The following is a 107,240-nucleotide window of genomic DNA, read 5'->3' as shown; positions in this document are numbered from 1 at the left end:
ATCCGACATGGGGCTAGACATATTGTCAATTTCCCAGCTGCCCCAAGTCATGTGACTTGTGCTCTGATAAACTTCAATCACTCTTTACTGCTGTACTGCAAGTTGGAGTGACATCACCCCCTCCCTTCCCTCAACAGCAGCCAAACAAAAGAACAATGGGAAGGTAACCAGATAACAGCTCCCTAACACAAGATATCAGCTGCCTGGTAGATCTAAGAACAACACTCAATAGTAAAAACCCATGTCCCACTGAGACACATTCAGTTACATTGAGAAGGAAAAACAGCAGCCTGCCAGAAAGCATTTCTCTCCTAAAGTGCAGGCACAAGTCATATGACCAGGGGCAGCTGGGAAATTGACAAAATGTCTAGCCCCATGTCAGATTTCAAAATTGAATATAAACAAATCTGTTTGCTCTTTTGAGAAATGTATTTCAGTGCAGAATTCTGCTGGAGTAGCACTATTAACTGATGCGTTTTGAAAAAAACATGTTTTCCGATGACAGGATCCCTTTAAGGACATTTTTAGCTAGTGAGGGAATACAGGGTTATGGAAGATAGCTCGTAGTACAAGTTGATCCAGGGACTAGTCCTATTGCCATTTTGGAGTCAGGAAGGGTTTTTTTTGCCTTCTTCTGGATCAACTGGCAGTTAGGCAGGTTAAAAAAAAGTTAAAAAGTTAACTTGATGGACGTGTGTCTTTTTTTCAACCTAACTATGTTAAGCTAATACAAATGCCCTTTTTAAACAAATGTAGACTCAAACTTTCCAACTTGGTCCACAACCCATAATAAAAGTTTGTATTAGGTTCTTCAACTATTGATGGAGTAGCCACCTCCAAATCTGTAGCATATGCAGCAAAAACAACTGGAGAGCCTTTTCAACGTCTTCAACATGATGAACGTTCTAGACTTTGAAAAGGTTCTCCAGTTGCTTTTTTAAACAAAACAGGGATTGTTTGTTCATATATTGCAATATATTCAAGATGGCCAACCTGGTTCAGCCATGCCTACACGCACTTTCATCTGATTCATTAAGCATTCTATTGCTTCCTTATATATTTTACACAGAGCCTAAGTTTTACCTGCAACGTGCTTGCTTTCAATGTTAAAACTCCCATATGGCTGCCCATTTATTGCCACCTGTCTAGGCTCCAGGGTTCCACAGACAATTGCTGCACTTGTGAGCAATCCACATTGGCGCATGGTGCCAAAACACACAAGTGCAAAAAGCAGCTTTGACACCTTAAGTATCAAATGAATGGCATCAACTTGTGCAACGACTGACGCTATTTGAGTGCAACTGCAGTTGAGGGTTGTAATTGCTACATAGCGTACTGCTCCTACTGCTACACCCAGTGAGTCTTTTTTTTTTTTTTTTTTTAAAGGAGCAGAACCAAATCATCCTTTAACTGAGAATAACTATACTAACTAAAAAAAAGAATGGTTGTGTTGTTGGCATGTATTTAAATATTTTTCAACATTTATTTTAAAAGAGTCAACTGGCACCAATTTCAATGTTTCAAGAAGAAGGGTGGATGAATGGATGAACTAAAATATTTAGATGCTTGCAAAGGTTTTAATTGTTTTATCTAATTTTAAGTTGCAAACTCCTTTATATATTGGATACCTGAAACTTAAATAACCCTGTTTTTTTTTTTGCTATTCTTCTTCCCAACTATCAACATTGGCATCAAGTAGCATTTTACTGACCAGGCAGATAAAATATCAAAGTGGCAGATGCATTCTGCAGCATGGTACAAAACTGAACTTAGACAAAAGCAAGAACAAACTTACCATGTCACTGATCTGCATTCTACAATTTTGTTATTTTTTCTTTAGCATAATGATTTTATGAAATGATTAATAAGACATATTTAAAATGTTGAAATGAGAGATCTTCTGACCTCTTCTGGCCAACTGTGCTAACACTATCCTCCATGTAATTAGCAGTTACTGGCATAATAGAGTTGCAATACAGTTTGAAAAACCAAGGCAAAAAAGATGAAAAATGCAAAACAATATACTGTTTTGTTTAACATTTCCAAAGTTTTAGAAGAGATTGACCGAAAGCTTTATACTGTTCATACTGGTCATAATAAACTGTTTCGTTGTTAGGAAACAACATTACAGTGACAAATATCATGGCAATGAAACCTGCACACATTTCTGTACTTGTAATTAGGTAATTTGATCATGATTATTGTAACAATATCTAGTTTATAGGTTGTCTTTTATTAGTTTTATTAGTGCTCTCAAGGTGCAAACAAACTATGCATTGTGGGAACCCCAGACATGCAACCACTTTGAGAAGCATGTAGAACTGGGGTGTAATGCAATGTCTTCTTACTCTCATCTGCCAGTACAAGGGATGCACTGAATTCACTATTTTGGATTCGGCCGAACCCCCGAATCCTTCGTGAAGGACCGAATCCCGAACCGGTATGCAAATTAGGGGTGGGAAGGGAAAACATTTTTAACTTCCTTGCTTTGTGACAAAGAGTCGCATGATTTCCCTCTCCTAATTTACATATGCAAATTAGGATTCGGATTTGGTTCCGCCTGGAAGAAGGAGTCGGCCGAATCCCGAACCGAATCCTGAATTCGATGCATCCCTAGCCACTACAAAGATCCAAATTACTGAAAAATCCCTTATCCAGAAAACCCCAAGTCACAAGCATTCTGGAGAATAGATTTCATTGAGTGCACACCAGAATTGTTTAGTTCAAGGATAAAAAGTAGCTTTAATTAAATAGATTAAACTGTAGCAAGAGTCAACGTCTCCATCTTGAACCTTAGTCAAGACCTTTACAAAAAGTAAAAGAAACAATATTTAAATAGACTACAGACAGTCGCCCAGCATGAAACCCCCACCAGAATTGAAGATAGTCCCACGTCCACCAAAGAGAAAATTCCACCTCCATAGAAACCAAAGTTTTCATATATCTATAGTAAATATAAAGCATAAAAACAATTTTAAAGAAAAGAAACAGCAACTCCTACAACCGATATCACAATATTGTAAATCAATGATTTAGCATTTAGAACGCACAAAAAGGAACAATGTTTATTTAAACTGAATGTGGACAATGTACTTAATTCTTTAATGCAAAATAACCCTTTTAGGATAAGATTTTAGTCTAGTATCTCCCTATCCTCAGAGAGGACATGGTTTATGGCAACATAACAGAACATAGATAATCTAAGTCCCTTTCAAGGAAGTGATTGGCCACCAGTTTAGATGTCTTACCATCTCATCATACAGTACTGATTGCTGAACTTCTGTATGTCCATCCATCCTTAATCGGTAAAGTCTCATCTGTTTTCAACATGCAACAATCCACATGGGCAAATAGCTCATGTGTGTTCTCAAACAGGTGATCTTATGTCTAATATGATATTTCGACCCTGTATGTGGGTGCAAAATGTTTTTTTGGCTGAAACCATATATCTGCATGAAGCACAGTTGGGGCAACAAAACACCCTAACTTATTGCTGGACAACCAGGACTTTGGCTTTGTACGATAGCACTTACAGGAAAAAAATACAGCTGTCTCACCTCTTTGTTGCAAAAAGTGAAAACTTGAATTTATTAGGTCAAACAACCAGGCAACGTTTTGGGCTTACTCTTGCACTTTCTGAAACCTGTATGATAGCACTTAATGGGATAATTCTGTGCTAAAAGATCTCGTAAATTTGTAGTAGTATCAAAGACTACAGGATATAAATCCTTGTCTGCTTTGATAATATTCCATTGTTCCTTATACACATGGTGGTATACCTGGAGGCCACATTTAGGAGCTTCTTTACCAAAATTCTAATTAATCTCAATTTTTTATGGAAACAAAGTCAACTAAACTCCCTTCCATAAACTGAACTCATCAATCAATAATTTTTTTAGAAAAAGTCAGATCGACAAAATGTCAAAATCAAGCGTCAGTTTGTACCGTTCTATTGACGCTCCGAAATTCTACTTTTCATATTCAACAAAATTTTCACTGTGAAAATTCAATTTTTTCAGATTACCAGATGAAAACCCCGATCTTTTTGGATTATCCTTTGCAGATCACAATGTCAAGAAACAACTTCAGGGATAAATGCCATTGACTTCTACATGACCTCGACATGTTTGAGATGGCGTATTTTCGGATTTTTAGCAACTTTGCTTTCCACAAAAAATTCGAGTTTTAATAAATGGGCCCCTAAATATTGTACAGAACATCAACATATATAGTGAATAAAGTACCCCCTCTTGTAAAATATAAGGATATTATAAATTACCGAGGAGTTTCATGACCATATAAAAACACGAGGCCGAAGGCCGAGTGTTTTTATACAGGTCATGGAACTCCAAGGTAACTTCTAATATCCTCATATTTTGCAACTGGAGGTACTTTATTTATTATAATACACATGTTTCAGTGAGTCATGTGACAGAAATGACATCAGAACTCACTGTTTATAACAGTTTATAACTGATGACATCAGAACTCAACAATTTACAGGTTATTCATGGCTTTTGTATATATATATATATATATATATAGATGTTCTGTATGTGTATATATATATATATATATATATATATATATATATATATATATATATATATATATATGATACAGTATATATATACTTTTTTTGTCTTGAGCAGGTGCACAAGCATATATTTATACATAATAATATTGATTATAAATACAGGTATACGATTCATTATCTAGAAACCCGTTATCCAGAAAACTCCAAAGTATGGGACGTATCCTTGTTTTTCTCAGCAGTCAGCAATAAAAGCCATGCAACATATGAACCCTTTTCTAAAGTCTAAGTCTGGCACAGAAGTTCTCTTATGAATTCTCCAATTCCAAAAAATTGTTTCTCCAAATATTCTTTGATTTTAAAATAAGCAGTTTCTTGAATTATCTATTACACTAAGCTTTTTGCTGTGTCGATTTCCATTGCATCCTGCACAGAATACTGTATGTCACCTTTAAGTATTATTTTAATGGTAAATTTGACATTTGAAGACCACAAGTCAAAGACAAATTGACAAGGTCTAAATTAAGGAGGCAAATACATATATTTCTTTAAATCATAGCCGTTTTCACCATTGATTGTATAGGTGTTAGATAGAAAATAAGCAATATTGTTCATTTTATTGCAAAATAAAATAATCACATTGCAATGTAACAGATAAAACATGGTGTCTTTATGTATCTATGATAAATAATCAATAAAGATAAATAATGAAGCCATCCACAGCTTGTGTTGTCACTATCCAGTGTATTAAGTGTTTCAATTATTTCTCTTTAACTTGATGGATAAATGTGCCCCCTCATTATTTGGCAGCCTAAGGAGGAAGATACAATGGCTGTTAAAAACAATAGCTTCTATAGTGTTTAAATGAAAAGAACAAGTGGAATGGAAATGCATAACTTGTTCTACCTTTCTCCTGTTCATGTTTGATGCAGTTGTAGCATTTATTATGCAGTTTGTTGAGGTCTAACAAAGTAATTGTCTAGGAAAGTATATCTCTAATGACATTTTTCTGCTTCAAACAAAGGAATGTTATTAGTAATGTGTTAAAGCAAATGGTTTAATACATCAGCTGTTGCAAACGTAACTAATACATACGTTAAATACACTTTACAAACCATTCCTTGATATGCTTCTAATATTAATGACATTACATCTTTTGCTTACCATGAAACAAATGTTTGAGCTTTTTCCGTTACCTCCATTGTGCAGTTTTCAATTACAAAGAATGGATGGTCTTGGTGAAAAACACATGATTTTGTAAGGCAAAGGAGCATACATAATTTATTAACTGAAAACATATATTATTTCACAGATGTACAATATATTCTGCCAACATTACTCACTAGCTCGCTCCTTTCATTCCTTCGTTTTCAATTTTTTGGAGTTCTCCCTTGATATTCACCTTAAAAAAAAAGATTTACTACCTGCCCTTCAAAGTGCACCGTTCAGCAAGTATAATCTGGATAAAAAACTTCAGCTGAACAAAACTGCTAAGAAATATGTTGTTAGGGTGTGCATGATATAGTCCAAAACCAGTTGAGTTCTTTTCAGATTGTTCACCATAAACAAAGACTTTTTTCAATTACTTTCTATCTTTTTTTTTACCAGTTTCCCAAAATTGAAGTTTAAAGTTTAATGTTCATGTTTCAGTCTGTTTCTGTTTCAGTTACTGTTTCAGTCTGGCAGCTCAGTGATCCACGAGCATCTGAACTGATACAATTTGCTACATTTAGTTGATTCAATTAATTGATACATTTCTCAGCAGTATCTGTGGAATATTAGCAACTATTGTATCAATTCTAACAGCTGTCTTTAACGAAGATCGGGATTCTGCTCAGCAGGGACAAAGATAACAAATGTATCAATTAAATGTATCAATTTAGAACAGGTAAAGAGTCGACGACCCCTCCCCTCCCAGAGCTGGTTTAGAAGGTGAAAATGAAACTTTACACTTCAATATTAGAAAAATTGTCACAAATAGTATATAGAAAGTAATTGGAAAAAGTCTTTATTTCTGGTGATTTATCTGAAGCCAACTGAACTGAAATAAAGTGTTTTTCACCAGAAATAAAGAAATTAGAAAAACAGTCAATCATAGAAACTAGAAAGTAATTGGAAAAAAAATCTTCATTTCTGGTGAAACCAACTCAACTGAAAAAAAGAGTTGGAAGGTAAACAACCCCTTCAAAGGGGAACTATTGTGAAAATGAAACTTTAATATAAGCTTTCTCATACTGAAGTAAGAAACGTTCTAAATACAATCAATTAAACATTCTGCATTGTTTCTGAAATAATCAAGTTTATATTCACTATTCCTCTCTCTCAGCATCTGTTTCTCTTCATCCTGTCTTCATGCAGCAGTTGGGTATCAGATGAGTGATCCATTATATCTTAACTATAGTGTATCATAAATAGTAAGAAAATACCCTTTTCTGCATCATACTGTTAGAAATAAGTTAGTTTAACACTTCTGCATCGATATATTTAAGGAAAATTATGTCAACATAATCTAATCCCTCCATTGTGTTGATAGTTTATAGCAATATTGTTGGGAGACCCGTGCACTTTAAAGGCTTATAAATGAAAGAAGCACAGGCAAAACAATACTGAAAAAAACATCTTAGCATTGCTAGAAATTATTATTCCCAGAAATTTGCATGTCTTGGGCTTGTGCTAAATCAAATTTTGTGTTTTAAACTTTGTGAAAGGGATTCTGTCACGGGAAAACATCTTCTAAATGCATCCGTTAATGGAGCTGCTTCAGCAGAATTCTGCTTTGAAATCTGTTTTTCAAAAGAACAAACAGATTTTTTTACATTTAATTTTGAAATCTGACATGGGGCTAGAAATGTTGGTTTCCCAGGTGCCCTCAGCCATATGACTTGTGCTCTGATAAACTTCAGACACTCTTTACTGCTGTACTGCAAATTGGAGTGATATCACCCTTTCCCTTTCCCCCAGCAGCCCATCGATAGGACAATGGGAAGGTAACAAGATAGCAGCTTCCTGACACAAGATAACGGCTTCCTGGTAGATACTAGAATAGCACTCAATAGTAAAGATCCCACTGCTATTCCTTTAGTTGGAGAAACAATAGCTTAAAGGGATCCTGTCATCTTAAAACAAGTTTTTTTTCAAAACGCATCAGTTAATAGTGCTACTCCAGCAGAATTCTGCACTGAAATCCATTTCTCAAAAGAGCAAACAGATTTTTTTATATTCAATTTTGAAATCTGACATGGGGCTAGACATTTTGTCAATTTCCCAGCTGCCCCTGGTCATGTGACTTGTGCCTGCACTTTAGGAGAGAAATGCTTTCTGGCAGGCTGCTGTTTTTCCTCAATGTAACTGAATGTGTCTCCGTGAGACATGGATTTTTACTATTGAGTGTTGTTCTTAGATCTACCAGGCAGCTGTTATCTTGTGTTAGGGAGCTGCTGTCTGGTTACCTTCCCATTGTTCTTTTGTTTGGCTGCTGGGGGGGGAAGGGAGGGGGGTGATATCACTCCAACTTGCAGTACCGCAGTAAAGAATGATTGTAGTTTATCAGAACACAAGTCACATGACTTGGGGCAGCTGGGAAATTGACAAAATGTCTAGCCCCATGTCAGATTTCAAAATTGAATATAAAAAAATCTGTTTGCTCTTTTGAGAAATGGATTTCAGTGCAGAATTCTGCTGGAGCAGCACTATTAACTGATTCATTTTGAGAAAAAAATGTTTTCCATGACAGTATCCCTTTAACTGAAAGCATTTCCATCATGAATTGCTGGCTCTTTCTGAAAGCAAATGACCAGGCAAGATGACCTGAGATGGCTGCCTACACACCAACATTACAACTGAAATAAATATACACTTGTTGGTTTAGGAATAACATTTTATATGGTAGAGTGAATTATTTGCAATGTAATTTACAAATAAAAACTACACCATAAAAAATGACAGAATGCCTTTAACTAGGTTAAATACCCCTATATGATTTCTACATGGATGGCTAGGCAGATTAGCACAGGACACAGGATTTAGCCCTACCATCTTAGTGTTTGAACAACATAAAATGTGTTATTATGGTGTATTTTTTTACAAATTGCCAATACACAAGACAAAAGAGGCAGCAAAATAAGGAATTGCTAATACACAAGGCAAAAGAGGCAGCAAAATAGGGTAGCTGTAACGACCACGTTGTCAGGAACCTTGTTCGGTGACTGTACCTTGCGGATGCATAGGTGAACCCTGTAGGTTCCGGTGTTAACCAATGCCCTTTTGGCTTTCTGCTGCGGAAACCAATAAGGAAGTGCGTAGCAAAAACCGTAAGCAAGGTACTGGCTGGGTTGAAGAAAAGACATAGTCAAAATCGTAATCAAGCGTCAGGCAAAAAGTAAAAAACCAGGGATTCAATAACAAACAACGCTTAGGCAGGATCAGTAAAACTGTAACCAGCTTGGGCAACTTCCAAAATGGAGACTGGGCCTTTAAAGAGTAACTTGGCGCCAAAATCCAATCTCCGCACCAGCTGATTACGTCATGACGCTCCATGCCGAACGCCAGCGTCATAGGAACTTAGAAGGCAAAAGTGCATGCCTGCGCACAGAAGTTCTAGGAGAGACGCGCTGGGAGGTAAGGGATTGCTGTAATCTCCCAGCGTGTCTTACAGTCGCATTCTATTGCAGTGGCTCTGATGGAAGGCACCCCAGTGTCTGCATTCTACATCATAATTATGTCCTGTTTCTCCCAAAAAAGCACTTGACCCTGATTTATCTCTGGCTGCATAAATATTTAAAACAGATAATGCTGGGGGATTAGCAACAACATGCCATTTTAGAACTGATATTTTTGATGTTCTTCATGGATTCATCTTTGATTAAGAGGCCTCCTTGAAATTCTGTATATCTGCAAGCATTGGCCCACAGTGAGATATGGATTTGGAGTGATGTATATCTGCAGTAACTCCTGCAAGGTAAGAATGAATAAATGCCATAAACATATAACTGACAGACACCCTTTTCAAACACTTAAGTTTGCCTGTCTCTACATGAAGTTGGATAAACCTCATATAAACCCAAAGGAATGCTCCACTGATGTGAATAATGTTTAATCTCTGTAAAAGGGGGGAATATGTTGTTACTATATAAATAATGGATAATAATAATAGGCAATTCCATCAGAATCCGATTACTGACTTAATAGATTTTGGAATACAGCAGGAAAATCACCCCAACTTGAAAGATATACACAACAAAAAACAGAGCGAAGCAGCCATGATAACCATTATGTCTAACTAGCCTGTATATTTTAAGGGAATATAATCACTATATAGATAAGATGCTTATAAAATAGACTCCCTGCTGCCTTCTTCACCATTAGATTGTTACAAAGGACACAAGGGCATCCCTTGAGATAAGTATAAAGGAGGTTTCATTTTATAGTGTGAAAGAGGTATTTTACAGTGAAGATAATTTGTGTAATTCTCTGCCTGAAGCAAATCTACTGGCCTATACTATATAAGATACTACAAGATACTCATATATTTATTTTTTTACCTTTTGGTAAAGCCGTGAAAGCTTGAGATGGACTTTTTGCCTTCCTCTGGACCTACAAGAAGCTAGGTAAGTTTTACTTGGGAAAAAAGCTTGAATTTGATGGACATGCGTTTTTTAAACCTCAACCATTATGAAATGATGACCTATCTAAAGGTGGCCATACATGGAGAGATCCGCTCGCTTGGCAAAGTCGCCAAACGAGCGGATCTCTCCCCGATATGACCACAATATCGGGCTGATCCGATTGTGGGCCCTAGGGCCCAACAATCGGATCCTGACAGTGGCTTTACGGGCGGTCGGATCACGGGACCGTATCAACGAACAGATGCGGCAGCGATCCGACGGGATTTTTAGTCCCATCCAATCGAGATCTGTCCGACTTTCGGCAAGATCTTGATCGGGGAAGCCCGTCGGGGGGCCCCATACACGGGCCAATAAGCTGCCGACTCGGTCTGTCAGCAGCTATTATCGGCCCGTGTATGGCCACCTTAAGAAGTGGAGAAGCGTTAAACCTGTTTACTGTCTTCCCTATAGATGTGATGTCCTTGACTTCCTTATGTGCCAAACAAGGTACTGGTACTGTATCAGTGCTAGTGCCGTGTATGGCCATTGTATGGCCTGACTGCCACCAGATGCCCAAAATGCAAATGCTGGTTCACCAGCTTCAGTGCATTTGCAGGTGGCTTAGCAGCTTAAAAAGCTCCATCCATGGTATTAATCAACCAGATGAGTACATGGGATCAAAGCTAACATGAAAACATTCCTTTCCCAGTTCCGCTGCTATCATGGTTCCCCCAAATGGACTCCCTATGGTGTTTTTTTTGCAAAAAAAGGTATTCAAATAGGGGTTTAAAACTAGCCTCACATCCCATTTGTCTTAAGAGATAGAGCCATATCAGATTACATTTTTTATGCCAGACTGTTAGCGCACAGACTTTGGCATGGAAATCTTGGCATGAAAATCTTCCTGTCCTAAATTTGTCCTGTATGTGTACTAACAGGCCAATGCTGTGCCTGTCAATGCAGGAATAAAGGAAGGGGATCAGTGTTGCATCTTGGTGGAGATCCGCCCCAAGAGTTTTGAAGGTTTAAATGTTTTATGGTATTAAGGCATTTAATTATGTTGTGGAGCAGTTGTTGCAGTGGAGAAAAGATATGGAGCAGCAAGTAAGCAAGTTTTAGTTGGGACATCAAAAGAATGTGTTCAGAGTGAAACACTAGTGTGAAGAATTAAGGAAATGTCAAGAAGTGTATGTAGATGTGTAAAGGGCTTTGAAAGTCAATAATAGAGGAGCAATTTCTGCTTTAGGCAAGGACCAAAGCCTTCTTGTAGCATGTACAGAGAAGAGGGGAAGCTGGAACAGTCACTAGCAGAAGAAGCTTGCAGTAATGTGGGGTGAACATGATAAATGAAAAATGCAACAACTTTGAGAAGGACAGAGGATAGTTAAAAATTTCTCCAAGGAAATCAGAGCTAATGGGTATTTTGTCAATAGTAAAAGTGAGATGAGGTCTAGGTGGGGAAATGATCATTTGGGGTTTTTCTTAGCTTCAGTTTGAGATTCCATTGTATATATATTGATTCTATTTACATAATATGTAAAGTACACCAGCACTTCAGTTATTTCCATACAATTTATTGTGATTTTTATATATATATATATATATATATATATATATATATATATACAAACAACCCCCTTCAAAAAAGGCACCAAAATGATGTCATAGATAAGGAATCTATTACGTCATTTTGGCACCTTTTTGGAAGGGGGTTGTGTGTATATATATATAATACACAAAAGCCATGAATATCCTGTAAATTATATCCTTATAAACGGTGAGTAGTGATGTCATCAGTTATAAACGGTGAGTAGTGATGTCATTTCTGTCACATGACTTACTAAAATTTGTGTATTATAATAAATAAAGTACCCCCAGTTGTAAAATATGAGGATATTAGAAGTTACCTCGGAGTTCCATGACCTGTATAAAAACACTCGGCCTTCGGCCTCGTGTTTTTATATGGTCATGAAACTCCTCGGTAACTAATAATATCCTTATATTTTACAAGAGGGGGTACTTTATTCACTATATATCACAATTTTGTAACTTGCATCTTATCCTTGATAAAGGCCCCAACAAGGGCCGAAACGTTGGACACACGAGTAATGACTCAATAAAATCGTGGAAATTAACTAAATTATTTATTTAGATAATGCCTGCATACAGGTGAGAGCCAAATCATGGTGTACCAAACACTGTGTGGTTAGGTCAAGAGATACGGAGTACTGTACACCGAATGCTCTGAAGCCCTTAGGCAACATTGGGAGCACAAATCATTGGTTGAATAAAATGTTATTGAAGCAGTGTTGCGCCTATTAATAAGCCCAACTCTTGAGTCTACCATTAGTAAATTAACCCTATAGGCTTTAACTCCTTTCCAATTACAGGTAAGGGATCCCATATAAATAAAAGCATTATCCAGAAAGATCCAAATTATGGGAAGACCATCTCCCATAGAATTAGTTTTAAGTGAATTTCTAATTTTTAAAAATGATTTCCTTTTTCTCTGTAATAATAAAACAGTAACTTCTACTTGATCCTAACTAAGCTGCTGATTTTTAGCAGACATTTCCCACACCTGCGCTCAGGGCCGCATCAGGGGGGGACAGGGGGGACAAGCGTACCGGGCCCGGGCATGAAGGGGGGCCCGGCAGCGCTGCATTTTTTGAAGATCCGGGCCCCCCTTAGGAGCGCCCAAGCCGTACGTCTTGCCTCTTGCGTTGCCGAATGCGGAAGTGCCGAAAAGCCGAAGCCGATGCGCCGAAAAGACCCGAAGTCACGGAAAAAGCCGAAGTCACGAAGCGCCGAAAAGACCCGAAGTCACGAAAACACCCGAAGCCGAAGTCCTGAAGCAGCGCAAAGACCCGAAGTCACGAAAAGAGCCGAAATTGAAGTCCTGAATCGGTGAAAAGACCCGAAGTCACGAAAGGAGGCGAAGTTGAAGTACTGAAGCCATGAGTTCAATCCTACTGAACACCAGTTTGTGTGGTTTTTTTTTTTAATCCCCTGGCCACCAATGTATTATTTTAATATTCTATAGGCCCCTGCCACCAATCTTTTTTTTAAAACATTTTTTTTTGGGGCCCCAATTTTTTTTTTAACTCGTAAGGGGCCCCTTGCCACCATTGTTTTTTTTTTTGTTTGTTTTTCTGGCGCCCCCAATTTTTTATAACTTGTAAGGGGGCCCCTGCCACCAGTTTTTTTTCAAAAAAAATGTTTTTTTACATTTTTTTTTTGGGATCCCAATTTGTTTTTAACTTATAAGGGGGCCCCTGCCGCCAATGTTTTTTTTTTCCAAAAAAAATTATTTTTTTCAAATTTTTTTTTGGGGCCCCAATTTGTTTTTAACTTATAAGGGGGCCCCTGCCACCAATGTTTGTTTGTTTTTTTACATTTTTTTTGTTGGGGCTCCAAGTTTTTTTTAACTTATAAGGGGGCCCCTGCCACCAATGGTTTTAAAAAAAAAAAAAATTAAAATTTTTTTTTTGGGGCCCCAATTTTTTATAAGGGGGCCCTGACCATCAATAGCTTTTTACAACTTGTGTGTGGGGGGTTACTTTTTTAGCGCTAATGTCTGTGTGGTCTTTTAACTGCGATGTGTAGTGGGCGGGATATGGAGTGAAGCTTGGTCGTCAGTGTGGGCGGGGCCCAGGGGACCCCAAAAATTTTGTTGTAAGGGGCCCCGTGATTTCTAATGGCGGCCCTGCCTGCGCTACAATTTCTTTTCAACTTTTTAATTTCTTACTTAAGATAATATGCTGAACTTACTGCAAAAGAATATTTAAAGTAAAAAACAAAGTTCCTGTGTGTAATTCAGATACACTAATCTTCAGCAGAAGACAAAATAAGCAGTTCTTCCATTTTACAATGAGTCTCAACAGTGCAGTGGTTTCCACAGTTCAATAGCTGCAGCTTCAATACAAATGTGAAGTTTCCTATGTATAATAAATACATTGATTTTCCTAAAGCTAATAAATAAAAAGAGATGTGACTACATTTTTTCAGAGAAGAATATCTTCCGATGCCTGTGTAAGAATGATTGGTGTGTTATGCGATCAAAAAGCATCTATCTGGAATTTGACATGGATTTAAACACTAGTGTGAATGTGGATAAAAAGATTGATTCCGTTGCATAAAGTGGTTAAAACAAATTCATTTTTAAAATTGTATAATGTTTGGAAGCCATTAAAATTAAATCATTTATTACTAAATTTTAGGCTTTATTTAGAGATGAGAGATTAGAGATAGAGACTTTTTTAGTCAATCATGTTTTTTCAAAAGACAATCCTGAAAAAAATGAAAGAATAAAAATCTTGCCACTTTAAACCATCTAGGATGCAGGTTTTAGAAATGTAAAAAAAAAATAACATAAAGATCTCAATCTTCGAAGTTAATAAGCCACTAATGGGGGAATGTAATAAAAGTCGCAAAGAGAAAAACAATTTGCACCAATAAGAATAAAAATTCACATCTCGCAATGTAATATTCTTTGTTAAACGAATTGTGTATTTTAATTGCGCCCTTTTAAGAAGTGCTTAAAGGTGCTGTAATCTTTTGGAGCAAATATAGAAACTTTTTCAGTAAGAAGTTATTATTACATTCACTGCGCATTGGTGCAAACTATAAAATTTGCAAACTTTCTTGGAAGTGGTCGCTAAAGAGTTTCCTTGTAAGCAAAAGCTATATTAAATTCCCGCAAAGGAAAATTTGTTTGCACAAAGGCATTGCGAATAGTTTTTCGGTTACTGACTTTTATTACATTCACCCTTTAGGGTCAATATTTCAAGGCAAGCATTTTCTCAATAAAATCATGGGTAAATCCCAGGGCCGGATTTCTTCCCCGCCCGCCCCTAGGGCGGCCACGTGGTCCTAGCGCCCGCCTTCCCAGCGCGCCAGCGAAAAAACGCCGGCGCAGCTGGTGTAGTTGAATGGGGACGTGAACGTCCCCATAATGCGGCTGGGTGGCATGCCGCCCCTATTTTTTGCCGCCCTAGGCCGGGGCCTATGCGGCCTTGCCACAAATCCGGGCCTGGTAAACCCACTACATATTGACACATCTACCTATCTTTAAAGCTTTTTGCATTTCTGTCCTTTGTCAGAGAGGAATACAATACTTCAACACAGGAGTTCAACTTTAGTGTGACAACTGGACACAGACTTAAAAACTGAGTATCTGGTCATATATAAATATAATATAAATTTATAAAGTAGGTAGATTGGCTTATGAATGGGTGATGTTCTCAAGGCCATAATGATTGGCAAAAAGGTCTATGAATATGCTGTTCCACGTCCTTTTGGCTGCAGCCCGATGAGTGTGGCTGAGAATATCCCTTGTGAATTTTGTAGAGAGAGCTTCCCAAGCAACAGTCATTGAGTAATAATAAAATGGCACTCTACATAACTAGCCATAGGTCAGTGATGTTGTTTCTGTAGAATGAATGAGAAAATGTGCTTGAATAGTTCACATTCACTTCACTTTCATGACAACAAGCTCTCTTATTTGACCATAACAACATCCACATTGCCAAAGTGATGGCATCCCATGGAGCTTTGGCCTACAGTTGTTGTGTTGTTACTGTCATTTATTTCAGGGAATGAATTTGAAGGCAAGAGATTCATACAAATAGCATCAAAGTATTAAAGTTTGTTAGCCCTGACATATGTATAGGAAGACATAGGAAGCATAACTAATATTAACTAATATTAACGTAATATTGTCTTCACATAATATTTTTGTTTTGGACTTCATGATGGACATGAAAAAGGGTGCAAAAATTGACAATCATAACTATTTTTAACTTCTTTGTAGTCATTTCTACTTAAAAGAGGCCACATGGGCACTTGATTGCATGTTTGTACAGCAATTTTAAAATCCCTTTATGGTTCGTTGAGCTTTGATGTACACTTATGCCTTTAACAGGCATGCTTTTTAGTGTTTTTGCATTGGAAGACTATATGGATCTCATTATACCATGTTACAAAAGCCACAAGTGAGTATTTCAGTAAGTTTAGTACTTTGCCCCTTAACACCTTCTCCCTGTTTGAATTTAAAATGTCTTATGGAAACCCCATATATTAACATGTATTATACAAATGCTGCAATATTTTAGGGGGGTTTGTGTTATCAACTGGAACAGGCCCTGACTGACAATCTGTGGGTTCTCACAAATGCCAAAGGGGCCGCTGTAAGATGCTATAGAAAGTCCCTATTTAGTGGGATGGTGGGTGCTTTTTTGGGCCTCTGTGTTCTTGGAATGCCAGGGCCTATTTTGACTCCCAGTCCAGACCTGAACTGGAGTATCTGTATTCCTAATGGAAATTTTTTTTTCAAACTCATTACGAACCCTGATCACCATAACAAGTCATATGTATGCCATCCAGTCAGATACAGGAGGAGGGATTACTGTTGTGAGAGATTTATCCTCCTCACCAGCGAAGTCACTCATGCTCTTTACAATGTCAGCTAATAGTTTTACCCTCTATGTTTTTCCATTAAAAAGATACTCAACAGCTGTGCAAGGTCTCTACAGTGTCACATCATGTGGCCACCACACCAGCTGGCCTAATTTCTGAAGGAGAATACAATGCTACACCTGGTCTTGGCAGGCAGTGCATCAGGTGAAGTACTGTATATAAGTTACTGTGCCTGCAAATAGTCACTGTACCATAACTTTTGTCAGGGAGAGCTGAAAAGACAGGGTAGGTTGGTCATTCATGTTGATGAGATGACTTATATCACCACAAAGACATTCTGCTGAATGTCTACAACAACCAATCACTGCCCTTCTGTTGTCTTTCCCTAAATTCCTTATTTTTTTTACAGTTAAGTAGCAGGGGGGGGGGGTCAGAGAGAAGAAAATGAAAGGGGGTGAAACAGGAACAGAGATATGCCTCTTCTGTTGTTATCTGTTCTATATACCACACTTAAACTGCATCAAAGGGTAAAGTAAACCAATTTTATTTTAACCTTAATCTTAAAGGAAAACTATACCCCCAAATAAATAAACAGTTTATATCATATTAAGTGGCATAATAAAGAATCTTACCAAACTGGAATAAAGCCTTGAGCCACCATTTTGTGATGGTCTATGTGCTCCCTCAGAGATCTCCTGACCAGAAATAATGCAGCTCGCACTGTAACAGGAAAAAGTGTGGAAGCCAAAGATATAACTGTCTGTTAATTGGCTCATGTGACTTAACATGCATGGTTTGTTTGGCTTCTTTGTGTGCACCGTGATCCCAGGGGGCGGCTCATAGTTCTTAGAATGTAAATTTTCTATTTAGAATTACCCAATGGCACATACTACTAAAAAGGTATATTATTATGAAAATGGTTTATTTACATGAATATGATTTGTTTTTTGCAATATATTTTTAGAGACCTACATTGTTCATTGGTATAGTTTTCCTTTAATGTTCAATAAAATATAACAGGTTATCCTACACAATGTTATGTATCTGAATATATCTTTTTATAAAAATTAATGGCAAATACTGCTGGGTAGACAGCATATATAATCATTAATACATATAGACAAATACAAGAAGTCCTCTGCACTCAACCCATTATCAATATATTTAATTTTACTTTGAAAGCAGTTGCAGGTAAAACGTAGTCCCTTTGTAAAATATATAATGAAGCAATAGAATTCTTAATGAATCAGATAAAATTGAGCATATGTCTGGCCAGATATGGGATGACTGACGTAGTTGGCCAGCTTAAATATATTGCAATATATGGACAAACAATCCCGGTTTTGTTTAAAGGGTAAGGCATTTTTCAGTAGCAGTATGCACAAAATGTCTCTGTCTTAAATATATTGATAATGGGTTGAGTGCAGAGGACTCTTGTATTTGTCTATATGTATTTTGTGGTCACAGCCTCATTGCACCCCCGCCTAATGGTTTTAAAAATTAGTGGTGAGCACAACTTTTGCTCTAATCATTAATACGTGACACAAGCTTCATATATTTTTTCCTATTTGTATAACCACATCACCCCCAGAAATCCAGTGCTTACCCCTGCAATGGATCCAAACACCAGGAAAGCTTTTCCTGTCCGACTCCATTTATCAAAAAACAAGAGCAAAATAATGTTTTATTTTTCAATAAATCTGTTGAAAGATCTACAAATACAACAAAGATTTCATGCAGTATAATATTCCGAAATGAGCTCTGATACAGTATCTGACAAATAAGAAGCTCGAGTAATGTTGCAAAATAGAAAGCAACTGAAGCTATTAATCATGTGTCAGTTGTCCACAAATGTGTAGTGTAAACGAGGTTTAAATATCAAATGTGATAGAAAGTTTAAAGGTTACACTGACGGAAATGTACAGACGTTTCAAGCAATTAGATTCAAACTTCTATACAAAAGCTGGAAAGTGAAAAGCAAATCTGACAAAATGCTAATCTTTTCCATAAAAAAAGTGTCTTCTTCTAAACCATTCTGGGCTGCAGAAAAGCTGACACTGAAGTTACGAGCCGCCAGACAAAACGATAGGGAAAATCTGCTTTCAAACAAGATCATAAATCGTGTATAGTGCAAGGGAAGGAATACGAGGCACTGTTCAAACCACTTGCTTCTCTTTTTAACTATACAAAAGGATGCTTGCCTTTTTACATTGGATATCATTTTGTGTGATTTATTGCATGTAATGAATATGTTGAAATTAATAAAAAGAGATGAAATTATTGATTTTCAAAACTATCTGTAAAATATTAGCAAGTTGAGATAAATGAATACACTATAGTGCGCTATTTTAGGGAAGAAAATCACTTTTCAAATTCAAATCAGGTTTACAGGGCTTAAAAACAGAAATAATTGGTTGCTTTGAGCAGGTTCTGTGATATTCACACACATTAGCAAAAAAGCAAAGGAGCATAGGGTCATTGGTTTGACATCTCTGAAAAAAAAAAAAACAGGGCAAGAAAATATGTTTGTGGATCATCTAACAAAGCAATGTTGCTGCAGCAATAATCATCATCCTGTTTAGCATTTTAATTGCTAAGAGTATGTATCCATTGCATTTGCCATGTAATCCATTCCATTCCAGTGCATTATGCAGGGCTCAATATCTATGCATCACATTAAATAATCGGTGAAATCCAACTGTGTGGTTCTATATTCTACCATTGGAGAGATATGAACATGCTAAAAGGAATAGATTTTGGCTTGTCCTCATGGGTACTAAGCCATACATACATTAATTTGAAGCCCTTCCTAGGTCCCTTGCCACCCCACCCCCCGTTCTTTGGGCAGCAGCAACTGTTGACCCAAGGGTAACTGCTTACCCTGACCATTAATCAATGGGGGGTTATAAAGTGTCAAGTACAGATGGAAGTGACTGCTTCCTGGGTCACTGACCCTATCTCCATACATCTGTTATGGGTATAGGACCCCGATAAAACCCTGATATTCTAAAGTTCTATTGCAGGCCAGGACTGAAAACCTTTCGCTTCTGGCACATGCCATACAGGCTGCCATTGACAGTCACTATTTATTGGGGGCTGTTTGGGCCTCTGTGTACTTGAAATGCCAGCACAGACCTGTTTTATTGTATACACAGCTACTACGCCAGGTGCAACTTCGCACAGGCAACGCTAATTCACTAAATTGCGAAGTTTCGCTAGCGTCAGATAATTTGCATACGGCGGGAAATTAAATTTCAATGAACGAATATGATGCAGCAAATACATTACACTACACAAGCCCAGGGAACCTTAATAAAAGAAAATAGAGTTGTTATATTGCCCTACACATGAGCCCACATTATAGTTTATGTGCCATATGTAAGGAAATGTAGGGGGGAAGGAGGGTACCCAAAAAAATATATGATCTTTTTCAGCCTGACCCCATAAACAGAAAGTCAAAAAAAGGAGTATTTGATGTTATTTTACACAATATTGTCCTCACTAGTTACTCTCCTGTTGCCCGGCAGGTTTGTCCAGGCCCTACTAGGCCTAGCCCAGATTCTGATTCAAAATTTCTATTCCATATTATAACAGTAGAGAATGGTGTTGCAGTATATGATATACATAAAATGGGAAGTCATGGACTAAGGGAATCGCTGATCATGAATTGACTATAACCAGGAATGTCATAAAAACAGTTAGTGGCATCCACACCTTGGGCTATTGAGGAATTCCAAAAGTTGTAATTAAATATCATCTGGAGGGTTTCCTGTTTGAAATTCACAGACTACAGTACAAATCTGAACAAGTACACACGCTGTACATTTCTTACTCAGTGATACCGGTAATGAAGTTGCTATTCCTATAATCTAATTTGAGTCCCATAGGAACAAATTAAACCTTCCACCAAGCAAGGCAACCCACCCAAAAAGACTGCAGTGTGGAGGGGCCACAGCAGCATCTGACATACAGGGGAGAATGAATGTTGGTGGAGGTAATGGGAATAAGATAGTAGTTACTGAGGATCTATAGGAAGGGGATTGAAGGCCCATGACTAAGTGCCCTAAGTGGGTGTGAAACGCGTAGGGTGGATCGAGATGATACACATTTTTTAACTTTGTATAAATAAACTACTTATCCTTATCTACATGTGTGACCATTTGTGATGGGCAAAAATTTTCACCAGGTTTTGCTGTGAAAAAAATGGCCATAGACGCCAATGTATTGTTAAAAAAAAAAAAAAAAAAAAGCTGTGTGACTTGGAAAAAGTGCCGCAAAAAACACAATTTACAATAATTTTCTGTTTAAGTTGTTTCTGAGATATTGTCACCTTTTTACACTGCTAGGCAGATACTCTGAGGCAGTGATCCCCAACTAGTAGCTTGTAAGCAACATGTTGCTCCCCATCCCCTTGTATGTTGCTCCCAGTGGCCTCAAAGCAGGTTTTTATTTTTGAATTACAGGCTTGGAGGCAAGTTTTGGATATATAAAACCAGGTGCGCTGCCAAACTGAGCCTCAATGTAGGTTAACAGTCCACATAGGGGGCTACTAAATGGCCAATCACAGCCCTTATTTGGCACCCCATGAACATTTTTCATGCTAGTGTTGCTCCCCAACTCAACCCCAAAAGTTGGGGGTGTATATCAATGTTGGAGAAAAACATCTCTGGTGATGTTGTCCATAGCAACCAATCAGATCTTTGCTGTGTAACTTGTAGGTTACTGTTCAAATCTAATTGCTCATTGGCTGCTATGGGGAAAATCACTGGTGATGTAAATAAATATGGCCCCTAAATAGCTATGCACTTCCTGGATTCAGTTGAGCCAAAAGCCTGATACTAGGAGTCTAAAATGGTAATATCTCAGAAACTATTAGAAAAAGAAAATTAATGCAAAATGCAAAAGTGCTCCAAGATGCACACTGATTAAGTTTACATCAGTTCATTCTTTGAATTTAGATTCCCTTGTACAGAAAAGGAAGACATTGTGCATTGGATTTCTAATAGTTGATGGGCAAGCAATGTAACATTTTGCACAGGTTACCATTTAACCTTAGGCTGGCCCTGCATTTGCATATGAGAAGCTATGCTTGATAATCATCTGCCACATTATTCATTTACTGGTGCAGTCATTGAGTCTGATCTAATCACTAGTATTTGAACAATGTTGCTCAAAAAATGATTGAATTATGACAGTGTGACATTAAATTGTGGCATAAACCTGTATGTATATGATCCAATCTGCGCAAGATTAAATAAGTACAGTGCTGTGCACAACACCAAGGATACAGTAAATCTATATAGAGGACCATTCAATGGTTCAAAACACCATAGCAACCAGCAGTGGTTTGAACAAGAGACTGGACTATGAATAGAAAGGTAAGTAATACAAAGTAACTGTAGCCTCACAGAGCTATAGTTTTTTGGCTGCTGAGGTCCACATCCTCCAATAACTTAATAATAACTTAAATGTTATCTACCCCTTTAATGCAGCCTAAATCATTTGGAAGCGAAGAGCTTGAAGCAAATCATAGTGACGTAACTACCGGATTTTACTGCACCCCCTTGGCATGCTATCATGGGCTTGGGTATGATTGCACCCCCACACACACACTGCGGGCAGCAGGCCAGAGGGAATCTTTAATGTGTGCACTAATGCTTGATTCCGTAGGGGGAGGTGCAAATCCTCCTCCTGGGCCCACCTATTGATAACTACTCCACTGGCAAATCGCACAACAGCCGGTTTGAAGAGTCGGTGAGCTGAAGCAGTTAATTGATGAGCATCGTTGAATAGTTCAGCTGTTCTATTTATAAATCTTTCTGTTTGCCCTTTTACATAATGAATACATATTTTTTGATCATACTATGTGCCATTAAATCTGCATGATTCCAATCTGTTGGCCTCCAGATCAATAATCATATGGTCCCTACATGATAACTTGATATAAACTGAGCTGGCAGTTGGGAAGACACATGGGCCAATAAGCTGCTGGCTTAGTCTAGAGCAGTGTCCCCCAATCGAGAGATGTTTGTATAAATAAAGGTTATCCATTGATTTTTGGTCTGATTTATATGTGGTTTACCAGAGTGCCTTGCAGTGATACTTGTTTGCTTGTACACGGATTGTCCGCTCCCTTGAGCTGAGGGCTTGGGGCAGGAGCAGCAGGGCCACTGGTTTACTGTGGTGAGTTATTCTACAATGATTCCCCATGTTTTGTGCTAAAATCTTTTTTGACAGTGGCTTGCGAGCGACATAGATGTTGCTCCTAGTGGCCTCAAAGTAGATGCTTGTTTTTGAATTCCAGGCTTGGAGACATGTTTTGGTTAGTTGTACTGCTGAATAGGTTACCAGTCCACATAGAGAATGCCAAATAGCCAATCATGGCCCTTGTTTGGCATCATGATGAGAATGTAGCTCACGGGTAAAAAAATAGTTTGGGGACCCCTAGTCTAGAGTTTCTGAGCTGACAGTTTTTATTGGCCTATGAAATATGACCAGCTTTCCATGCTTCCGTGTTTTGTTAAGTTACTGGCGTGGCATATTCATTATGTAATAGATTTTAGTTCTCAGCCTGTGTAGCCCATTAAATTTTCTTTGGCATAGTGTCATTCCCAAAGTATAAGCGATGCCAGAAGGGCATACAAATGCAATATGTTCCAAGCATCAAAGTTTCAATAAACTGCGCTTTAGCAGTCAAGGAACATTTTACCCTCACAAGAAAATGTAAAAGTGCATTGGCTGCTGGTTAGTTTTATACAGCTGGGCTGTTTCATGGGGCCAAGGAAACGACACACATATAGGCTTTATAATGCAGAATCCCTAACTTTCTGTCAAACCACAGACAGGAAACAAGTGACAAGAAATCAGTTGCTTCTGACAGGAGCCACTGCACTCACTGGCCCCACACAGAAAGTTTGCACCTTGCGCCGGGGCACCTTCACTTCATAAATCAATACGCGGGGAGGATGCGGTGTGTGGATATATATAAGTGTGTGTATATATAAGTGTGTGTGTTGTAAGGAGGAGTAGGAGGGGAGGCATGGGGATAAGAGTTTATTTTTTGTCATCTTCGCGAGACAGCTACTCATTCATCCAGATCACAGCTAAAAAAAAAAAAAAAAAATGGTCGTAGAAATTAGCAGTTTCGGCTCAGAAGCAAAGTCGCCAGCCTGTGAAGGCAGAGAGAAATTGACTAATTAGCAATGCGCACTAAAACTTGACGGTTCTTTATAGAGAGAGAGAGAGATGAGAGAGGGATGGGGAAAGGGAGGAGGAGGGGAGGGCTCCATTTCCCCCCTTTTTCTTTCTTCCAAAGATGTTTGAAATCGCAGTCATTTACGCTCGACAATTTTTACAATAGCCTTGAGCCATAATTTTTTTTTTTGCGAGGCTCCTCAGCATCCCTCCCCCCTTGCCTTGCCATGGTCTCTCTCCACCGGCCATGCACGACCATTTCTCTCCCCAAGCGTGGATTTCCTATTACTCTCGTTCCGACTGAGTGAGCCGCAGGCCCAAGGATAATGATGTGTTGTTTCTTGCTGGCATAATTTGTCACACGCACAGTTTTCTCTCTCTCTCTCTCTCCTTCTCTTGCACAAAGCTCTGCTCACTCTCTCCCTTCTTTGCTCCCGTCTCGCTCGCACATTATTGCTACTCGCACATTATTGCTACTCGCACATTCCTGCTCTCCCTCGGCGGCTCATTCACTACTAGGAGCACCATGTTGATGATATACGGACAAATACACTGTGAGGAGTGACTTGGGGGGAAACGATAAGGCACAGTATTCGGCCTCTCATTTCGCCTGTGTCGGAGCTTTAGCCGAGGAAGGACTTTGAGGCTCTTTGGGGAAGCTGAGGGCATTTTATCCAGTACTTGGGAGCAGCAGGTAAGTTTCCGGCCGGTACCTTCCGCCGTGGGGCTGTTTGGGCTACTGACTGGAGTGGGAGAGAAGTGACAAGGGAAAGTTCCCAATTGTGGGTAAATAGTGTTGGGAGGGGGGCAGCGGAGTGACCGGGGCTGAAGGGAGACCCCTCACTGGCACATGCTGGAGGAGAGCTTTGGGACAGCACAGCCATTCAGACAACATTCTGCAGCAGGGACCTCGCAACCTATAGGGTACGGTGGGGAAGACGGGTCATTTGCCGATAAGATGCGTTTACTGTATACATTAGGGATGTGCAACCTGCATCCCTTCAGTTATGTTTGCACTGCTACCCTCTGAATCCTGACACAAGCTGAAGGCTGTCAGTGTAGCAGGAGGGTCACAGGTTGGACACCCCTAGGCAACTTTACTTCTTTCTCTCACATCAGGACCCCGGGCAGCCTTTCTTCTACAATTCCTTAGTCCCCTTGTTTCCTAACTTTGGCCCTGGGTTTAGGGGATCCTAACAGGTAGACTTACTTTCATAAAGGAGATTTAGCTGTGGAAAAGATGCTGAGAGCTCCTAGCTGAGGTTGTGAATGGTTACTGCTAGTTGCAGTTCAACACCTGAAGATGGTTTGCAGAAAGGGACAACCTGCGGTCATTGAACTGCAGATCCCAACATCTCATCAGCAGCTCAAGGCTGTCAGAAGGATTCTGGGAAGTGTAGTCCAAGAACAGCTGGAGGGCTGAAGGTTGGGCATCTGTGGTGTATCCGAATAGATTTCAACTCAGCCCCTGCACAGTGAAGTGCTACTTATAAATTCCGAATAAGAGAAGCTGGCTGTCCTTAGTGATGCCACGCTGGTCACCCTGCCCACAGAAGAGCCCTGGACTTTATTTTAGGTGTTACGCATATCACAGCAATGTGGTGCCTAAGCAGTGTGGGTCCCACAGATAGCAGAGGATTGAAGATCATGATGCAGTAAGATGTTGCCTGTGTGTTTAAAGCCTAATAATGTCGCCTTATTTTTTAACTATATTCATATATAAGATTTCCATTTTCTTAGTGTTTTAGTGCAGAGATGCCCAGACTACAGCCTTTTAGCTATTGATGAACTACATCTTGCATTAGAAGGGAATAATAGTTCAGAGCAGCCGGACTGGACATTTGTAGCTTTAGCCCTCTATAGACATCGATTTTATGGTATTTTTAAGAAGAGATGCAGTCAAAGCATAGCCAGAGTAGGCTGATGGTACTGCCCCCATACATTGCATGCTTTGTGGGTAAGAACTGGAATAGGAGCCCTGAATGGGCACGCTATGCAATGTAATCATTTCCTGTGCTGCTGAGATACTGGAAAATGCTGTGTTCCAGGTCCATTAAATCTAGTCAACTATTACATTACAAACTGACGACTCAGCAGGGACCCTTATTGTATTGAGTGATTATTTCTCTATCACAATAATAAAAGTAAAGCTGGCTACAGTCGCTGGCTGAAGGGTCTGCACAGGAGGGGGTCTTTCTATAGTGTTCCTTACTTTGTTGCCTCCAAATGTGTCATTTCACCCCAAAACTTTGATGTTTAATTATTTTGTAACTTAAATACCCAAGTATAATAATGTTGACAAACTATAATTGGGGTTAAAAAGAATTGTGGAAACGGCATTCCATGGTTATTACGTTTACATTTGTTTTTCTTTTGCATCTTTTATGAATACATGTAAAAAAAACAAGTCTAGCAAGTGCAGGAGTTTGTCAGTTTAGATGATAAAAAAAAGTGGACTGGCGCACACATATAATACTCCCTTTGTCAAAGCACATTGTGTTCTTGCTGCTGTGTGGCATTGGAGTAATCCTGATTGAGATAACCTACCTTTCCATGAAGCCTATTCAGTATCAGGATGGTGTTTAGAAAGGAGAGGAGGAACTCTGGCTTATTAACATGGAATGAGACAATACTTGTTTCTTCTTAAGGGCTTTTATTTGTGTGATACTTACAGAGGAAGAATATTACATTTATTGCAGATGCATTATAAAGAAAAAGAAATGCTTCCATGACAATATTAGACATTTAGACATTATTATTACTTGCAGGATTGGTTAGGACCCCTTTAATAAGACACACCCTGCAGGTTTTGTGACTTGCTTCTCTGCTTTCGGTGCTCGGCATGATTTATAGTACTATGAAAAACTTGTAGGAAAAGTTGTTTCTGGGGTGATATGCAGTAAACTGTTGAATATAGGGCGGAGTTCTTCCTGATAGACCTCATGTTTTTGCAATCAGTACCCCCACTATGCACTGGAAAAGTAAGGAACCTCTGGTTTAAGGTACTTATATTAATGCCTTTTTGAAAAGCATTGACATACACCTTCGAAGATAGAGATCATTGAATTTTCAATGTTGGTCTTATACTTGGATCAATCATGAACAGCATTGGCATACACCTTCTAATAAAAAGATCTTTGTATTATCAGTCAGTAAGCACCCCCACATATTCTGTGCCATAAGAAGGTTATATGGAAACAGAAATGTATAATGTGTAGCTTGACCTTTTTATACTCTAGCACAATGATCCCCAACCAGTGGCTCGTGAACAACACGTTGCTCTCCAGCCACTTGGTTGTTTCTCCCAGTGGCCTCAAAGCAGGTGCTTATTTTTGAATTACAGGCTTGGGGGGAAAGTTTTGGTTGTATAAAAACCAGGTGTACTGCCAAACATAACCTCCTGTAGGCTACCAGTCCACGTAGGGGCTACCAAATAGCCAATCACAGCTTATATTTTGCTCTCCAGCTTTTTTTTACAATTTAATGTGGCTCACAGGTAAAAAAGGTTGGGGATCCCTGCTGTAGCATATGCAAAAGATGAGCTTGTGTTTACCAGGTGATACTTTAGTTCACCAACCTGAAAAAAAGTTTATGTGAGACACAAACAGCTTAGACAGCCAACTTAATGTAACTATTTAAGTAATGGACAAACCACAAACCTCTCTCCTAAATTAAGGGCCATGCATTAAGCAACAGACCAGTCACCTTTATTATATATATCATTATTATTATAAAAAAAATGTATAAAGCACCAACTTATTCCACAATCTATACAATAAATGTGTGTATACATGGAACATAAAATACAACTAATAACCAATAAAGAGGGCCCTGCACACAAGAACTTACAATCTAAAAAGAGACAGTGTTCAGACACCAGGTGCGAGAGTCTTTGTCTTGCCGATTAACTGGTAAACAGTATGACTGGATTCGAAGGCAGAAGGGTTCTTACAGCTGGAGGTGAATTGGATTAGTAAGGTCCTCTGTCCAGCATGGTGCAAAAAAGTCTGGACCTGGAATTGACCTGTGTTGCTTTATAGTTCTGTTGTCATGGGTGCAGCACTTAGTCCTTGGCTGCTTAAAATGCCAGCATATTGTACAATGACCCTTTTTCCAGTTGTGACATTTCTGTGAACAACCAGTTTTTGAAAGAAAAAAAAACAATTATTTCTTATTGTATCTACTGCCTGTGGAGCCAGAAAATTGGAGCATTTCTCAAAGTGTTTCTAGATGTCTTCTTAAACACTGCCCTTAGCAGTATAACACAAGGTCAGAACTATCCTCAGTGACTCTAGTGCATTGACACCGAGACCCAGAAGTTTAAAAAAAACATGGAGCCTAAGGGTAGGGCAAGTTATTATGTGTTCTAACTGATGAAGGAGGGTTTGCCAACCATAGACTTGCTCTAGAACTCATAATTTCAATGCTAAGCACACCAATGAAACTGAATAGAGAACAAAATGTCAATGTATCTTCTATGCAAAAAGACAGAACATTTGTTTTGCCTTACTCTCTTTTTAATGGTGTGGCATTCTGGGTAAGCTCAATGTAAAATGTTTTGCAACCCAGACAACAAAAACATTCAGATATTAAGGGCATCAATGAGGTTAATCTTGACTAATATACAGCAGCAGTATTATCTGTTCTCTTTATCCTTTTTCATTATGTAGAACCCTGGTAAAAAAAAAAATAAAAAAAAAAATAAAGGCATGATCCTTCTTATGGCAAGGGAGTTTAAAGATAGTATCACCACTCATACAGAGCATTCTTTTTTACCTTTTTAAAAGAATGTAATTGAAGTTCTGTCCACCTACTATTGAAAAGTCCAGCAGTTTATATGTACATTATTTATTTCTTGAGCAGTCCTCCTGCATATTAGTGTGTATTGCAGTAGGTAAATGTTCTGTCCTACACTCATAGATTTGGGCTTTTTATCCTTTTGGAAGTGTCTGTAATATAAACATAACTATAGATTAATCATTTACAGAGGGTCACAGTATTAATTTTCTCACACATTTACTTTATTAGCCATGTTTTTTTATCTGATGCATTGGGTTGCTCCTGGGCCATGTATTAAGGATTGCTGATATATTTGTTCATAAACACAAGCCCCAGACATGATCCTGCCTGGCGTGCGCAGCAGGCACAAATCTTCAGTATATAAAGCCCTGGTCAATATGCAGATGGGGTTTTACATGTGTCCAACTCCAGTAAATGTCGTTTATTATTGGAAACTAACTTCTTCCCGTAGTTAATATCAAAGTATGAATTTAGAATCTTTCCCAGTTCATATGTTGATATGAAACCAAAACCTCCACAGGATTTGGATGAATACTGAACCAAACTGAACCCTCATTTGCATATTCAGATTTTAGGAGAATAAAAAAAATCCATATGTTTTAAACCAAAAATTATAGCATTCAGTTGTCCATCACTAACATGATCATTCTATGGGTTCAGATAAGGTTTGGCTGTTAAAACTGAATCCTGCAAAAAGTTCCATGACTTGGCCAAATCCCCACTGAATCCTGGATTTGGTGCATCAATAATATCATCATCAGGTATTAATTTTCATCAAATATATCAATACTTTCACTAATTATTCGTGTTTTATTACAATGACTTTGTGTTTGGTAAATTCATTTTAGACTTTCATGATGAAAACAATAAAGTATGTTTAGCTCTAGTCTTCTGCATTAAACTCGTTTTGAACAATTAGGGTATGATGCTCATTTAATAATTAAGGTTAGTGATGGTGATAGTTTGTCAGTTTAGGACAATATACAATATAAGAATATACATTATAGGGGTTATTTATCAAAGGTCAATTTTTAGAGTAATGTGAATTTTTTGAAACTCTAATAAATTAGATCTTATTCACAATTCAAATGATATGTTATTTATGAAAAAATTTGAACTTCTAAAATTTGAAAGAATAGTTCCGACCCGAAAACTAGAATTGAATTCGAATCGAGTTTTCCTCTGAAAAAAAACGTGTGACAATTTTTTGGAGTCTATGGGGCATAATTTTCTAAGCAAAATTTGACAAAAACTCTGCCATTGACTTCTACACAAATTCGGCAGGTTTTAGGTGGGGAATAGTCAAATTAGAACTGTTTCCAGGGTCGAAGTGTGATAAATCTCACATCTGACTTCAAGTTGGTGGTTTTAAATTTTTAATTTGTGAGTTTTGGACAAAATTTTTTTGGAAAATTTGAAATCGAACCTTAATAAATCTGCCCCTTGAATATACCTTTTACTCATCTAAACAAAGTTGCTACCTTTACCTTTCAGCTTGCAAAAATAATGAATGCTCATTCATCTTTGCATAAGGTATAAATTCAAGCCAGGAGGGAACTCAACCCAACCCAACAGTTTTTAAGGAAAAAGATTGCAGCCCAAATTGTACACATACATTTCAAGCCACATAAATATATTAAATACCAAGCCAAATAGGTACAGGGCAGCACAAGCAAATGAAAGATCTCTAAATAATGGCACAATGCCTTTTGATAAATAACTGGTGATAATGCATGCAGTAATTAAAGGGGTTGTTCACTTTCAAATTAACTTTAAGTATGATGTAGAGAGTGATATTCCAAGACAATTTGCAATTAGTTGTCATTTTATATCATTTATGGTATTTAGCTTTTTATTTAGCGGTTTCCGGTTTGCAATTTCAGCAATCTGGTTGCTCCACTTTCCCCTAGCAACCATGCACTGATTTGAATAAGAGACTGGAATATGAATAGGAGATGACCTGAATAGAAAGATAAGTAATAAAAGGTAGCTGTAACAATACATGTGTTGCCTTATAGAGCATTTGTTTTTTAGATAGGGTCAGTGACACCCATTTGAAAGGTTGAAAGACCTGAATAGAAAAATAAGTAATTAAAGGTAGCTGTAAAAATAAATGTATTGCCTTATAGAGCATTTGTTTTTTTAGATAGGGCCAGTGACTCCCATTTGAAAGGTGGAAAGACTTAAAAGAAAAAAACTTTAGAAAAAGTTGTATAGAATTGGCCATTCTATAACATACTAAAAATAACTGAAAGGTGAACCACCCCTTTAAACATTTCCAAGCTTTTTATTACAATTCATAACCTGTTGCCCATCTTCCTTATAGGTCCATAGGCCAGTTGCATTCACGGGGAGCCATGTCCAGATCGGGGGACAGGACTTCAACTTTTGACCCAGGCCATAGTGACAATTTGCTGCATGGTCTAAACCTGCTGTGGAGGAAGCAACTTTTTTGTGACGTAACTCTAACAGCTCAGGGACAGCAATTCCACTGCCACAAGGCTGTGCTGGCTTCTTGCTCTCAGTACTTCCGATCCCTATTTTCCAGCCATCCAGGGCAGGATGCCTTGCCATCTGTGCCCAAGGACCAGCAACAACAGCAGTCAGAAGATCCTGGAACCCCTTCCTCATCTCCAGATGATAAGCTCCTGGTCAGCCCTCGAGCCATTAACAACTTAGTTCTGCAAGGCTGCTCCTCAATAGGTTTGCGTCTGGTCCTGGAGTACCTGTATACAGCAAATGTAACACTGTCCCTAGACACAGTGGAGGAGGTGCTGTCCGTTAGTAAGATCCTGCACATCCCTCAGGTTACCAAGCTCTGTGTACAGTTCTTGAATGACCAGATCTCTGTCCAGAACTACAAGCAGGTGTGCAAGATTGCAGCTCTGCACAGCCTCGAGGACACTAAGAAGCTTGCCAATAAGTACCTGGTGGAAGATGTTCTATTACTCAACTTTGAGGAGATGCGCTCTATGCTGGATTCTATTCCACCCCCTGTTGAATCTGAACTCGCACTCTTTCAGATGACTGTGCTTTGGCTGGAGCATGATCGGGAGACCCGCATGCAGTATGCCCCAGACTTGATGAAAAGACTGCGATTTGCCCTAATCCCTGCACCAGAGTTGGTAGAAAGGGTGCAGTCAGTGGATTTTATGAGGTCCGACCCTGTATGCCAGAAACTACTGCTGGATGCAATGAACTATCACCTGATGCCCTTCAGACAGCACTGCAGGCAAAGTGTAGCAAGCAGGTAAGGGATTAAATATCCTTACTAAGGTATACATATATCCATGAGTAATAAAAAAAAGCTGTTTTTTAAAAAAATTTAATTATTAAAGGAGAACGATCGTGAAAATGAAAATTGAATATACACTTCATCATACTTTAAGAAAGTTTCTAAATATAATCAGTTAAAAATGATGAACTGTTTCTGATCAAGTTTATCTTCACTATCCCTCTCTCAAAATCTGTTTCTCTTCATGCTGGAGTTGGGTGTCAGATAATCATTGACAGTCCCAATATATCTTATAGGGCGGCTCCTTTTGCCTAGAAGATGTATTAGAGCTCACTCTATTAAAATCACCAGACATCATGTCTCTCTACATGCAGGATTTGTGCAAAAGGCAGTTATTTTGTTAGATTTTGTTTGTACTTGAATCAGTTATTTGAATAACTATATTACACTTATATATGTATATAATACACAAAAGCCATGAATATCCTGTAAATTATATCCTTATAAACGGTGAGTAGTGATGTCATCAGTTATAAACGGTGAGTAGTGATGTCATTTCTGTCACATGACTCACTAAAATTTGTGTATTATAATAAATAAAGTACCCCCAGTTGTAAAATATGAGGATATTAGAAGTTACCTCGGAGTTCCATGACCTGTATAAAAACACTCAGCCTTCGGCCTCGTGTTTTTATATGGTCATGAAACTCCTCGGTAACTAATAATATCCTTATATTTTACAAGAGGGGGTACTTTATTCACTATATTATATATAACTGATAAGCATAGTGGGAGCTAGTGATCTAGTGGTCGATTTGCAATAATATTTCGATACTTTTTTGGCAAACTTTAACGTTTCCAGAGGTGTCTTTGTATTTGTTTTATAGTTAATGTCTAAAACACCACACATTATGATTTATTAGTCACTATATTACCATAGCTGTTATCAGTCACATTTCAATTCCTGTAAGATTTTTTAATCACAGAAGTATACTTAAATGTGTAAAATAATGCATGAGGTCAGTATCTGGATTTGAAGATACTACAACTAATTACTTCTGACTTTTTTTGCACACTATTTAGTATATTACTGGTTAAAAGTAATAACTATTTACTTGGATGTGACCCTTTAAGAACAACAAACTGTATCCTTTTCCACTAGATGTTTAGTATGAAAGCCTTGAACAACGAGCAAATGATCCTTCCAAACTACTGTATTTTTTTTTTCTTTCACTTCATGGATTTTTTTTTTTACCTTTGTATACTGCTTAGATTTTCTTTTATTTAATTTTATTGATTTTCATTCATATAATATTCAGGAACTGTGACTGTTTAAAATGTTTATTAAACAAATTTCCCAGTGGCATTGTTCCGGTTCAGTCAGCTCAATCACATTAGTGGGGTCAATATTGTTTACTATAACCATGGTTATGTAAACATCCAACTAAGGCTAATGGTACATGGGAAAATTGTCGTCTGCATTTAAGTTTGAGCTACTATGGGCGACTAATCTCCCCAAAATGCTTTCCCAGCTCAGGCTCCAGCTTGGTCCTCACTAAACCCTGGTGGTCTGTAGCAGATCCTGGCTTCCCGATTGAGTGCTTTTCCCAGATTTTACAACAAAAACTTATACATGTTTTAATTAATAAAGACTGTTCATCCTCTGCGAATGTTATGTAGTGAAATTAAGCCAGTTAAATAATAACCACATGGTAATCTTGGCATGGGTCCTCGTGTAAATAGTGTATATCCTGCACTTTCTATAACCATCCATAAATCACTTTTTGTTTTAGGTTGTGCATCTGTCATTCAGTGATTTTTCTCTCTACCAGTCATAATCCTGTCTCTCATTCTAACCACTTCCTTGATGCTCGGGTAAATTGGACCCTAGCAACCACATAGCTACTGAAATTCCAAACTGGAGAGCTGCTGAATAAAAACCTAAACCATTCATAAAACACAAAAATAACAACCTGTATGCCATCACCATCAAAGATCTGGGGCTGATGTAGCAGAAGTGTGCCAAGAAAAACTGGTAGATTGTCTGCAATAAATGTGGCTACCTGCGAATGTTAGCCTTTAATTATGGCTATAGCCACTGTACAGGAGATGTTTTCCTAATCACTAATATTAAGCATGGTGTAGTATTCTGAGACAATTTGCAATTAGTCTTGTTTTTTTCTCCATGGTTTTTGAAGTAGACTTGGAATTTCAACTAATGCATTTCACATTGATGCATCTGCATGCAAGCATTCTTTTTTCCATTGTGCATTTAGTAATTGGCACCAATGCCAAAAAAAGCCATATGAAAGCAAGGTTTAATAAAGATTAAATTTACAGAACAGGTGCAACAAAAATACAGGCAGTGATGGGGAAAGGAATCGTAGTCTGAAACAGGCCAAGATCAGAACCGGGGTATCCACAGCAGTTGGAAGGAACACGGGTCAGGAGTGACAATAAAGGGCAAGCAGGAATCGTAGTCAGAACAGGCCAAAGTCAATACCTGGAAATCCACGAAGGTAGGGATCTGTCAGGCTCTTTTGGAGATTCAATAGGAAGAGCAGTTAGAACTACTGTTAGTGTACAGCTTGCTGAACTTGACCCGAAGGAATAGATGCCAGTCAAAAGCGTGGTCGGAGAACAGGCAGAGAGTCAGTAGGCGGGCAGAGGTAAACGTAGTCAGGGACAGGCAGAGGTCGGAGGCAGGCAGAAGTACTCGTAGTCTGGAACAGGCCGAGGTCAAAGGCAGGCAGAAGGTAATCGAAGTCCAGGTCAGGCCGAGGTCGGTAACAAGAAAGACAAATCCAAAGTATAATCAGAGAACACAGTAACAAGCACTAGCAAGGAAATCACCAAGCACTGTTTGTTCTTGCTGACGTCTTTTTATAGGGACAAGTTTGGCGCCAAAAACGTAATGACGCAGCGTCAACGCGCCCGTGTCCATCGCGACGCGCGACAGACGCCGGGAATCCTCAGGAACCTAAGCACCCCCGTGTCTGCGCCCCGGCTGCGGTTAAAGGTACCTTACATTGCCCCCCCCGAGGGGCGGCCTCAGGACGTCTTTAGCAGGCTTCTCAGGGTGACTCCTATGGAAAGCTGAAACCAACCTCGGAGCATGAACGTTTTCCACTGGCTCCCAGGAATTATCTTCGTTAGGAAATCCTTTCCACTTGACAAGATACTGTAATCTCCTGCCTCGAAGCCTTGAATCTAGAATCTTCTCCACCTCAAATTCCGCTTCGCCTTGACAAGAAACCACAGGAGGAGGAGGAAGGATACGACCATGAAAAGTATTTGGAACAACCCTCTTGAGCAGAGCAGAGTGGAAAACAGGATAAGCTTTCAAAGACTTTGGTAACTCAAGTTCAAAAGAGACAGGGTTAACAACTCTTTTAACAGAAAAGGGTCCCAGAAACTTCGGAGCCAGCTTCTTGGAGGGGTTAGAAAGGCGTAGATTCAATGTAGAGAGCCAAACTTTATCACCCACCTTGAATTCCGGATCCTCCCCTCGTCTTCGATCTGCAAAGATCTTAAAGTTTTGTTGAGCCTTGCTGATGTGTATCTTCAGAGTCTCAGAGTTTTGCTTCAAAAACTTCAAACGATCCTGGAGCGAAGGAAGGGTTATTTCAGGCAAGATATCTGGAAACATAATAGGATGGAATCCCACATTAGAGAAGAATGGTGTTTGACCTGTGGAAGAATGTATAGAGTTGTTATAACAGAACTCAGCACAGGGAATAAGTAAAAACCAATTGTCCTGGAGATAAGAAGAAAAAGTACGAATATATTGTTCAAGAGTCTGATTGGTTCTCTCGGTTTGGCCATTAGTCTGTGGATGATAGGCAGAAGACCGGGACAATGAAATACCTAAAGCCTTACATAAAGCAGTCCAGAACTTAGAGGTAAATTGTGACCCTCGATCGGAGATAATTTCATTGGGCAAGCCATGTAGTCTCACAATTTCCTTAATAAATACCTCTGCAGTAACTGCCGCAGAAGGTAACCGAAGAAGCGGAATAAAGTGAGCCATTTTTGTAAGACGATCTACTACCACATAGATAGTGTTATATTTGTCAGAAGGGGGAAGTTCCACAATAAAATCCATCGAGATAGAACTCCATGGTCTCTCAGGTAAAGGTAAGGGGCGAAGTAACCCTACCGGTTTGTTACAAGATGGTTTAGACCTTGCACAGGATTCGCATGAACGTACAAAAGAGATACACTCTTTTACTAAAGAAGGCCACCAAAAGAATCTTCTAGCCAAATCCAAAGATCTTCGAATCCCCGAATGTCCAGCTAAAGGATGATCATGAATAAGTTTAAGAGCCTCTAGACGAAGACTGGGAGGAACAACCAACTTGTTGTTTCGAAAAAGAAGATTATCTTGAAGCGACAAGTCATTAACCCCAGGATAATCCGTTAGTGACTGAGGAAAATTTCTTAAATTTTCAAAAAAAGAAGATTGTAGAAGTAAAAAATGTCCAGGCTGAAGAATCGTGTCAGGTGCCAAATCATCTTTTTCTACAGGAAAAATTCTGGAAAGAGCATCCGCCTTCATATTCTTAGAACCAGGCTTGTATGTGATATGGAACTGAAAACGAGAGAAGAAAAGTGCCCATCTTGCTTGTCGAGGATTTAATCTTTTTGCTGTGCGTAAATATTCCAAATTTTTGTGGTCAGTAAAAATGATCATTGGATGCACAGCTCCCTCTAAAAGATGTCGCCATTCTTCTAAGGCTCCCTTAATAGCTAACAGTTCCCGATCTCCCACGTCATAATTTCTTTCAGTAGGGGATAATTTCTTAGAAAAGAAAGCTACTGGATGTAAAATGTCCTTAAGTCCTGTGCGTTGGGAAAGAATTGCTCCAATGGCCACCTCCGAGGCATCAACTTCAAGAATAAAGGGTTTGGATACATCAGCATGTATGAGAATGGGGGCAGAGACAAACAACTTCTTTAGACATTCAAAAGCTTGTTGAGCAGCCGGAGACCAAAAAATTTTAATTTTACTGCTTGTAAGATCAGTGAGAGGTTTGATAATAGTAGAAAAACCTTTGATGAACCTTCTGTAAAAGTTAGCAAACCCTACAAAACGTTGAATACCCTTACGATCCACAGGCGGGGGCCAGTTAACAACTGCCTCTACTTTTTTGGAATCCATCTTGAAACCTTGATCGGAAACTAAAAAACCCAAAAATTCAATGCTGGATCTCTCAAACTCGCATTTGGAGGCCTTGGCATAAAGTTGATGTTGTCTGAGGCGAAGTAACACCTCTCTTACATGAAGACAGTGTTCTTCCAAAGAATTAGAGAAAATTAGAATATCATCAAGATAAACAATGACGAACTGGTCCAACAGATCATGAAAGATGTCGTTGACAAAGTGCTGAAAAGTGGCAGGAGCGTTGCAAAGACCGAAAGGCATAACAGTATATTCGAAATGACCATAACGAGAACGGAAAGCAGTCTTCCACTCATCTCCCTCATGAATACGAACCAAATTATAGGCTCCTCTGAGATCAAACTTAGAAAAGATTTTAGCACGACAAAGTCTTTGAAAAAGATCAGGAATGAGGGGTAACGGATAACGATTCTTGATAGTTATTTTATTGAGTTCTCGGAAGTCGATGCATGGTCTTAAAGAATGGTCTTTCTTTTCGACAAAGAAGATGCCTGCACCAGCGGGGGAAGTAGAATGTTGGATAAAATCCTTAGCAAGGTTTTCATCGATGTAATCCTTTAAAGTAGCCAGTTCAGGTTCGGATAAAGGATAAATTCTTCCGAAAGGGATGGCTGCACCGGGAAGTAAATCGATAGGACAATCATAACTTCTGTGCGGAGGAAGGGAGTCTGCAGCTTTCTTACTGAAGACATCTAAAAAATCGTGATACACATGAGGGACCAACTGAAAAGTCTCATCATCTACAGTGGTGAGGCCTAAAACTTGTGAGGAAGGAAGACAATTTTCACGGCAGTAATTAGAATTAAAAACAAGTGTCCCAGACTGCCAATCAATACAGGGATTGTGACTTCTTAACCAAGGAATTCCAAGAATAACAGGGAAGAGAAGATTCTCCATCACATCAAATTTTAATAACTCAAAATGCCCCTGAACAGAAAAGGTCAAAATATGTGGGGTCTCCAAGGATACTGGTCCCGAAGCAGCAAAATTTCCATCCGCCATCTTGACAGGAATAGGCTGGGTCTTGGGAATGAGCGGAATCAAATGAAGATCTGCAAAAGCCTGATTAATAAAACATCCAAAGGCTCCCGAGTCCACCACGGCATCCACTTCAAACCTTCTTTGGTTCCACTGAAACGAGAGATGAAGTAGAATATAAGATTGCAGCGATGGGATGCAGGGCAACTTGTAAGTTTGAGATGAAGGAATTTTACCATCAGGTCGTGTGGGACAATTCTTAAACAGGTGTCCAGCCAGGCCACAGTACAAGCATAGATTTAGACGTCTACGTCGAAGTCTCTCCTCCACCGAAAGTGCCTTACGGACCACCCCAAGTTGCATGGGTTCTGGGTCAGAGGAAGAAGAAGCTGGGAAAACTGGAGGGGGAGCGGTAGGGAGCACCCAGTCCGGAGTAGATGAGCTGACACCTCTTTCTTGGCGCCTCTCCCTGAGTCTCTGGTCAATTTGAATAGCGAGGGAAATCACTTCCTCCAGGGAAGAAGGTAGACCAACCCTTGCCAATTCATCCCTTAGGGTGTCGGACAGTCCCATACGAAATTGATGTCGAAGGGCTCTGTCATTGCAGAGGGTATCTGGAGCCCAACAACGAAACTCAGCCACATACTCTTCTACTGGACGACGGAGCTGACGAAGGTTTCGTAGAGCTGCCTCAGCTGTATCTACTTGGTGAGGGTCTTCATAGATTTTAGACAGGGCCTGAATGAAGGAATCCATCGTAGCCAAAAGAGGACTATTTTGCTCCAATAAACGATGAGCCCACGCCTGAGGTTGCCCTTGAAGCAAAGAAATCATCACTCCCACCCGGATCTGATCGGTAGCATGAGACTGAGGTTTCAATGTAAACAGAAGACGGCAACTATTAATAAAGGTTCTAAAAGTCCTTCGGTCCCCAGAAAACTTGTCAGGCATAGCTACCTTAGGTTCATGGGAAGAAGAAATTGCTCCTCCGGCGGCAGCACCTGATTGCCCAGATGTGGGAGCGACTGGAGGAATCGCAGAAATCTGTAAATCTTGCAACTGTTCCTGCACATGCAAATAATCTCCCCGAAGTTCTCTCACTACCTGGGTGAGTGAAACGATTTGTTGGGACAAGTCGACCAGGGTAGGCAACTCTTCCGAATGCTCCATCTGGCTTGGTGATTCTGTCAGGCTCTTTTGGAGATTCAATAGGAAGAGCAGTTAGAACTGCTGTTAGTGTACAGCTTGCTGAACTTGACCCGAAGGAATAGATGCCAGTCAAAAGCGTGGTCGGAGAACAGGCAGAGAGTCGGTAGGCGGGCAGAGGTAAACGTAGTCAGGGACAGGCAGAGGTCGGAGGCAGGCAGAAGTACTCGTAGTCTGGAACAGGCCGAGGTCGAAGGCAGGCAGAAGGTAATCGAAGTCCAGGTCAGGCCGAGGTCGGTAACAAGAAAGACAAATCCAAAGTATAATCAGAGAACACAGTAACAAGCACTAGCAAGGAAATCACCAAGCACTGTTTGTTCTTGCTGACGTCTTTTTATAGGGACAAGTTTGGCGCCAAAAACGTAATGACGCAGCGTCAACGTGCCCGCGTCCATCGCGACGCGCGCGCGTCCGAATGAACGGACGGGCGCCCGCGCAAAGACGGGCACGCGCGCGACAGACGCCGGGAATCCTCAGGAACCTAAGCACCCCGGTGTCTGCTCCCCGGGTGCGGTTACAGGTACCTTACAGGATCAGGACACAGGAACACCGGAAACAGGAACTTGGAACACAGGATCTAGGAAGACAGGTGCTTGGAACAAGTCCAGCAACTGCAAACACAAGGTTCGAGTCCCGGCTTTTCCTGATAGCAGTCTTTTCACCAGCTCAGTAAAGCACAGTAGCCTGTAAATCGTTCTCTCTTAGGGGGTTATTTATCAAAGGTCAAATTTTACAGTTATGTGACCTTATTTACACCTCGAATGAACTCACAACACTAATGGTTTCTGATTTAAGAAAAAAACTCAAATGCTAAAAACTCGAATTAGCTAGTTTACAATCCAAAAACTTGAATCAAGCTTTGCGCAGGTAAAACCTCGAATCACTCCAATTGATCGAGTTTTTGAGCTTAACCCACTGAAAAAACTCGAACATCATGAAAGCTATTAACATCTTCAAATGGTTCAAGGGACCTCTGCCATTGACTTCTACATGCCCTCCACAGGTTTTAGATGGCGTATTTTTGGATTCCAGGTATTTCCAAAAACTCGAATCAAGCTTTGCACAGGTAAAACCTCGATTCGCTCCAATTGATCGAGTTTTTGAACTTAACCCACTGAAAAAACTCGAACATCATGAAGGCTATTAACATCTTCAAATGGTTCAAGGGACCTCTGCCATTGACCGCTACATGCCCTCCTCAGGTTTTAGATGGTGTATTTTTGGATTCTAGGTATTTCCAGGGTCAGGGTATAATAAATCTTGAAAAATTCGATTTTTTTTTTTAAAAAAACAAACAAAAAATTGTGTGGAGAACACAACTCGAACCTTAAAGGGGAACTCCACAAAAACACAACTTAAGCTTTTTGAAAAGTAAACATAATTTCAAGCAACTATGCAATTTACATCAATTAAATAATATGCAGAGTTTTCATGATTTTTAATGGTTTCTGACAGTTCTTTAAGCCTAGCCCCCTGCTCTCCTGCTGATCTCTCTGACTTCTTTGCTTAGCTGGCTGACTACTGTTACTTTGTATTAGCAGGCAGCTGTCCTTAGACTGCATCCTCCAAACCCCACAATTCCCTGCACATGTGATTTCAATAATGAACAGAACATCATAGTGCAATGCATTGTGGGTTATGTAGTTCCTACATGCTGTCTGTAAGCTGTGGAGAAGTTGTTACAATTTGTAACATCAGTGTTTTAGTCCCTCCTTCCCTGCCAGGATTTCAAATGATGCAGTAAGCGAAGAACTGTTAAACAGCTGGATTGCAGCATAGAAAATGCTATTTATTCATACTTTTTGAAGAAACAGGTAACCGTGATGGGTATATTAGGCGTTTCTGTGTTATGTGGACATGTTTATCAAATTTTGGTTTGGAAGCTGGATTTCCCCTTTAATAAATAACCCCCTTAATGGTAAATTGCAAATAGAATAATGAAAGTAAGCGGTAAGCTTGCTACATTCTAAGGTTTACTGGAATGGGTGCAAACTTTGACCTCGATAGTAAAGTATTCATAGGTTTCAAATCACAATATATAAGGTAGTAAGTGTAAAGGGGGCCATAGACACACCGATAATATTGTACAAAACGAATTTTCATACAAAATTATGGTGTATGGTGGGAGATGAGCCGACCGATATCAACAGAAGACTTGGATATCAGTCAGCTCGTCGATCGAGCGGGTCGGAAAATTTTGATTGGATGCCTTTGAAGGCACCTGAACATCGGCCATTGTAAGTGCTGAATCGTCAGATACAGGTAAAATTCTATTGTTTCTACCTGTATATCTGATGATTCAGCTCTACAATCTTTCTTGGAAAGATCTTTTCTTGGGAAAGATTGTAATTGTAACATCTATGACCCCCTTAATGTGTGAATCAGATATCCCCTTTTTGCAAATGCTTTGGGACTATAAGGCTATATGTGAAGGGGATCTCCACCAAAACAGTTTTTTGCCTCATGAATGAATAGATATTAAAGTGATATTTATATACACAGGGTAAAATATATACTGTCAGACTTTTAAATTGCACGTGTCTGGTTCCTCAAAGATGCTACCACTATAAACAGCCAAAAAAACTGTAATTTTGCAGTTACCAGGCCTGCTTGGGGAGCATTTATGGTCATCATCTGCTGTTGTATCTTTTACCTTTATTATCTCAGTCAGAGTGATGCTGAAAGTTAGCTAAGACCTTTCCATGGCCTGGTCAGAGATTTCACCATTAGATTATGTGAGGTTTGAAATTTAGTGTATAATAAAATGAAAATTAAAGAGCTAAATTTACTGGCTATGGCTTGTCTCCTGGATGCACACGGGGAATTAATCTAACAATTCTGCCGTCTGACTTCTCAGTGCTCGTTTGTTATCACCACTGGGCACTTAAAAGGTTAGATCAAGTTTTACAATACAGTGTCAAGAACAGGCTGTATGCAAATGATTAAAATGTGCTTCTGTCCTATGGGAACCAGATATCCCTGTTTTAGATTGCCCCAGTCTGGGATATCCAACATTTGTACTCTGCCTATTTTAGTTAAAAGAAATTGAGATAATCTTCCTAGTAAAATGCTTTAAACCAGGTATAGTTTCTCCAAATTTGATTCATTGTTTTAATGCCTGAGCTGCAGTGTCACAGAAAGGCTTCTTTTAATTCTAGGTTTTAGTTAAGTTAATTTCAAACACAACAGCTGATATATGATGGTTCCGGAGCTAACACCCCATAAGACTGCATCATGCTTATGGACTTAAAGGGGCAGTATGCACTTGTGGTCAGCATTAGTCATGTAAATAAAGCTTGTGAGAAAAGCATGTTTTCATATATAAACCATAAAAAAGCCAGAAACTTTTTATGTTTTTAACAATTTTCATTTTACACCTATTCCTACATTTGGTTATTGAGATTAATCCTGGGAAAAATATTTAGTCAGATTTATCCACCATCCTAGTTAAACCTAAAATGAAAGAAGATTAAAGAAGTCCTTAATTTGTGTGTCTGAGACACAGGTAATCTAAGTAGAGACAGAGGAGGTTTTTATAAGCATATTATACAAACCCTTCAGATTCCAGAAGGAAAGAAACCCCCGTCCTATTTTTATAAATAAAAAATGTAAACAGCTATTGTCTTTTCAAATGAAAAAGAATATTGAGTGTTCATTTTAAGTATGTCAATTTAACTTTAATTTAAATAGGTTAATATTGGCCCTTTAAATTCAAGAGTTCCTTTGTTTCTTGGCCCACTGTGATTTAGAGAAAGGAACTGGGAACTGCATTTACTGTTTACAAGTAAAAAGGATGCTTAAAAAAGGGCAGTACAGTATACCTATGTATTTTACATTTAACACTGTAACTGGGATATTTGAGTTAAATGGAAATAACACGCTCTGTATAAACAGACCCCTTCCTTAGCCGCAACACTTGTCATAATTTGAGATGAGAAGTTAACTATACAAAGAAGTAATTTATTTAACCTACCATAGTTGTTCTGAATAACCACATGAAGTTGAAAAATGAAACAAAAGTTTCAATTCCAGCCTGTTTAATACAAAAAATACCATAACATAGATATTTCTTTATTAAAACGGGCAAGACATTTTTCAGCAATAGCCCTATTCAAGGAACTCAAATTGAAAAGAGGGTAGACTACCATTTTAAATAGAAATTACAATTAACATAAACATGTTGTAAGAAAAAGATAGTTATTAATTTCTAATACATTATTGAGCTATGCTCACTTAGCTCTCCTTCAGAAGAAAAAAGACTCCAACACAAAGCCTGCATGTAGAAAGACAAAATGCCAATAATGAGAATTAATTTATTTAAAAAAGTGTACTGTACAAAATCTTTCATCCATTTGTGTTTAGAAAGTTTCTTATTTCCATGAGACAAAGCTCATATTACACTTTTCTTTTCATGATAGTTCCTCTTTTTAATGGTTTCCAGAGAGGATCCAAGAACGGTCTCCATTAGTTGGAATCTTGAATTCAGAAAATTTTGATAAAAGACAAATGATAGTTATTACATTGCTTTATGTTTTAATCCCTGTTTATTAACTAATTTTATTAACTGTAACACTGTATCCTTTGCAGTTTGGTTTTTGTCTTGCAAAGTTCTCAGGTAATCCACTTTTTATATAGATTTTCAACAACGAAAATACAATATAATTTAGAATATGGAAATCTGTTGTTATACTTTAAAAGCTGTAACAATATAACCTTTGAATCCAATGTACCAGTTCACATGTGTGACTTAAAATCAAATACAAATGGAGGTTGAGTTTCTTGATATGCAAAATAAATGTGACAACGTTATACAGACAGTCCACAAAAGATCTTATACGTGTCAAGGTTTCATGTGGCTCAACTTGTTTCACTGGTGCTACTTATAGCAGAATTTATGGATTTTGTCCAATGTAAATTTGTATTATAGTGCAGTGTCTCTTGCCATCATGGTTCAGGTACATGCGATACTCTGTTTAAAAACAGTGTATCCAAATTAGACCAGGAATTATGTGCCGGCTACCTAAACTGGCACATACACACTAATACCAGCCAAGCAAGAGAAAGGGGGTGATGAGATGGTGACTTGAGAGGATGAAGACTAATTGAATGCTTACTTTTAAAAGATCATAAATAGGGCATCTTAAAAAAAAATGGAACTCTTAAAATCCTTAATTGTTATGGAAGTATCCCAGTTATTAGGCATTGGCAAATAAACGAAGGAAGAAAAATGTTAATACACATGGGAGTGTACAGTTTTAAAAGCATGCAATTGTACAGCAAAGCATATATTACTTGTAAAATATAAATCAAAAGACCGTCCAATCAAAACAGACATGCTCACAGGCTGTGATTGTAAAACTTCCAGGTAGGTAATCGCAATAAAAGTTCAAAGCAAGAAACCCCAGCACTCTTTGGGTGGGTAAGTAGCCTTTGTGTTGGATTACTATGACTTTTCCACAGATGAGCAGATATTTGCTGCTGGATTATTGGAAAGGGATACTCTGGATACATCATTGTCCATCAGCACTATAGTCACTGGTGCACATACGAAGAGCAAGTCTGAGGATACAAACTCTACAAAGTATAGAACTGAAACATGAAGCATCTGCAGTGAACATATAACAATTAATTTTTCTCGATATACTGCAATAAAATGTATTTTTCTCCAGTCGCACAGTGTAACCTTTATCATTTTTCCAAGGATTCTTAGGTGTAAAATGACTAGGAATAATGAATGTGACTAATATGATTTTTGATGTGTAACTTTAAAGCCTAAGCTAATCACAACTACAGGGCATTTCATGTGTACTCAGCTGGAAAGTTTGATAATTTATTGTGATAATAGAGAAAAAAAGACAATTCTGCAAGGCACCTGATAGAAGCTTCGTTTTCTGTTCCCTAGTAAGGGCTCCTCTGTTTTTATGTATATTATCTTTTTAACTCATACTTTAAAACCTTTTCTCAGACGGTTAGGGTGAGAATGGAAGAATCCGTATTGATAATCTGGACAAATGGGCTTGTGTTGTTATAATTAAAATCTTTTTTTTTTGTTTTGGGTGAAGAATCCGATCCAGCAAGAAAATGCTGTTGCTAGTGGGAGGATTACCTCCAGGACCAGACCGACTGCCCAGCAATCTTGTGCAGTATTATGATGATGAAAAGAAAACATGGAAAATACTAACAAGTAAGTTCTTATTTTACTGTTTACTGTTATCAGTAGCATTGCTGTTTTAGCAGTATATAAATACTGTACAGGTATGGGATTCTTTATCTGGAAACCGTTATCCAGAAAGCTCTGATTTATGGAAAGGCTATCTCCCATAGATTCCATTTTATCCAATTATTCCAATTTTTTTAATTTCCTTTTCTCTGTAATAATAAAACAGTACCTTGTAATTGATCCAAACTAAGATATAATTAATCCTTATGGGAAGCAAAACCAGCCTGTTTGGTTTATTAAATGTTTACATGATTTTCTAATAGACAATACATGAAGATCCAAATAATAGAAAGATCTGTTATACGGAAAAGCCCAGGACCTGAGCATTCTGGAGAACAGGTCCCATTCCTGTAGTAATTTGTACTAAATTTGTAGTAATGTAGTAATTTACCCCTAATAGAAGATGTATTTGAAATGTTTACAAAATATTTAGATAAAACCTGGCTTGCAATGGGTTCCTGAACCAGAAAAAAAAAATCATAAACCTCTTCCTAAATTAGTGTGGGAAATGAAAACAGCAGCACATTTCATACTATAGAGTAGACTGTTGCTTCATCATAGCCAGGGTGCTAGGAAAGTAGGATAGGTGCCAGCAAAACTTGTCACTGTTCACAATATCAAAAATGCCACCAGTTTGCATTACATGAAGCCATTACATTTTGATACAAATCAGATAATAAAAACAGATCAATTGTTTCTCTTATTAGTTATATATAATCCTGGCACAGATGAACATGGAACATGTCCTGCTTGATGTTTAAATTTTAGTATCAACTCACTTGTGTCCTTCAGTAAGTCACGTTATTTGTCAGTGCCTCGGGCATTAAAAAGAGATTGCAAATGTTGGTACTCAGAAGATTAAAATATTTTTATTATCTTGCATAAATCAACAGCTCATATTGTTGATAATGGATATATCTCAGGAGTGCAGTTTGTACAGGCTTGTACTAATATGTTTTCCAATTCCAGCTTCTAATTCCATATATGCAGTTGTGATATTAAGAAATTCACAAACAATATATTTGTTCCTGAGCATCTAAAGGAAATAAGGAAAAGCAGCTGTTGAAAAACACTGCATAAAATACCTTTGCATTGATAAACCTGTATCGATGATGAATGTATTTTTTTATTGAACAAAGATTGATATTCTCTGTGCTAGACTCTCATCGTGGCATGCTAGCCCACCTTGTGTATTTATACTTTTCTTAAATGCCACTTTAAAGATGGAGAAACCCCTGGTGTGTGATCCGTCATCTCCTTTTTGTTGCAATGTACCATTGTAATAGTAACTAGTATTTTTGCCGTCCCTTGCATTGTTACTGCAAGCCTTCGATAAAAATTGATTTACCCCAGCTGTACACTTTGGTGGGTTTTTACAAAAGCCTATATCCAAGTGCCCAAACTAATTTACTTACAGAAGCAGTTTCACATTGCTAGCTGTCACTGAGGATACTACTTTATGCTCTATACCAGTGGTCCCTAACCAGTAGCTCGTGAGCAACATGTTGCTCTCCAACCCCTTGGATGTTGCTCCCAGTGGCCTTAAAGCAGGTGCTTATTTTCGAAGTTTTGGTTGTATAAATACCAGGTGCACTGCCAAACAGAGCCTCAATGTAGGTTGACAATCCACATAGGGGCTACCAAATGGCCAATCACAGCCCTTATTTGGCACCCCAAGAACATTTTTCATGCTAGTGTTGCTCCCCAACTCCTTTTACTTCTGAATGTTGCTCACGGGTTCAAAAGGTTGGGGATCCCTGCTCTATACATATGTTTCTACTTTAAGTTTATTCATTCAATGGATCTGTTATCCAGAATATTTGGGACAAGCTTTTGCCAGTTAAGGGGCATCTCCATAATGTAAAATAACCATTAAGGCAGGGGTCCCCAATTTTTTTTACCTGTCAGCCATACACAAATGTAAAAACTTTTGGTAAGGAGGAAAATCGTTTGCTACTGTAAAGACCTCTCAGGTAAAACATTAAACATTACATCGGCCTGGGCTATCCTCAACAAATTCTCCTCTAGTATACTCACCACAAAGTCCTGGCTGAATGAATAGCAGGAAAGCTATTTTACACAAATGACTCTCTCTCCAATCCCTCCACCCTCTCCCTATTACTAAAAAAACTCATTTATATCTTCCATCTTGCTTGGATAGAAACCTTGACAAACAAGAAAAAACACAAGAAGATTTTTTGACACCTGTCTCATTCATGTGAAGGCCTTACCACCAAAACCTGACATTACAACAATACAAACTTTCAAACACACCACATGGTACAAATAGGTGGTGGACTTGTTCAATAGGCAGAACAATCACTTACTTATGATGGTATGTCAAGACAATCACTTATAGCCGTCCCCCCAGAAGTCATGTTATAAGATTATTAACAAGCTGTCCAGTGTGACAATAATAATTGAAAAGTTTGTAATAATACAGTGGAACACCACCAACGTCATACAGTGTAAAATGTATGGGTCCTGTTTTCATTAAGAAATGATGGATACATCTCTACCTTTATTGGTCACTAATTTTTGATCTTTCATTTGTTTTATTTATGTTAATACTTTTCTTTGAATTTAAGTTAATTTTATACCTTTTTTTTAATACAATTTTAAGAAAAAAAAACTTTTGGTGTACTCAAATGTACAAACTGTTGGTGAGCCACACAAGTAAGAAAATATTCCTTGGGGATGCCAAATAAGGGCTGTGATAGGCTAAAGCTGGCCATAGACTCAAAGATTGTTAGTGGCATATTGGGGAAAGATCCGCTCGTTTGGCAATGTCGCCAAACGAGCGGATCTTTCCCCAATATGCCACTAACATCGTGGCTATATCGGGGGTAATTCGAACGTTCGGCCGTATGGCTGAAGATCGAATTACAATACGCCAAGGGGCTCCGACGGGTCGGTTAAAAATCAAACCTTCACGATCAATATCGTTGCCAGATATCGATCGGGAAGACCCGTCGGAAGCCCCCATACACGGGCAAATAAACTGTCAAATTGGTCCAAACGACCGATATCGGCAGCTTTATCTGCCCGTGTATGGCCACCATAATTGATAGCCCCATGTTGACTGCTATCCTACTAGAGTCTCTGTTGGAGTAAATGTGTGCAACTACTATAACTGTCCCAGTCAGTTTTATAATAAGCAAGTATGGAGGAAAATAACAGAATACCCAATTAGATACTGTTATAAGGGAAATAACTGTAAGATAAATGCCAGATTATACATTTTACAACCATGATCTTTAGTGAATAAATAAATTTTAATCCAGAGTAAAACAAATAAAAAGCTTAGCATGTCTTGATAATGTGTAAAGCAGCCCCTAGCTGTCTAATTTACAGTGATCATTCCTATTTCTAAACCCTTTTTGCAATTTTGTAATTGACAAGTTTGGCACAAGCAAATTCTTTAAACAGAATAGGTCAACCAACTGATTTCAGAAAGCAGAATATTTAACATACTCATAGTACATCATTGCATCCATTGACAGCAGTTTCTTCCCTCTAAGCTGTGGCTGGCTGCACATAATAACTAATGTGCCACTGTGGGAGTTAGTCTGGGTATACAGTTTTAGTAAAATAGATAACATTGTTTACAGAACCAGCCGTATAAGAAACATATTCTTTTAGTTCCCTGTAATGTCTTAATTGTTGAACAATACTTTATTCCACTGTCGTTTAATCACTTAGAATACAACAGATTCTTTTTGTTTTCATTTGAGAATATTATATGAATATATTGTTAAAGGAGAACGAAAGTGTAGATTACTAGGGGGGCATGTTAGACTAAACTTAAACAAAAAAAAAGGCCTATTCACTCTACTGCGCATGCGTCTGCCCCAGGCATTGAAAAAAGCAAAGGGAAGAAGAGGATGTCTACATGGAGTTCACTAAGAAGGACTCCAGGCTGGTGCAGTTTTCTGCTAACAGGAGCACTGTCCAGGGTATCAGGTAAGTGAATACGATCACTGAGGGGGTGCCTAATTTTTTTTCTGGTGGCTTTGGCTCACGTTAAGCAGCTTTGGTTTCCTTCAGTGGCTTTGGCTCCTTTCAGCGGATTTGGCTGCTTCTTAAGGTGGCCATAAACGGAGAGATCCGCTTGTTTGGCGATGTCCCCTTGAGATGGGCAATATCGGGCTGATCCGATCGTGGGCCCTAGGGCCCAAAGATCGGATCCTAACGAACAGGAACGGGTGGTCGGATCGCGGGACCGCATCAATGAACAAATGCGGCCGCGATCCGACTGGATTTTTAGTCCCATCCTATCGAGCTCTGGCCGACTTTCGTCCAGATCTCGATCGGGAAAGCCCGTCGGGGGCCCCCATACACGGGCCAATAAGCTGCCGACTTGGTCTGTCGGCAGCTTTTATCGGCCCGTGTATGGCCACCTTTAGGCCACGTCCTGCTTCAATGTCTGCTCAAGGGGGCCCAGCTAATCTTGGAAGTGCAGGTTCTCCTTTAAACTTGAAATTCACCAGGCTAGGCACAGCTGCTCCCCCCCCTTTGCCCCCTGATGGCTGTTCTGCAGGTAGGTGTCTTCTGGTTGCATAGACATTACATTGTGTAGCACAGACATAGAGGGTAGAAGTAGATCAAAGAGCTATAAAAAGGTTAGACTCTTCTTTTTGTTAAAGGGATTTTAAAGTTCCCAAAAATAACTGGTGTAGTATTGTGGCTAGCTTGCACTGAATCAGTGCTGTAAGAATATGTTTTTCATTGCTATGTGTATGTTTGGGTCCCTCTACCACCCAATTGCGTATCATCTGACTGCCCAGCCTTCAACTGAAACATCTACAGTATGTTCAAGCCCTGCAACTCCTCAGAACACAGTGATGTCTTCCTTAATCCAATAGCACTGAGCACCTTTCTGTTTCCACTCTGATATTTTTTATATTTTAAACCAATTTATAATAATATAAATGCCCAGTTATATGAATATACAATAAGTATACATTAATTAAAAACTGTGGTTTGTTTTGAAGTTATTTGTAAATATATATTTGCAACTTTAAAGGAAAGCTAAACCACCCTAATAAGAAAAGCCCCTACATACTACCCTAGATAGTCGCCCCCCACATAGTTCATTACCCCTGAAAGTGTCCAGAATACATTGCTCACGTATAGGTACAGAGAAAGCACAGTGGAGCTCATGGGCGCCATCTTCCTGATCTTCAGTCTTCATGTGTAAGGGATCGCTGTATTGGCGCATATGCAGCTGGAGCAGTCTTCCAGTTCGTAGATCTGGATGATGGCGCCCATGCGATCCACTGCCTTTTCTCTGCACCTATACGTGAGCAATGGGGGGAAAGTAGGCGGGGACTATATAGGGTAGTAGGAAGGGACTTTTCTTATTGGGGGTTTAGTTCTCCGCAGTATTTATCAGTGTTTGTCCTCTGGTTCATAAGGTGGTTATTAGCACCTTTTTTTTAAAAAAAATGCCAAGATAATCTGCAGTGTTCTATAGTAAGTTTGTGTATACATTAAGCATTCATTAAAATACACAAAAACACCATAACAAGAGGTAGAGAGGGCTCTACCCAAATGAACTTACAATCTACTCTTGAAGCAATGCAGCATTTCACCTCTAGGTATATTAAACAGCACCAGGAGTACAGAGAATATAAACAGACAGAAATGTGCTGCTTCAGTAGCCATTGCAGTTAACAAACTGTAAACCAATTGTAAATCTATATTGGAAAGTTGCTAAGAATTATATATTCTTTCATTATGCTGAAATCATTTTTTGGGTGGAGATTGGCTTTAAGTAGGGTATTCATTCTATAGTCATGCACCCAAACTCACAGTGGATGTTTATTAATGCTTTATCACAAATTGTTATTCTTTTTTTTATATATATTTTGAGATATAAATGGTTTATTCTTGTGCTTACTCAAGCATACATTTTTTTCTGCTGAAAACAACTCAGCCATACTGTGTGTCAGTAGCGCATTGCAAATTGCTGACGCATGCTGGAATCCGCTTATGAGACCAGGTGAAATGTGTCAGTTACTCACAGCATGGGTGTTTTGTTTGCAGCCTGAAAAAATGGTTGAGAAACTCACAACTCATTTCTAAAGAATTGTAAGAAAATTAAGATCATGTGGCAGATTTAGTAAATGACGGGAAAACTTTTTGTTTTTTTTCTCACCAGCAAAATCATTGAAAAATATGATTGAAAAATTCTTTATTTCTGGTGAACTATCTGAAAACAACTGAACTAAAAAAGTGTTGCAAGGAGAACAACCCCTTTAATGATTTGGTTCAATGGTGAAAACATTAGCACAGTTCCCCCACAGCTTTTTTTCCACCAAGAAATGTTCTCCAGCTTTAAGCAGTTGAAAATGATTCTATCCTATGTTCCAAAGGATTTTTTCATTTTTTTTCATTTTTTAAAGCGGGATTGCCTTCAAAAGTCCTATTAAAGATTTTGCTGTTAACATTTGTTTTAGGGCGGGCTCATGTCTATGACATTAGAGGATCTCTTTAGGATTTCTTTATTTTGTTTCCTTGGACATTTGTAATAATTATTTGTAATAATAATAATGCGCTTCAAGCATTTGCACCAACATCTATAATAAAGACGTCCATATGACCTATATGCAAATTGACCCAAGCATAATAGTACTAACGTAGTTTTACTAGGCAGAATTGAACGCTAGCAGAAGATCGATAAGTTATACTCATGCCGACAAATTAATGCTAGCGAAACTTCTCCTGAGACACAACTTTGCATTTTAATGAATTAGCGTAGTGGTAACAAATGTACTCCTGGTGAAGTGTGGCGGAGTGTTCGCTGGCAAAAATTCACCCTTTGGAGTATCAAGATGTAAGGATCTCCTGGATTGAAGATAAATGACATAATATAACCAAGTGTAATTACACATTTCAGGGACCATCCTCTGATCCAGAAGAGATTAAAGTGAGCTGCAAAACATTTTTAGGGTGAACCGTGAATAGCACTTCTTATCTCAGGTCCCTGTCTAAAGTATTATTTCATTTACTACATATTAGTGTAAATTAATGTTAAATTAAAAGGGGATCCTTCACCCAAAAAAAAAAAATTCAAAATCCTATTTTATCACATTAGTCAAACAAAATGAACTTTATTTACATTATATAAATTATTTGAATCTTGTTTCCTTCAGTCTGGGAATTCATAATTATAACAAGCAGGCAGGAGCCATTTTGTGGACACTGTTATTAAAGGAAAACTATACCCCCAAAAGGAATACTTAAGCAACAGATAGTTTATATCAAATTGAATGACATATTAAAGAATCTTACCAAACTGGAATATATATTTACATAAATATTGCCCTATTACATCTCTTGCCTTGAACCACCATTTCGTGACTCTATCTGTGCTGCCTCAGAGATCACCTGACCAGAAATACTACAACACTAACTGTAACAGGAAGAAGTGAGGAAGCAAAAGGCACAACTCTGTCTGTTAATTGGCTCATGTGACCTTACATGTGGTTTGTATGTGTACACAGTGAATCTTACGATCTCAGGGGGTGGCCCTTATTTTTTAAAATGGCAATTTTCTATTTATGATTACCCAATGGCACATACTACTAAAAAAGTATATTATTATGATAATGGTTCATTTACATGAAGCAGGGTTTTACACATGAGCTGTTTTACTCAGTATCTTTTAATAGAGACCTACATTGTTTGGGGGGTATAGTTTTCCTTTAAGACAAGCCTTGTTTCATATCAGAATCTTGTTTGTGCACCAGAATGGGGGACCTGATGTCCATCCCCATGCACTGGCTACACCATTAAACGATGAAGAGAATGTGGGGAGAGCAATGACATCTAGGAAGTGCTGAATGGAAAGTGAAAGTAATTGTCTGCCCCGCCTCTATGCCTAAGGCGTAGAGGAGGGACAAGCAATATTTGATTGACAGCTGAGATTTTTAAATGTGTTTACAACAGCCACGAAAGCTTAAATAAAAAATAGAAATTGGATTTCATGTTTAATTAGAATTTGGACTTTTATTATACAGATTTTTGTGTCTGGGTGACAGGTCCACTTTAAATTGGAATATGACATTTTTCAAGTGCTATTCTCTCATCCAAGAGGTAATTCATGATTACTTTTCTCTAGCTAAACCTGGCCCTCCCATTTACAGCGGCCTGTCAGCCTGACCTGTCATTTTTTACAGACCTGCCCATCTGACCAATGATGGGTGATAAGCTTGATTATGCAGCATTCAAAAAAGAGTTAGAGCATTACCATACAATCTAAGGCAATGTAGAATGTTGCAGGGTTTGTACATGTTTGGGCGTGTGTGCATACTAAATGCTTTGTGTGCTCCCTCTGAATTAATTCACTTGAGGAATTGAAGAAAACCCCCCATTGCTAAGGCAATGATGTATCTCTTTCACTTTCATTATGTGTCCTTAATCAGAGCATGAATTCACACTAGACATCGCAATGCTTTATGCTTGGCTTCACCTGTTTTTGCTAAAATCTTCTGACATGATTAATTCTTCTTTAATGCTTTTGTCTTGTACTGGCAGCATTATTGTAAAAGAGACCAGCTATACATGGCTTTTTATGATTTGATTGGGCATTTATCTTGTCAATATGTGTGAATTATTTGCATTGCAGATGTCTGAACCAAATTGCAGAATGAAATTCATTTTGAATGAATTAATAGATTAGGTTCCATTTTTGTGGACAGTGTGCATCGTTGGTATGATCGTCATATAATGTAAGTGGAAGAGAACGCTACCCTTGCTTTTAATATTGTATGTGGCTGTCATTTTAGCTTCTCATTTTGATTAAGGATTAACATGTGGTACAACAGAGCAGTGATAGGCCAGCTGTTGTTCTAGAGATGGGTTAGAACCACAATCCCATGCCTCCTGCTGTTGCTATTTATTATTAAAGGGGTGGCTCATCTTTAAGTTAACTTTTAGTATGTTATGGAATGGCCAGTTCTAAGCAACTTTTCAATTTTTTTTTTCTTTTCAATATTTTTTTGTATCGTTTTTTAATTATGTGCCTTTTTCTTCTGACTCAGCTTTCAAATGGGGTTCACTGACCCCATCTTAAAAAAACCCAAATACTAATACTTATTGTTATTGCTACTTTTTATTACTCATTTTACTATTCAGGCCTCTCCAATTCATATTACAGTCAAACCAATGCATGGTTGCTAGAGTCATTTGAACCCTAGCAACCAGATTGCTGAAATTGTAAACTGGAGAGCTGCTGAATAAAAAACAAAATTACTCAATAACCACAACTAATAAAAATTGCAAATTGTCTCAGAATATCACTCTCTACATCATACTAAAAGTAACTCAAAGGTGAACAACCCCTTTAAGAATAAACAACGTTCAACTTATAATAAAAAAGATAATATAAGATTTAGGGGCAGATTTACTAAGGCTTGGGTTGTGTTTTCCACAAAATTTTGAGTTTTCTGGTTAACAAAATAACACAAATTTTTTGAGATTTATTATACCCCGACTATGGAAATAGCTCGAATCCAAAAATACATCATCTAAAACCTGTCAAGGTCATGTAGGAGTCAATGGCAGAGGTCCCTTGAACCATTTGAAGATGTTAATAGCCTGCATGATGCTCGAGTTTTTTTTAGAGAGTTTTGGAGAGTTTTCGCCAAAAATCAATCAATCAATTTTCAGGTTTTGCAAGAATTGCAGAGTTTTGTCCATTTCAGTTTTTCTTAAATAAAGATCCATTTGAGTTGTGAGTTCATTCGAGATATAAAAAAACTCTGAATAATCTTGATGAATAACCCCCTTAATAGAGAATAAAGCATAGCTATTAATTGTGGTACCCAGGAGGCCCTGCATTGGGTCTGTTAGTACAGAGCTTCCTATAACTGAGGAGAATAGCACCAATATTGGTTCAAGAATTTACATTTTTAGAACGCACGCAGCAGAGTTCCTTGTTTGGTGGTACACCTGTGACATAAAGGTGAGATATTTGCATCAATCTTACAAAGTTTACTTTTGATATGAAGAACCTTGTATAGGATTTAGCCCTGGGCTTATCTATTCATGAAAACAGATCAGGGTCGAACTCATTTGTCTTCGGGTTCAACTTTAAAGATTGGTTAGTAAAGATTAGTTATGCAGATTTTTTATAATAGAAATAAAATGAGTGAGTTTTGTACATCACTGGAGAAGACCTAATTTAGCTGTACTGTGCATTCTAAGGACGATCATACAGAACTGCTATATTCCTGCTCCGTGATTAATGTTTCCAATAGTTCTATTTTAGAATTGGTGATACGCTTTCTACTCTTGCATAACAGCAAAATGCCTTTCACCCATGGGTAATTACTCGTTTTTAATGTAATGTGTGTATGTAAGATTAAATATATATAATGCAAGTATTGACTGGACTGCAGGTTTTGGAGACAAAAACAAATGCTTGAATGCGAGGGCCCTAGGAAATATGTATTGTTTGCTTTCAAGAGTGCCCAACATCTGAACTTCAGCCTGGAGTCAATTGTTTGTAGTGTAGAAATACATCTTTGTACAGGTATGGGACCTGTTATCCAGAATGCTCGGGACCTGGGGTTTTCCGGATAACGGATCTTTCCGTAATTTAGATCTTCCTACCTTAAGTCTACTAGAAAATCAAATGGGTATGGGACTCGTTATCCAGAATGCATGTAATTTGGATCTTCAACATAAGTCTACTAGGAAATCCTGCAAACATATAAATAAACCCAACAGGCTGGTTTTGCTTCCAATAAGGAATAATTATATCTTAGTTTGGGTCAAGTACAAGGTACTGTTTAAATAGTTTCAGCCTTCCCCCCTTGTCAAAAAAATCATCATAGGGGCCCAACGAATCCCCCCTGCTACACAACCTCCCACTGGACTCTACGCTCCCCAGTCACTCATGCAGCATTACTAGGAGGGGGGATTTGTAACAACTATAGAGAGCAGATAAGAGATGCTCTAAGATGTGTAGATGCTTAACTATCAAGAAAATCTTGAAATCAGGGCACTGTCTCATATGCCTGGCAATGCAAGCCAACACGCCTTTCACTGGGCTGTTAATATCCACTCAATAAAGTAACTAAAGACCTAATAAATTAAAGAAATTCAATAACTTTGTGCTAAAATTACTTATGACCACTCAATCTGTCTGTCCGAGATGAAGCAAATTATTTTTTGTGAGCTAATTATATTGAATTTTGCTTACACCAAGTAACTGAGCTAGTCGAGTTGTGAAATTTTGTGAATTGAGCATAATCACCTCTAATAAAAGGATGTTCGATTCAATTTATAGCGTGGAAAGAAGTCTGATTGTTGTATAATCTTGCTATGTTAAAATAAGTACACAAGGGTGCCTATTTATCTATCACCCATATTATGAGAAAAACCTGATAGATTTGCAAGCAATATTGTAACAGCCATTATACTGATCTTTGTGGCTACACAGCCTGTAAAACAAACACTGTTACAGGTGGGAATAACAATATTGTACCTCTACAAATACAGCTGAGAGCAAGGCATGCCATCTAGTGACAACAGCAAGCTACCACACCACATTACTTACATGTTGCAGCTTTCAGAGAATGCCAGAGATATAAGCTGAGGATCAAGAAAGTTTTGTTTTGCTTTTATGTTATTTTCTATTAAACATGACAATAGAATGCATTTACTTCTCAGATGCTACTAAAATTTCAATGACCAGTATGTATTTCTGTACAAAACTAATCTTTTAATCGTTAGCACAACATATAGGGGGTTATTTACTAAAATCCGATTTTATCTCCTTATTTCAATAAATAAAGCTCGACCAAAATCCCATCCCTGATTTTTCCTTATATATTAATAAAATAACTTGAATGAATGGGATCGCTAAAAAACTCAATACAATGCCGAAAACCCAAATTGTACAACTTTTCTCCCAAATCGCATCAAATTTTTTAAGTTTTTGCCCAAAAACCCCAAATTTATCGGATAATCGGGCAAAACCCAGCGCAGACCACAATATCTTCAGATTGGGATAGGGACATCTCCCATTGATTTATACATGACCTCAACAGGTCTGAGATGGTGGATTTAACGATTCAGGCTTTTTGCAGCATCGGGACATAATAAATCTAGAAAAAATTTAGATTTTTTTTCCACTAAAATTTTTGCCCCAAAAAGCCCGACCAGATATTGTATGATTTAGGAATGAAATCTTTTACTTTTGCCATCTTTAGTAGAAAAAAACTGTCTAACATTTCAGTGAATCAGGGGATAGGCTACAATGGAGAGTAGTGTTTCCATGGTAGTGCCACTATCACCCCTAGTTGTGATAACAAAGACCGAGTAAACCGATATCTGATGTACCCTTAAAACGTTGTCTGCTGTGTTTACAGTTAATAAAGTCCATAAGGTTTTAGCACACCGTAGCACCATGTTCAAACCAGATGCTGCTAAAACTGCCACTCTGTCTCTTGGGGCCCTTTACATCTATTTATTTTATCAGCCAGTACCCTGAGTATGCTTTAAAGATATTTCATATACCAACACAGCCTACAAGAAATGAGGATGAATATTAGCCCCCCTGTGTGCTTATAATGCTTTGCTGCTGGCTAAAGGCTAGATAGCCCTAGGCTAGACATACCTGAGTGACCTTGATAAATGAATTGTGCCAAGGCCATATCAATGAACTACAACACACTGACTCTTGACATTACTGGACCTTGGCTTTACTTCAATATTAAAATGCAGAGTGGTCCTAACCAAAACATAATTTCAACGGGCCACTGTTACTGTTAGGTATTCTGTTTTCCTTAATGATACATAGTAAAATAACTGAAAAAAATGTATCTAGGAATAATCTACCTTATGCATAGTCTTGCTATACCATCAGATATTCAGCAACCCTGTTTTGGTAAAGATTCATTAATTAGGGATGCACTGAATCCAGGATTCGGTTAGGGATTTGGCCTTTTTCAGCATTCGGGCAGATCAGAATCCTAATTTGAATATGTAAATTAGGGGTGGGGAAGGAAATTGCGTGACTTTTTGTTACAAAACAAGGAAATAAAAAAATGTTTTCCCCCTCCTACCCCTAATTTGCATATGCAAATTAGGGTTCGGTATTCGGCCAAATCATTCGCGAATCATCATTCGGTATTCGGCCGAATCCAAAATAGTGGATTCGGTGCATCCCTATCATTAATACAGACCTATAATGCAGACAAATGTGCAGCATGAACATCAGATGCTCAAATGTATCGAAAGCTTTGTCTGTTCTACATGCCTCGGTAGTGTGCCCATTACAGGTCTGTCACGTCTCCAATTATAAGTGCAGGTATGGAGGCTAATACCTGGATAAGGGATATTGCCATCATTTGGAGCACTATGCTTTAAAGGGGACCCGTCACCCAAAAAAATTATTCAAAATCCTATTTTATCAGATTAGTCAATTATTTGAATCTTGTTTCCTTCAGTCTGAGATTTCAAAATTATAGCAAGCAGGCAGCAGCCATTTTGTGGACACTGTTATTATTATTGGATTTCATGTTTAATTTGAAAAGGACTTTTATTATACAGATTTTTGTGTCTGGGTGACAGGTCCACTTTAAAGCTAGGGATGCACCGAATCCACTATTTTGGATTCAGCCGAACCCGCGAATCCTTTGCGAAAGATGCGGCCGAATACGGAACCAAAGGGGGAAGGTGAAAACATTTTTTACTTCTTTGTCATGCGATTTGCATATGCAAATTAGGATTCAGATTCCATTCGGCTGGGCAGAAGGATTCAGCTGAATCCGAATTCTGCTGAAAAAGGCTGAATCCCGAACTGAATCCTGGCTGCCTTCAATACACTACATTTTATCCAAATAATCCACATTTTAAAACAATTATTTCCGTTTTCTCTGTAATAATACAGTACCTTGTACTTGATCCCAACTAAGAAATGATTAATCCTTATTTAAAGCAAAACCAGTCTGTTGAGTTTATTTATATGTTTGCAGGATTTTCTAGTAGACTTATGTTGAATATCCAAATTAAATGCATTCTGAATTAAGAGTTCCATACCTGAACAAAATAAAAGCAAATCAGTCAATCAAGAAGAGCTTTTCATATATGTAGGAGAATATAGAATATAGCAGTGCTGTATTTTGTAGTTTTCTGGATGACATGTTTGTGGATAATAGACCTATACCTGTAAACGCATGCACTTCCTCTCTGTCTGTGAAGAGGGCTGATTAAGCAAAGTTAGAGAATGCTACAGATCAGTTTTTTAGAATTCTTACATGAATTAAAGGCTGGTATTCCATACTGGATAGAATGGATTCCATCACATCTGAGCTCCCAAGATCTTTAAAGGGATACTGTCATGGGAAAAAAATTTTTTTTCAAAATGAATCAGTTAATAGTGGTGCTCCAGCAGAATTCTGCACTGAAATCCATTTCTCAAAAGAGCAAACAGATTTTGTTATATTCAATTTTGAAATCTGACATGGGGCTAGACATACTGTCAATTTCCCAGCTGCCCAAGTCATGTGACTTGTGCTCTGATAAACTTCAATCACTCTTTACTGCTGTACTGCAAGTTGGAGTGATATTAACCCCCTCCCTTTTCCCCCCCAGCAGCCAAACAAAAGAACAATGGGAAGGTAACCAGATAGCAGCTCCCTAACACAAGATAACAGCTGCCTGGTAGATCTAAGAACAACACTCAATAGTAAAAACCCATGTCTCACTGAGACACATTCAGTTACATTGAGAAGGAAAAACAGCAGCCTGCCAGAAAGCATTTCTCTCCTAAAGTGCAGGCACAAGTTACATGTCTGGGGGCAGCTGGGAAATTGACAAAATTGAATATAAAAAAACTGTTTGCTCTTTTGAGAAATGGATTTCAGTGCAGAATTCTGCTGGAGTAGCACTATTAACTGATTCATTTAGAAAAATTATTTTTTCCCATGACAGTATCCCTTTAAGCAAGAAAAACCAGTGATAAATGTTCCCCTTCACCAAGCAATAGAGGACAAAAGTATACTCTGTAAAGCACTTATATTTATATTTACACATAATAGTTAGGAACCTCCCCCCTCCCCCAATCAGGGTCAGACTGGCAGGACACCATTAAAAAACATGGTGGGCCCCGCCGGCCCAGACTGACTATTGGCACTGCCCCCGACCTCCCTACCAGCCCCCGCTCTCGGCCGGAAAAAAAAGGTACGTGTGGGGAGTGGGGAACCAGAGGGGGGCCTGAGGTGTCTAATGTATCTTCGCTCCGGGGGGGGGGTGCCGCCAACTAAAGCAAGATATAACTCTTTTTAACAGAAAAGGGATGTTTTCCTCAATAGACAATTCTGCAAAATACTAAAATTATAATTCTATATGTTCACATTTTTTTCAATTTAATCAAAATGACACTGTATCCCTAACGTCCTTTTTGCTGCTTTGAGGATATTTGCAGGCACTACAATATAGTATTTTGATGTAAGTAAGCTGCCTGAAAAGATGTTGTTGGTGAAGGGCCTCTATAAAGAAGCGGTATGAGTTCTGAAATCCGTCTTGAAAGCGCCTCTTCCTCACTCTCTCACTCCTTCCTTGTAAAGTGACCTTTTTAAATGGAGGGAAGTGGGCCTAGATGACAGTCATGATAAATGCGGTCATGATCACTCAATAAAATAAGGCCCAGTGCATTTGAGGATAAATCAGTGGAATGTACAGCTCCACCTGTCTGTCTCCATCATTCATTTACACTGTCACTTTCACAGTGCCTGATGGATCACAGTTGCTGTAAAATTAGACAGCCTTTAATCTCATTTCATCCTGATTAGCTTCTCTTTACCCTTTCCCTCTAACTCACTGACTGACACGCTAGAAACTCATATACTGTGCTGTGTTTCAGGATGGATTACAAAACTTCTCTTTAACACCTTAGACACTAGCTCAGCACTACTCCACGCTCATCTTTTGCAGAAAATCATTTAAAAAACATGCTAAGTGGGCCAAAACAACCCAATTCATTTATCTGTTTCTAAGGCCCCGCCAGGGCAAAAGGGATATTTTCTTATAAAATACAGGCTGATCAGCTGTCCTGACACCCATATCATTAGTTAGCTCTAAATAGGCAGACTAGAGATGAGTTTTTTATTTATGCAAGGTAAACTGATGTGCTACAGCCCAAACATACTTTAGCTTCCACTCACATGATGCCTTATTGTACATGATTAAGCCTTTGCTCCTTGTGGTTTTTGCTGTTATTGCAGAATACGAAAGCATAAGAAAGATACTGTAGATATTGTAGAGCTTGTTTTATAATTTAGCTTTAAAGGAGAAGGAAAGTCGTTTAACACTTGGGGGTGCCAAATGTTAGGCACCCCTAAGTGAATGTATTTACTTACCTGAAACCGGTGCTCCTATCAGCAAAAAACTGCACCGGCCCGGAGTTATTCCAGTGAGCACCACGGACCGATCCTCTTTCGGCTTCTGCTTTCTTCACGCGATTGCGCATACGCATTAGAGTGAAAAGTCGATCTTTAACTAAAAATTCGGCTTTTTCATTCTACACCACATGTGTCTGCCCTGGGAAAGAAAGAAGAAGCAGGAAGTGATCCGTGGTGCTCGCTGGAATAACCCCGGGCTCCCGATTTCAGGTAAGTAAATACATCCACTTCGGGGTGCCTAACATTTGGCACCCCCAAGTGCTAAACAACTTTCCTTCTTCTTTAAAGGGTTGATGTTATGTAAAGAATAGATTGTAAGCTCTTTGACATGCCTGCACCTACCTGCTGCTGGAGAAAACTGGGTGTAGTGCATGGTGATTGCTGGCAGATATGCAGAATATAGTGCTATGCTGTTCATGAGCCTGCTCCTTTGCTGCTAAATTGCATAAAGGGGCAGCTCACTTTTAAGTTAACTGTTATAATGTTATAAAATGGCCTATTCTTAGTAGCTTTTCAGCTGGTCTTCGTTTCTCACAGTATAGCTGAATTATTTGCACTTCTATTCTGCCACTTCCAGATTTTAAATGGGGGGTTACTGACCCTAAAAATTAATGCTCTGTGAGGCTACATTTTTATTGTTACCTTTTCATCACCTATCTTATTAGTATCAAGTCAATTTCTCATTCATATTCCATCATCTTATTCAAACCACTGCCCGGTTGCTAGGGTAAATTGGACCCTGCTGAAATTTCAACCTAGAACACTGCTGAACAAAAAGCTAAATCATTTTAAAAAACAAAAAAACCCCATCAAAACGAAAAAAAAATGAAGACCAATTGCAAATTGTCTCCTAATATCAGTATATACATCCTACTAAAAATTGAATTAAAGGTGAAGTACCCATGCATTCTTACTTTTCATTAACAATTGCATTACAACAGTTTAAATTTGCAACTGAGCAGAGGACTACAATTTTTAATTTGTTTCAGAAAACAGTGCACACATGAGCAGTTGCACAAGCATCAGCCTTGTTACAGAAAAACAACAATGGCGGGTAAAAAATAGAAAATAATATGTATATGGTGGACACTACACAAGCAACTTAAGCTCCTAATTGTCTTTACAGGGACCACTGTGTATACAAAATAGTATCTGCCCTATTGTAAATGATAAGGATATTAAAAGTCCATTAACAAGCAAAAAATTATTTTAACATACTGTTGCACAAAACCACAGGCAGGGGCGTAACTACAGAGAAAGCTGTCCCTGTAATTGCAGGGGGGCCCTGGACTGTAGGGGGTCCAGTAAGGCTCTAATTAATGAACAATTTCAATATTTGCAATTTCAATATATCTCGGTAGAATAGGTCAATTTGCTAATGTTTTGGAGCCTACATTGAATTTGCTGTGGGACCTATTAACATCTAGTTATGCCATTGACCACAGGTTGAGTGCTTTTGTGTAGGTCATGGAAATTCAAGTTTACCTTCAATATCCTAATGTTTTAATGTCAATGTTTGTAACACACAAGTTCCAGTGAGTGGTATGGCATGACATCACTAAGCACTGATGACATAACAAGCACAGATTATATAGTGAATAAAGTACCCCCTCTTGCAAAATACAAGGATATTATAAGTTACTGAGGATTTCCATGACCATATAAAAGCACGAGACCAAAGGTTTTTATACAGGTCATGAAACTCCGAGGTGACTTCTAATCATATTTTGCAACACAAGTTTCAGTGAGTCATGTTGAAAGTAATGACATCACTAAGCTCCGATTATAACCGATGACATCAATTAGCACCGTTTATAAGGATATAATACACAAAAGCCATGAATATCTTGTAAATGATATCCTTATAAACGGTAAGTTCTGATGTCATCAGCTATAAATGGTGAGTTCTGATGTCATTTCTGTCACATGACTCACTGAAATTTGTGTATTATAATAAATAAAGTACTCCCAGTTGTAAAATATGAGGATATTAGAAGTTACCTCGTAGTTCCATGACCTGTATAGAAATCTTCGGCCTTGTGTTTTTAACTCCTCGGTAACTTATAATATCCTTATATTTTACAAGAAGGGGTACTTTATTCACTATATAATTTACAGGATATTCATGGCTCTTGTGTATTATATAGTGAATAAAGTACCCCCTCTTGTAAAATATAAGGATATTATAAGTTACCGAGGAGTTTCAAGACCATATAAAAACACGAGGCCGAAGGCCGAGTGTTTTTATACAGGTTATGGAACTCCAAGGTAACTTCTAATATCCTCATATTTTGCAACTGGGGGTACTTTATTTATTATAATACACAAGTTTCGGTGAGTCATATGACAGAAATGACATCAGAACTCACCGTTTATAACTGATGATATCAGAACTCACCATTTATAAGGATATAATTTACAAGATATTCATGGCTTTTGTGTATTATAATGAAACTTGTGTATTATAATAAATAAAGTACCCCCTGTTGCAAACTATGAGGATACAGAAGTATCTGTACTTGTGCTTTTATATGGTTATAGAACTGCTCGGTAACGTATAATATCCTTATATTTTACAAGAGGGGGTACTTTATTCACTATATATATTATAGGATGTTTGTGATTATTTCTTGTTCCACTTGAATACGTGCAAAGTCAGAAGTGACCCCAGATGGAGGGTGCCTTTTGCGCTGCCCTCATAAAGCGTTAAAAACAATTCCCCTCTTTAGCAGCTCGCGACAGCCTCGCTGACTGATAACATTCTGGGTTTTGAAAGAAATCATTTCAAATGGAGTACCTGTATGAGAGTTTTATGAATCCTCCTAGTTCCCTGCCAAGTTTAGAAAGCCTGTAGCATCAAAATGATAAAAATTATCATTAAACATTCCATATTGCACTGCTGCATTTGCAGGAGGGAGATAGTAAATCAAGCGAAATGAGAGATATATAACGGGGAAAAAAATCCACATGTGAGTTCAGCTCTTTTTTTTTTATTTGGCAGAAGTTTATAGAGAAAGAGCTGGCCCTGTGTCATATTGATTTCCCACTGCACTGGTTTTCTAACTGCTCTGTTGATCCGTGTCCAGCAATAAATTCCATGCCTCAGCATGCACATTGCTTCCCTCTTTGTCCTCACCTAGATTTAAGGTGTCCATTTGATGAGATGAGCAAGGACATCATTTTCTGACTAATGCTCCAGCCCACTCTGAATGATAAGAGATCTGTGCATTTGTATGTCCTAATGGGTGTGACATGGCATTTATGATGATACGACTGCTCTGCCATGGCTAAAGCAATGCTAATAAATTGAATAATATCGGATTCTACAGGAGTGAATGGAAATCCGTGTAAAGAAGATTGCTTCGAACATCTTAAGCCGAATGAAAATTATTTGTCTTGATGATGTTTACATTGCACAGGAAAATTGTGCGGTGCTCTAGCGATAGTCTGTGGAGGACTGTTCCAAAAGGGAAAAAATATCATTAAATAACATTAACGCAGTACAGACAGGACAAACATTGCTTTTGAACACTGAACCCCCCCGGCACATCTCACAGCAAACGTATGTGTGAAAAGAAAATGTGATAATGGTCTAGTTGGAGTAAAATGTTTGGAACATTGCGAGTTCTTCTTTTTGTTCTCAAGGTTTCTCGAATCTGACCTTATTTAAGAAAGTTCTCGAATGGATTAATTGTACCAAAGAAAGTAAAGGAGAAATAAACCCTAGAAACGAATATGGGTTGAAATGTCATATTTTATATACAGAGCTTAAAGAGGTGGTTATATGTTATGGCATGGCTAATTCTAAACAACTTTTCAGTTGGTCTTCATCATTTATTTTTATAGTTTTTTAATTATTTGCCTTTTTCTTCTGACTATTTTTAGCTTTCAAATGGGAGGGGGTCACTGACCCCATCTAAAAACAAATGCTCTGTAAAGGTACAAATATATTGTAATTGCTACTTTGTATTACTTATCTTTCAGGCCCTCTCCTTTTTATATTCCAGTTTGGATCCTAGTAACCATATTGATGAAATTGCAAACTGGAGAACTGCTGAATAAAAAGCTAAATAACTCAAATTCCACAAATTATAAAAAAAATAAAACCAATTGCAAATTGTCTCGGAATTTTATTCGCTACATCATACTGTGGGGCACATTTACTAAAACTCGAATTAATCTGAAGACAAATCTGACCAAACTCCCGTCAACAATTTGAACTCATTCAAATCAATTTGAATTGAATGATTGACGCTCCGAAAACTTGATTTTATCGAGTTTTTACTGTGAAAACTCTTTTTCGGATTATTGGACAAAATCCCAGATGACCTCGACAGATTTGAGATGGAGTATTTTTGGATTTGGATTTTTAGCAGCTTTGGGGTACAATATATCTCAAAAAATTTAAGTTTTTTCCCCCACGAAAAATTTGAGTTTCCCCCAAAAAACCTTGACTCCAAAAAAATCGAGGATTAATAAATGGGCCCCTAAAAGTTAACTCAACCCCTTTAATGCACCAACCTAAAGGTCAGCATCTCTATAACAGTTATAATCCAGGTTTTTTAAATCTGTGCACAGGAGTTTCCCATCTTGGATTTTGTTAGGAGTGTCAGTGATACTGCACATGCTCAGTGGGCTTTGAGCAGCTGTTGAGAAGCTAAGCTTATGAGGTGTCACAAATCATCAAGCCAAAAATGAGGTTTCTCTGTAATAGAATCTGATGCTACAGGGCTGATTATTGCAAATTGCGCTGGTTTCCGAGCTGACATGTGAGAATCTGAATTAATTACTAATAAGCACAATACAATCAGTATTGTGACCAGGGCAATGCTCATTCCCCTGCCCCTACATCGGAATCACATTTCTTGGGGTCCAGAGGGTCCACAACACTATTTCAGAGAGCGCAATTGCATTGTAAAGTTACCAGGAGTGGCTTTCTGCTGCCCCTGGTAACTCATGGAGCGCTGCTGTCTCAGGGGATTTTTAGAGTCCTGCGTGGAACCAATTTTTGAAACCCGTCCCGGACCCGCATTCTTACCTGCTTGGACCCGCTACCCGCAAGTGCCTTATCCTCAACCTGATCCACTACCCACTGACCATCAAAAAACAGGAAGTGCAGTCATTGTAAACTGGAAGTGACATCATTAGAAGTAGGCTTGGTTAGAAAAAAAGTCTTTAAAACATACGTAAAGGAGTAATTGAGAAGATCCACAACCCGACTCGTGACCTGCAAACCCACAGAACCGCAGACCTGCGTCTATACCCGCACATGAAAGTTCTACCCGCAAGTTACCTGACCCGCTACAGGACTCTAGTGAGTTTCTCAACTCGCCTCATTGGCACAGTCATTCCATATATTCAGTATAATGTGCTTCAGTCCCTAAGCTCAACATGTGTAATGAATCCGCAAAAAATAAGATGGGGAGCTACAGGGGCATCTTCAGACCCACAGATCTTCACTGATAAAGGGCTGTGGTTGCCTTGCACTATCTGCAAGAAGATGCAAACTGCACTGGGGCAGGAACCAATATGAATGATGTATATTCCCTAGTACTACTGAATATGTCTGCAAGGAAGCAATTCTAACCACTGAAAATGGTTATTTATTAAATGGAAATTATGACCACAACTGGCTGTTTGGGTTTTATTATGATAATAATATCAAATGGATCATTTAAAGTATCATTAACGTGCTTACCGTGTTTGTCAGTGTTCTTTACGGACATGTTTAGATACTTCATCTCTGGCACAAAATTGATATGTGTAAGTTCTATAGGGCAGGGCACTTAGATCTCTGCATGTACTGGCTGAAACTGACAACATTATACAAGGACAAATATTAAGTTACTTATCCATGTTATAAACAAGATTTGGTTGCGTCAGCTGCTGCATCCACATGTTTTAGACCTGATATTCTGTATAACGTCACAATATCTATAGCCATGTTCATCCACTTGAATATATAGACTAACAATTCATTTGAACAAGAGAAGAACCTTTTGCTTCATCAGGTCTTGAAAATACATAGGGGCAAATTTACTAAAGGGTGAAGTGGCTATCGCTATCGAAAATTCACCAGCGTGACGTCATTTCGTTACTTTGCCGATTTACTAACGGGTGCTGGCGTAAATTCGCTAGCGGAGTGGACCTACTCTAGCGCTACTTCGCACCCTTACGCCAGGCGAAGTTGTGCTCTGGCGAAGGGACGTAACTACGCTAATTCACTAACTTGCGCATTTTACTGAACATTACCTCTTGCGCCAGACTTGCCTTCGCCACCTCAGACCAACTGAACTGCAATAGAGTAGATAGGACTTGCTTCAAGTCCCAAAAAACACAGGCGTCTTTTACTTTTTTAAGGTGATAGGCTGAAAAATATCGTACATTTTTTTAGGGTACCCTCCTTCCCCCCTACATTTCCTAGCATATGGCACTTAATTTATACAGTGGGCACATGTATAGGGCAAAATAACAACTCTATTTTATTTTATGAAGCTTTCCCAGGCTTGTGTAGTGTAATGTATTTGCTGCTACATATACGTCCATTGTACTTTAACTTGGCACCGTATGCAAATTAGGCATCTCTATCGTAACTTCACTTTGCTTGACGAATTAACGCTAGCGCAATTTCGCTACCTTTCGCCTCCGTGAGCAGAACTTTGGATTTTAGTGCGGCGCCCTGCGAAACTTCGACTGGCGAAGTGAGGCAAAACAAAGGCTGGTGCAACTTCGAAGGTAAGTAAATTTGCCCCTTAGACCTGACAGTGCAACTTAGACTTGACGAAGAGAGCTAGGCCTAAAATGAATTGTTAGCCCAAGTAAAGACAAAAAGCACCATAGAAAAAAAATAAAAAAAAGCACCCAAGTTTGATGACATTCTAAATGCCCACTTGCCTCCATCTGATCTCAGGTTTGTCTGTGGACTTTGTGATTTGCTTTTGATTACATAGTAAAAATATCGGTGTATATCATGTATTCCTTGTAAAGTGAACTCATGTATTTTTTTTCTGTTTTACAGTTATGCCATACAACAGCGCACATCATTGTGTGGTAGAAGTAGAGAACTTCCTATTTGTGTTAGGAGGAGAAGATCAGTGGAACCCTAATGGTGAGTTCCCTATACATTTGTAGTGCAATAGTTAGCTTCAGATAGGATATATTCATAAATGATATCATATCTCTGTGTGTGTGTTTTTAATCTAACCTTTACAGTAGAACTAAACCCTAAAAATGTATATGTCTAAAAATGACATATTTTATTTACTGAACTTATTGCACCATAGTAAAGTTTCAGCTTGTCAATAGCAGCAATGATCCAGGACTTCAAACTTGTCACAGGGGGTCACCATCTTGGAAAGTGTCTGTGACACTCACGTGCTCAGTGGGCTCTGAGCAGCTGTTGAGAAGCAAAGCTTAGGGGTCGTCACAAATCATCAAGCAGAAAATGAGGTTGGCCTGTAATATAAGCTGATGCTACAAGGCCGATTATTAAATTCTGATGCTAATTGCACTGGTTTCTGTGCTGCCATGTAGTAATTATCTGTATTAATGTCTAATAAGCCTTATACTGTGACATTTATATTCTATGTGTACTGTATATTGTGAGTGGTTCCCTAAGCTCAGTAAGTGACAGCAGCACAGAGCATGTGCAGTGAATCAGCTGAAACAGAAGATGGGAGCTACTGGGGCATCTTTGGAGACACAGATCTTTACTGCTAAAGGGCTGTGGTTGCCTTGGTCTGGTATAGAAGCCCAAAACATAATGTCCAATTTTAGCTACTTCTTTCGTTAAGCTTTAGTTCTCCTTTAAGAGTCCTTTTTCAGAATGTTTAATCTGTGATCTAACCTTGTTATATCTTACAAGTCAACTCATGGCACTGCACAGATCAATGCGAAACCTCTTGCTTGATAGTACTTTTACTCTAGCACTGTAGATTCTATGGCCATCAGTCCCTAAGGTGGTAAAGTCAATGTTTTACATAGTAGAGTATGCAACAGATTTGATTTAAAACTACAGTTACTTTTTGTTCTAAACTAGAACTGATCAGAAAATCTTGGCACTTATACTGTATATGTATTTGTAAAATCAAAATGCCACCGAGGGGTTGGCGAAAATAGAGTATTTTGTGCTGTCATACATCAACAAAGGTTATTTTGGCAATTAATGTGACAGAGGAAGCAAGCATGAAAGTTTACTCTCAAGCCACAGCTCGTAAAAGTCAAAGTCTGTATCAATGAGCCATGCTTATTATTTTAATTTTGTAGGTAATGTTTAAAAAACCTTCCTCCATGGATATCAACTTTAAAGAGATATTGTGACTTGTTAGAATTGCTCCCTTTTTGCTGGACCCCTTGCTAACACCCCGTGTAATTGCCCACCCATTATGGTTTATGTAAACATGATATATAAGTCAGTTAGCCTGGGAATTCACATAAGCTCTAATATTTCCTTCTTATACTGGCTGTGCAATTGAGCTAACTGGCCTTGATTCAGTTTGATCATCCAAGAATAAGGTTACCTTCATAACTATCACTGCACTTCAGCTGCTTTATATGCACCCATCTTAACCTTTTCCACAGCCCCCCGCCCCTCATACTGATATTACATCCAGTGATATATTATAACTTAGGCTGGTCATAGTCCAAAGGCTTTGCTTGTACTTAAAACAGAAATATAATTCACATTTTTGCATACCTTTGTTGAGAAAATCGGTCCAACATATTCTGACATTGCAAACATTTTCATCTTTTGCAGGAAAACACAGTACAAACTTTGTAAGTCGTTATGATCCAAGGTTTAACAGCTGGATACAACTCCCACCTATGCAAGAAAGGTAATGTATTATACTCTTTCAAATTCGGTATATTTTTATTCTTGTGCACTTGTAAAAGGTAGACTGCAGGATCACAGAGGTCAGACAGATTATAACAAGGTCAGACAAAGTATTTTTCCTCAAAGGAGGAACCTACAAGGACCCCAAGGTTGCCCATGTAAATACCATACCGTCCCAGTCTTTATTTAGAGTGTGGCAGTCAACTAAATGTGTCAACCAGAAAAAATATTGAGTCCAGACTGGGCTCTGAATTTAAGGAGCATAGAAAATTCCTGTTCAACTCCAAGGGTACTTATCTAGTGCCCTGCAGCTCCGTTCTATCACAAGTTGAAGTCTCAAAGCTTTTGTAGAAGAGATATGTGCCATATTTGCCTCTGACTTGCAAAACATCAGTTTGGGGTCACTTAGTGGCTATATGTACTATATTAGCTTTTGTTTGTAAGGATATTGGTGCTATCAGAGAAATATTTAGTGACTGAACTGAAAGACAAGTAACACAACATAATAACAATACAAATCTAAGCACACATTCAATGTGTTTTCACTGACCCTAGCTACTTTCTAAAAAATTTAATTGCAGCTTTGATAAAGGCAAAGTAGTAAGGTCAATTCATAAATCAAAAAATAAAGACTTTTTTGGGGGTTTGATTGGATAATGCAAAGATGCCAGAATTTATATAACATTTGATGGAGTCGTACATACAGCAGAATCTGTAAACTTTCATGTTGTACCACTTACATAGTACTTTTACTCTTCCTTGGATAAAAGAAAAAAAAAGATAATTGGATGAAATTCTGATGATGTGGTCCTTTTAGTAAATTGGAAACAATGACCCTTGAAGGACCATAAGGATAGGGAATGTCAAGATAATTTATTATTGTTAGGTACTGATTAGTGTAAAGCAGAGGAAAGTTGCATATTGTGTTGTATTGGAATCTTATGACAGACCATGGAAACATAAAGTCTGGATCTTCAGCTCTTGATGAATTACTGATTCCACCATGATGACACAAGCTCAGTTTATATGATATGCTGACAGTTGTAGAAAACAATGTACATCAGTATCTTGTCATGACACAAATGAAACTTTAGGCTAGTGCAGGGGCAGGGGTACCAGTGGACTTTTAGCTGGTGATCAGTAGATCTCAACAAACAGCTTGTCTAATTCACCCTCATATTTCATTCTTTTCATTCAGATATTTATTATGTTATGGTTACATAAGAAATTGTTGTTTGTTAAATATTCATTTTCTCATAAATCATTTATATCAAAGGTATCAATCAATATTTAAGTAATATTTTCCATGGTAAAGAATCCTAACAAACTTTTATGGATGTAGATCATAATGGCAAATCATGACTTAAAATAGACCTCGCATTAGTAAAGTATGGGCACTCCTGGACTAGGGCCAGGCGGTACAGAGGATTGCGGATTCTCCACAGGCCTGAGGCCCTGCTGCTCCCCTTGTCTTCTGAAGACAGGGCAGATTTTGGCACAAAGTGCTAAATGTCGCATTTCTGCACCAAAATCCGCTGCATCGGCCTGCAACTGAGTAGAGACAATGCTTCTGGGTGCAGCGGGAGAGTGGATTCTTGGCCTGTGCAGAAACGTCTGGCCGTAGCCTTAAGGTGGCCATACACGGGCCGATAAAAGCTGCCGACAGACCGTGTCGGCAGCTTATTGGCCCGTGTATGGGGGCCCCCGACGGGCTTCCCCGATCGAGATCTGGCCGAAAGTCGGCCAGATCTCGATCGGATGGGATTAAAAATCCCGTCGGATCGCGGCCGCATCTGTTCGTTGATGCGGTCCCGCGATCCGACCGCCCGTTTGGCGAACGCTAGGATCCGATCGTTGGGCCCTAGGGCCCACGATCGGATCAGCCCGATATTGCTCACCTCAAGGTGGGCATATCGGAGGGAGATCCGCTCGTTTGGCGACATCGCCAAACGAGCGGATCTATCCGTGTATGGCCACCTTTAGGCTATGGGCTGATTCTTGGTCTTCGGATAAACATAGGCCGAGAATCAGCCCCTACTCTTGAATTAGCCCTTTATCTGCACCTGGAGCAACTGCTTCAGTTTTGGGTGCAGGCACACAGAGAGTATTTTATAGTTGAAACATGTGAGGATGCACTTCATGCTGGCACAGTGGCTTTGGGTGCAGATGCAGAAAACCCCTGATTCAAGTTTAGGGGCTGATTGTTGGCCTGCGTTTAAGCAGGTAAAGAATCAGCCCCTAAGCTTCAACCAGCTTTTTGATAAGCCTGCAACTGGAGCCACTGAGTCAACCGGGGCGCAGGCACACAGAGCTGATTTCTGAGTATTTGGTGTCTATTTTCTGAATATATTTTGGTGCCGACATCCACTCTGGGTTCCTGCACCTGGGCCTACGCATTGGACAGGCTTATCAGAAAGCTGTTAGGAGCATAGGGGCTGATAACCACAGGTAGAGATTCCAACATGTGTGGCAATACACAAACAAAATGTATATCAGCTTTCCATCTTCCTGATAACTGACCCTGTTGCACTGACTGAGATGGGGTACATGCATATAGATTATTCTGGAACTGATTTCTATTCCAGGAGAGCAAGTTTTTATGCGTGCCGTCTAGAAAAGCACCTCTATGTCATTGGTGGAAGGAATGAAACGGGCTACTTGTCAAGTGTGGAGTGCTACAACTTAGAGACCAATGAATGGCGATATGTGTCCTCTTTACCACAGCCCTTAGCAGCGCATGCCGGAGCAGTACACAATGGAAAAATCTATATTTCTGGTATGTATCTTCCATTGGGATTTGCAAATGAATCTATTCCTCCAAGGTTTTGTAGATCTGTGAGGCTTAATTGTATAGTATACTGTATATATTTGTGTTCACTTCTCTTTGCACTATTACATTGGACCCCTTACATGAATGCCTGGCTCGGTTAGAGGAGAAAAACTTATCTTCAATAAATATGGCAAGTTTCAGGCTGCGGTAGTTTTATCTTCGCACCAGACATGCAGAAAAGTTATCAAGACCTTAAGAACTACTTAATGCCATTAGCCCATAAAGCATGGGATGTGTGGTCTACCTAGAAAGAAAAAAAAGTCTTCAGCACTGTACTAACAGATGGCTCACTCTGCTATCCTTGTGATTCAGGAACTGTAACATTAGCACTTCTAATCAGTGGAGGAGTTGTATTACTCTACTTTGTAATGTTGCCGCTCCATTACTTTTAAATCTATCTATTGTATAATAATTACTACACTTGAACTTGTTCCAGGTCCTCTCACATCTGAGTTAGCTCACGAGCAATGGATACTATGCTGGAATTACTTTTTCAGTAATAAGGCAGCAAAATCTACATACGTGGGCACAATTGATACTTCCCCGTACCATGCAATGCCGTTGGCAGTCCTTCTGTGCTTATTATTATGTGTTATTATGTAGAAGTACAGCTGTGAAATATCTGTGCTAACACTTTATTACTTAATGTTGGTTGATGTTATAATAACAAATTCAAAATGAGCCTCTGTGTGTATTCTTGTATCATGCATAGTTTTTTCCACTTCAGATATACAGGCACCTGTAATCCAGGACCTGGGGTTTTCAGGATAAGGAGTCTTTCCGTAATTTCAATCATCATACCTTAAGTCTACTAAAATATATTTAAAACATTAAGTAAACCCAATAGGATTGTTTTGCCCCCAATAAGGATTCATTATATCTTAGTTGGGATCAAGTATAAGATACTGTTTTATTATTGCAAAGAAAGAGGAAATATACTTTTACATATTGAATTATCTGATTAAAATGGAATCTTTGGGAGATGGCCTTCCTATAATGTAGTGAGGGTTTTCATATAATGGATCCCATATCTGTATATATACAGTATACTTAGTATATTAGTGTCTCAGGTTCATATTATTATTGGTATAGATCGCTAGGATTGGTCATCATACCCGGGTACCACAAAAAATGGTAACAAAAGTCCTTTTCTTCACTGGTCTAATATCAGAATCCAGTCTACCTTAATTCTTTTATATTACTGTCAGTATAACGGGGTTATTTATAAAAGGGCAAATGTTTTTTATACCTTGAATGAACTCACTTGAATGGTATCTTATTTAAGAAAAAACTTGAATCAGCGAATTTGGATTGAGAAACCCTATAACTCAAGTTAATTGAGTTTTCGGCGAAAAAAAGGGTGGAATTTATCAAGTTTTTGGGCGAAACCCTCTAAAAAAAACTGGGACATCATGAAGGCTATTAACATCTTCTAATGGTTCAAGGGACCTCTGCCATTTTTTTCTACATGACCTTGACAGCTTTTAGCAGGATTATTTTCGTTTTTTTTTTAACCTGAAAATGTGAGTTTTTGCCCATAAAAATAGCCATGAAAAATGAAATTTACGGTAGAAAACACAACTTAATAAATAAATCCCAAGTGTCATTGTATTTCACCTGCAATAACTCAACTGCATCCCTGTGCTTTTCTGTGCAACGATTAAAGGAGAGTTGAACCCCCTTTCTAATAAAAACCCCTACCCCCTATAGTCCTTGCTCCCCCCCCGCACAGGAGTTAACACAAGTAAATACCCCTAAGCCGGTAACTACCTCTTGTTGCAGAGTCAGCGCAGCGGACCTCACGGGGGCCATCTTTAGCCTCTTCGGTAATCTCAGTAAGGATTCTCTGTATTGGCGCATGCACAGTTGGAGCATTTTCCCGGTTTCGCTACAACTGCGCATGTGATGAAAATTACTGAAGTGCCGGAAGAAGACCCGAAGATTACCGAAGCGGCTAAAGATGGCCCCCGTGAGGTCCATTGCACTGACTCGGCAACAAGGGTTAATTACCGGCTTAGAGGTATTTACTTGTGTTGACTTCTGTGCAGGGAGGGGGGACTATAGAGGGTAGGGGATTTTATTAGAAAGGGGGTTTAGTTCTCCTTTAAATACAGAACTCAGAATGAAAACCTTTTCAAATGTCCATACTTTTTTTTGCAGGTGGTGTTCATAATGGAGAATATGTCCAGTGGTTATATTGCTATGACCCAGTCATGGACGTCTGGGCCCGAAAACAAGACATGAACACTAAGCGGGCTATACATGCTTTAGCTGTAATGAATGATCGTTTATATGCAATTGGTGGCAACCATTTAAAAGGTCAGTTTAACATATTCCTATTTGATGTATAACACCGTGCTGCTCTCTTAATGTGTTTAAATGAGCATACTACTGAGTGTGAGGAAAAAATGTATGTGGGTTTAACCATAGAAAGAGTTTCAGTTGAAAATGTCTGAGATTTATTTCTTCCTCCTCTGTGACAAATGGTAGGAGTTTTCCAGTACTTTTCAGAGGAGAGTACACGCAGCTACTCTGAGAGTCACTGGATTCACAGCGCCACTTTATTTTAACTGTGTAACCAATACCCTGGCTGCTAATTTGGCAGTAACTATGGGGGCAAACAGTAATGTTAGAATCACAGCAAAAAAAGGCTCATTAAACACTCAGCAGGCGAAACACCTACAATTGACCCATATGCCATTGCCCTTAAAGGCTGCGATAAATAAACCTTGCTTTACACCTCCCTATATAAACCGTAAAATTGTAAAAGTTTAAGCAAATGTTTTTATGCTGAAACTGCTCTCGTTTATACATTTTTGGATGTTTATTGTCACTGAATACAGCGATGAATCATTTGGCTGCGCCTGTCACAGAGATATATATATATATATAAAGAATATAAAGTGTATATGTACATAAGCTGCATTAAAAAGCAGTTGAATAGAGATTTATTCAACTACACTTGACTTTCTAAAAAAGCATGAAAAGTACACGTGACCTTTGGGTTTGACATTTCTATGAAAAAAAGACACAAAATCTATAGACTATTTCTTCTGCCTCCAACGGAATCCGTCTTCTGAAAAAGTCAAGGAAATGTGCAGGGCTTTTAATTTAAGTGATCATATACTGATATTTGGGGTCTCATAATGATTATCATTACTGATGCTCTTTGTACTCGGAAGGCTAGGACCAGACAGGGCTGAAATCAGCCTATTGAAGATCTGCTGATTTCAGCCCCTCACCGCGAGCAATATCCTCTTCTGTTGCAACTGGAACCCTTGTATCGGCTCCGGCACAAACACCCGTGGTGGATTTTGGCTCAAAATGCAACGTTTTGCCTTTCTTTGCCAATATATAGTGTGTTTGCACTGAAGCAGACACAAGAGTTCCAAATGTGAAAGAAGAGGATATTGCTCACGGTGAGGGGCTGAAATTGGCCTGTGGTTTTCATTCTGGTCCTAGCCATAAGGTACCTGCTCTTGTAATCAGCTGAAGATCTGGGCCACCCCAATTCCAACTGTTTTTAAAAGCACATGCAGTTAAATCTTTACATTAGAAGGTTAGAGATGAAGCAATCATTCCCCCAGTACCCTGAGTACCCAGTGGTGCCTTCGAATCAAGGCAGTGAATAGAATGGACTCTGATTAGATCTCATGAGTGGGTTTTGTTGGTTTGTTGTCCTATCATCATGCAGTGATGGACAGTTTGCATATAGTTCACATCAAATAGACTATTACAGCTTTAAAGGGTTTTTACATAAACATTTTTTTTCCTTGTCTGCTTAAACAGTTTGTAAACCCTGTGGCTCGTTTTAAAATATTCGGTTCATACAACAGTTGTTTGAAAATGTGCTCGGTAGGTTTCTCCCATCTGGATGTCATGCTTGTGGAGTGTTATGACCCAAAAGGAGACCAGTGGAATATTCTTCAGACGCCCATTCTAGAAGGCCGCAGCGGACCTGGATGTGCAGTACTAGATGATCGCTGTTACCTTGTTGGAGGCTACAGCTGGAGTATGGTGAGTGCTGTGTCTGGTGAAGAGGTCACGTTAAGATTCTATACGGGATCATTTACTTTTATTTAAATACACATTTAATTTCTTTGTTCCCATAACTAGCTACAGCTCGTGGGACTCCCCTTTCTAGATTTTATCCAAGTGCCATCATTTAGGGGCCAATTCACCAAGGGTCGAATATCGAGGGTTAATTAACCCTCGATATTCAACTGGGAATTAAAATCCTTCGACTTCGAATATCAAAGTCGAAGGATTTTAGCGCAAATAGTTTGATCGTTCGATCGAAGGAATAATCCTTCGATTGGACCTTCCCCATAGGCTAACATTGAGTTTGGCAGCTTTTAGATGGCGAACTAGGGGGTCGAAGTTTTTTCTTAAAGAGACAGTACTTCGACTATCGAATAGTCGAACGATTTTTAGTTCGAATCCTTCGATGGTCGAAGTAGCCCAAAAAACACTTCGAAATTCGAAGTTATTTTACTTCGAATCCTTCACTTGAAGTTAGTGAATCGGCCCCTTAAAGAATTAGAAGGTGAGAATACTGTGTCCATCACTCTCATCATGCCTCAATTGATGTGATTGGCACAGCCAGCACACCTCAACATGGAGACAGTGCTACTAATGCAGTGCAATGAATTAAAATACCATCTGTAAATCAAAGCCGAGACTCCTATCAAAATCCAAATTTATCTCATTATTTTCTGAAATATACTCAGACCAAATCCGCATGGGTTATTTCCCTATTTATCAATATATTTTTTCCGAAAAATTCCAATTTGGGAAAAAACTCGAAAAACCCATGAAAAGATTCCGCCCAAAAAATCTGATTTTTGGCGGATTTTTGCCTGAAAACCACAAAATCTTCAGATTATTGCAGGAAACCCAGCGCAGATCAGGATATCTTCAGGACTTCTCCCATTGATTTATATACAACCTCGGCAGGTCTGAGATGCTGGATTTTCAGTTCAAGACTTTTTCCATGTTTGGGGTATAATAAATCCCGAATAATTTCAGTTTTTTATAAAAATTCGTATTTTATAGTAAAAAAAGCCTCAAATTTTTCAAGTTTTTGGCATTCGGATTTTAATAAATAAACCCCTAAAGGTGCATCTCCCTTATACCACTGCAATCAGACTTGCCGGCATCACTGTAGAAAACGTTTGTTTCAAATGCAGGAAAGACAGTTAGTAGTTCAGAATAGCCTTTTTTATATGATTTTTACAATCCAAATCAGAACTGATGTAACTGAAATACTTCATTGTTCTTTCTTGTTTCAGGGTGCCTACAAGTCATCCACCATTTGTTACAGCCCTGAGAAAGCAAGCTGGACTGAGCTGGAGGGGGACGTTGCAGAACCACTAGCAGGCCCAGCCTGTGCAACTGTCATACTGCCAGCTTGTGTCCCATACAACAAATAACTGCCAGCCACAGCATAATGACTTTAATCTGTCAGCATTGAATTTACCATTTAGTCAAATGCATCCTACCATTGTCAACTGACATCTCTTCAGCCCACTGCTGGCTGGAACAGGTACAGACACAGGTGTAACTTATGTTGTTAAAACTGTGTCTTGCACTATCTGGAAGTAAGCCTTATCTTGTCTTACCCGTCTCCCATTATACAGTAGGTGTACAGAAAACAAATGCGTCTGGTGTACAATAAGGGGCAGATTTATTAAGGGTCGAATTGAAAATTCAAATTCGAATTTTTTGAATTTTTTTTTTTGTGGTCAAAACTGTCAAATTTGATTAGGGAGTTATTCAAATTCAATTCGAGTTTTTTTTAAAAATTTTAATCCAATTTTCAAGATTTATCATGACCAGTTAAGAATTCGACCATTCGCCATCTAAAACCTACCGAATTGCTGTTTAAGTCAATGGGAGATGTCCAGGGATCAATTTGGAGCTGTTTTGCAGCCTTCCTGACATTCGAGTTTTTTTTGGAGAAAAAAACTCGAATCGAGTTTGATCGAATTCAATTAGAATTTTTTGGGTTGTTTCAATTCACATGTGTTTTAAAAATTAGATTTTAACAATAAGGGGCATATTTATCAAGGGTCGAATTTCGACTTGAAAAAACTTTGAAATTCGAATTCAAAAAGACCAACCGAAATTAAGCCTATGTGTTTTTTTGGTCGAATAGGTCTGTTTCAAAGGAATAGCGCATTCGATTGAATTTGATTCGATATTTTTTCCCAAAAAAAGCTTTGATTTTTCAAAGTCCACCAATTGACTCCAAATAGGTTCTAGGAGGTCCCCGACAGGCTAAAACAGCAATTTGGCAGGTTTTAGATGGCAAATGGTCGACGTCAAATTTTTAAAGAGACAGTACATGATAATTTTCGAATTTTTTTCTAATCGATTTTGGACTATTCCCTAGTACACAAAAAATAGCTTGAAATTCGAATTTTTTTCATTCGAAAATTCACCTCGACCTTTGATAAATCTGCCCCTAAATTTCGATTGGTCAAATTTATGGGAGTTTAGGGGAGGTTTAAAAAAACTCACATGAATTCAGAATTTGACCTCTGATAAATGTGCCTCTAAGTCTGTTATTCCATATGCCAAAAGGCTTGTGTCACACGTGAACACAGTCAGAGTATTATATTGTCTCAATTACAATTATGATACAGCAGTTAATCAGATCACTGTGACTGTGGTACTGGGCTAAACTGCCAACAAAGACACAGCCATGTACCATTGTAATGTGAATTTGTTTGGCTCTACTTGGAAGCACTTCCTGATCATTATTGTATGAGATTACATCAAAATACACCAAATATTGATAGAAATGCCAGGGGATGAGATGGGACTCGCATTGGGATTTTGTGACTCTATATCATTGAAGTGCAACCTGCCTGCTTCAAGCTGTTGTAAAACTAATCTCCCATCACCCCTAAACAGAGATTACTATACAAACGTAGTGTTCACTGTATAAGATAAGCATTTATTGATGTGTTTTTAATTATTCAATGGGAACTCCACCCAAAAAAAAGTTACATTTTGCATAATGAAAGAAAATATTCTAATCAACTTTCCAATAAATAATTAAAAATGTTCATTGGTTTTAAAGTAATTTGATTTGAATTGCACCCAAAAGCGGTATTTGTTTTTCCCTTTCTGCACTGCTGGTTCTGACACAGAACTTCACAGTGTCCTACAGTCCTACTACACAATGCCTTGCATGCGTCTTCACAAGCCAGTTAATCAGCTGCTTCTACTGCATTGTTTCAAGAGTCAGAAGCAGCAAGGCAGAGAATACAAAGGGACAGCCAGATACCATTTTCAATTACGTTTACAAGTAATGTTAAAATCAATGAATATATAATGGGAAGTTATTTATATGGATTGCAAGCCTTTGTGATCAGGAGCCCTCATTACCTTAAAGTTTGTTTGAAATTGATTATTTACCCATATATACAGCGCTGCAGAAAATTTTGGTGCTTTATAAATAAATGTAATAATAATATATTTTCCATTATGCAAAAAAAAAAATACATATACAACCCCCCCCCCAGAGTGGTAAAGCCTGGGTACTCCTTTAAATGTTCACTTCAGTCTTCAGATATTCATTGGTTTAGCTGAGATTGGCAAGACAGAAATAGACTTTTTAGTTTGATGCTGCAACAGTATGGTATGTCCACATAGCAGCAGGACCTAGGGTTGCCACCAGGCCAGTATTTTACCAGCCTAGCCGGGAAAACACCTGCCAGGGCCGGTATCACAAAGTTACCGGCAATGCTGTTGCTGGTAAATTTGCAATACCCCAAAGTTCCGCCCCTGGCCTGCCCCCGCCCCACCCCCTTCAGCCCCTCATCCAGTAAAAACGTACCTATTTATTACTCCTCATCCTTCCCAAAGACTCTCTCGGATGTCTGGTGATGCCATCGCCCTGCCCCTCACTGTCATCATCCCACCCCTTTATGTCATTGTCCCTCCTTCTTTTGTGTCACTGCCCCCACTGGCTGGTAAGAATATTTTAAAAAGGTGGAAACCTTGGAAGGACCTCACTTCTATATAGGCACCTGAGGGCCCATGCCTAGGGTGGCAACTTTAGTGGGACAACCCTTGGGTGCCTTTATAGAAAATACATTTCTCCCCAACCCTTTGCTGGACATTTGTGGCTAAATCCGACAGTGGAGCTAAAGGTGGCCATACATGGGCAGTTTATTGGCCCGTTTATGAACCAGATGTCGATCGGACGGGACTAAAAATCCAGTTAGATCGCGGCCGCATTTGTTTGTTGATGCGGTCCCGCGATCCGACCGCCCGCTACCCATCGTTAGGATCTGATCGTTGGGCCCTAGGGCCCATGATCGGATCAGCCTGATATTGCCCACCTCCAGGTGGGCATATAGGGGAGAGATCCTCTCGTTTGGCGGCATCGCCAACTGAGCGGATCTCTCCGTGCATGGCCACCTTTTGAGGGTAGGCCTCTCTAGACTGGGCAGTCTGCACTTGCACTGATTGGTGAGGGAATGGGGCGGAACCAGACCTGAATACAGCACTGAATAGCAGATTAAGGGGGTTATTTATCAAAAGCTGAGTTGTTTTTTTTCCAGTCAAAAACTCAAATTTATGAGATTTACTATACCCCCACCCTGAAAATAGCTCGAATATAAAAATTACACCATCTAAAACCTCTTGAGGTCATGTAGGAGTCAATGGCAGAGGTCCCTTGAACCAATTGAAGATGTTAACAGCCTTCATGACATTTGAAAAGGTTTTCAACCCGAGTTCGATATTTAATCGTTGCACAGGAACGGAGTTGAGTTATTGCAGGTGAAATATAATGACACTTGGCGGGTTATTTTTAAGGTGCGAGTTGTGTTTTTCCCCAAAAATTCGAGTTTTCAAGGTTATTTTTTGGTCAAAACTCAAATTTTTGGGTTTAAAAAAAAACCCTCAAATTTTTTGTTTTTTTGAACGATATATCATTAAAGTTTCATATATCAAAATCTTACATGTGAGAACAAATGTATAAACGGGAACATGTATGTGTCTATAGAAACACATCTGTAAATGACATTTTTTGTTTTGATAGTTTGCTGGCTGTCATTATGTACACTAAGGGGCAGATTTATCAAAATATGAGATTAGAGCTCGCCAGACAAATCCACTCACTTTCTGCTCATTCCTATGGGTTTTTTTAAAAGTGTCTTGTTCATAGAGAAAGTATTCCCTTCATCCAGTAGTTAGGGAGTCAAAAACAAGATCAGACAAATAAAATGACAGCAGAGAAAGTGAGTTACAGATGTGTTTCTGTTGCCTCATATACAATAAAATCTCCCCTTTAAATATTTCTAACAACTCTCATTCTCTTCTATTTCCTGGCACATTGTTGTGACCCTCCCAGAATAACAGCAATGACGTATGAGAAGTATCACCAATTGGGTTCTGTGTGGCAATATTTATTCTCTCTAGCCACCATTCTGTGATTATTGGCCAAAATACTTTCAAAGAACTTAGAAATGTTCTATATAATCCTCCATATCGCTGACAAAACTGGTGATCCTTCAATGTTCCAGATATGCCTGTGAGTATATACAGTTTCATTTAAATGAGTGATTGAGATTATTCTAAACTGGCAGATAAAGAAGCTGTAAGGCTGCATGGCAGAAAGCTGTTACTCATGTGCAGCGGAAACGCAACTGTCAGTTTTCTAGCTATTACTAAATATAGCGCAACAGCCAGGGATGCCAGGAGTTTTAGGGTAAGGGCAAGCGCTAAGATTCGGGGATTTAGTTGCCCATCGACTAATCGCCTCTTCGTCGGGCGACGTCTCCCCGAAAAGCCTTCCCAAACAAGAATATAAATTGCTGGCGGGATGGCACTCGGATCACTTCATTTTCTGAAGTCGCCTGACTTTTCCTTGTGAGGCAACTTCGGAAAACGTAGTGCTCCGAGTGCCATCCCGCCGGCAATTTATATTCTAGCCGGCGGGAAGGCTTTTCAGAGAGATTAGTCGCCCGAAGAAGAGGCGATTTGTTGCCGAGCGACTAAATCTCCCCGAATATTAGCGCCTGCTCTTACCCTTAACACTGATATTAGCCATCCCAGCTATAATGTATTTATAAATAATTTAGTTGTAACTACTGTATTGCCCGAGGGCTCTCGCACTCACCCTCCCGGCAGTGCACATATCCACCATTTCTTTTTTTTTTTTTTGGACAGAAGCACTGGGAAGAAATGGGATATTGTGTGTGTTTGAAATCTCCCACATTGCTACTGTAAAGTGCAATCTATGTTGTTTTTGTAATAAATGGTGATAGGGGAAATTACTTTTTTTTTATCCCAAGGACTCCAATTTCCTTGTAAAATAAGACATTGGGTAAGATAGATTATTTTTTCCATTGGAGCAAACACGTGAAAGCAATTTGCTTCAGCACAAAATGAGGCAACCCTGCTTAATATTAAAATTGGCAGAAGACTTGTCTCGAAACGATTTACGGCAGCTGTCACCTGACTTGTCTAATGAAATGTGCAATCTTCGGAATTCTAACTTTAAAAGGCTATTTGTTGTCCTTTGAATGGTTCTTTTTTACCATAGTAATTTAAAGCTTTCTATCTTTCAAGAAGGCATGACCAAGGAAAGCTGTGTTATTGAACAAATCATAAAAAGGATGTAAATTTTGTACAGTATCAGAATGTATAAATTCAGCTTGCTCGTAGGGAGAAAACTTTAAATAAAACTTTATGTAAAAATTCACATCTCGTTCTTTCTCTGTTCCTTTACTGGTAAATATCGGCACCGAGACTGCATTTGCAGTCTTCGCATCTAAATGAAAATGTCTAGCTGCATTTGGATTTCATTATTTTGTGAAATCATAAACATTTTTCACATATTCTTCTTTCTTCTGGGAGACAGAAGACACAGAGTGATGTAAGAAACATTCTCCAATCTGGACAGGCTTTTGGCAACACCTTATGAAATGTAGTGGGACATAGAGGCAAATTCATTAACAGACGAATTTTCGCCAATGACAGATTCGCCACACTCCACGCCACTTCGCCAGGTGCAAATTCGTTACCACTACACTAAGGGGCACATTTACTAAGGGTTGAATATTGAGGGTTAATAAACCCTCGAATTCGACCCTCGAAGTAAAATCCTACTAATTCCAATACCGAATTCGAAGGATTTACCGCAAAATTTCTATCGAACGATTCAAAGTATTTTAATCGATCGATCAAAGGATTTTTCTTCGATCAAAAAAACCTTAGAAAACTAATGGGGAAGGTCCCCATAGGCTAACATTGTACCTCGGTAGGTTTAAACTGGCGAAGTATATAGTCAAAGTATTTTTTAAAGAGACAGTACTTCGACTATCGAATGGTCGAATAGTCTAACTAGTTTTAGTTTAAATCGTTTGAGTCGTAGTCGAAGGTCGTAGTAGCCTATTCGATGGTCGAAGTACCCAAAAAAATACTTTGAAATTCTACGTTTTTTTACTTCGAATCCTTCACTCGAGCTTAGTAAATGTGCCCCTAATTCACTAAAATGCAAAGTTGCGTATCAGCAGACGAACAATGGTGAATTTTTGCTAGCGTTACTTCGGCTGCGCAAGCATTTCCTAGCGAATTTTCGCTAGTGTTAATTTCTGCCTAGCGAAACTTTGCTAGCACTCTTGCACTTAGGTTAAGTTGAATAGAGCGGGTACCTAAAAGTCGTATAGACGTCTTTAATAGTAATGTTGGTGCAAGTGGCCACTTATTTCAAACACATGACCAATGAGCAATAATAAAGACAGAAGAGATCCTCTGATGTTCTAGACACGAGCCCACCTTTAAATATGTGGCATGTCCCTGAAATTAGTTTTAAAAAATTGTTCACACATAAATCATTAATAGTTTGGACTTTTGAAGGCAATCCCGCTTTAAAAAAAGAACGGTCGCCAGTGTTTTTGTACAATTTTAATGCATTTCGAGCAGACAGGATATGATGTCAAGCAACACCGGTTGGTATCCCTGTATGTATATATATATTTAATCCTTATTTAGCCCAAACTATAGGTAGAGGTCTGACAAAGTCAGATGAAAAAATTATTATCCTCATTGATTATTTTGGTTTTGTAATTTTTGTTGTGAGTCTACTTGGTATAGATATAGTAACCCTCTATTTGGTGGGGTTTCTTTTTTCCTAAACAATATTAGGATATGATGTCACTGACATAAGATTGAGGAAGATGTAGCTTTGCTTTATCTGTTTGCCTGGTCTGAGGTGGCAAAGTAAACTGTGGCGCAATAGGTATTTTAGTGAACTTGTGGAGTAACCACCTCCTGGCGATAGAATGCAAATGAAAGCTAGTGGCAGTTGAGTTCGCTATCAAATTGTCCTCTACGCCTGTTAGTGAATTGGCAATGTCCCTGCAGATGAAATTTCTGGCGAATTGTCACTAGCGACGGCCACTTTGCCTTTTAGTGAATCTGCCAGATAGTGTCACGTATGGCAAACCCGAATTCCCGTCTAGGCGTGCTCTTCTGCCTATAACAGGCACTTTTGGCTTTGGGCCTGGTCCTCAGCAACTCGGGTGCCACCAGGACTTACTGCATGCGAATCCAGTACTCCTACAGGGGGAAGGACCTGGACATAGTCAGACAGGCTGGACCAGAACCAGATAACAGGAGCAGAATAGGGAGGCAAACTCAAGGTTAGGAACAAGCCGGGGTCAGAACCAGTAAGTGACACAGGGAACAGGAGTCAAAGGCAAAGCAAACACAGGGAACAGAGCACCTAGGACCAAGCAAGCTTGACCTATGTGCAGTGAATCAGTGCAGAGCAGGGGATTATACAGCCAGACTAATGGCTTACACTGATCACCTGTGGCCAGTTTAGCAACAGCTGAGTTCACCATGTCTACCAGGGAATACAAGGATACCAATAACAGTGAAGCTGGACCTTAGTAGTCTGCTTGTATAGCACTGCAGTATTAGAACCTACAGGTCACAAGTTCAACTCACGGCAGAATACTACACATAGATCAGTGCCGTCCAACTTATTACATGTAGTGGGCAGATTATATGTGATACAGAATGTTGTACAGCCAGATCAAATTCAATTTATGTCATATAGTGAAGTCTATGAAGCCTCTGAGCAGACTGAGGATCATCAGAATCCTTTGAAAGGCCATATCCAGCCCACAGGTGTTCAGTGGGACAGTCCTGACATAGATCATGGCATATTAATGGCTTTTCAGCTTTTCTCCTGTAATGATTCATGAACAAAAGCACAAACATGGACACACAAGTGAGCTAATATTGACCCTATTCGGAAGGCCAAGTGTTGCTCCTTTGCAGCTTGTGGTGATGGCCAATGCAAGCCTTCAGTAGGGTCTGATGAATTACATTTGTACAAACTGACACAGAGGAACCATGGAATTCAGCTTGGACCTGGTGGTAATTCTAAGGTTCCCTTGGAGTGTTGTGTTGCACAGTGCAATGCTGGGGAAAACATTTGCCTTTACTTGAGTATGATTTACCAAAATGTACACTGAGAGCCTTTGGGTTTGAGCATTTGGGTATTAAAACCTTTCACATGGTTAGTTACCTTCGAATACCTCCTGAAGCAGGTTTTTATGTCCCCAACTGGAAAATAAAATCTAAAAACCTGTCAAGCTTCTTATTTTTTATGAAAACCCAGTGGGGAACAAAACCCTGCTTCGACAGAAGCCGAGGTATTCAAAGGAAGAAACCATAAGGGAGTTTAGGAACTCTCGTGTGGCTTTAGTACATTAATGTTGGTATTCTTAAATTAGCCCCTTGTCAAATTTTAGAGATATTTTCTACTTTGAATAAATTCAAAATTAAAAAAAAAACACAAATGTTACCTTAGGTATTATAAAATGAAATTGTTGAAAAAAATCAAATACCTTGAGAAAAATCAAGTTTATAAGCTCAAAGAATTTAAATTGAATACATAGTTTAAATTTTGCCTGGGAGATTTCCCACTGACTCGATCTGGCAAGCTTTTACATGCCAACATTTTACATACAAGCTTTTTTTGTAGCTTGATAAATACTTGATTTGAAGTTATATTTACAGGGAATATAAAGGGATATTAAGGGGCAGATTTACAAAATTCGAGTGAAGAATTCGAATGTAAAAAAATTTGAATTTCGAAGTATTTTTTGGGTACTTCGACCATCGATTTGGTTAAATTCGATCGAATTCGATCGAATTCAAACGATTCGAACGATTCAAAGTAAAAATCGTTCGACTATTCGACCATTCGATGATCGAAGTACTGTCTCTTTGAAAAATACTTCGACCACCTACTTCGGTAGATAAAACCTACCGAAGTCAATGTTAGCCTATGGGGAAGGTCCCCATAGGCTTGCCTGTGATTTTTTGATCGAAGGATTTTCCTTCGATCGTTGGATTAAAATCCTTTGAATCGTTCGATTCGAAGGATTTAATCGTTCGATCGAACGAAAAATCCTTCGATCGATCGATCGCAGGATTTGCGCAAAATCGTTCGACTTCGATATTCGAAGTCGAGCGATTTTAGTTCACGGTCGAATATCGAGGGTTAATTAACCCTCGATATTCGACTATTCATGAATCGGCCCCTAAAAGTTAAAAAGCATTCACGTTGAAATATAAAGGCATAAGGCTACATGCTTTTATGCAGGTCTCTGAACTGCAAAGCAACATCTAGGGGCAGATTTATCAAAGGTCGAATTTCGAAGTTCAAAATACTTAGAAATTCAACCATCGAATTAAAATACTTTGAATTCAAACTTTTTTTCATCGATTTTGGCTATTCTGCGCTAGAAGTAAAATCGAACGATTAAATCTTTCGAATCGAACGATTTTATCGTACAATCCAACGATTTTTACTTCGACTTCAAAAACTTAGAAAAATGCTGTAGAAGGTCCCCATGGGCTAACACTTCGGCAGGTTTAATTTGGCGAAGTATTGAAGTCAAAGTTTTTTTAAAGAGACACTACTTTGATTATCGAATGGTCGAATATTCAAACTATTTTTACTTTGAATCGAATTCGAAGTAAATTCAAAGTCGTAGTATCCTATTTGAAAAATTCTCTCGAATTCACTTCGACCCTTGCTAAATCTGCCCCCTAATATTTTCATAGATTTTAGATTTTAATAGGCTATAGCACTTCCTTTATAATCTGAAAAAGTGAAAATTTAAAAAAAAATACAAAATTGTTTATGATGCAGGATGGGCAATAACAATACAGGGCATATGGCACTCTCCGCAAACCCTGATATTGACTTACCCCTCCCCAGCTTCATTCAGTCAGAGGAAACTTTATCTTGAATGGCATGATATATGTCTTCTTTCTTCAAATTTCCTGGGGCAGACGCATTCGCAGTTGAACGAAATAGATGACTTTTTAGTTAAAATTCGGCTTTTCGCTCGACTGTGCATGAGCAGCCGCGCAAAGGAAAGAAGAAGCCGGAAGAGGATCGCTCCGTGGTGCTCACTGGTATAGCCCTGGGCCGGTGCAGTTTTCTGCTGATAGGAGCACTGGCCCAGGGGTTTCAGATAAGTAACTACAATCACTTGGGGGTGCCTAACATTTGGCACCCCCAAGTGCACCAAGCCTTTCCTTCTCCTTTAAGAACAATGCCAAAATAAACCTCTTGTGTCCTCCAATAGTGTAAGGTAAGCTTGCGCTTTCTCACGATCTTTACCAGGCGCAAATCAGATGAAGAATCACATCACCTCCTCCAGCAGTAACAACTCAAAAACAAAACCCTGCCGCTCACTGGATTTTCCAAAAATACAAAAAGATTTTTTTATTGTGTCATGCCAATGTTTCAACACCACTTGAGCAATGATCAAATTATCCTTGTTCCTTCCTAAGAACAAATTAAAAATCTTGGGGAAGATTTACTAAGATATTCAAATTTCGAAGTAATTTTTGGATCAAATTCGATCGAATAGAATGATTCGAACGATTCGAAGTAAAAATCGTTCGACCATTCGACTGTCTCTTTAAAAAAAAAACTTCAACTTTATACTTCGCCACTTTAAACCTACCAAAGTCCAATGTTAGCCTATGGGGACCTTTCCCAGCACTCTTCTACGTTTTTTGGGTCGAATAAAAATCCTCTTATTCGATTGTTCGATCAAAGCTTTTGCGCTAAAATTCTTCGAATTTGATATTCGAATTCAAAGGATTTTACTTTGATAAATCTGCCCCCTTGTGGTATGAAAAGACTTTTACCAAATTCTTGTGTTGGTTCCAGTGCAGAAACCCCAAACCTGTATCTGGGGGGGAAATAGGAACCTTCAAGATACACAAGGCTTGATTTTTTTTGTTCTTTGCAAACACATTGCTACTCAACCGCCAACATAAAAAATTGGATATTTTGTGATTTACACCAGTGAATGTAGCAAAGCGACTCCTGCAAAGTCAAAACCAATTCAGGCATCTTGCAGGTATTAAAACACACACACTTCTCAATTATAATTGGCAATGCAATAGACTGTGTAGGGAACATTATTACACTGCAAAAAGCAACGTTACATTCTTATTTTTGTTCCCTTTAAGTCTTTTATTATATGTTATTTTTTGTTAGCCATTCACTAATCGTGTGTTGAATGCATGAAATATACTTATACACTCTGCGCAGTAAAGTTATGTTATTGAAATCAATATCAGGCAAGCCTACTGGTTGGAGAAGGAATGCAGGTGGAAAAGCTAAATAATTATACACACAATACCTACAGGATTTCAGCACTTTATTCCCTGATCCTAGACTGTAGCAGATTTTCCCAGAAGGGATGGAGAATATCCATTTGATGTCAACCATTTCTACACTTGGGTACATTAGATAAGACTAGACAGTTTATTCCATCTTCCACTGTCATGGCCTACTGGTTCTCCTTGCTCAAATACTCTCTAGGCACTCCACTCCCTCTCACTCCCTCTCGCTCTCTCTCTCTCTCTCTCTCTCTCGTGTGTTAAGGGCAGTGCACAGCTAAACGCTACTATAGGCCACAATCAGAACAGAAAAAGTTTAGAGCTGTGTATACTAAAAAAATATTCAATTAGGTACTTGGATTCCCACTTAAGAAAGTGGGGGCAGCTTTGATCTACTGTACGTTAAAATATATGGTCAAGTTCATGGTTATCGTATTAAAGATACATTATCAAGAAACCTGCAGAAGTAAGTCAGAAAGATAACAGTTCTCTATGAGTATCAACAAAGCCATTTATCACGTGTATGAGATTAGCAGCTACAGGTATGGGATCAATTATCCAGAAGGCTCAGAATTACGGCAATGCCATCTCCCATAGACTCCATTTAAATCAAATAATTAAATTTTTTAAAATGTATTGCCTTTTAATCTGTAATAATAAAACAGTACTTGATCCCAACTAAGATATAATTAATCCTTATTGGAGACAAAACCAGTCGATTCGGTTTAATCAAGGTTTAAATAATTTTTTAGTAGACTTAAGATATGAAGATCAGGAGTATGACTTACATCAGGAGTTATTTATGAAATATATATATATATATATATATATATATATATATATATATATATATATATATATATATATATATAGACACATACAAGAGTCCTCTGCACTCAACCCATTATCAATATATTTAAGACAGAGACATTTTGTGCATACTGCTACTAAAAAATGCCTTACCCTTTAAACAAAACAGGGATTGTTTGTCCATATATTGCAATATATTTAAGCTGGCCAACTACGTCAAAGTCATCCCATATCTGGCCAGTCCCTTGTTTGTTATAGTTATACAAGAGCAGTGACCAGCTCTATGTTGTAGCTCCCACCCTTCCCAGCTATAGTCAGGTGATCCCACTGGTGTCTAATAAAAGGGCAGCCAAGTATGGAGGTTTACTTTGAAAGCAGCAAGTTAAGTTGCAGGTAAAACCTAGTCCCTTTGTAAAATGTATAATGAAGCAATAGAATTCTTAATGAATCAGATGAAAATTAAGCGTAGGACTGGCCAGATATGGGATGACTTTGACGTAGTTGGCCAGCTTAAATATATTGCAATATATGGACAAACAATCCCTGTTTTGTTTAAAGGGTAAGGCATTTTTTAGTAGCAGTATGCACAAAATGTCTCTGTCTTAAATATATTGATAATGGGTTGAGTGCAGAGGACTCTTGTATGTGTCTATATGTATTTTGTGGTCACAGCCTCATTGCACCCCCGCCTAATGTTTTTAAAAAATAGTGGTGAGCACAACTTTCCCTTGTTTGTTATTGTTATATATATATATATATATATATATATATATATATATATATATATATATATATTGTGCATAGATAATAATTAGGAATGGGTGAATTTGACCCGTTTCATTTCGGCAAAAATTCGCCGCCGGCGTAATGTCGCCAACGGGCATTAAAGTCTATGTGCGTCATTGTCGCGTGGCAATTTTTTTTTGACGCGCAGCTTTTTTTTTTACGCAAGGCGCCATACAAGTCTATGGGCGTCATTTCCGTGGCGAAACAAGGGGAAAAATTCGCCCATCCCTAATAATAATAAAGCTTTATTCCAAATAAGCCATGATTGGAAAGACTGGTTGCCTGAATGGAAAAGTCTACAGACTAGACCTTGGTGTTTATTTTCCAGTCCCACCAAATTACAATAACTTATTTCAGATCAATCCCAAGGGTAGTTGGCGGTTGTCTTCGGAGAAGGTTGGAAGGTAGCTTATTAGATCTGAATGCAAGAAAATACTACATCATGATCAGATCTAAAGTTGTACTCAGCTTGGTACTGACCTTGAACAACAGCTTGTACATTTAGTTAGCTCTTGGGGACAATGTTCTATATCTGGTGGATCTGCCCTAGAGTCTCAGGATTGTGTTCTCTCATGTAATACAGGGTACATTCTGCTCATTTCGCAACTAAATATCCATAAGGCTTGTTAAAAAGCAATTATGATATACAGATTTTTAGCTGCTAAACAGACAATTGTCAAGACTTGGAAGGCAACATAGATTTACTAAGGTTCAAGTTGTGATTTTAATCAATTTTTCGGGTTAAAAAAAACTCACGTTTTTCTAGATATTTATTTTCGAGTTTTTCGAGATTTATTATACCCCGACACTGGAAATAGCTTGAATCTGAAATACACCACCTGTCAATGGCAAAGGTCCCTTGAATCATTTGAAGATGTTAATAGACTTCCTGATGTTCAAAGTTTTTTTGATGGGTTTTGCCTGAAAACACAATCAATTCGTGCTAATTGAGTATTTTCCTTCCGAAAACTCGATTAATTCAAGCTTTGGGGTTGTTAACCCCCAGAACTAGCAGATTTGAGTTTTTTCTTAAATTAGAAACCATTAGAGTTCATTTGAGATATAAAAAACCCTCACATTCGACCTTGGTTTCTATAGAGCACGCGCTGATCAGGCTTAACAATATAAAGTCTGCTCAACAGATCTTATCTAACATGTATAGACCATGTATCCTCATTTGGTATCCAAGTATCCATATTAGATTTGGAGTCAACCTCCACAGGATGCTGTTACAGGTATGGGACCTGTTATGCAGAATGTTCGGAACTGGGGTGTTTTTGGATAATGGACCTTTCAATCATTTGGATCTTCATACCTTAATTTTACTAGAAAATTATGTAAACATTAAGGGGCAGATTTATCAAGGGTCGAATTGAAAATTTTAAATTTGAATTTCGAGTTTATTTTAGTGTAATTCGACTAGGGAATAGTGCAAATTCGATTTGAATTTATTATGTGCCTTTAAGAATTCCATCAAATTTGATTTGAGTTGGCTGGTTGATCCTATTCACCCCTGAATTTAAAAATCAGAATTTTTTAAATAAATTTCGATTGGTCAGTTTATTTATTTTTTTTTAATTTCGAGTTTATGGGAGTTTTTATAAACTCCCATGAACTCGAAATTCAACCCTTGATAAATCTGCCCCTAAATAAACCCAATAGACTGGTGTTGCTTCCAATAAGGATCAATTATAATCTTAGTTTGGATCAAGTAAAAGGTACTGTTTTATTATCACAGAGAAAAAGGAGATCGTGTTTAAAAATGTGGAGTATTTGGATCAAATGGAGTCTTTCGTAGACAGCCTTTCCATTACTCTGAGCTGTCTGGATAACGAGTTTCCAGATAATTGATCCCATACCTGTATCTGTTTAATGAAACATCAGTTATAAAGTAGCAGCCTTTCTTTTTATCTTTTATGGAACCCTAAACAACTTCATTTATTAATGTTCTCAGTACATCACATCCAAATGCCATCATGGTCCCCGGCTATCAGTGCTGCGTTTTAGGGTGAAAGACATAAAACAAAATTGCCAACTCATCCACAAAAAAATATCTAATTTGTTAGTGTGCCATTGGTGTTGTATGTCTATTTCATTACATACATGCAAATTAGCACTGCCATAAGGAACGAGAGTGCAAAGCGGACTATGAAAATAATGACTGCAGCTTTGCCTATTGCAAACACAATCCCAAGTAATTGTGTCAGGGCTCTGTATTGATGTACAGGTTCTATTTCTGCTGCTAATGCTCTCCCCTTTGCAACCGCAATAAAGATTCTGCTAATCTTCAGATGAGAAGCTGAGCCGTGGAACCAAAACTTATTTCTTGGACCTTGTCAGATGTATTCTGTGCATGTCAGTGTTCCACAACAATTACATATTTCAGAGGAGGCTTTCATGCACGGCTTTGGACCCTTATGCATAAGCCATTTCAGATGAAACTAAAATTAAAATCTGACTGACGGAAATCTCAGTAATCCTGAAAATGGAAACTCAAATAGTTTACAGAAATGGAAAAAAAAAAGAACTTGTTTTAAAATTACTTATGCAGGATTAATCCCCTCCTCCTTGCTTGAATGAATATGCCATACTTTGCTTAATAAAGCTTTACATGAATTGCAAAGTGAACTCTGCTAAGTTCTGGAATTGCTATCTTAGTCTTTCACCGCTGCACAAAGCACTGAACACCCTTACAACAGGATGAGACCAAATAAAGGCTTGCTTTTCTCTAGCGAACCACCATGGATCACCTTTTCAGGCCTAATGGGTTTAACCCTTTGCTGCAGATTGCGCCGCTATGACGTTGAAAAGAAAATATATTTTGTAGAAATATATTTTTTTTAAATATGTATCTTGTACTGGAATTTACAAGACCAACTATATTTTTGAACTGATCTATTTCATGAACTTTATCACTTCTGAATGCCACACTGATTAGTTATTCATCAATGAAATAATGTGGATACATTGACAATCAGGAGCGTGATGGAAATAGGCACAAACGCTGCTATTACACACAAGCCTAAATTTGAAGAACAGAATTCAAAGCTGATACTATGGTTATTTTCAGAAGGTGACATGTACAATGTGACAAATGTATTTGAAGAGAGGAACAAGTGCAGAACATACCAGGAGTGAACTCCCCAGCAAACTGTCATTCAATTATCTCTCTGAATTCCATCTAAAAATACATGTTTTCAGAAGCTACATCCTAAACTGTCTCTGGAGATAATGTAAGCACAAGATCTTTTGGCTGGTGAGGATTTTTTATGGGCAAACAAACCTAAAATCTCCATGTTTAGAACCAGGTGTTGTAAAGGTGGTGTAAAGTTGTTTGTACGCAATCAATTATTACCCCATTAGAGCTTAATAGCCTTTAGTTGTCACCTGTTGACAATTGCAGAGCTTTCCAAAATCTCAACAATCATGAGCTTCCCTTTACACCTTAATGAGGATCTGTAAATAAAGCTAATTGATGCCTATAAGGGCTCTTACACATGGGCGTTTGTGCACTCCCCTGCATTGCACTTTCTTCCGTTCAGCCGCAGGAGTAGACACACTCAATTATTGTGAAGGGGGCTGTACTCACACAGGCGCATGTATGCACTAAATGCAGGTAAAATGCAACATGCTGTGTCCCAACCTGCTTTTGGCGCTTACATGCGTCTGTGTGAGTACAGCCCCCTTCATAATAATTGACTGCGTCTACTCCTGTGCTCCCTTGTGGCTGAACAGAAAGAAAGCGCAATGCAGGGGAGTGCAGGTAAAAATGGCCGTGTGTAAGAGCCCTAAAGCAGTGGAAGGCTATAAAAAGGTTGCAAAATGTTCCCAGCTCCCACTTTCTACTGACTGTTATGTCATAGAGAAAGTTTAGGGGCAGTTGAGGGGAATCGTGGAACTTAAGACAAGTTCTGGAGGACCAAGAAAACAAGAGGGGTGCTTAGTGTTCAGGGTTGCTTGCATCTACATGAAAGAGTCATCAGGAGGAAGGCTTAATTACGACCTCCTCACAAACATAAACTGAATCTGAATGTATAATGCCAGTGATAATGTTTGCAGGAGTCAGAATAATGGTCTGGGCTTTGACTAGGGCCCCAGGTTTCAGTGAAAACAGACCTTAAGGCTACAGCATACAGTGACATCCATGATAATTTCTTGCTTTCTTCTTTGTGGTAAAAATTGCAAAAGGTTCTTTCAGCACAATAATGTCTCCATGGACAAAATTAGGTCCCTACAGAATGGGTTTGCTGAGATGGGAGTGGAAGAACTTGACCTCAACCAAAATAAATACTTGTGGGATGAACTGGAGCACTGACTGTGGACCTGATCCTAAACATCAGTGCCCAAAACTCATTCATGTTCTTAACAACAACATTTGTAAATCTAGTGGAAAGCTTTCCCAGAATATTAGAGGCTGTTCTAGCAGCAAAGGGATGACTAGCTATTATTCTCTTTGGTTTGGAAATTAGATTTTGGACAGACAGTTGCATTGATACTTAAGGCCAAAGTATGTATGTTGCTGAGACTTCACGGCAATTGGCCATATTGATTCCAGTTGGCAGCAGAAAGGGGAAATACTGGAAAAAATATCTTTCTTGAATGTTCCTTAGGGACTGCTTTGAGTACCCCACAGCAACCAATCAGATAATTGTTGTCATTACAGGTAAAGTTGTTGCTATTGTTTACTAGACCTGGTGCAAATGTTTTGACGTTCATTACATTACCCACATGTTCATTAAAAAGCAAGCAGGATAGCTGTATAATGTGACTGGGTGCCTGGAGTGGCTCCATTTGTAGAATGGAAGAAGTTACAAGTCAAGTACATTTTATACGTCTACTATTTTATGGGCACCAATAAAACATACCTAGACCTGAAGTCACACATGGGCATTTCTATGTGCAGGAACATACAATTAGAAGTGAAGAGGATTGGTAATTGTTTTAGGGTAAGTCGCCTCTTCTTCGTGAGACTAATCTCCCCGAAAAGCCTTCCCGCCGGCTAGAATCTAAATCGCCGGCGGGATGGCATTCATATCGCTTTGTTTTCCGAAGTTGCCTCACGAGGAAACTTCGTTGACTTCGAAAAACGAACGCTCTGAGTGCCATTTAGATTCTAGCCAGCAGGAAGGCTTTTCGGGGAGATTAGTCGCCCGAAGAAGAGGCGATTTATCGCCGGGCAACTAAATCTTAGGATAAGGAAATGCTACTGTTGCTGAAATTGTGCAGTCCCCCTTCCCTATGAGTGACAAAGGGATATATATATAGTACAGCAACAACTGGCGAGCCACAGGTTGGGAACTAATGAGGAAAATTTTAACAACCCTTAGAAAAATAAACCAAGCAAATTGAACTTTTAGCAAGGGCATTTTCTGACCAAGGGGTCCCTTAAAAACTAGAATCCCTGAGCAATTTCTCTTTGTTCCCTGTCCTAACAGCAACCCTGTAGATGAGCAAGCTGCAGCTTTGGGAAGTATAGCAGATTCCTTGTCCCTTACTGCAGTGTTCTTGAGCGTATTACACAAGGCATCACTTTATGATATAACAAATAAGCCCCTGGACGGTGAAGGCATCTGCAATGTGTCGGCGGATCCTTTAGGACTAAGCGGATTAAATTAAGTTGATTGGGGCATTTAGATTTCTGTCACAGTAAGTAAATTAAACAATGGGCACCATATCAGCAAAGGGAAGAGAGTTACTCAGTGCATATATCATCCATCCCTGCGATTCCAGCAATGATGCCATTCAGCACCTCTGCAGGAGTGCAATAAGTGGTGCGATAAACCAGGAAATTAGAAGAATGTAAATTCTCGCAAAGGAATTGCACGCTGGGGGAAAAATTGCTTCCTCATGCTTATATTTTTTTCATGGAAATAATTCACCTACCTCCTAAAATCAAATTGTTAAATGGCTTGGTGGGAGAGCATAACCTGAAAATGATATGCTGCTGGACTCGGAAATATTATCGGAACAATCTGTGCCCTATTTGCAAGGAATATACACTGAGTTCTTTCCCAAGACGGCTGTGTAGTTTATGGCATCTGTCTGATCCTATCCCTGTCCTTCCATGGGGGCCTGAGACAGACTACAAAGCCAGCCCAGTACTGAAACGGTTATACTAATTAGATAGAAGCACCCAGCAGTATGAGACACATCCCGGGGACTGTTCTGAATGGGGTTGCTGGTTAGAATGGGACAATTGTGCTGTATGTTTTTATAAAATAAAGAATTGTATTAGTGTATAGGTTTGGCAGCCAGGTACCCTGTGTCCAAATGTGCAGAATTATGGAGACCTAATAAAGGACAATCATCTTCTAGTTCTTTATCTGTCTACAATCAGCTATCAATGGATAGATACAGTGCATGGTAGATTATGTCATAATGGAATGACCACTAAAAATCATACCCTTCTAAGCTTAGGGCCAGATGAGCAGATCTCAGCCTACATAGAAACACATGCTGAGAATCCAAACCTCCCCTACTGCTCTGTTCATCAAAGGCCTTGCACCCGGAAACAATGCCTCCGGTCCAGTGCCAGACAGGGTGGATTTTAGTGCAAAATGCAAAAGCTCATGTTTTGGAGCTGAAATCTGCCTCAGCCAGGGTCGGACTAGGATGTGTGATGCCCACTGGGACTGCTACCCCTGGGGCTCCCATCCACTCATCCCCCACCGTATATCATAGTTTGTGAATCACTGATCAAAGATTTTTTGAGCCTATTGCGACCCGGGCTACTGCTTGATTTATATTCTTGCTCCCGTATTGTCTTTGATGTCATTGGAGTTGGCAGGCGAGTGTGAGAATATAAGTAATCAGACTGGAAGGAACTAGGCTGGAAGTGAATTCGGACCATCCACCACCAGCAACCTGCCTCTGGGAGAAATTGATTGGCTGGAACCCATCCGGTTTTGGGCCAACTCATGCATCACTACAAGGCATGTTGTAATTTACTGCTCCAAACGAAAATAATCAGCTAAGGATAATAATCCTACTCCTTCTGCACCAAATACAGTATCTAAAGGTAAAAACAAAAATCACTCCATGTAGGTGCAGTTTCAAAAACATTCCAACAATCTTCCTATATAAATATTGCCCTTGTTAACAACAAAAGAAAGATACTGTATCGGCAGACAAAGAAGTCCCATACTGCAGGAGGACATAACATGTATTGCTGTTAATTAAGAATTGTTAACTCTTATCACTGCACCAGAAATAAAAAACAGATTATGAGGGTAGCCTGGCAGAGCAACAGTTAACACCTATTTGGAATATATGTTGTATATATTCAGGCAGACTCGCTCTACATGAGATCCTCATTTTTTTATTTTTCACTTCAGTGAACAAGCTTCATTATGATACTTATTCTAGCATTCACAAACGCAGTCAACTAGCTGAGCTACACCTCTAACGTCGCAATATTGATGGATTTCTCACTCTCCACATATTCTGTGGTTACAAATTCCCCCTGCATCTTTACAGCAGAATTAGATGGTGTTAGGAGACTGCACATCTTATTAGAGCTAATAAGCAATAAGAAAGAAAATATGCAGCTAACCCAAAGCAAAGGCGGCATATGAAAGAGACATAAAGAATCAAGAGGAGAAAGCACGGGATGGTCACAGACTCTGGTCTTGCTACTCTGATCATACACTGAATCTGGACACCTGTCTGTCCAATATCTTACCCCTCAAATTAAGGGTATTATTGTGAAACCGGACCTCCTTCTACAGCCTCTACTTGTCTGGAAAGACTTTCCACTAAACGTTGGAACATTTTTGGTGGCATTTACTTCTATTGATCCATAAGAGCCTTAGTCAGATTTTAGCAATCAGGTCTGCCTAGCAGTCACATTCCAAGTCATCCCATTGGTGTTTATTTGCATTGTTGTGAGGGTCCTCCGCAGGCCAGACAATTTCTTACATTCCCATCTCTGAAAATATGTTCTGTATGGACTTGGCTTTTTGCATGGGGGTATAATCATGGTGTAACTGTAAAATTGGCAAAACGTAGTAGTAATTTACACTGTAGAGTTGAGGTTGGTTTCCATGGAACCAGGGGCCCTAGCCTCATTAAACACTCTAGACCATCTTACATCAAACATTCAACAACATGAATTCAGTCAGCCAAACCCAGACTCTTCTATAAGGCTACCATACAGTAGCAATAAGCACTTTCTACTACCCTAAAATCCATTGATGACAACCTTTACAGCTGGACAATTGGACATTGTGATGTTAGAATGGTGAGCGACTGTTTAGGCATGGAAACATTTTTTCTTTTTCAGCTCTTTCAGGGCAGATAACTGACTTATAACAGAGTTAAAATTGCAAAAAAAACAACAAATATTTGCAAGATTTAAAGGAAAAGTAAACCGTGGAATATACGGTAGAGGGAGACGCCGGCAGAACCCATCTCTTTGTATTGCAAAGGTTCATCTCCATGACCTGCACTATAAGACTGGATTGTTTGATATGCGCTCAGAAGTTTAACTTATGTAAGTGCAATAAGTTTTAAAACCATAAAGGCAAATTACACTATGGGCGCTGTCCCTGCTTTTTAATGTCTTTACAGAAAAAGGAATACCCTGGAGTTGATATTAATATGCTGTTTTGAAATCAGGAATCTTGTAAATTGACAATCCCACCGGATCAGATTTTTACTGATTGAAGAAAACACCATTGCACCTTATTTTGATTCATTTTACCCTTTGAAGCAAGCACCAAAAGCACTTTGTTTTACTTAATTATTTTATTTTGGAGACATACCACTTTAAAACACACACGAATAATCTGTGCATAGACTTTCTGTGGTTCAAGACACACAGATTGACTTGTTGGAAAGATGGCATCCTATCATGTTGGTAAGAGCCAATCTAATACCAGTGAGCACTGCTTTAGATTACACAGCTACGGTATGTGCTTAAGTGTATGCCAATGTCACCAGTTTTTGTTACATAAATACCTTATTCCTTTATTAAAAAGGGGTGTCCTGATAGTTTTATGTGTATGTAAAAGTAGTCATCATATATGTATAGAAAGGAATGAACAGTCTACAAGGCTTGGCAACTCTCCTACAAGTCATGTCTCATTGTTTACTACTGGTTCCATAATGATACAACAAACTTTGCTTTGACATCATGGCACGCAGTAGCACAACATGTCACACGAGGAAACTTCGGGCGACTTTGGAAAACAAAGTGCTCTGAGTGCCATCCCGCTGGTGATTTACATTCTAGGCGGTGGTAGGCAGTTCGGGAAGATTAATTGCCCCAAAGAAGAGGAGATTTGTCGCTGGGTGACTAATCTCCCTGAATCTGAAAGTGTACCCTGACCCTTAATGTAGTATTTGAAAACACAAGGTGGTTGCTGCTGAAGACCTGCATAGAATTGTTGGGCTCAAGAAGAAGTCAACGCATGGCTGAAAATGAAGGTTTCCTACTGTCGGTACAGGGCCAACTAGAAAGAACAGCATAAATATAAGCACCCAAATAGTGAAAATTATCCTACATTATGTGTAATTATAGGGAATAATAAACATATACATAGCATAGAGTATTTTTTAGGTATACTAAACAGGAGCTACAATACTAGTTGTAGTTAGAGCTGGACAAAGAGGTCCTGATGCCCAAGGTTAGGGCACTTGCTCTTCCACCAGCCTGTTCCCCAACACACCCTCCCCTCTCTTGCACACCTGTTCTTTCTCCATGTTGTACGGCATGTTGTCCCCTTAACTTTTATGGGTTATGTCAGGTCTAGAGTGGACTAAAGTAACCACTGCCAAAAATAGCATTAGGCAGCGGTGCCTGGGGCTCTTGTTAATCCTTCAGAAATTGTGCGTAGGTACATGCTTCCGCTGTCTACCCCTAGTTTAGGCGCTGGTTACTTTACTCCACTGTGGACCTGACATAACCCATTAAAGTCAATAGGACTAATACACAAAGCCATGGAAAATGATGTAAAATTCAGGGTGTTATTCAAATGCTGCTTGAAACGTTGCTATGTGATATATGGCACTTGTTCTGAATAGAAATAAAGGCAGTTTTAATGTCATCATTCACATACTCTGTACACGGTTTGATGTGGCTTAGCACTGTTTCTAACATACCTTTATAAATATGCCCCCATGTGTTGCATAGAAGCAAGTGCAATGCAAACAAAACACTTTATACTGTTTTCTTTTTTAAAGTAGAAAATGTTTTTGCTGTGATATGATACATGTCCAAAATATGTCTCAATAATGCAAAAAAAATATGTAGCCAAATAAAATTCCAAGTTTTCCACGGAAGCCTTGATATCTTTCTAGTGAACTCTTCTGTCCTTTCCCTGCAGCTTTCAAAGCACTAAATAATTGCCTTTACTCCAGGCTACAAATGTCTTAAGCAGGTTATCTCCTTTTTACTCACTCAACCTGATAATTCATTAGTTGATGACTAAGTGCTTGCGGCTGAAGGAATAGTTTAATGATAAGGAATAGCAATGGGGGTCAACATAGTTTTCCCAATATCAGGTCTCGGTGTCAGGTTAAAAAGGAAAAGGAACTGCGAAGTGCATCAATGAATGAGTATGCGGTTATTTTCACAACTGTGTATGCAGAATTCTATAATCCTCAATTCTATAATATACATACATAGCAATGAAAGAAATCCTGAGGGCTTGGTCTAAGTCGTGTTTTAAAATGCACTTAAATATAATACACAGTATACAGGGTGGGATGTAAAATGAGGAGTAAAAACAAAAAGTTATACAGAGAGAATAAGCAGCTTAAAGATAGGCTGATGGATGCAGAAAGCAGCAATGGTTGCAACCTCCAGCAAAGGAAAGGTATAAAAATCAACACTTAAAGGAGAAGGAAAACTGGGGATGTGCCAAATGTTAAACATCCCCAGTGATTGTAATCACTTACTTGATACCCCAGGCCAGTGCTTCTGTTATAAGGCCTGGGATTCCTCCCAGCAGCTCTGAGATCTTCTTCTTCTGATTATTTTTTCTTCAGAATCCCAGGGCCGATGCATGCGCAGTAGAGTGAAAAGTCCACTTTTGTTAAAGTTCAGCTTTTCATTCTACTGTGCATGTGCAATTGCATCCACACAGAGAAACAAGAAGGAGGAAGAAGAGGATCACTCTGTGGTGCTCAATCAGAAGAACCCCAGGCCGGAGCAGTTTTCTGCTAACAGGAGCACCAGCCTGGGGTATCAGGTAAGTCATTACAATTTCTAGGGGTGCCTAACATTTGGTGATTGAAGCTTTCTCTTTAAATGTTTAGGGGCAAATTTACTTATGGTCGAATATCGAGGGTTACTTAACCCTCGATATTCGACTGCCGAATTGAAATCCTTTGACTTCGAATTTAGGATTCGAAGGATTTAGCGCTATTTCTACGATCGAAGGAATAATCGTTCGATCGAACGATTCAAAGGATTTTAATCCATCGATCGAAGGAGTTTCCTTCAATCAGAAAATTGTTAGGAAGCCTATGGGGACCTTCCCCATAGGCTAACATTGGCCTCGGTAGGTTTTAGGTGGCGAACTAGGGGGTCAAAGTATTTTTTAAAGAGACAGTACTTCAACTATCGAATGGTCGAATAGTCGAACGATTTTTAGTTCGAATCGTTCCAATCAAAGTCGAAGGTCGAAGTAGCCCATTCGATGGTCGAAGTAGCCATCCATTTGGATTGGGCCTGCAAAAATTGGCTTTTTAAGGATAATTAAACTTAAAATCACTGGGGTGGTGCAAAATATAAAGCACCCCCCCGCACACTGTTTAAAAATGCTTACCTTATACCTCAAGCGGCTGCTCCTGTTATCAGAAAACTGCACCAGCCTGTGGCAGGTGCATGAACAGCAAAGTGAAAATGTAACTTTTTGTCTCTACTGTGCTTACATGAGGAAAGACAGAAGAGGAAGAAGAATGATGCTAGTCTGCTTCTACAGTAGTATCCCGGGTCAGTGTAGTTCTGATAACAGGAGCACCAGCCTGGGGTATCAGTAAATATAAGCGCTCCCCCAGTAATTTTATGTTTAGTTCTCCTTTAAAGTACATAGGAAATACTGTATAAAAAAAAACATTCTGAAAAACATCCTGCCAATGAAAGGGCATTTGTGCTACATGATTCGCATCCAGTGCAATCATGCAATCTAATAACAATCCACCGTTCCTCACACTTACAACTAGTGATGAGCACATTTTTTTTGCCGTCATGGATTCGCAGCAAAATTCCATATTTTCCTATCTGCAAACCAGAAATAATGACTTTTTCCAATGACTTTCCATTTTCTATGTGTGACTGTTTTTCTGATATTGAAGTGTCAAGTGTCATTTTTCACCTTCTGAAGCAGCCCTGGGAGGGGGGGTCGCCGACCATACATACATTTATCTGATACATTTCTTATCTTTCTCCCTGCTGAGCAGAATCCCAGGGTTTCATTAAAGGCAGCTGTTAGAATTGATACAATAGTTTTCTAATACTCCAGAGATGCTGCTGAGAAATGGATCAACTAATGTAGTACATTGTAACAGTTTAGAGTCTGCGCCTGAATTACTGAGCTGTCAGACTCAAACAACAGAGACAGGGACATTTCAATTTTAACTTAGATTTTGGACAAACAGTACAAAAATAAATAATAGAAAGTAATTGATAAAAGCCTTTATTTCTGAGGAACATCTAAAAACAACTGGATTGGAAAAAGTGTTTGGAAGGTGAACCCCTTTTATACACTTTTTGCAATTTGTGCTGCCTTGGTGTGTTTTTTTTATAAATACATATATATATATATTTAGCTCAGTGTCCTGCTATACAGTATGACATTTTTTCATTTTTGCTGCTTAGCCATAGTGCACTGCTAATTGTTTGATATTGTATATTTTCCAGGCCCTGACTACACTGCACAATAGAGACTGAGCTATCATTTTATGTGGCAGCAGTTTGGTGGGAAAGGAGTTAAAAAGATGTTGATCTCGGGATCTTTAATAACAATGAGACACTCCAGGATGTAGATTAAACAATCCTGATGCACATAGCAGTTGGTAAAGACACTTTGCCTTTGGCCTCATGCCTTCTAATACATTTCATTCACACCCTGTTGTGTCGGTTCCATACGTTCTTGTATCTTGAAAGGCTCTGTTTCAGTACAAACTGCTGCATATTTGGGTTTATCTGACTAGTTACATTAGCAGCCTGGTTTATACCTCTCCCATCCTTCAAGAACTATATGCCTGACTGCATTTATGCTCTCATTTAGCATCTCAAAATGGGCACTTGCCTTCAAGAAGGGTTACTGCGTGATTCACCCGCTTTGTTAATCTGCTTAATTAGCATTCCATCTCCCATTAACAACATAAAACAACAATGATTTTGGATGCCTGGCACACAGGAAGGTAGAGAGGTATATTGAAACAATAACAACAAACAAAGGCATCACCTTTAGAAATGAAATGTCGTGATTTTGGCCCCTTTCCCATTACATTGCATCCGTAATAAGTAAAATGTCTCATTAGTGGAATGGTTCAAGTTTACAGCTAAATTGCCATATTTCTGGTAATGATAGACTAGGCGGCATCTGCTACTGTAAACAAACAGCATATGTGCAGAGTGCAAAAAGTGAGCATTGGTTGCTTCATTTTCCACAAACTTTAATGTAGAACACTTTGCAATGGATGGAAGATTCAATACTGCCGCATATGTGCAGAATGGGGGTGATCATATACTAGAAGGGCAGGCTATTAAGCCTTTATCAAGTATTATTAGGTATTAGTATGAATGAACTGACAGTTGCAGTCTCATAATGCAGTCATATGGAAAAGAAATCTGAAAGTGTTAATATGTTAAAAAACTCTTTAGTGCCACCTTGTGGATCTTTGCCCCCACCTAGTGGATTGCCCTACGCAGTTGTAATCACAGTCATTGAGGAGTTATATGTTCTTCAATTCAACCCTCTTGAATCTATTGTACAGGTATGGGACCTGTTATCCAGAAGGCATCGGACCAGGTTTTCCCGATAACTGATCTTTTCGTAATTTGGATCTAGACATCTATACAATCATGTAAACATTAGTTGAATCCAACAGGCTGGGAGGTGGCTACCTGGATAATGGATCCTTCTTCCAGAACAAAATATCTTTTTTTAGGGGATCTTTTCAATCCATTTACCTCTGTTATTTTTCCATGTGGGTTATCAGTCTGTCTCAACTGAGCAATGAAATTGCTACCAAACTTACCTAATTACTGCTGCTATAATAATGGCTTTACAGATTGGAGTCTCCATAAATATAGAGCAGAATCAATTGCAGAAAGTGGTTGTTTTGTGGGATTCTCTTATAGCTCAGAGTTGTACAGCTAAACACAGACATGACATGAAGGGATTCAGTAACGAAACTAGTGGGGGCAGGCCCTGGCGCGGGACGCACAGCCGGGCCCCCTGTCCCCTCTGTACACCCGGAACCGCCCAGGAATCAGCCCAGAACTGCACGCAATTCGTGCCGCGCGAGCTGCCGGGGGCCCTGAGGGGGTACAGACCCTGGCCCAATTGCACCCCCTGCTCCTCCGGTAGTTACGTCACTGAAGGAATTGGATGGCTCTGATATCTTTTCTGAGGAATTTAAAAGAACAAATATACTGGTATTTAAATATGAAGTATACCCCTTGTTTAATGAATAAAGGTTGTGCTGAACATGTTTTCGTCTATTCTATGGTTTTTGTTATTTCTTTAGCTAAACAGGGCAAATGGGGGAACTGAAGCTATTCCATGTTTGTTATTTGTGAGGTAGATAATTAGATTTCCAGTAGACAGATAACCCCCCTGCATAATAAACGTCTGCTAACAAAACACTCACAACAAAAGATGGCTATATACATACAATAAAGGATCTTGCTTTAAATTTTGGTGGAAAGTTGGTAGAACTATTGCAGCATCAGATTCAAAAACTTTTACAGATATTAAAGGATAAGTAAACCTTTTAGTGAATGTAACATTGATGAGGATGCTATTCTAAGCACTTTTGCAATTTACATTCATTATTTATTTTGTTTTAATCCCAAAATATTAAGGGATACACGTACTGTTAATATGAAAGAATTTTATTACAACAGCACCACCTGCTGGTCATTGTCAAACAAGTCTGACCACCAAGTAGTCAAGGAAGTTGTCCTTGTTCCAGAGCCTCATACAACCTTTAAGAACTAAGAGGTTCGTTTGTCTATCTCTGGGCAGTGCAATTGCAATGATTGATTCTGCAAACATCAGTTGTAGGTAATTATTGATTCCTCTGGCTTGCACCCTTTAGCTGTAGGTAATGGTGAAAGAGTCTATCAGAAGAAAGCTCTAGGAGTATCAGGTAGGATCTCCTTGTTACATTTATTTTTGAACGGGTAATTCATCTTTAAATTAACTTTTGGTAGGATGTAGACATTGATATTCACAGACAATTTGCAATTGGTCTTCATTTTTGGTGGTTTTTCAGTTATTTAGCTTTTTGTTCAGCAGCTCTTTAGTTTAGTATTTCAGTAGCCATC

General features: G+C 38.8%; 1 protein-coding gene across 1 annotated transcript; it reads left to right on the top strand.

Moving 5' to 3' along the window:
• The first annotated feature begins 23,535 nt into the window (after window positions 1–23,535).
• klhl14.L (kelch like family member 14 L homeolog) lies at window positions 23,536–79,208 on the top strand. Its single transcript, XM_018267966.2, has 9 exons — window positions 23,536–24,442; window positions 30,875–31,798; window positions 45,212–45,333; window positions 68,806–68,895; window positions 70,543–70,621; window positions 73,206–73,396; window positions 75,611–75,769; window positions 77,310–77,467; window positions 78,742–79,208. The coding sequence occupies exons 2-9, from the start codon at window positions 30,906–30,908 to the stop codon at window positions 78,880–78,882; spliced, it is 1,833 nt and encodes a 610-aa protein (XP_018123455.1). The 5' UTR covers window positions 23,536–24,442; window positions 30,875–30,905; the 3' UTR covers window positions 78,883–79,208.
• The last annotated feature ends 28,032 nt before the right edge of the window (window positions 79,209–107,240 follow it).

The sequence above is a fragment of the Xenopus laevis genome, chromosome 6L, assembly GCF_017654675.1.
Source record: "Xenopus laevis strain J_2021 chromosome 6L, Xenopus_laevis_v10.1, whole genome shotgun sequence".
NCBI classification, from domain to species: domain Eukaryota; kingdom Metazoa; phylum Chordata; class Amphibia; order Anura; family Pipidae; genus Xenopus; species Xenopus laevis.
Note: the sequence above shows the minus strand (reverse complement) of the source record. Positions and strands in the feature narration are given on the sequence as shown.

Coding starts and splice junctions, on each gene's coding strand:
- klhl14.L (XM_018267966.2), top strand. CDS start 30,906: ATGTCCAGATCGGGGGACAGGACTTCAACTTTTGACCCAGGCCATAGT. Junction 45,334..68,805: donor AACATGGAAAATACTAACAA/GTAAGTTCTTAT, acceptor TCTGTTTTACAG/TTATGCCATACAACAGCGCA. Junction 77,468..78,741: donor GAGGCTACAGCTGGAGTATG/GTGAGTGCTGTG, acceptor TTCTTGTTTCAG/GGTGCCTACAAGTCATCCAC.